We start from the raw sequence: 121508 nt of genomic DNA, 5'->3' as shown, positions 1-121508 counted from the left end.
ATTTAAAAGAAATCCATTAATGAATCCATTAAGAATCCCTAGCAAGAATTAATCCAAGATTGCATTTTTGGAGCAATCGAAATCCTGGATAAGATTCGATTCCCGTTTGAGTCGGTAAAATTTTCCAGGCTTCCTAGTGTAACATTGTGCTTGTTAAACAATATACAAATGCATGGAATTGTAGGCACAGAAGGCCCTTCAATTTAATAACTGTTTGAGATCTCGAAGAACACTTAGTTGAAAAGAGGCAGACAAAGTTCCAGTAGGAACGAAGAACCATAAAGAAGAACAGAAGAATAAGTCGAAGAAGAAGAAGAAGATGAAGAAGAAGAAGGAGAAGAATGATCTCCAGCTAAAAGCTACTGGAGGAATACCAAGATGGACTAGACATCTTGGATGGCAATCCCCGGAAACACCAATGAAGGTGCCCTAGACATATTTTACCGTGACGTTACAACGTTTGACGCCTTTTTGGTCAGATTTCCCACTGTAGCACATAAATGTGATCGTAATCCTCAAATATTTTTTCATATTCGGTTTCCTTGTATCTGTTGAACATTTAGTTTTCATTGAAAAAGTTTGTTCTAAATAGGAATTAGTAGCGTGACATTACAACGTTGTTACGTCACGCTACTAATTCCCATTTCGAACAATCTTTTCCCATGAAAACTAAAAGTTATCATATTTACGGCCAATTTTACAAAAAAAATCCGAATATAAAACAATTATTATAAATTACTATGGGAACACCTTATTTGTAAGAGGAATTGCTTATTGGAACCAATTACCAAACGAATTAAAAAATATTGATTCTGTTAATGTTTTCCGTCGAGACTGTATTGCGTGGTTTAATAGGAGGAATTAGAATTACTAAATTAGTTATTTAAGATTTTTAGATTTATAAGTACTTGATAAACTCTAGTGGTCTCAACTTATGTAGTCATTTAAAAGGGGCAGCCCTTATTCTACAGTTTTTGATTTAATAAATGAAATGAAATGAAAAAATGAAAAAAAAAACAATAATTGAGGTTTATAGTCGAATTTGTAAAATCTAGTAGAAAATCGGATCAAAATAAAGTCAAAACGTTGTAACGTCACCATGAACATCACGGTAGAATATGTCCCTCACATAATAGGGGCTGTCCATAAACCACGTGGTGATGAGGGAGGGGGGGGGTTCGGCCTATGAGCATTTTGTATGGACGAATAAAATTTTTTGTAAGGACAAATGACCACGCGGGGGGGGGGGGGGGGTGGAGAAGTCCCAAAAAAAAGACCACGTGGTTTATGGACAGCCCCATAGGCTTATTTCATTTCATTTCGAAAGGCTCGATTATACGGGGTATTTTTTCCATTGCCGGATAATCGAGTCCGTTTATATGAATATTTCATCTATTATTGATCTATCCCATGATTAGCTAAAGTAGAAGCTTCAGTTTTGATCAGTCCGGAGTTTTGGCCATAGTGCTCAATACCGCTTGTTGCGATCTAAATCGGCGAATTTTTTTTATTAGTAGATCCTAATACAATATGCTGAGTACAGCCATACATTTTGATTAAAAACTGGAAGAAAAAAATATATATCCATAAAAAATCAGTTCCCATATATCTATTTTGGCCACTCCCATAAGAAATACACGTGATTGGCCAAAATAGAAATCAAAGTTGAGAATATGGCCAAAACTGCGGCAATGCTTCTATTTTGGCCAGTACCACTTTTAATACAAAAATCAAGTATTAGCTTGATTTCTGCATTTTTCCTTAAAAATGCAGATTGGAACCTTTCATTTGACACATTGGTAGTTTTCATAGGATTTTTGGTTATAATTATAAAAATGATTTTCCTTAGACTGTCCAAAACCGGTGCCCGCACCCTACTCGTTTTACACTTGGAACATGCATTGGTTGAATGTAAGGTTCAAAAAATAAATGGGCTGCAAAACGGTGAGTCGAAAAGGAGAGCGTCCAACATAGCTCTTGTCCTCACAAGTTCCTACCTCATGCTTCCACGGGTCAATCGAAGACAAAGACCGCCAGCTTAGTCCTTCTGACTTCAGCTAGATTGAGGAGGTACGTCTCGAGCGTCTGTTCACCAAAGAGGTGCGGCTCAAACAGCGTCTGTTCTGGCATCCAGCGGCTGAATTTGAAACGCTCCTTCACCGGAAGCTATACCTCAGGTGGCAGCCCGACCACGATGAATAGAGAGGTCCTTAGGCCAACAACCTACTGTTTCCGAAACCCAAAAACCGTTACCGAAACCGAAAATGAAAGATTACGAACTGATTCAACGACAACGAAACAGCGGACAAGAATTGGAACTTGAAATGTATTTAACCTAGTCCATCAGGGTAAACTAGTACAACTAGCCAATGAGGCATGGCGTATGAAAACAGATTGGCGTCGCATCAAATGCTGCTATACTCTGGCCTACGAGTTGAACACGCTCCTCGCCACCGTAGAGTTGGTTTCCTGCCCATCGCTCACGCCAACGATGTCCTCATGAAGTGGGAACCTATTAATGAGAGGATAATTGTAGCCAGATTCAGGGTTCGAGACCTTACCATGATCCAATGTCACGCGTCAACCGATGCTGCCGAATTGTAAGACGAAGAGAATTTTTACAGTCAACTGAATGCTGCCGTGGACAAGATTACGAAAAGGTGATATCAAAGATCCTCATGGGCGACTTCAACGCGATGGTTGGTTCCGACAATTGGGTTTTTAAATTTTGAAAAATGTATTGATTTTTTGATTTTATACGAAAGAGCACCTTTTTCTGAGTCACTATGATTTTTTTCAGATTTTTAGAACTTTGTTTTGATACCTAAAATCAATTTCAAAGAGATTTTTTGAAATTACCTTTTGACAGGTGGGCAACTGTTTGACAGCTCCGCTTAGTACAAACTGCGACGAGGGGTGATTCGACAAATCGCTCCCATATAAACTTCAAATTGATTTTTGAATAGGTTCCCGGGCTCCAAAATTCATGAAAATTTGGATTTCGGCTAAATTTGACATGCAGATTCAGATTATCGAATTATCTCAACACCGTTAAAGAAGCCAATTCGGACTATGAGCACGTCATGGGACGCCATGGTCTCGGAGAAATGAGCGAGAACGGTGAGCTGTTTGCAGAGTTTTGTGGCAACAATGCACAATGGGTCCAGAGCCGTATTTACGAAGACAAAAATGTTTGTGCCTAAACCATAAGTTTTAGATACATGGTGTCTTTGGGAAAGTTTCTTCTTATTTTTTGACCTTTTTTCTCATTATTGTGAAATTAGGGTGGTCCCTCTAGTTTCGTTGATCCAAACATCTGCTTTTTAATAGTTTTATGTACGTTTACAAAATGTTCTACAAAGTTGTAAAAGAACTTATTTAGAGCAAGTTTGCCGAAGAAACCATTATTCTATCTCTTATGGTTCCTAACTTATATTTTTTTAAAAGATTCATGTTAGGGTGATCCATGAATTTCAGTTTTCCTGAAATAACTTTTAATTCGTTCGTTTCTCGTTTCTGGAACTATCAACGACGCATATTTTTTCCAAAGAGCTCAAAGTTCTAACTCTCATAGTTAAAAAGATATTGGCATTTTTCTTCGAAAAATCACTTTTTTTCAAAAAGTCATATCTCAAAAAGGAGCAAATGGATTTTAAATCTCTTGGTTTCATTGGAAAGATCATACTCTGTTCTATTTGTGGTGAAAAAACTGCAGGTACCTTTTTTGTTTAAAGTTTTTTATTGAATTGTGAAAATTCGATTTTTTTCATGGAAAAGCAGTTGTAACTTTGAAAATCGATGAGATACAAACTTGGCGTCTTCGACAAAATTGTGAGTTTTTGGGTGCTATAAAAGTGCTCAGAACAAAGTATTGCAAAAAAATCAACACATAAAATTATATTGAATGAAAACCGATTTTCATATGGAAAGCGGAACAATTTCAGCAAACTCGACTAGTCTTTGTTAGATAGATCGAACCCATAGTGCAATGACATGGTGATCACTCTTTACCATCGACCAGTGCACAGAGTGACATGGGTTTCCCATGATGGCGTCACGGAAAATCAAATCGACCACATCAGTATCAGCCGAAAATGGAGACGGAGCCTTCTTGATGTGCGGAAAAAAATGTAGCGCCGACATTGCGTCCGACCAATCGACGAGATCCAGCTGCGCATTGCGAGGATCCATCAACAGGAGGAGAAAACCGAGCGCCAGTTCAATACACGCCGACTGGAATCCGCTGCGGCGAAAAGGTTCTTCGTCGAAGAGCTAGAGAACCGTGCTGCGGATATTCCGGAGGGTGGAAGCGTAGAAGTTCAATGGAGCGCCATCAAGAACGCCTTCATCGCCAACGGCGAGAAAAATTTGGATGAGCTACGCACCCAGAGAAAGCAGTGAATCACATATGACAACTGGAGGAAGATAGAGGAGCGAAGCAACGCCAAATCCGCGATAGAGCGAGCGAAAACCCGATGCGCCAAAGCCGTAGCCCGTCAGCTCTAAGCGGTCTTCTCACTTTACCGGGCCGGGACCGTGCCGGGCCCCGGCCGTGCCCCGGTCATCGATTTCTTTCTAACGATATCTATGGCGTGCTTCTCACTTGCCCGGCCGGGGCCCGACCGAGCCCCGGCACGGTGTGATGTGAAACACGCCATAGTAATCGCATGTAAGAAATCTATGACCGGAGCACGGCCGGGGCCCGGCACGGTTCCGGCCCGGTGTAATGGGAATAGCCCTCTATTCGGCTCTCGAGAAGGAAGTGAAACGCTCAAGTAGATGGAACAAAAGAGCGTGGGCCGACTCCATAGCCGACGAGGGCGAGAGACCCACAAATACCGGCGACATTCATCTCCTTTACGATGTCTCGCGACGTCTTGGTGGAACTAAGATGAATGCTACGATGTCCGTGAAAGACACATCTGGACAGCTATTGACCGACTCGGCTGACCAGCAAAAACGATGGTTCGAGAACTTTGGAAACCTTTTCCAAGTGTTGGTCACGCCACCCACGCCTCAGCATGATCCGTCAAGGGTTCGACTGGTTGGACGCATAACCCGTGTCAATGTCGAAGCTCCATCATTGCAGAAAATAGAAACAGCCATCCGTAGCATGAAATCAAAGATTTTTAAGTATTTATTATATTTGATGAAATCGGAGGTCGATGGCATATCAGCCGAGATGCTCAAAGCTGACCCCGTAGTATTTGCACAACTACTGCATCAATTATTCTGCAACATATGGGAAACCGCGACATTTCCGGTCGACTGGATGCAAGGCGTCTTAGTAAAAGTGCCCAAAAAGGGTGACCTGACTGTATGTGATAATTGGCGGGGTATCATGTTGCTGTGCGTCGTTCTCAAAGTACTCTGCAAAGTGATCCTTAACCGGATACAGGAGAAGATTGACGCAGCTCTGCGACAGCAGCAAGCAGGATTTCGTGCCGGAAGGATCCTGTGTGGACCATATTGTCACGCTCCGTATCATCTTGGAGCTAATCAATGAATTCCAATAATCTCTCTACCTGGTGATCATTGATTACGAAAAAACTTTCGACCGTCTCAATCCCAAAAACATGTGGGAAGCTTTCAGACGCTAGGGTGTCCCTGGGAAAATCGTCAGCCTCATTGAAGCACAGTACAGGGCATTTTTCGTTCAGAGTACAGACTACTGCACAACGACGTTTTGTCCGATCCCATCCGGGTCGGTGCTGGAGTGGGGCAAGGATGTATCCCATCATCGCTGCTGTTCCTCATCGTAATCGACGAGATCTTGGTAGGTGCGATTGATCGTAAACCAAATCGTGGGTTGCTGTGGCAGCCAATTACCATGGAGTACCTATATGACTTCGAACTGGCTTCATAACGTTGTTCTTCTAGCTCAACGGTGCTTTGATATGCAGAGTAAGCTCGATGATCTTACCGATCCATACTCGGCGGCGGGTCTCACTATCAACGTCAACAAGACCAAATATTTGGATGTAATTGGAGGTGGGTCGGCCACACTCTACGCAGGAGCGGTAACGAAATCTGCAAACAAGCGTTGGATTGGAACCCAGCAGGACATCGCAGCAGAGTCAGACCCAGAGGCTCATGGTGGCGCAGCCTCAACAATGAAATCAAGCAAATCGACAGAAAATTTGACCTGACCACAGGTCAAGGCGATGGCTGCCCAGGATGGAGATCTTTCAATTCGGCCCTCTGCACCACCATGGGTGCTGAGGACTGAAAGTAATGCTCGTAATTTAAATTGGTCACGATTGCTGTTATGGTAAATAAAATATAAACTAATACAGTTCAACATTGTTTAGACTTCCATTAGTACTTCTACACAGTCACTTCATGTCACTTGTGAGTGCATTAAGCGTAGTAGTTATTGACTACACTAGTTAACAGCATTTTTGGACTCGGTAAGCTGTTGATCATTTTTAGTGTGGAATCATGCCCTGAGTTCTAAAATGCGAAAGAAAAAAAATTACAGTAGAGCGGAATTTGTTTCGACTTTCCATACACGCTGTCGGTGTGAAATCGATTTTTGTTCTATTTTCAGCAAAGTTGCTCTCTTTATACACCTCATTCTTCGTAACCAATGCACCGATTAAGCTGAATTTCTTACCAAAAAAAATACCAATCCTAATAATTTATAGAAAATTTTCGAATCCCACTAATTTGATGCAAAAATTGTGTTCAGATGACCGAAACATATTATATTCAGCTTTATATTTTAAGCAAAAATATTGAAAATTGGTTGAACGCAAAGAAAGATATTTATGGTTTAGTAAATGCCATATTTTTAAAACTATATAAAGCTTGATTTTCAAGAAAAACTCAAAAACTGTTCCACTTAAATTTTTTGAAACACGATCTTTATTAGTGCATAAATTATGCATCAAAAATTTTGGTCGTTGGTAGAAGTTCACGACTTTCGTTTTATTTTATAAACTAGTAGGTAGCTTTGGTGACTTTTAACATTTTTTAAGCAATTCTCGTTAGATCCAATGCGAAAAATTCTAAAAATCTAAAGATTGAAAAAAATAAAGCCGAGTTATAATTTCTGATGAGGCATGCCAAACATCAAACATTTAAACGTGTAACGTCTGTTTGTCGTTAACCATAGCATAAGCTTCGATAACGAAGGAACCACACGGGCCACCTCATCCGGTGGTATTTAGTGTTGATGGCATCATACGGCACAGCCGGGGAGCCGGATGGATCGACAAAGACATTGATTGGGCAACGGTGATTCTCTTTTTTTCTTATTTAGGCTTGGTTGGTTGGTGTTGAATTGCTTATTTATTTAGATGTTCTTATTCGCTTCTGCACACAGACTGCCCGATCGGTCCGGCGTCAATCATTAGTGAAATGGAACCCGGTAGGATGGTCAAAAGCGAGGAAAAGAAAAACAACACTTCAGAAGCCGGTATAAAAGCTGGAAGTAAACATTAAGGCAGCATCAGTACGCATCCTAATTTCGTAATAAGCACGAAAAAGTAGTAGCAAGGTTTTTATTTCAAGTTCAGCGCAGAGAAACAACATCCCATTGCAAACATAATGGCCAAGTTTATGATGGTAAGTTTAGAGCCTAAAGATGTGCAAAAACGGGGTTTGACAAATGTAACAAAACCAACTTAATGGTTATGAGTGCTGAAAGTGCCATTCAATTAAGGATACATAGTAGCAAATGTGAAAGATAAAACAATGGACTACCCGCTTTGCGCGCAGCCACAGTTGATCAGCAGGAGTAAATCAATTTAATTTTGTATGGCGAAATGCATCTAAACTTGAATTACTTGAAATACAAAGCTTTTCCAGAAAAAATATTTGGTAGGCTTAATAGTGGTCACCATTGTGCACAACCACTACCAAATATTTTTTCGAACAATGTGTTCCACTTTGAAGAATTTGCCTTTAGATGGTATTCGCCATACAATATTTTTGCGATTTACTTTTAGCGATTTTCGGCGCATAGAAGCTAGCGCCACATTGGTCGATGCGGAGAGTAGGAGAACAGCCGATGCAGATAATTAATTGTGTGAGAAACGTGGCATATATGAAATGAAGTTATACAAAGAGTATGTAAGGTCAACATTCTTTCAAAGTAGTCTTTCAACGTTGCAATTGCCGCTATTTCAAACCGCATGATCTAAGAATAAAACGGGCTCCGTTGCAGTATAGGATCACGCAACATTTATTATTACATAGAATCTCCGCATATCGCTTCGGACCACGCTCTATAAAATATACTTTTCCGCTGCAGCTTCTCGCCCTGCTGGTTGCCGTTGTCGCTATGGTTAGCGCTCAGCACGGTCACGGACACGGTAGCGGTGGCTTCGGACACAACCAAGGCCATGGTGGATTCGGAGGCCATGGTGGACACGCCGGAGTCGGACCAGGATTCGGTGCTCACGGAGCTCAGGCTTACGGAGGTAATGCTGAACTTTTAAATTTTAGGAACAAACAACAAATGCATTTTTTACGCTTCTCCCAACGCAGGAGGACACGGACAAGGATTTGGCGGACACGGACACGGCTACGGTCACAATCAGGGACATGGTCACGGTCACGGACGTGGACACCATTAAGGAACTGTGATGTACAAACGCTAGGTTTAAGAAAGGTTGAATAAATGTGATTGAAATACCAAAGTAATTATACGAAAGTCGCTTATAGTCCGAAGCACCATTCAAAGTCATGCAGAACTGTTGAGACATCTATACAGGAATTCTTTGTACAAAAAAAAACAACCCGTGCGCAGCTGATTAGCAATTTTTTTTTATTATTCATTATTGATGATCAGTAGGAACACATGCGAAGACGAATTCTGATTAAATTCTTTTCGTGGGTCGGTCTGTTCCACATGAATTCACCTTTCCTGTAGCGAATCGACCAGATGAGCCCGTTCCGTTGGTTGGCTTATGAAGGCGATAGTCAATTATAAACAAATCATTATCAGCGCCGTTCGGGAATGGCACCCGGCTATTTAATCTTCCGTATTTGCCAATCAAACTTTTGCGCTCGTCGCATACAAATGAAGTTCGGGGTTGTTTATTTGAAAAACGTTTGAACGTGATTGAATTCTACTTGAGTATTATGTATTCACCAATAGAAAGGTTCGCTGATTACAAGCCGTAAATAGCAAGGTATACTGTTCATTCCTTACGAAATGATTGGCATGTAGTAGACTTGCACGGGTCACAGTATCATAATTTTAATTATTATCGGACTTCCATGTACATACCCGAGTAGAAGAAAAAACCAAAACAATATCATCATTTGATAATACTCAGTGAAGTACTCAAGATCATAATTAGCTATTGGTTTGTTTAACATAAGAGATAAAAGATCAAAAATTAGTATGGGGAAAAACATAATAATATCTCATTGAGATATTATAAGATCAAGGCTGCGAAACGGTGAGTGGATAAGGAGAGCGTCCAATATAGCTCTAGTCCTCACAAGTTCCTACCTCATGCTTCCACGGGTCAAGCGATGACAAAGATCGCCAGCTAAGAGTTGTGTGCTTAGCTGGTAGTGCAGCCTGGGCACTGTTGTCCTTCTGACTTCAGCTAGATTGAGGAGGTACGATCCGATCGTCTGTTCACCAAGGAGGTGCGGCTCAAACAGCGTCTGTTCTGGCATCCAGCGGCTGAGTAAGAAACGCTGTACCACGCCCAGCTAGACCCAAGGTGGTAGCCCCATCAGCGTGGTCGTCCCAGTGTTGGTTGGGACGTTAAACAGAACTAGCACAATGGCCCTCCGGTGAGACAGGAGTGTTGGCGTAGGCCCAATAAGCCACCCGTAAAAATCCCCATTGCGAATAACATGGGAGAAAATACGACTCGATACAATCGGCAAAGACCCACGCGACGAAATAAGGACTACGATTGGAAACTTGGAACATGGAATTGCAAGTCACTAGGTTTCGCAGGATGTGACAGGATAATCTACGACGAACTACATCCCCGCAACTTCGACATCGTGGCGTTGCAGGAACTTTGTTGGACTGGACAGAAAGTGTGGAAAAGCGGGCATTGAGCGCTTCTACCAAAGCTGTGGCACCACCAATGAACTGGGAACAGGATTTATAGTGTTGGGCAAGATGCGACAACGTGTGATCGGGTGGCAGCCAATCAACGCAAGGATGTGCATGTTGAGCAGAGATGCTAGATATACAGATATTTCTGTATTATACAGATTCTTGACCTGCTATACAGACAAGATACAGAGTACAGAAAAATACAGATTTTTGAAATGTGATACAGATTTCTCCAGAAAGCATAACATTTGAAGTTATTTTTAATAAATTTAATGAAAACTTTATACATTGCTGCTTAAATTTTAAAGAATATATGAAAATTTGTGCATTGTAGCACATGTTTTCGAAAAATGAATATCAGTAAAAAGTTCAAACCGTCAAAAAGTAGTACATTTTTGTTAGTGTTTGTTGAAATCTAGGACTCTCGGTGTATGCTATACCCTCAAATATGGCGATACAGAAAAAAATCTGTATTGATACAGATTTTTGATAAAAATAATCTGGCATCTCTGATGTTGAGAGTTAAGGGCCGTTTCTTCAACTACAGCATCATCAACGTCCACTGCCCACACGAAGGGAGACCCGATTACGAGAAAGAAGCGTTCTACGCGCAGTTAAAGCAAACATACGATGGTTGCTCGCCGCGTGACGTGAGAATCGTAGTCGGCGACATGAACGCGCAGGTAGGAAGGGAGGAAATGTACAGACCGGTAATCGGGCGAAACAGCCTGCACGCCGTATTGAATGATAACGGCCAGCGATGCGTAAACTTTGCAGCCTCCCGTGGTATGGTAGTCCGAAGCACCTTCTTCCCCCGCAAAGATATACATACACAAAGCCACCTGGAGAACACCCGACAACCAAACAGAAAACCAAATCGACCACGTTCTAATCGACGGTAAATTCTTCGCGGACCAACGTCCGCACATACCGCAGTGCGAATATAGATTCGGATCACTACTTAGTCGCTGTATGCATGCGCTCAAAACTTTCGACAGTTATCACCACGCGTCGAAGTCGAACGCCGCGGCTCAACATCGAGCAACTTCGTAACGTAGAAGTGGCTCAAGACTACGCGCAGCAGTTAGCAGTGGCCCTACCAACGGAAGAGCAGCTTGGCGCAGCTACACTTGAAGATGGCTGGAGGGACATTCGATTCGCCATAGGTAGTACCTCGGCTACAGCGCTAGGCTTCGCGACTCCGAATCACAGAAACGACTGGTACGATGGCGAATGTGAACAGTTGAAAAATGAGAAGAATGCAGCATGGGCGAGAATGCTGCAACACCGTACGAGAGCGAATGAGGCACGTTACAAACAGGCGCGGAACAGGCAGAACTCAGTCTTCCGGATGAAGAAGCGCCAGCAGGAAGAACGAGATCGCGAAGCGATGGAAGAGCTGTACCGCGCTAAGGACACACGAAAGTTCTACGAGAAGCTGAACCGCTCGCGCAGAGGCTTTGTGCCACAAGCCGACATGTGCCGAGATAATCACGGGAATATTCTCACGAGCGAGCGTGAGGTGGTCGAGAGGTGGCGGCAGCATTACGATGAGCACCTCAATGGCGACGTTGCAAGTACCGAAGGTGGCGTGGTAACAGATCTAGGAGTATGTGCACAGGACGAAAGACTTCCGGCCCCTGACCTTCAAGAGATTGAGGAGAAGGTTGGCCGGTTGAAAAACAACAAAGCCGCTGGAGCAGATCAACCACCAAGCGAGCTTCTGAAATACGGTGGAGAAGCACTGGTGAGAGCACTACACTGGGTCATTACCAAGATTTGGGAGGAGGAAGTATTACCGGAGGAATGGATGGAAGGTATCGTGTGTCCCATCTACAAAAAGGGCGACAAGTTGAATTGCGGGAACTACCGCGCGATCACACTACTGAGCGCTGCCTACAAGATACTCTCAAATTTTATGCCGCCGTCTATCACCGATTGCAAGAGAGTTCGTGGGGCAATATCAGGCTGGATTTATGGGTGAACGCGCTACAACGGACCAGATGTTCGCCATCCGCCAGGTGTTGCAGAAATGCCGCGAATACAACGTGCCCACACATCACTTGTTCATCGATTTCAAATCGGCGTATGATACAATCGATCGAGAACAGCTATGGCAAATTATGCACGAATACGGATTCCCGGATAAACTGATACGGTTGATCAAGGCGACGATGGATCGAGTGATGTGCGTAGTTCGAGTATCAGGGACACTCTCGAGTCCCTTCGAATCTCGCAGAGGGTTACGGCAAGGTGATGGTCTTTCGTGCTTGCTGTTCAACATGCAACATTACACCCTAATAAGAAAAGCGGGGATAAACACGAGTGGGACGATTTTCACGAAGTCCGTTCAGCTGCTTGGTTTCGCCGATGATATTGATATTATTGCTCGTAAATTTGAGACGATGGCGGAAACGTACATCCGACTAAAGAGTGAAGACAGGCGAATCGGATTAGTCATTAATGTGTCGAAGACAAAGTAGATGATGGCAAAGGGCTCCAGGAAGGAATCACCGCGCCCGCCACCCCGAATTCATATCGACGGTGATGAAATCAAGGCGGTTGAAGAATTCGTGTACTTGGGCTCACTGGTGACCGCCGACAACGACACCAGCAGAGAAATTCAGAGGCGCATTGTGGCAGGAAATCGTTCTTACTTTGGACTCCGCAGAACTCTACGATCGAATAAAGTTCGCCGTAACACGAAGTTAACCATCTACAAAACGCTGATTAGACCGGTTGTCCTCTATGGGCACGAAACATGGACCCTACGTGCAGAGGACCAACGCGCCCTTGGAGTTTTCGAACGGAAGGTGTTGCGTACCATCTACGGCGGAGTGCAGATGGAAGACGGGACTTGGAGAAGGCGAATGAACCACGAGCTGCATCAGCTGCTGAGAGAAAGAACCATTGTCCATACCGCGAAAATCGGGAGGCTACGGTGGGCGGGTCACGTCATCAGGATGTCGGATAGCAACCCGACTAAAATAGTTCTCGAGAGTCATCCGACCGGTACAAGAAGACGTGGAGCGCAGCGAGCTAGGTGGGTCGACCAAGTGGAGGACGATCTGCGGACCCTACGTACCGAGTGGAATGGAGGCGGCTACTATGTACAGCAGAGGCCACCCCGGCCTTAGCCTGACCGGCAAGGTAAGTACTGTTCATTCCTTACGAAATGATTGGCATGTAGTAGACTTCCACGGGTCACAGTATCATAATTTTAATTATTATCGGATTTCCATGTACATACCCGAGTAGAAGAAAAAATCAAAACAATATCATCATTTGATATTACTCAGTGTACTCAAGATCATAATTAGCTATTGGTTTGTTTAACATAAGAGATAAAAGATCAAAAATTAGTATGGGGAAAACATAATAATATCTCATTTAGATATTATAAGATCAAACTAATATCTGGGGAGATCTGGGCTGTAGAACATCAAACCAAAATCAAAAAATGATCTGACAGATGGATTAGATTAAAAAAAAAAAATTTGGCCGCGACCAGAATCGAACTTATGAAACTACGACTCATATCTGAAAATAGGAAGTAACAAGAGCATCAAGTTCTACGTTTTCTAATGTGTTTGCGGCTCATTGTAATTGTGTTGGTTTGATCCCGCCATGTTGTAGATGAGTGTGTGAAAGAACTAATTTTGATCTTGAACAGTAGATTTCAGATCTTACAATTTTCGGATGCTATAGATGAATGTATGAGAGAACTGATTTTGATCTTGAGCAGTTATTTTCAGATCTTTCGATTTCTGGATGTTGCAGATGGAAATGTGAAGAGCTCATTTTGATCTTAAGCAGCATTTTTCAGATGTTCCAATGATAAATATTCTATTGCAGAATATAAATACAGTTTCCACCCAAAATTTTCAAACTGAAACGATAGTATGGAAAATATATAATAAACGACTTCGATTGAACCTAAGGGGGCGCTCAACAAGCTTTAAGTAGAAAAGCTTGGTAAAATATACGTTTTTTAACGATCAAACGATCAAATCTGACTATACATGTCAATGATTGCTCCTCCGTGATTGTTCTGAGCTGGTACCAATTGCACTGAGATCCAAATGAATAAAGGCTGGGACACTCCACTTATTCTCAAAGTGCAATTTAAGCAGCCCATACATTTTTTATCAATAACGGCGCCGGTCACGTCATTATAGTCAGTTGGGAAGGGAAAAGAATGTTAGAGGGTGCTGGTTGTTGCTACTAAAGATCGCATCCCCACAACGGACTGGGGTATTTGTTAGACGGAAAGGATGGGAGATTTGGGAGTCACCATTGGGTCGATGAAGCGATCCATGGATTGGGGAAGTTCAAGCAGATATATTGTGTGGTGATTACTATGAAGGACGAGCGGCACAGTTCGCTTTGGTTGCATAACTTGTAGGCGTTACATGCACTGTGCTGTGGAAGTTGGAAGGAAGGGAAACAAATTTTTGCAATTCGTTTCTGGTTCTAGCGATGGCTATGAACATATGAATATACATGAGTTGTATATGTAGAGAAGAGGTAGAGAAATAAAGTGGATAGAAAGATACAGAGTATGATGAAAGGGACGGGCCAGGGATTGAACCCACGACCTTCTGCATACAAATCAGAAGCGGTTGCCACTAAACCACCAAGCACGGCTGCTGGGAACAGTATGCAGTATGAACTCTTTCACCGTATTATATTGATGATATAACAACAATTTAGTTTTTAAGGCATTTTTGTATTTTTTTGCCTATGTTTTAATGTGTATATGTATTCAAAAGATGCAGGGTTTTTATGCCTTTTTGAGTGAGCCGTATGATGTGGGCAACTCAAAAAAGGCTTTTCCCAGCCAGGCTTCATTAAGGCTCTATGCCCGATGAAGGTCAAAGAAATAAATGAATAAATGAAAAAATAAATAAAAATATGGGAAGAGGAAGAGTTACTGTTTGCTAGTTGATTGCATAGTCTCATTTGCCCTCTATACAAGAAAGGGCAAGAGACGAACCAGCCAAGGGCTGAAAGTCTCTATAATAAAGATAAATCAATCAATCATTAAAAGGGCATCGACTGCAGCGCGTGTATTACAGAGGAATAACAGTTCTCAATTCAGCGTACAATATTTTGTCCGGAGTTCTGTTTCACAGGCTGAGGCCGATTGAGGAGTCCTTCGTCGGCGAATACCAGGCGGATTTTCGCGAGGGCCGATTCAGCGAAGAGAAATGAGTTATGGCAGATAATGATCGAACATGGTATTCCAGCGAAGCTGATTAGACTGATTCGTGCCATGCAGGACGGTCCGAAATGAAGTGTACGGGTTGCGGATGAAATTTCGTCATCGTTCGTAACCTTAGACGGGCTGAAGCAGGGCGATGCTCTTTCGAACTTACTGTTCAACATAGCGCTGGAAGGAGCTATAAGAAGAGCTGGTGTGCAAAGCAGCGGAACCATTGTCACGAGGTCGCATATGCTCCTGGGCTTCGTGGATGATGTCGGTAAACTTAAGTCCCGTAGGCTACAAACGAAGACAAAACTCGCGTTGTACAAGACTCTGATTCTTCCGGTCGCTTTATACGGCCATGAATCGTGGACTTTGAGAGAAGCTGATCGGATAGCCTTTGGAGTCTTCGAACGTAAAGTGCTGCGAACAATACTCGGCGGTAAACTGGAGGACGGCATCTGGCGGCGTCGCATGAACCACGAATTGTGCCAAGTATATAAAGAGATATGGATATAGTAAAGCCAATAAAACACGACAGGCCTGCGGTGGGCTGGGTACACAGGTCGTATGCCGAAGGAACGACAAGCTAAAACCATATTCAGTAGAAAACTAGGAAGGGGCTGTCGGCTTCGTGGTAGGCCGCGCACACGGTGGCTTGTTGCAGTTGAGGAAGGCCTAAGGACCTCAAACGTTCAGAGTAACTGGAAGCGATTGGCCCAGGATCGAGACCATGTTTCATTCGGCGTAGACTCACCGAGTTGTAGCCCATCAAGTATCAAGTAAGTAAGTAAGCCGTAGAAGATAGCCATTTTAGTTTAACTTTTTAAAAGGAAAACGTTACCGTGTGAAAACAAACCAATCATTCTCGGGAACGAAACAGAGAAAGATGATCAAACATCAGATATTAGCTTAGGCAATTTCAATAATTATCATAAATTAAAATAACATCTTGAACATGTTTTTTTTTATTATTTGACTAATAAAGCCATACACAAATTCGCTGATGATGACTTAAACATTCAACTTGATAGTGGGACACTGCAAGGGGTACTGGATAGACTTGATCCCTTTGTCTTATCTTGTCTATAACTTTGAAGAAAACACAAAACTAGATGCGTTTTTGCACGAAATGTCAGTTAAATAAACATCTATTTCAAAGTCCATACATAAAACCAGGATTTTTCAGAGTGGCCACTCAACTTGGTAAAACAAATTCCCGGTTATATCCTGGGTTTTCCCGGTTCTTCAACAACAAAATCAAAACACTGTCATTACTATTTTCAATTTTTGAATTTGTTAAGTGATACAGAAAAACATTTAAGCGGGAGTTCTAGTTATAGCATTTATAATAGAAAACATATTGTCGGGCCGCCACCATACCGGAAGCCGCATAATCAAGTCGCGACGCGACCGAACTCGCGACGTTTTTGAAACATGTCCAAAGTATTGCGCATCCTTCCCGTTGTTGTCGCAACACAGCGCACTAGATGCGAAAAACTTGTGGACCAAGAAAATGGCAATTTTTGATTGAACGTCAGTCTTGATTCCAACCGGATAGACAATAATTTGATAAAGGCTAAATTTTATAATGAAACTGACATTTTCTTTAATCCTGAAATAGTGATATATTGTTCAAGAAAATATTTCTGAAATTTTATACATATTAAATTCGCTTTATTAGAAGTTTAAAATAAAGTGATGATTTGATTTACATTTTACTGAGAAATGAAATTTGACTTTTTCCATCAATGCTCTACATTTACTTCAAGCTAATTTTTAAAAACTATAATTGTGGAAGTTCCGTGTATAATACTGGAAAAACTTGTAATTAGAAGGCACGAAATGTTGCTAATTGGCAAATTGAGAGATGAAATTTGTGAAAAAAAATCGCGTTCTGGTGGGATTCGAACCCACGACTCCGTATTCGCTAGACCGGCGCTTTAACCAACTAAGCCACAGAACAGGTAATGGTTCTGCGGAATAGAAAGCCAAACTGACTCCGAAGCCGCACCGTGAACACTCCTATTTCACAAACTCATCTCTCTTTTCGGCTTAGATGCCAATCCACAACACATTCCTATTTGTGCCCACTAACTACACTAACTATTCCGCAGAACCATTACCTGTTCTGTGGCTTAGTTGGTTAAAGCGCCGGTCTAGCGAATACGGAGTCGTGGGTTCGAATCCCACCAGAACGCAATTTTTTTCACAAATTTCATCTCTCCATTTGCCAATTAGCAACATTTCGTGCCTTCTAATTACAAGTTTTTCCAGTATGTTTCAGACATACCAGCTAATCTGGTAAAATGCCAGTAAAATGGGCAATATTTATCATTGTTCCGTGTATAACTCTGAGAAAATATCCTTGTGAAGCTGGAAAAAAATCTTACTGATAGCCAGGTTATATCGAAGTTTTTGGTGGAGGAAGACTCTGGCTGAAATGTTGTTAGAATCTTTTAGAAAATCCTACTAAAATTATGGTAGAAATTTGTAATGGAAATGCCAAATGAAATAGTTGGAGAAAAATCATATCGCATTTTTGAATAGACTTCTCTAGAGCCCACTGAAGCAATCCCTCGAAAATCACTAGAGAGGATTTTTGGAAAAAATCTTGAACAAATTAGTAATGATAATCTGCGTAAATTGTTTGTAAACACTTTGAAATAACTATTGGATCCTTGATAATGTTTTCTGTTAGAATAGATAGAATACGAATAAAATGCCTAGAAGGATTTCTAAAGATTTTCAAGATCCGCGGGAAGAAATTGTTAGAATTCTCAAATAAATTACTCCGGAAATTCTTGTAATAAATGCATGTAACTTTAAAGAACATCTTTAGAAATTATTGGTAAAATTGCTCTATTGTCTTGAATTTATTGAATTGTAGTTGGAAAAGTTAGTTGGAAGTTGTGGAAATCAATCGATGTATGTCTTGAGAAATCTCTGAAAAATTTGCGAAGAAAGCCTTGATAATTACCAAGAGAGATTCTAGGCTACCAGCAATAATCAATATTATACTATTTCTGGGAAAAATGTTCAGGTTTACAGAAAAAAAAACCTTAAAAATTCTTGTAAACGATCGAATCTGGAAGATTTCTAGTATCATACATACAGATTTGGAAATGTAAAGAGTTCAAAAATATATTATTTTTAGTGACAAGATTTGTTCTGCAATATCTGAGGTAGAACAATACACTGACTGCCTACCCAAGATATTTACTTGTCCTTACTACTCCTCGCACATCAAGGAATCGACATATTTATGAAGTTTTTTAGATTAAAAATCATTATCGTACTAAAAGTGAAAGTCAATCTTTTGATGGTTGTTCCGTCTTCGACCTTGGCGCACTGGTCAACACAACCGAAATGACCGTTCTCAATCTGGTCTTATCCCGATTCGCGACTCTGGGGGAATCCACGACCCAGAGGGTTAGCACGGTGATCTCACTGGCACTTAGTCCCGCGCGACCGAATGAAGAATTTCTTCCACCACAATCGACAACACCGAGGAATAATGATGGAAACAAATTCGTTCATTGTGACGACGGACGTGTGGTTTATTCGCGCACGGTTTCGAGACTGATCTCATCTACCTACATCTATCTGGATCGGCTATCGCATTTCTCTATCTCCGGGCAACCGGAGAGATAGGTTGAGATGCGCTATCTATCTCTACTGGGTGGATGCTGCGAGAATGGGTTACTATCTCGCGATCATCAGTTATGCTGATGATCGTTGCAGAGTGGGGTAACAAACGGTAGTTATAACAAAAATACATACAATATTTTACATACCGGCCGCCTTGGAATACGCGGTATTTCAAAAGAACTACACGGAACTATCTGCTATACTACTAACTACTGAACTAACGGATATAATAACACATGACAATAATATCAAAACAGAAAACATAATCATCGTTATTGAAGCTACGTCCGGTGTTTTCCTGGAACTCCAGGTTGCTAGCGAGACGTCTTTCTCATCGCCAGCGGGGGTATTCTTCGGCTGCATCGACTGTTCACCGTTGTGGATCGAATCCGACTACGCTGCTGGACTACAGAACACGGTTGAACCGGATGGTCGGCTTCTGGATCGGTCATCGGGATCGCCAGGTCCGGACGGATGGCATTGGATCGGTGACATCGGACGGCTTCAACTACGCACGCCGGCGCAGCGGAACGGACAGAAACTACTGGAAAAGATGAGAGGCGATTTTTTACAAATCAAAAACAAGCTAAAAACGACTTCCCTGTCGCGGAGGCTTGCGCGCCTCCGCGAGCGCTCCTGCGCCGATGACTTTGCGTCCGCCTGGTTGAACGTTATTGAATTTGGGTTGCTTGAAGCACCATCTCCAGAATTGCCTCAGACTGACGGTTGCGTTGGTAGAAGTTCGGGTGAAAGTCGAGCAAGCATAGACACCGCACGTGCCTGATTCCGTGACACGAGTGTCGCTGATCACGGAACCGTTCCGGACATCTCCGGATTGGGAACTTCGATACTTCTACGCTGGCAGCCTGGCCATCTGAGCAATCGTGGGTGTTGGAGAGGTGGCGAGGGTCTTAAACATGGCATCCTTCGTGGGTGGCTTCGCTGATCGGCCTCCGGGCCGTGGAGGGGTGGCTGCGTACACAAAACATTCCTTAAGCTTTTTTGAAATTCTATAAAATACAAACACTTAACTGGGATGCGGGAGCCGGTTGGCTCCCGCAGGCGCTCCTGCGCCTTCGTCGAAGGAGATCTAGTTCTCCTCAGCTATTGGTGGTTGGTCGTTATCGCTAATTGGCAGGATGCATATCTTGGAGATAGCACGAACGACATTTCCGTCCTTGGTCCGGACAGTAACGACTCTGATGTTTCCATCCACGCCTGGATGGATCTGCATCACCCTTCCAAGAAGCCATTTTAGAGGAGGAAGGTTATCCTCCTTGATCAGCACCATTGTGCCAACGAACAAGTTGTTCCTCTGGCGGGTCCACTTTGTCCTGTTGTGCAGGTCGGACAAATACTGCGTGGACCATCTGGACCACACGCGCTGAACGAAATCTTCAGCCTTCTGCCACCTGGAGAGTCGGTTCTCCGGAACGTCTTGCAGCCACGGTTCCGCCACGGCCGTCAGAGGGCGTTGAATGAGAAAGTGGCCTGGAGTCAGAACATCGAGGTCACTCGGATCGCTGCTGATCTGTGTAAGCGGTCTAGAGTTGAGACACGCCTCTATTTGTGTCAGAACCGTGTTGAGTTCCTCAGGAGTAACTGTTCGCAGTCCTATCACCTTCTTCAGGTGCTGCTTCATGGACTTCACTGCCGCCTCCCACAAACCGCCAAAGTTTGGGGACTTGGCAGGAATGAATTTGGAATCTATTCCAGCATCCGCAGCACCCGCAGTAATTGCTTGCTGGGATTGCTGGCCTCTGAACAGAGCGGCAAGTTCATCCAACTGCCGCCTTGCTCCAACGAAGTTAGAGCCGTTGTCGCACGTAATAAGGGCTGGTTTTCCACGTCTGGCCACGAACCGTTTTAGTGCGGCCAGGAAACCTTGGGTTGTAAGGTCAGCAACCATCTCGATGTGGACCGCTTTAGTGACCAAGCAAACAAAGATGGCTGCGTAGTGCTTAACGGTGATTCGCCTTCTATTGGGGTAGTTGATCAGAAAGGGTCCGCAGTAGTCAACGCCTACCCGAAGAAATGGTGGCGCTGGGGTAACCCGTTCCGCTGGGAGATCAGCCATCAACTGATTCTGGACCGTCGGCTTATTCCGGAAGCAGGTAATGCATCTGTGCACGATCGTCCTAGCGAGACTGCGTGCGCTGAGTGGCCAGAAGCGTTCCCGGACACTGGCTACCAACAGTTGTGGTCCAGCGTGAAGGTGTTCGAAGTGGAAACGACGCATAATCATGAACGTTAGCGGGTGGTTCTTGTCCAACAGCACAGGATGCTTCCGGTCCGTCGAAATTGGAGCATTTTCCAGCCGGCCGCCAACCCGAAGTACGCCTTCGACCAGCCGTGGATGGAGTGTGTTGACTCGAGAAGTTGGCTTGACTTCTCCCTTTCTTTCAAGATCGGCGATTTCTTGAGCGAAGCACTCCTTCTGTGACAGCTTCACAAGATGCAGTAGAGCGTCCTCTCGTTCTGCAAGTGATACCGGACCGTACTTCTTGGGAATCGATCCACGTGCGTGAAGAGCGTTGTGTTTGAAGCGCAGCAACATGGCAACCAATTTTTCTAACCGGTGCAGTGTGGAACGTAGACCGAAGACTTCACTAGGTGGCGAAATTGCTGCTACTGAAGCTACTGTGGAACCTTCTTCTAAGCACGAACGATCGAGCTCCTCCAGTACTACTTCTTGTGTTTCCGGCCAGCAGTTCTTCTCTTGTCGTAACCAGCCCGGACCTTCCCACCATAGCGAGTTCTGCTGTAGATCTGCAGGTGAAACACCGCGCGATAGGCCATCCGCGGGATTGTCAATGCCTGCAATATGTCGCCAGGTTCCGTTCTTCGTCAGATGCTGCACTTCGGAGATTCTGTTCGCCACGAACATTTGGTATCGCGACGGATTTGATGAGAGCCAGTATCTCACGATCATAGAATCGGTGTGGAAATACGATTGAGCGGGTACCGGAATGCTCGCCGAAGTTTTCTCATACAGGTGCGCGAGAAGTACAGCCGAAGACAACTCTAGTCGTGGAATTGTGAGCTGCTTCCTCTTCTTACCCAGTTCAGCAAGCGGTGCGACTCGTGACTTGGCTACCAGCAAGTTGGATGTGATTGTCCCATCAAAGTGTGTACATCGGACGTATATACATGCTCCATAGGCCTTCATTGATGCATCACAAAAGCCGTGGAGCTCCAACGAGAGACAATCTTTCCGGAAGGCAATCCATCTCGGAATCTGCAGATTTTCGAGCCTCGAAAGGCTGGTGCGGAATTCGATCCATTGAGTTCGGAGCTCATCTTGCAGAGGTTCATCCCAGGAAACCTTCTGTCTCCAGAGGGTCTGGACGAATATTTTGGCAGAGACGATCACAACTCCGATTAGCCCGATCGGATCGAAGATTCTTGCTAGGTCGGAAACGACCGAACGTTTGCAGATCACCGAAGATGTCCATTCCGGAACCTTGAAGCGGAATACATCTATCCTGGGCTCCCAGACTAGACCAAGGGTTTTTATGGTAGCGCTTGAGTCGTCGAGCTCGAACGAACTGCGGTCGTCCTTGAGCTCCGCGGGTATTTCCTCCAAAACAGCTGGACAGTTGCTACTCCACTTTCGCAGGTTGAATCCTCCGCCTTTCAGCAGCTGCTGCATGTCGCTGCACAGCTTGACTCCATCTTCTACACTGTCCACTCCAGTCATCATGTCGTCAACGTAAAAGTCTTTGCTGAGGATTTTTGCTGCTTCAGGGTACTTGTGTCCATCCAGTTCTGCGAGTCGCTTAAGACATTTCGTGGCCAAATACGGCGCTGACGCCGTCCCGTACGTTATGGTGTTCAACTGGAAGACTCGGATTTCCTCGTTCCGACTATCTCGCCAGAAGATCTTGTGCAGTTTGCGATCCGTCCACTGTTGCAGTACCATACGGTACATCTTTTCGGCGTCCGCTACGATGGCAATCCGATGAAATCGGAAGCGAAGGACGATCGAAATGATATCATCCTGAACCGTCGGCCCCACCATCAACGCATTATTGAGGGAGACTCCGGTCGACGTAGCACACGATGCATCAAACACTACCCGTAGCTTCGAAGTTGTGCTGTCGGGTTTGATGACGCAGTGATGCGGAATGAAGTACTGCGGCAGTGCAGCATCTTCTTCGTCCGCGACAACCTCCTCCATGTGGCCCATGCGAAGGTATTCGTGAATGAACTCGCTGTACATTTGCTTGAGTTGTGGATTCTGGTCTAGCCGGCGTTCCAGCGACAAGAAACGGCGCATCGCCGTGGATTTCGAATCCCCAAGTTGACGAATCAAGTAGTCCTTCTTGGGAAGTGTTACAATGAACCGCCCACTTCCATCCCGCACCGTTGTACGGTCGAAGAGCTTCTCGCAGGCGTATTCTTCCAATGACAGCACACTGTTCGTTTTGCACGACTCCAGCTCCCAGAATCGCGTGAGTAGATCATCCAGCCTTTCGGTGCACAGATTGGCAACGTGCGGTCTCAGCACATCTGTCTCGATAGGAAGGTTTCCGCATACAATCCAGCCGAGGTTCGTGTTTTGTACGACTGGTCCATCTTCTCCGAGCTTGAATTTCTCCTTGAGGAGCAGGTCGAAGAACAATCCTGCCCCGATAATCACATCCACGCTACCGGGTTCCGTGAAAAGTGGATCGGCGAGTGCGATGCCCTCCGGAAGTTGCAGACTGTTGGAATCAATCTTCCGGGTGGGAAGGTTAAGCGTAACTTGTGGAAGCACGTAGAATACGTCTTCCCCAGTGAACGACGAAATACGAGAGCGAACCCGAGCGAAAATGGATTGCTTGCACTTCTTAGCGGCTTGACCGATACCACTAATCGAAAGTGCTTCGCGAGAGCGCTTGAATTTCAAACGCTGCGATGCTCGTTCAGAAATAAAGCACAGCTGAGAGCCGCTGTCAAGCAATGCTCTAGCTTGCATGGTGTTTCCAAAGGGGTCTTCAAGGATCACGATCGCAGTTGCTAGCAGAACCGATCGTGACACCTTGGCTTCTTGAGCGGTGAGTACAACGTTAGGAGTGTCTAGAGTAGGTGGCGTTTGCATGCTTGGATTGGCTATAGGAATGGGGTTTTTGGAAGATTGGTTTGAGGATTGCTGAGGATTGGTATGTGTTGGCTTTTTGTGCTGTGAGAATGAACTTGTCTGACTCGATTGTGGGTTCTGTGGTGACTGTTGCGAGCGCTTGTTCGATTGCGGTGCCTGCTGCTCATTAGTGCTGTTGATGTGCAGCAATGAATGATGTCGTTGACCGCAAACACGACAGGCGCCTCGGGAACAGACCTTTGAAGTGTGACCGCGACCGAGACAATTGAAGCACAAATCGTTGACCTTCACTGCATTCCTCCGCTCGTCGACTCTCATCTCCCTGAACCGCTTGCACTGGTACGTCCAATGTTGACCGTCACTGCAGAATGGACACGACTGCTGCTGAACCGAATAACTGCTGCTAAACTTTGAGAATTTCTTCGGCTCCTTTGGTGCTTGTGTTTCACCGGAAATCGAACGCAAAACTGTCCTGTGGTTCGTTAGGAACTTCAGCATGTCGTCATATTTGGGAACGTCTGTTGAGCGATGTTCCGTTTCCCACAGTCGTTGTGTTGTGGGATCGAGCTTGCTGGCCAGCATGTGAGCCAGAAGCGTACTCCAATGTTGAGTATCTTCGCCGAGCTTCGTCAGCATCTGTAGATGTTTCTCAAACTCGCCGATGACGTGATTCAGCGCTTCGAAGGACTCCTTCTTCATCGGGTTGACTGCGAATAGAGCATCTATGTGGGACTTCACCAGAAGCTTCTTGTTTTCGTAGCGTGACTCTAATGAGCGCCACGCTATGGAGTAGTTGTCCGCCGTGAGGTCAATCGACGCAATCTGCTGCAGCGCTTCTCCCGCCAACGAAGTTCGAAGGTATGTGAACCGATCGATATCGGTCAAGTGAGGATTGTCGACAATTAGGGTTTTGAACGTGTCCCTAAAAGTGACCCATTCCATGAGCGATCCCCGAAACGTCGGAATCTTCAATTCGGGTAGCTTCACACGCATAGGGGAGGCCGCCGCCGGTGCGTTGTTCGGTGGTGCTGGGACCAGTTGACTGCTTGAACCGGGCCCGTGCATGAAACCTTCTAATGATGCCTTCAGTCGGAAGTATTGTTGGATGAATGTCTTCAGGATCTTGGAATTTTGTTCGCTGCGTTGTTTCACCTTGGCCGCCATGGTCTGTTCGCGAACCGCTGCTGGAACATCTTTACCCTCCTCATCATCGGTGTCGCATTCTTCGAGGAGTATTTCGATGTCAGCGCGCACATCGCAGAAAGAATCGTAGACCTCGTCCAACTTCTTCAGCCTTGCTGGAACTGAACTTCGATCGCGTCCCTCCTGATACTCGTTCACGAACTCCTGAATGGCTTCTACCATGTCCCGCAGTTGTCGCTCCTTCTTCGTCAGCTTTCTCAGGTCGGAATTCACCATCTCAATCACTTTTGCACTTACACTGCACACAGGAATCCGACCGCGCCGCGATATCGAACGTTTCGCGCTTGACAGAACCCACCGAGTGACAGAATATCAGAAATAAATCACTGACCAACAAGCTCAAAGTGCGCTCAACTCAGCGAACCAAATCAACCCCCCAGACCAAATGAAACGCAATCATGCAATAGATCGTTTTATTGATGGCTATTTCCAGCACATGCACTTCGTCAGTGTAAGATCATGCGTTCTTAACACCACCTTCGACCACCTCCTTATAACTATGTACTTAGCTCAGAATGTACGGGAACCGCTGCACAGCCCTGTATGGATCGTCGTCGTCGTCGTCGTCGTCGTCGTCGTCGTCGTCGTCGTCGTCGTCGTCGTCGATGTGTGGTCGCCGAGCAGCCCAACCGCGTGTCCACAGCCACCGTAGAACCAAGCACAGATGCAGCCAGCAACCAGCAACAATGCCGCCTTGCACAGGCGACCGCACAATGGTAAACGCAAAACCACGCCGCGAGAACAATTAGCACCGTATCACCGCACTTGTTTCTTTGTCGCTTCGATCGAATCCGGCTCGAAGGACCATTAATTATGTTCCGTCTTCGACCTTGGCGCACTGGTCAACACAACCGAAATGACCGTTCTCAATCTGGTCTTATCCCGATTCGCGACTCTGGGGGAATCCACGACCCAGAGGGTTAGCACGGTGATCTCACTGGCACTTAGTCCCGCGCGACCGAATGAAGAATTTCTTCCACCACAATCGACAACACCGAGGAATAATGATGGAAACAAATTCGTTCATTGTGACGACGGACGTGTGGTTTATTCGCGCACGGTTTCGAGACTGATCTCATCTACCTACATCTATCTGGATCGGCTATCGCATTTCTCTATCTCCGGGCAACCGGAGAGATAGGTTGAGATGCGCTATCTATCTCTACTGGGTGGATGCTGCGAGAATGGGTTACTATCTCGCGATCATCAGTTATGCTGATGATCGTTGCAGAGTGGGGTAACAAACGGTAGTTATAACAAAAATACATACAATATTTTACAATGGTCATTCCATCAGTCACGCAGTTGGCCACCACGCTTATGCTGAGTACAAAATGCGATTTTTTTCAACGAGTTGTGCGATTATTCAAGGGTTAGGATTCGATCTTCTTATCTAGTATCTAGGATAAAGTATTGATAGATCCTGTTCTAGAAAAATCACAATAATTCTTATATAGATGCAATAATAATGATTATCCTGGACTTTCATTACCAAGGATTGTTCATGTTATAAACAAATTCCCGGTATTTTCCCGGTTGTTTGCGATTCCCGGTTAATTCCCGGTTTTCCCGGTATTTCCGGTTGGGTGGCCACCCTATTGTTACTAAAGTTTTCAAAACTATGGTTTTTTGAAAGCATATCTTATGATGTATTTTACAAAAATTGATGACACTTGATCCCCCTTTGAGCACATGGTTCCTTATAAGAGAAAAGCTATCAATTAACATTCTTTCAGAATGTTTGATCACTACAGTGTGTTTCAAAATGTAGGATTTCCTTTTTTTGAAAATATCGAATTTTGAAAATGGGAAGACATGATGATATTATTGTAAGAGTTTTGACACATTATTCGAGTTAAGAATTTAGCAGAGCCGGCAATTTTCTATTTTTACCAATATTCCATTTTATGCTGTTAAACAAAATTCTTTCACGTAGTTTTATAGAGACCTGGTAATGATTTTGCAGAAATTCTCTTGAAAATATTTAAATTGCAATTATTGTTATTTGCAAAAACTGTTTTGAAGTGATCAATTTGACCCCGGTTTACGGTATTTGAAACATAGGAACAACTGCATTTACTAAGGGAATTCCCTCAAGCCAAATTTACTTATCGTGCTAGTTCTGTTGAACAATAAGCTACCCGACAGTTTTAGCTACTGTCTTTACATAAATAACACATTTACATACAATATGCTAATGCCGTCCTAATACTATCGAATAATGAATTGTCGGAAAGAACTAAAACATATGTAAACTGGCCATCAACTCAGGATTTGAACATGTGCTATGGCTGAGGATTCTTCATATTACAGTCATCTTCCAACTTTTTTCTAAAACGAAGCTCAATTCGTATATGCCAGTGCAATGCAGTGCAATATGAATCATTGGAAATGTACCACATTTCTGCACACACCGCAAGTAAGCGCCTACCAAAACGTGTTCATTTCATAACGCCAATGACACATCCAAGTTCAAAGTGCGGACAAGCGAATCCAAAAAAGCGACCCCTCAGTCTAATGGAAACCATTTCTGAGATAACTAGTCAGACAATACAGTGTGTCAAGTGGAGAAATTAGAGCAATAATGGTTATTCGATTAACTATTGTAACCGCGTTATTGTGCGTGACTCTCAATCCTGAGCCATGTGGTGGCGCTATTATAAACTTGTTCATAGACGCTCAGAAACATGTGATCGCCCGTGAAGAAGCACTCCTCAAACAGGCGCAAGAAGCAGTCAAGGACAGGATCGACCAGGCATTCGATACGGCCCACGATGCTCTGATGAATGTGGCCGAACAGGTGCATTATTACGCAACCTATCCGTTCCGGGCTGGCAATGAAATGATAATGAGTGCCCTTGGAAACGCCACATCGTCATTGGCCGGATACTTGCCGTCATTTAGAACTCAACCGGACGAACCCGCGCCCCCGGAAACAGTGGACGAAGCAACTTTTATCAATAGGGTCCAGCGGATGCGGGAACAAATCTCCCGCCTGTCCGGGTTGAAGGTCGTGGTGCACACCGTATCGGAAGATGCTGCAAATGGACCGCTACTGGAGTAAGACCCCGGAATTTGTATTCTTGAAGGTTCTAAGTTCTAAGTTGAATAATACAACAGAATATTTTTGCAGGATCGGTTTCGGTAACACAGAGAGAAGTGTGAACGGTACTGGAAATGGAAATAAGTCATCGGAAGTATCGTCGGATAAACCGCTTTTAGAGTAAGATATCGAATCAGAATCTCGTGTGGAATTGATCAGTGATAACGTTTTTTACAATCCAATTTTTTTTTATGTGAAGACTCTGTATTTAAGTATTTTGTTCTATTTATCTAGACTGCTATTTTAAAATATCGCTATCGACGTCCCAAGTAACAATGCCAGCTGAATAACAGCTTATTCAGCCAAACTTTCCAAGATTAGGCCTTAGGAGCGGCTTATTCATCTGTTGTACAGCAATAATGTTTGTTTGGGGTCCTACAAAAAGTAATGTATGAATGTCTTTGAAAAATAAGAAATGAAAAATTTCAGTATTCAAAAAAGTTTGCCAAGTATACATATCTTAAAACTGATTTTTTTTTCGAACATGTGGAGATATGATGTTCAAATAGTCTTGCAACTTTCACCTAAATAATAACTGTTATTCTGTTTCAAGCATTGAAGTTATTGATACGTTTGAAATAAAATGAAATGTTTAAAATGATCAGCTCCACTCAAAATTAAAGTATTCCAGAATAATCAAATGATCAATGAGTAAACTTCTTGCAGGATTGGATTCGGCGACGAAGAGGAGAACGAAAGTGGCAGTTCCATAGGTAACGAAGAAACGGAAACCACTTCGTATGAACCATTACCAGAGTAACTTTTTATATATTTTCGTTTTTTAACCCTCATGCAACAAATTATCTATTTTACAGGATAGAACTGGATAACACAGAGGATAATGAAATTGAAGGAGGAAGTGGCAATGAATCATTATTTGTGTAGATTTTATTTTCGTTTTTAATATATGTATTTTAACTTGATGCTAATTCTACACTCTTTCTGTAGAAATATAAATTTTAGTAAATATAAACTGTTATTTATGTCACGCTTAACGGATTCTCGATTAATGTGTTGTTTTTTTTTTAATAGATATGAAAAACTAAATAAACAAAGCAGCTTAAATTAAAGTCTGTAGCCGCAATAATTGTGACGCTGAAATACGGCTGTAACTCTGCAATGGATGGATACGTTACAATTTCTCAAATTTGGCCTGGGAACATCTTAAATTGTGTTCATTGCCCCTGCTAAATTTCATGTGTAGTACAAATATGCAATTGGTGGAGTATTTTTTGTTAGAGCAATAAAATAGTAAAACGTGTACAAATAAATTTTGTACAACACCTAACTTTGCTTGTCGGCACAGTATCTTTTATGCTATGATTAGTATAATATCTCAGAATTAAATGAAAGTTCATTGAAAAACAAACAAAACGTGCATTAATAGCAGATTATTGAAAGGCGTTAAGGGGTTATATGTTGAGGTCGAGCAACAAATCGATTTTTTTATTCTTTTATCTTAAAGTATGGGTTCTTGAGAATGCTGTGTCAAATTTTCATAAAAATCCAATCAGTAAAAGCAAAGATATAGCGTTTTGCGCCTTGCTCCCTTATACGGGCGTGTAGTGCAAACTTGAAACTTTAATCGTGATTATCTCGGAAGTATGTTTTCCAAAAAAGTCGATGCGGTGACTACGATTCCGGAAACAGTTCTCAACCGATTTCAACCCATTTTTTTGAGTGTTCGCCATTCATGTGTTGTGTCCTTGAACGATGGGAATATTAAAAAATGTTTTTAGTTTCCAAACGGGGACGATTTTTTGCAAGAAAAATCACTTCTTTATGCAAAAAATGTATTGAAAAAATCATAACACTGATTTTTTTTTTTTTTTTGTTTGTAAAATGATGATCGTTTAAGGACACGACACATGAATAGTGAACACTCAAAATGTGGTTGAAATCGGTTGAGACCTGTTTCCGTAATCGTAGTCACCGCATTGATGTTTGATGTTTTTGGAAAGCATACTTCCGAGATAATCACGTTTAAAGTTTCAAATTTGCACTACGCGCCCATAAGGGAGCGAGGCGCAAAACGCTATATCTTTGCTTGTACTGCTTGGATCTTTATGAAAATTTGACACAGCATACTCAAGAACCCATGCTTTAAGATAAAAGAATAAAAAAAAACGATTTTTTGCTCGACCTCAACATATATAACCCCTTAAAGAGAAGATACGACAGGATCGTAGTCAGTCCAAGGCTGTCCTACAGGCATTTAAAAAAAATCTTTTTTTTTCAGAACCTAATGAATTACACCGAAAGCCGAATTGCGGTTATAGGGGGAGGTAGGGCAGTATGGACACCCTAAGGTTTTTGCCAACTTTATCTGATAAGATGTCATAAAAGTTTAATTTTTTGATACATGTATCCTTTTTAAGTCTATTTAGACCAAGCCCACGCATGGGCTCCATACTACACACGAAACAGCACGTCGTTAACGATTTTTAATTCCGTTACCCACCCATTTTCGCACCGGTCGTTCGTTTCCATGTGAGTAAAATAATTATCGGTCGCCTTTGCGCACCGATGGTCTCTATTCCATCCGTATCATCGGTTTTTGTACTGTAAATCATCTGTGGTGTCATTGCAAATCTTATTCTGGCAAATAATCCGAGCAGTATTTTTTTAAAGGAGAGGGGTTTGGATAAAAGTCAGAACTGTTCTTTGCTACGTTTAAAGATAACATTTTCTCAAGAATGTGTTATTGGATTTGATCCCGGAATTCAAGTTTTTTTTACTCAATAATATGATTATGACTTACTGTACGGCTTGTAGGTTGATTTTTGTTTATTTATGTTTATGTTTATCTCTTCGATATCCATGTTGCCTTTCTAGCAAGAAATTTATCAGCCCGCAAATAATATATCTAAATTTGAGCATTTCTTTTGCATTTTCCTTATAATTTTCTGGACATGTGTGTTAAATACATTTATACATTTATAATGTAGTTGTCTCCTTTACAACTTCGCATAGGTAAACATTCTTGGTCATAGTAAATACTGTCTTCTATCAGTATAGATTTATATCGGTATGATGTAATTTTTTTCACAAAACATATCTGCAGTTTTTCTGTGATTTCTGAATTGAGTTACATAGGATTCATTCAATTACGCAAACGTATTGTGGGAGGGGGAGTTGGTTTAGCGCTGTGTTACGCTTCACATAAAATTTTGTTATTTCCCATACAAAAGTTGTTACGTTGGGGATCTAAAACTGCAAAATCTTGCGTTACGTAATATTAAATATTCAAATTTTGAATTAATCCATATCCATAAGTATCACTAAACAATCGTAACTACTTTTATCTAATCTAATCCAGTACGAGGAAGCACCCTGGAAAGTAATCGTGCACGGCAAAGTAAAACTACTAATTTTTTGAGTTTATTTTACTTAAAAGTAAAAGTATCGTTTAAACTTTCTACCAAAAATTAGGTTGTTTTCTCTTTTTCTCCCACCGAAGTTGTCAAAAACAAAGCAAACTGCATCGATCCACTTGGGGTACTATGGCCCAATAAGCCAATTTTGGGTAAATGCCGTTTTTGTCAAAATAGGGTTGAAAAAACTTACGTTTGGGTTGAATTTACCTACTCCAGCAAAAAGCTGGAGTTAGGCAAACTACCTAGTGTGAGTTTAATCTATTTCTCAAATTTGAGTTATAGGGCCAAACTATGGGGTTGCGTCAAAAGAACTCAAATTTTGGTAGTTTGGCGGCTCCATGTGTAGGATCACGCCCAATTACTGTCCTTGTCAATATGGATGATTGCAGCGTATCAGAGATATGACACATGTATCGAAGTAACCGAACTGAATCACTGAACAATTGTAACTACTTTTAAGACAAAATCAATACATTTTCGATATGTATGATCGGCAAAGAAAGGAAAACATACTTAATCAAAGCTTGTCTGTTTCAATCTATTATTTTTCTGCGTTTATATTGTCAATCTATCACTATTGTATGTCAGATAAATTGTTGTTTTTGATGTAATGATCTATTATATTATTTCGTTGGAAATTTCAAAGCAAGAATAAATATGAATATTTGATACAAACTAAAATAAATTACCTACACAAAACTGGAAAATCATTCTCTACAAACTATATGAACCGAACAGGAACTACTGTCAACAAATCCCTACTCATATTCTTTCGTCTCCTCTTTGCGCTACCCAGAGAGTTGAACGCGAGAGAGCGCACGAGCCTACGGCCGGTGCGGTTCGCGTCTTTGTTCGCGGCTCTACTTAACGTTTAAACGCTTAAGCTTAGTTTCTTGTTGCCAAGTAGAGCACTCAAGTAAAATTCCACCTTTTTCCGCAAGTAATTTTGACAACTGATCCAGTATGGGGAGAATCGTCACTTTTCCTTACGGAATAATAGCGCGGACTATTTTTCCGCAAGGAAAAGTGACAGCTCAATTTGATTCGCACGGGAGGTGTTACGAGTGTTACACTTTTTTCCTTACTTGCCATCTGCGAACAGCTCAAGTAATTTTGAAGCGGAATCATTACTTGATCATTACTTGTCCTATCTTTTTGCACAGTACGTACCAGGTGGAAACTAGCCATTAATGGAGCCCATGCGTGCCACTTTTGCACATGAGTGTAAACGAAAAAAAACATGACTTATCCACTTCAAAAAATGTTTTAAAAAATGCTACTATATCATGACCGACTTGAAACATACGGGGCAGAATGGACATCCCCATGAGGCAGTATGGACACCATGCTATTTTTACGAATTGCGGACATTATTTACACCTATACAGTTAAATATTTCATTCAAAACAACTACTATGGATGAATAATACGCCAAAGTAGTTCATTTTTGTTGTTATTTTAAATTCAGGTTGTTTTGGATTAAGCTTTGTTTTTGCCGGCATGTACAGCTGTGCCTTGAACAACTATTTTCCGCTGTTGTCGTTTTTTGACCAATTTGACCCTATGTCTACTATAGTGAACTTTTAACCAAAAATATACTGAAATCGACGAATGTGGTTGTTTTGTGATTAAGGTTATATTTTCCCCTCGCCGTTTCGCTCACATAGATGAGTGTCTATTTTGCCCCTGTAGGAGACAATATTTTTAAACTAGATTTTTGATATAAAAAAGAAGAAAATATAAACATGTAAAGCATGTAAATACAGCAAAAATAATTGCATGTGTTCTAGAAATACTAGTTTTCAATCGACCTGCAATTAATTACCCACTAAACCTTATTTTAGATGGTGTGAAAATTATAATTTCCATGCACAAAAAACGGAGGAAGCAACTTTTTCGTTTAAAGTCAAGTATAATTTTAGTTTTGAATGTTTCTTTGCTGAATCTACGTATTAGATAAATGTACTACATTCTCCATTCATTAAAAGTGCAAAAGAGCTTGCATATTCGAAAATATTGAGGGTGTCCATTCTGCCCCGCCTACCCCTAACTCTGCATATATTACTGCCGTTTCATAGATATAGTGCAACTCCGAATGTGATTCGGTGGATTTGTAGTTCATTGAAAATTATAAGACCCGTTTTATCTTATTTCCCTAATGACCATTTTTAAGAAAGATGGTTTAAAAACAGAGATTTTTTAAAACTTGAAATTTTCAAAAAATCATAACATTTGAACCAGTTGTTCGATTTTAAATTTCCTTTGGTTTTGTTTGAATAATATTGAATTGTAGTTTTCAAGAAAAGATATCTAGCATGTTTAGATGCAATAAATATGTGATTAAGGAGTTTTAAGATATGCTTTTTGGAATATAAAAGAAAAAATATCGATCTAGGCATAATATCGTCATCATATAATTAAGGCTAGTATGGTATTTTATCTTTTATGTATGAAGCTTTTGACTTAAAACTAAATATAGTAACTATATCTAGTCTCCTGTTAGCCTAGTGGTTAAGGCTATGGATCGCCAATCCCGAGACGGCGGGTTCGATTCTCGTTCCAGTCGGGAAAATTTTCTCGACTCCCTGGGCATAGTGTATCATTGTCCTTGCCTCACTATGCACAAATTCATGCAATGGCAGGCAAAGAGAGCCTTTCAATTAATAACTGTGGAAATGCTCAAAGAACACTAAGTTGAAGAGAGGCAGGCCAAGCTACTGTACATGGTAAAGGTAGAATTGATCCCTTGCCGGTCACCGAATTCCTCAAGGTAAAAAACAATCCTAAAATTATCAAAACTGGAGATGCATCATAACCAATGTCGTTATAATTCTCTATCCCCTGTGATCCCACTCGATGAGCGATGTCTTCCCAGTGCTCTTTGAAAACAGAAGAAATTTTTGTTTCTGTCTTATCGCCTGAATATAGGCTACCTAGTATAGCACAGAGCTAAGGCAATACTGGCACAGTAGCGTTGGGCCGACGTATATACTGTGGCCACTTTAGTAAAATACGTGTTATCTCTTTGATCGTTTATTAGGGAATGAACGGCTTAAGTCAACTGTCAAAGTCCTTCCTAAGTCATGGCCTACTTAAGATTGGGAGTAGCTTAGTAATTAATGTAGGTACTCAACATTGTACACTTCTTCATACTACATTCGGTCATCCTGACTCGTCGATGTCCTCATCGACGTTATAATAAGAGAGTAATCTGGTATCTGTAAGCCATTTTCTCATATTATTCGGTGAACAAACGGAGCTCAATGGAAGATTTGAAACTTGAAACCCGTCAATGTCAATAACAAGGTATCGATCATTTGGCAAAATTTTCTTTATAACATAAGGACCTTTAAACTTCTTAGACAATTTATTATCTACATTGCATTTTATAACGACAAAGTCGCCTTCTTTATAATCTGAAACTGCTTTTCGTTTTCTGTCCACCATTTCCTTATTATAAGACTGTAGTTTTAAAATATTGTCTTTTGCTTGTGCTCTTATTTCTGATAGATCTAAATTTTCTGAAGGAAGCTGATTATTTTTCACAAACACTTCTAAGTTATTGCTTTCATTATTAATATTGTTCTGATGTGTACCAAAAAGCAATATACTTGGAAAATTTTTGATTGCTCTATTATACGTATTGTTATAAACATATTCTAAGTTTGGAAGCAAATTATCCCATTTGAGTTTTGAATCATCAATTAACTTAGCTAGCATCGGAGTAAGTGTTCTATTCATTCTTTCAGCTTGGCCATTAGCTTCAGGAGTATATGAAGCTGTTCTAAAATGCTCAATATGTCTGTCCGCACAAAACTTTTTGAAAATTGTAGACGTGAAGCAACTACCTTTATCAGTTATAATTCTCAATGGTTTACTGTAGTGATTCATATATAAAAACAAATTATCAATAACTTCTTTAGTGTTCGTTGTTTTAGTAGGATATAGTTTAACATATTTGGTAAATCCATCAACAATTACTAGAATAAATTTAAAATTTTTCGATGATTGTAGCTGAATTGGGCCATAATGGTCTATATGGATTGTGTCAAATGGATTTTGACCTTTGTCAATATTTTTTAGATACCCTTCCTTCTTTGAATCTGACGGACTATAAAATATGCAACTCAAGCAGTTGTTTATATATTTCTTTACAATTTTTCTCATACCCGAGAACCAGTAGAATTTCTTTATTTCTATCATTGTTTTTTTCAATTCCTATATGACCTAATTTATCATGACAAATTCGTATAATATTGTCATACATTGTTTTAGGTACAACCAATAAAAGCTTTCTATTATCTTTTCTAAACAGTATTCCATTCTTCAATTCAAAATTTGGAAATGTATTAGACTCTAAATGAATTTTGATATTTCTTATCTTCTCGTCTTGTTCTTGTGCTAAAATTACATTCCTTTCAATGTCCTCTGTATCTAGCAAACATATTTCATGTTGTTTCGTTTGAGTTGGCTTTTGTGTTGCTGTATGCCTTTCAGCCTCACCCATTGTTAATCTGCTCAAAGCATCTACATGTTGCATTTTAACTCCATCTCTGTACTCTAAACTATAATTGTAATTTTCTAAGAACATTGCCCATCGACTTATTTTGGGGTTTATTTCTTTTTTAGCTAACGTTTGTGCCAAAGCATTGCAATCTGTAAAAATTTTGAATTTTATACCTGACAGATATACATGGAATCGCTTTATAGAATGAACTACAGCCAAAGTTTCTAGCTCAAAGCTATGTAATTTGTTTTCATACTCATCTGTTTTCTTGCTAAAGAAACTAACTGGATGATAATGTCCATTTTTTTGTTTTTGTAGCAAAATTGCTCCAAATCCGTAAGAGCTCGCATCGCAATGTAATTGAGTTCCAGCTTTCGGATCACAAATCGCCAAAACTGGAGCTGACAACAATTTATCTCTAACAAGCTCAAAAGCGTTAATTTCAGTTTCATTAAAAACAAACACAACATCTTTTCTCAATAAATTGTACAAAGGTCTAGCAATCGATGCAAAATTTTGGATGAATTTTCTGAAATAGCTTGTCAATCCTAAAAACCGTTGAACGTCCTTTGAATTTTTAGGTAATGGAAATTTTGAAATGGATTCGATGTGTGACTTACTTGACTTTCTGCCAAATTCATTGATCGTATAACCTAAGTAATCTATTTCATTCAAACAAAATTTACACTTTTCAAGATTTAACTCCAATAAATTATTACTCAAAATTTGCAACACTCTACCTAATGTTTCAAAATGTTCTTCCATTGTTACTGAAGCAATTAAAATATCATCAATATAAACAACTATCTTGCCTTCATCAATAAGAGGTTTGAAAATTTTATTAACAAATCTTTGAAATACAGCTGGTGCATTACACAGACCAAAAGGAACCCGTAGGTATTCATATTGTCCAGTTGGTGTTACAAAAGAAGTATATTTGGTACATTCAGAAGCAATTTTAATTTGATGAAAACCAGATTTCAAATCCAAAATTGTAAATACTGACTTATGCTTAAGTTTATCAAATATATCTTCTATTAACGGTAGAGGATAATTGTCGCGATATGTATCTTTATTTAATTTTCGGTAATCTATACATAATCTTATATCATCGCCTTTCTTTGGAATAACAACTATGGGGCTAGCAAAAGGTGAATCACTTTCTCTAATAATTCCTGATTTAAGCAATTTATCAACTTCCTTGTTTACTTTAACTTTATTATTCTGAGAAAGTCGTCTTGGTTTAAAGTGAAATGGTGCACCAGATTTAAGCATAATTTTCATTTCATAATCAATTTCCGGACGGGTTGGTCGATTGAAGTTGAAATAATTCTTTTCCAAAATATTATTCAAAGTTGCCAAATGAGCTTTACCAATGTCACCTACATTTTCAATAGATTTCAAATTGCAAATAGTATCCATAATTTTTACCTTATTTTCAGCTCCACTTGAATCACTTTCCATAGCAGGAGATTGAAATATGCGAATTTGGCTGTTTTCAATAATCGTTTTCAAACCAGGATCAAAAATGACATCTATGCCAATTATTGCATCATATGAGAATATTGCCGAATCAGGAACCACCAAAAATTGAATTCTGAAAAATAGATTTAGAATTTTTACATTAGAAACAAATCTACCCACAATCTTTAGTCCGGATCCTCCTATACCCTTAAAAGATCTATTACAATTATAAGGAAAAATATTCCCATGTTTCACTAAACCAAGGCGTATAAGACAAACTGGACTGCCTGTGTCGAAAAGTGCTTGCAAATCAATTTTTAAATCTGTTAATTGTATAGCTACTAGTCCGTCATGTTCTATGTCTATAGTCTTCTTTTCAAATTTTTGATTGGATTCGACCGTTGAAATTTTTGTCGGTTTCTCCTTGCCAGTTGTTTTCTTGTAATCAGGGATCCTTCCGAATGTTTCTCCTCTAAAGGCCTCTGAACGTTGATTTCTTGACTTCCGGCAGCTTCTTGCGATATGCCCAGGTAAATCACAGTTATAACAAACGGGAGTACGAACACGTCTTCGGCTTGGAAGATGAATTGCTTGAAAGGCTTTCAGTAGATTTGCAACTGTCGAAAATCCACTAATTTTGGCTTGATTTTTCAAACGTTGATCCGGAATCCCATCTATTACGTAGTCAATCAATTCAGTTTCGTGTAGCTTCAACGGCATGGCTAGATTTCTTTTTGACACAAAGTATTCCAAAAATGTTTCTCCAGGACTCCATCGACGAAATTCTAGTTGCTTTCTTGTTTCAAATAAGCTTGTATGAATCATGAACGTCATCTTGATTTGGTTGATAACTTCTAGGTAACTCATCTTGAACAACTCCGGTTTTGTTGATAGCCAAGTCTTCGCATTACATCGTAGGTGTTTGAAAATCAGCAATTTCATTATTTCTCCTTCAATATTGAATGTTCTTCGCGTTTGCTCCACAATGTTGGTAAAATATTGGACTTCATCATTTGGTGATCCCGAAAAAAATGGTAAAATGGCGGACAGTTCATCTAACTTGATCGATCGATTTATTTCTTCTTTCAGTTCTTCTACTCCATTACAGCATTGACTTTCTGCTCGAGAATTTCCTCGTCGACCGGTATTTCCATTCGCAGCTTCCGTTAATCCTGAGTTCAGCGTATCGGACTTGTTATTGACATCTTGAGAAGGAAGACCTCTTCCGATATTCTCCAGTGCTTCAACTTCCGACCGCGAGTGACTCCACAGGAACATGGTTGTATCCCACTTCTGATACTTTAGTAAAATACGTGTTATCTCTTTGATCGTTTATTAGGGAATGAACGGCTTAAGTCAACTGTCAAAGTCCTTCCTAAGTCATGGTCTACTTAAGATTGGGAGTAGCTTAGTAATTAATGTAGGTACTCAACATTGTACACTTCTTCATACTACAGCCACTGCGAACACAGATTCACCACAGGTGATAATTGTATAATCGTAGGAGATTTTTAAGCAAACACAGTAAAAGACATTAAATTAGGAAAACATTATTTTGCATATAAAAAAAACAATGGTCCATGCGAAATTTCCACAGGATCCAAAGACAAACTTTTAATATTCCATAGAACTAAACCAGAAATCCTTAACCTTCACATACCCGACCACTCATTTTAAAAATGCTGAAAATGAAAATTTTCATGCGATTTTTTTGAAGTCGCTCTTGATCGATCATAAATGGATTAAATGCTTTGGCTGTTTCCTACTCTCCGCATTGACCAATGTGGCGCTAGCTTCAATGCGCGAAAAATCGCTAAAAGTAAATCGCAAAAATATTGTATGGCGAATAGCATCTAAAGGCGTATTTCTCGAAGTGGAACACATTATTCGAAAAAATATTTGGTAGCGGTTGTGCACAATGATGACCGGTTTGGTGCCTACCAAATATTTTTTCGATAAAAGCTTGTCATTTCGAGAAATTCGAGTTTAGATGCTTTTCGCCATACAAAATAAAATGGATTTACTCCTGCTGATCAACTGTGGGCGCGCGCCAAGCTGGTAGTCCATTGGTGCAAGTTTATCACACTCAAGTGGTCATGTTATATCCCTAACCATTCCGGAGATATTCCGGATTGTACTGGGATGAAGGGGTGGGGGAGGGGTTCTGTTTCGCCAAATGGCTAAAAGTGATTATTTTGTGAACCTTATTTGAACGCTTTAAAAAACACCTTTTTAAATTTAAGAACGAGAGGTTAGATCACGTTTTTATTGATATTTTTATTTGCGACATTTCGGACTGCGAAAACTAGTGTCACTCCTCCCATATTTTCAGCTTTCTGATGGTGGGTTCAGATTTGAAACCGGTGATTGCGAACACAGCTAAAATCTATATTTATGATATATTTCAAAATTTCGGCGAAATCCAAGATGGCTGCTAAAAAAAATGTCAACTCTTCATCTCTTATAGAAATGTGAAGTTTTTTTTTACATTTTACAACATGAATTTTTGAATTCTAATGTTTCTAGTGCTTTTTATTCTAATGCTTTAACAAATCCAATTATGTTATTTTTTAATTTTTTCTGTGTATTTAAACTCCTGCTAATTCTTCACTTCCAATTATATTCAATTATATAAATAGTTATTGAATTTTCGATGACAAAATCGATTCTATTAATTACTTGAGTGGCCGGGGCCCGTGGCGTAGTGGCTACACGTTTGCTTCATATGCAGATGGTCATGGGTTCGATCCCAGCCCCGGAACTTTCGTCAATTGCTCTTTCCCCCCTGAGAGCAGCTGACACTGACCCTCTTCTGAGCCCATGGCTCAAATGGACCCAGATATTTGGACATCGGCGAACGGCAACTCATAATGGACCCCCAATCGGACTGGAAAAAAGGAACAACCAACAGCCAACACAGCAACATCCTCGAGCTCATCATTCTAATTCTACCACGATAGGGTAGAAAGTGAAAGCAGCGCAACGGCCACCAGTTCAATGTAGTACAATTAGAAATAGAATACAATAGAATACAAACACCATTCCATTTTTATTTATATAGATTTAAATAGATAGAAGATAAATTTTATTCTGAAAATCGAGTTCTTCTTGTGTCTATAACATCACAAGGACTAATTTGACAATTCAGTATTCAGATAATATTCTTCTAAAATGTTTATCGGTAGTACTACTGCAGCAAGATACATACTTTTATGAAATTAAAATCTATATTCCAAGTTTTTACAGTATTTTTTTCTCATTTTAAATTTCTTGGCAATGTTGTTTTCATGTACATGTTCAAGTGCATGTTTCCTAAAGTAACATTTTTCAAATTTTTAAGCACTATTAGAAGAATGTTAATGTGTGATTATATTTGTTTTGAGTATGAAGATTCAAAATCGACAATACGATAACGGGAATATCATTTAATGAAGATCTAAAACCTTAATGTATGAAGTGCATTGAATGTGTCACGATTGAAATTAAGTAAGAAATATCTTCGAGTTCGGTCAACATTTTGCCTACGGGCAAATTGAATTTCATTGTATCCCAGGGCTAATTATTAAAATGTAGCGTAGGACTTCATTATTCCCATTTATATTATAGCAAATTTAGCCAAAGGCTGACTAACTTTCGTTTTTCAAATGAAGCTCCATTCAATCAAGAAATGAATGAAACGACTCAATCTTCCCTAGAATACGATAAGAATTCGAACAAGCATCCAAAATAAGAATCTATATAACTAAAATCCGCCTTTATCAACAGCAGCGCATAAACGGGTTATTCGAATTCGCAACTATTTTCGCATAAATTTCTGGAAATCACACACCCGACCTATACGTTTCGGTACTAATCGATACGTCGAGTGTGAAAAAATCCGACTCGATTCCTTCCTTTGGGGATGTGCTTAAAATTTATCGCCAGTTCTTAGCCACTGGTCAGTCTGCTTTCAATCGTCGTACCGGCGTGATCTTTCCAAAATAACAAAAAAAAAGACGCGTGGATATAGGTGTTGTGGTGACAAATGTGCTAAAAAGATTCATTATTTGCACAAAGTGACTGTTGAACGAAGTTGTTACGGAGTGTGTCAAGTCGTCATCAGGATGGATTCGTGTGTGAAAGTTAGTAACGACATATCTCACGAAATATATGTGATTTGCGCAAATAATCGCTACTAGGTGTCAATCAATCTCTGACACAATTTAGTTGAAATGTCACTGAAAGCGAACTTCATTATGGCTGCACGTGAGAAAGGTCAATTATGTGGTGGAAAGAAACGCCTAACCAAAAAGAAAACTACGCGTATAAAGTAACAAGGAAAAGTGAAGTGCGATATATATCATTTGCCAATTATAATCATTTTACAACAAGCATTCTCTTAGTTTAATACATATGTTTAATATACGTATGTATTTCCCAAGAGTTTTCAAATTGGAATAAAAGGATAGAATATATATATTGAAAAAATACGGAGTGTGCGGTAGTTCTAGTTCGGCAGCAGCAAAGCATCGCGCGCTGGCTTTGCTAGATTTTTGCGATTTTTTCTCTTTTCTCTGCGGGCTCCGACGACGGGACGCCAAGCAGTCAGTAGTGTGCGGTAGTTCTAGTTCGGCAGCAGCAAAGCATCGCGCGCTGGCTTTGCTAGATTTTTGCGATTTTTTCTCTTTTCTCTGCGGGCTCCGACGACGGGACACCAAGCAGTCAGTAGTGTGCGGTAGTTCTAGTTCGGCAGCAGCAAAGCATCGCGCGCTGGCTTTGCTAGATTTTTGCGATTTTTTCTCTTTTCTCTGCGGGCTCCGACGACGGGACGCCAAGCAGTCAGTAGTGTGCGGTAGTTCTAGTTCGGCAGCAGCAAAGCATCGCGCGCTGGCTTTGCTAGATTTTTGCGTTTTTTTTCTCTTTTCTCTGTGAGCTCCGACGACGGGACACCAAGCAGTCAGTAGTGTGCGGTAGTTCGGCAGCAGCAAAGCATCGCGCGCTGGCTTTGCTAGATTTTTGCGATTTTTTCTCTTTTCTCTGCGGGCTCCGACGACGGGACGCCAAGCAGTCAGTAGTGTGCGGTAGTTCTAGTTCGGCAGCAGCAAAGCATCGCGCGCTGGCTTTGCTAGATTTTTGCGATTTTTTCTCTTTTCTCTGCGGGCTCCGACGACGGGACACCAAGCAGTCAGTAGTGTGCGGTAGTTCTAGTTCGGCAGCAGCAAAGCATCGCGCGCTGGCTTTGCTAGATTTTTGCGATTTTTTCTCTTTTCTCTGCGGGCTCCGACGACGGGACGCCAAGCAGTCAGTAGTGTGCGGTAGTTCGGCAGCAGCAAAGCATCGCGCGCTGGCTTTGCTAGATTTTTGCGATTTTTTCTCTTTTCTCTGCGGGCTCCGACGACGGGACGCCAAGTAGTCAGTAGTGTGCGGTAGTTCGGCAGCAGCAAAGCATCGCGCGCTGGCTTTGCTAGATTTTTGCGATTTTTTCTCTTTTCTCTGCGGGCTCCGACGACGGGACGCCAAGCAGTCAGTAGTGTGCGGTAGTTCTAGTTCGGCAGCAGCAAAGCATCGCGCGCTGGCTTTGCTAGATTTTTGCGATTTTTTCTCTTTTCTCTGCGGGCTCCGACGACGGGACACCAAGCAGTCAGTAGTGTGCGGTAGTTCTAGTTCGGCAGCAGCAAAGCATCGCGCGCTGGCTTTGCTAGATTTTTGCGATTTTTTCTCTTTTCTCTGCGGGCTCCGACGACGGGACGCCAAGCAGTCAGTAGTGTGCGGTAGTTCTAGTTCGGCAGCAGCAAAGCATCGCGCGCTGGCTTTGCTAGATTTTTGCGTTTTTTTTCTCTTTTCTCTGTGAGCTCCGACGACGGGACACCAAGCAGTCAGTAGTGTGCGGTAGTTCGGCAGCAGCAAAGCATCGCGCGCTGGCTTTGCTAGATTTTTGCGATTTTTTCTCTTTTCTCTGCGGGCTCCGACGACGGGACGCCAAGCAGTCAGTAGTGTGCGGTAGTTCTAGTTCGGCAGCAGCAAAGCATCGCGCGCTGGCTTTGCTAGATTTTTGCGATTTTTTCTCTTTTCTCTGCGGGCTCCGACGACGGGACACCAAGCAGTCAGTAGTGTGCGGTAGTTCTAGTTCGGCAGCAGCAAAGCATCGCGCGCTGGCTTTGCTAGATTTTTGCGATTTTTTCTCTTTTCTCTGCGGGCTCCGACGACGGGACGCCAAGCAGTCAGTAGTGTGCGGTAGTTCGGCAGCAGCAAAGCATCGCGCGCTGGCTTTGCTAGATTTTTGCGATTTTTTCTCTTTTCTCTGCGGGCTCCGACGACGGGACGCCAAGTAGTCAGTAGTGTGCGGTAGTTCGGCAGCAGCAAAGCATCGCGCGCTGGCTTTGCTAGATTTTTGCGATTTTTTCTCTTTTCTCTGCGGGCTCCGACGACGGGACGCCAAGCAGTCAGTAGTGTGCGGTAGTTCTAGTTCGGCAGCAGCAAAGCATCGCGCGCTGGCTTTGCTAGATTTTTGCGATTTTTTCTCTTTTCTCTGCGGGCTCCGACGACGGGACACCAAGCAGTCAGTAGTGTGCGGTAGTTCTAGTTCGGCAGCAGCAAAGCATCGCGCGCTGGCTTTGCTAGATTTTTGCGATTTTTTCTCTTTTCTCTGCGGGCTCCGACGACGGGACGCCAAGCAGTCAGTAGTGTGCGGTAGTTCGGCAGCAGCAAAGCATCGCGCGCTGGCTTTGCTAGATTTTTGCGATTTTTTCTCTTTTCTCTGCGGGCTCCGACGACGGGACGCCAAGTAGTCAGTAGTGTGCGGTAGTTCGGCAGCAGCAAAGCATCGCGCGCTGGCTTTGCTAGATTTTTGCGATTTTTTCTCTTTTCTCTGCGGGCTCCGACGACGGGACGCCAAGCAGTCAGTAGTGTGCGGTAGTTCTAGTTCGGCAGCAGCAAAGCATCGCGCGCTGGCTTTGCTAGATTTTTGCGATTTTTTCTCTTTTCTCTGCGGGCTCCGACGACGGGACACCAAGCAGTCAGTAGTGTGCGGTAGTTCTAGTTCGGCAGCAGCAAAGCATCGCGCGCTGGCTTTGCTAGATTTTTGCGATTTTTTCTCTTTTCTCTGCGGGCTCCGACGACGGGACGCCAAGCAGTCAGTAGTGTGCGGTAGTTCTAGTTCGGCAGCAGCAAAGCATCGCGCGCTGGCTTTGCTAGATTTTTGCGTTTTTTTTCTCTTTTCTCTGTGAGCTCCGACGACGGGACACCAAGCAGTCAGTAGTGTGCGGTAGTTCGGCAGCAGCAAAGCATCGCGCGCTGGCTTTGCTAGATTTTTGCGATTTTTTCTCTTTTCTCTGCGGGCTCCGACGACGGGACGCCAAGCAGTCAGTAGTGTGCGGTAGTTCTAGTTCGGCAGCAGCAAAGCATCGCGCGCTGGCTTTGCTAGATTTTTGCGATTTTTTCTCTTTTCTCTGCGGGCTCCGACGACGGGACACCAAGCAGTCAGTAGTGTGCGGTAGTTCTAGTTCGGCAGCAGCAAAGCATCGCGCGCTGGCTTTGCTAGATTTTTGCGATTTTTTCTCTTTTCTCTGCGGGCTCCGACGACGGGACGCCAAGCAGTCAGTAGTGTGCGGTAGTTCGGCAGCAGCAAAGCATCGCGCGCTGGCTTTGCTAGATTTTTGCGATTTTTTCTCTTTTCTCTGCGGGCTCCGACGACGGGACGCCAAGTAGTCAGTAGTGTGCGGTAGTTCGGCAGCAGCAAAGCATCGCGCGCTGGCTTTGCTAGATTTTTGCGATTTTTTCTCTTTTCTCTGCGGGCTCCGACGACGGGACGCCAAGCAGTCAGTAGTGTGCGGTAGTTCTAGTTCGGCAGCAGCAAAGCATCGCGCGCTGGCTTTGCTAGATTTTTGCGAGTTTTTCTCTTTTCTCTGTGAGCTCCGACGACGGGACGCCAAGTAGTCAGTAGTGTGCGGTAGTTCGGCAGCAGCAAAGCATCGCGCGCTGGCTTTGCTAGATTTTTGCGATTTTTTCTCTTTTCTCTGCGGGCTCCGACGACGGGACACCAAGCAGTCAGTAGTGTGCGGTAGTTCTAGTTCGGCAGCAGCAAAGCATCGCGCGCTGGCTTTGCTAGATTTTTGCGAGTTTTTCTCTTTTCTCTGTGAGCTCCGACGACGGGACGCCAAGTAGTCAGTAGTGTGCGGTAGTTCGGCAGCAGCAAAGCATCGCGCGCTGGCTTTGCTAGATTTTTGCAATTTTTTCTCTTTTCTCTGCGGGCTCCGACGACGGGACGCCAAGCAGTCAGTAGTGTGCGGTAGTTCGGCAGCAGCAAAGCATCGCGCGCTGGCTTTGAAAAGTGTACAGGCCGCGTTTTCATTCGGTCGTCGTCGTCGTCGTCGTCTATTCGACTGCTCATCTTCGTACGGGGTGATTTAGTGAGTTTTTGGTGGCAAAGTGTACAGGCCGCGTTTTCATTCGGATCGTCCGCGTGCACGTCGTCGTCGTCGTCGTCTATTTGACTGCTTATCTTCGTACGGGGCGATTTATGATACGATAAATGCAACAAACAACATTTTTTGCGATTTTAGTCAACAGACATTGAAATGTTCGTCACGTCAAGTGTCGGCCCAAGTTCCAAAGCCACGTTGGTTCAAATCACTTTATTTTCTCTTTCGTTAATTTTCGCACTTCAAAAACTATCTGAATGGTTCGTCATCTTCGATGTCGGCATGTGTTTTGTTTTAGTCCAAATGAAAATAAGTGGTTTGATATTAATAGGGTTGCATGAATCACTCCACTTACCAAAGTGAACTCATATCATGCGCCCTTTCCCCTCCCCACTAACAAAAAGTCCTCCCCATGACAGACGTGGAGACGCAGAGGTGATCTCGGTCTTTAGTAAGCAACGCACGTCATAATAACATTCCTTTCCTTCCTCGATGACCGTAAGGACGTGGCCGGCGCCGTTATTGACCTAATAAAGTTTGGAATTCTCGAAGATGCACATTGAGGACGGTAAGCTACTCCCAAGCTCCGTCTGTTGGTTCCTTGTGCAACTTCGACTGTTCTGGTCAATCACGGAGTAGCAACTACGAATAGTACGGTCATCTATGCTCATGCTCATGCTCATGCTCAGAATATATATATTGAAAAAATACGTTTCAAATTCTTGGAAAGTGAAACCAATGTTTCGATCATTACAGCGTACTGAGGGGTGGCCCAAACTCAAACTTTTGACACAAACAGCTGTTTTAGTGAACAACAGTATTTTTTTTACTAGTTTTGTAAAATCCAGTTAAAAGCTAACAGCCTAACTAAATTGTGACTAAGGTTGGGACGCCCTAATTAGTTAATATGTAGTGGTACTTGCATCATACACCACAGCCACCTGGGGAAAGAAAGGTTAGGATGTTAAAATTTCTACTATTGGAAACCGAGAATTGAATTTGAATTTTTAGAATCACCTCGGGAGGTGTGAGGTGTGAATGTTAGTGAAAAAGAGATTCACTGGAAGCCCCCTCTAGTCAGTCAGTGTGGCTATCCTTGGACTATTACGCTACATAGGGTTTTCGTCGCTCGAAAACTCCGAGTGCTGGCAGCTACTCCTCGAGCATAGTCCATGTCTCTTGTCCGTAGAGGACCACCGGTCTTATGAGCGTTGTGTACATGGTGCATTTGGAGCATGGGTGAATCATTTTAGACCGCAGCTTCTCCTGGAGCCCGTAGCAGGCCCGACGTCATGCACTTTGTTTTTGAGGCATTTACCACCAGTCTGACCTTTGCTGCTTCGCGTTGCAGGCGGGTGACAGCTCTGCTACCGTTCCATCCAATGTTCTGGCGATAATGTCCATGTCGTCCGCAAAGCACACTAATTGGCTTCTTAAACGGTGTTGAGATAATTGCATATTCTGAATCTGCATTCCAAACTGAGCCGAAATCCAAATTTTCATGATTTTCGGTGCCCGGCAACCTATTTAAAAATCAATTTGAAGTTTGTATGGGGGCGATTTGTCGAATCGCCCCTTGTCGCATTTTGTACTGGGCGCAGCTGTCAAGCAGTTGCCCAGCTGTCAAAAGGTGATTTCAAAAAATCTCTTTGAAATTGATTTTAGGTATCAAAACAAAGTTCTCAAAATCTGAAAAAAATCATAGTGGCTCAGAAAAAGATGCTCTTTCGTATGAAATCAAAAAAACAATACATTTTTTTAAATTTAAAAACCCAATTGAATGGATTTTGTGAAAATCGTTCTCCGGCTGTTGAGCCCAGCTCGTCGCATCACACCTTCCAGAGCGATGTTGAAGAGTAGACATGAGAGTCCGTCACCTTGTCGCAGTCCCCGGCGAGATTCAAATGATATCCAGTTCACCCGAAACCCTTACGCAATTTTGCACACTGTCCATCGTTGCTTTAATCAGTCTAGTCAGTTTCCCAGGAAAGCCGTTTTCGTCCAAGATTTTCCATAGCTCTTTGCGGTCGATACTGTCGTATGCCGCTTTGAAGTCGATGAACAGCAAGGCATTTCTGGAGGATTTGCCGTACGGTGAAGAACTTGTCCTTTGTCGATGATGCCGGCTTGATAACTTCTCACGTACTCATTCGTTTTAGGTGACAAACGACGGAAGATGATCTGGGATAGCACTTTGTAGGCAGCATTCAAAATAGTGATCGCTCTGAAGGTCTCACATTCCAAATGGTCGCCTTTCTTGTGAATGGGGCAAAATACCTCTTCCTTCCACTCCTCCGGTAGCTGTTCGGTTTCCCAGATCCTGACTATCAGCCGGTGCAGACAGGTGGCCAACTTTTCTTGGCCCATCTTGATGAGTTCAGCTGCGATACCATCCTTACCAGCTGCTTTGTTGGTTTTGAGCTGGTGAATGGCATCCTTAACTTCCCTCAGCGTGGGAGTTGGTTCATATCCGTCCTCCGCTGCACTGGCGTCGTCGCTTCTTCCGTTGCCGTGGGCTCCCGTGCCTACGCTCTACACACCATTTAGGAGCTGATCGAAGTGCTGCTTACACCTTTCGATCACCTCACGTCCCACAGTGATGCGAGGGCGGCGAAAAGTCAAAAAATTAACTTTCAGATATGGGTCCTGTATTATTTTTGTACTATTTCTATATATTTCGAGAGCTTATTACCAAAGTTTCAATAAGATTGGACCGAAATTGATTTTTTTACAACATTGCAAAGTATGTGTTGAAAACTGTTGCATTTTTAGTTTCTTTGTAAAATGTATGGGGAAACGAAAAAAAATTCAACTAAGTTTTTAAACATGAGGACGCAGTTGGACACATTTCACGCTATGCTTATTTTGAAGATTGTCATGTCGTCTTTCAGAAAATCAATGGGTCATCTTGCGCAAACTTGCGCAACATATGTTTTAAGTCTCTTGAACACAGATAATGATACAATATTTAGTGCAAAATATACCGTCCGTGCCTGGACTAGGTATGCATATCATTGTAGTCAGGGTAAAGGCATCTTTTAAAATGTGTTCTTTTTTTCATTTGTGGCTAAGATTGGCGATGCTAAAACGATTTCATTGCATTTTTGTGTTATTCACTTGAGCTGTCCAAGCTCACACGTCCTAGAGTTTAACGGAGCCGTACATGCAATTCGAATATAGGCAGCGTGCAGTTATTAACTAGATTAGTATACTAGGGTCAATATGACCCAAATTCGAATATAAAACTGGCAAATCTTAATTGTTTATGCACGGTGACTTATTATTCTGGGGAATCAACATTTTCGATAAAGTATAAACCGTACGAGCTGAACAAAAAACAAACAAAAAATAATACACTAGGGTCATACATAAACGCGGAAAATCAAACCCTTACAACCCAGTGACATTTTAACCAAACAACACCATTTCATATATCATTCGATTGAAAATTTTGTTAAGAACTCGATGTTGAAGTGAAAAATTTATTTGTGGTACAATGATCACCGAGAATCGACTACAAAGCATATCATGTTGACCATAACACTTTCCGCATCTTCAACCATTTAGGTTCTATAGGAAACCTGGTTTAAGTTAAGTTAAAAATATGTTTTGATCCCATAGTGTATTCTGCTGGCTGAAACTTGGACAGATTATCGATAGCGGAAGCTAAGCTATAAATTTTTCGAACGTTTCGTGATGCCCCGGGAAACTTGTAGCAAGAGACATGTATGTAGTAACGTCAAAACTTGGCGTGTAACAGCTCTTTCGTGTGATGTTTTATGAATGTTCTTCGGGTTGTGCCTGAACGGATGGGCTTTGGGAGGAAAGGTCGAAGTACAGAACGTCTAAAGAGAAAAGGTCGAAGGTCTATGGACAAAAGGTCGAATGGACAGAAGGTCGAATGAACAAAAGGTCGAATGGACAAATTGACAAATGGGCAAAAGGTCGAATGAATAAAAAAATAGTAAAATATGCTCTCAGGGGGTTGTATGACAAAAGGTCAAAGATCAAAATGTCGAAGGTCAAAAGGTCGAAAGGTCAAAATAAATGGAATAATTAGGACAAAAGGTCGAATGGATAAAAGGTCGAATGGACAAAAGGTCGAAACAAAATAAATAGTACAAAAGGTTGAAAGGACAGAAAGACGAATGTTGAATTGACAACATAAAGAAGAGAAATAATGCCGATGCAACCATCTTTTTTCCTACTTTATGTTCTCACTGCAACTTGACCTGCATCTCTTCAACTTAGAGTTTTCTTAGCACTTCCACAATTATTAAAAGCAGGGTTTCTTTTGCTTTCCATTGTATTGTATTTGTATACCGCATTTAGTTCACCACTGGACTGCGAACTGCGACTTCTATAGTGCGAAAACGTAAATAAAAGTGCGCGATTGCATCAAATCAGGTTGATGTCTTCGGCGCACTAATTCTTCAATCTATGGTGAACAAGTGCTCTGAAGACACCGAGTTGATTTGATGCAATCGCGCACTTTTATTAGCGTTTTCGCACTCGTGAAAACTAGTGCGATAGTCCAGTGGTGAACTAAATGCGCTATATATTGCATAATAAGCATAATACCACACTACATCCAGGAAGTCAACATTTTTTTCTGATCGGAATCGAACCTCTAATCTGGGCTTATTATGATAGTTGGTGTTTACCTGGTACAAGTGTTTTGAAGAACTTATACATCTTTTGAACGATGGCTATTCTCTCGAGTAACTTGTTTTACAGTTATTGGCGTGATTACTAATACTTAAAACTACTTAAAATAGTATTGTATATTCTTTTGAATAATATTCTTTCTTGTAATGCTAGAAAATAATTAGCGTACTTACGAATAATAAATTTGTTTCTTATATTATTAATGTTGAAAAATTCGTCATTCTGTCAAACTATATTGTCCCAGAGATTATTTTAATTGGTCTGTCATTATTTCCAAAGAAATCTCTTTGAAAGATCTTCTTAACCCTTCAGAACGCGCTCATGTGTGTTTCTTAAACTGCACCGCGCTCACGCTATATACGATGGGCGGGGTTTTTCGGTAGTGCTGTCCTCAAGGGTTGGATAGATGAGCAGTTCCTTCACATTATACTTTATTACTTTATCTGATTTCGTTTTGTTTATTGTTATATCAGCCAGAGATATATCCTTCTTTAATTCATAGCCTGTTCTACGACATTCTTTGTCATAGTAATGGTTGCAATTTAAAATGGCAATATTTCAATCAAATCTTCTTTCTTCAATCCATAGATCTTTCAAGTAATATGGTTGCTGTTTCGAATTGCAATGTAGTACCTTTAGCCTTTTCTACCCTTTGTCCATTTAACCTTTTATCCATTCGACCTTTTGTCCTTCAACCTTTTGTCATCAAAATTTTTGTCAGATATTCAACAAGCTTCTTCATAATTATCATCGTCGTTACCAATCAGTTCACCCATGAATATCAAATGAATGTTATTCTTATTTTTTTCTGGTTTTTTTATCAGGATAAGTCAAAAAGAATAATTAAAAGTTTGAAAATAATTACTGATCAAATGAAATGTATAACTAATCTAAATGTTATTGTTATAATGACATATTGAGCAATTTGAGGAACTAATTTATAGCACATCAACTTATTATTTCAATAATTTTTAATAATCAAGCTTAGTTTTTGCTCAATATAACACAAATATTAACAATTGTTTTATAAAGCCGCGATTTAAAATAATCTTAGACGGTTCCTTATACTTGCACATGTTCATTCGTTTGACTTTTGAGTAGAGTCTTGTTTTCTAGATGGCCATCTAGAAAAGGTGCTGAAATGACTACATATTTTTAAAATTCATGAAGAATGGTGTGTCGCAAGATGGGGTTTGAAAACATCCAAAAAATGTCCTCTTCCCCGAGGGAACCAGGGTTCCGCAATGGTCCTGATTGTGGCCAATCTGGCCCAAAAGTCCGGAAATGACTTCTACTGGACCTACTTTTCAAAATCATGAAAATAATGTGTCGCAAGATGGGTTTCAAAAATATCCGAAAATTATCCTCTTCCCCGAGGGAACCAGGATTCCGGAATGGTCTTGAAAGTGGCCAATCTAACCCAAAATTCCGGAAATGACTTCTAATGGAACGTGTTTGCAAAATCATGAAAATTGGTGTGTCGCAAGATGTGTTATAAATACATCAAAATATTGTCCTCTTCCCCAAGGCAACCAGGATTGCGGAACGGTCCTGAAAGTGGCCAATGTGACTCATGGGATGTCAAAATGTCTTCTTGGTAACTAATTCTAATAAATAACAAAGTTTGATTAATTGTGAAGGTATATAATTCATGTTAAGACTTTTCGCCACCTTTTGTATGGAGCCGCATCACTGTGCGTCCGTTCGTCAAGAGGCCCTAATCCTTGTCCCTGCATATTTCGGCTCGCGGCATGAAGCCTTTGCAGGATGCGTTGAGCTTCTGGTAGAACTATCGTGTTTCTTGGGAACGGCACAGCAGTTCCATTCCTCCGCACTCCGCTTCTTCCAGGCGGATTTTTACATATTTCGATAACTGATTTGTTTTGAAGTAAATCAAATGCGACTATAGACCAAATTTATTTTGAAACTTCAAATGTATTTTTCTCGTGTTTTTCTATTGCAACATGTGACATTTATGCGTTCGAGGGCAGTTAACACAGAGACGAAAATCAGAACAAATCCCGAGCAGAGGAGAATAGCAAATTAATAACTACGAAATCACATAACCTGTTTTTTATATCTTGTTTTGTTATTATTAAATTATCAAGGCATAACTTTTCCATAACAAATTTTGCTACACACTCTCATTTAGTTATAATCAAGATATTGATATACATTCATTCAATTACAATTCAATAACACGTTTTGTTGAAGCACATGTTTTTTTATTGTTGTATTATTGTTCAACTCATCAACAATAGCATAACAGTAACAAGTTTTGAAATCAAAACAACAATTCGACAATTATGACATGTCCCTCTGTTCTATTCCATTTTTGTATTCAGTTAAGTAGATTTATGAACGAATCCTCTGAAGAATTCCTTAAATAATATTCGGTAAAACACTAGAAAGTTCTGGAGTAACCCGATGAATCCAGAGAAGTCGTAAAAGAACTCTTAGCGAAATTTTCTTGGAAATTCCAAAAGTATGTAATTCTTCTTAAATTTTTTTTGAAATTTTTGGAAGAATCTTTTTAAAAATTCTTGGAGAATCCTTCGAAAAACTCCTGGTGAAATCCTCAAAGATATTTTCAGAGATATCTTAAGATGAACTTCGGGACAAATGATTTCAAGAAATTCTAAAGAAATGGTGGAAGAAATTCTAAAGATGGTGGAAGTCCTGAAAATCATCAGAGGAAGTTCAGGAGAAATTTTAGCAATTTTTTTGGAGGAATCTTTGTAAAATCCAGAAGGAACGAACGAAATTCATAAATTGCTATCGACAACTAAACTTTTTCAAGCATAATCACGTGTTGATTTCACACCCGTGCTCCGAAAACAATTAAAGTAGAACGGCTTATAAATTACAGCTGGAAGGCGAAGCTCGTATTATTTGAACATATAGAAAATACTAAAGTTCAATTATCTTGCGTTGTAGTGAACCAACTTCAAATCTCTTAGAATGAATTAAAAACTGAATGTGATATCAAATAACCAATTTTGCTCTAGAAATTTTTATCAATAACATATGTATTTATATCAATTTTTTATTAAATTATTTCCGAATTAACTGTTATTAAGTTGTTATTGAATCTAACAAAACAAGTTATTAAAATGGTTTTCCAGGAACATTTTTTGTTATGATATTTGTTATTTTGCCGCTTATGACAGACAAGTTTATAATATAATATGTTATGTTAATAACTTAAAAATAATCGATTCTATCATTCAGTTATGTTGCCCAAATAACACAGCTTCTTATGCTGTTGTTATTCCCTTCTGCTCGGGTTCACATGTGCATTAATTGCGTTATTAGCTGCCGCACTTACGTCGAGTAAACGCCGTTATGCATGCAACAGTGTAACACCCAAATCACGTTATTTCTTAGCGTGTTACATTTAGCAGCGCATTTTTCCCGTACGAGCGACGCCCTAAAAATAGAAAACACATGTTTGACCAACAATTAAAAAAAAAAAATCATAGTTTAGCTTCTACATTCGGGGATGGCTTTCCACACTGAAAATATGCACAGTGCAGCTCATTTTCATATTAAAACCACGCACACTTGCCCATACACTGAGGAGCATGGCATGCCTGTGAGGACGTTATTCGATTGAACGTTTTTAATAATTGGGAGAAAACATAATGAACTTTAGGGTGCCAGCAACTAGAATGAACATTAGGGGCCGTCCATTAAGTACGAGACGGTCCTAGGGGGGATGGGAGGTTTGTGCATGTGTGACAAGCAATGTATCAAGTATAGGAAAAACCCGTACGAAGGGGGGAGGTCGAAAATTCCCAATTTTGGCGAGACGTACTTAATGGATGCTCCCTTATTGTGTCTCATGGCAAAAATCGAGTCAATCCTTCGGGGGCGCGTAATACCCCGAACTCCCCTACCGCGAATTTGTGTTTTTTTTCGTCGCGTCTCGATTTTATAGCCGCTACTAGAGTATCCGGCGGTGAAACAGCATTTTCTCTTAGGTACGACAAGTAACCGTGCGTCTCCATTGGTTTTATTAAAATCAACTCGAAGTAGTGCTTGACCGTGCGTCTCCACAACCATAGAACTGGCAGGCCGTCAAGAGACCACAACGTAAAAGTGACGAACCCGTTAGTGAAAATCTGTGAAAGTTTTCGAGATAAAGTGACTAGGGTATGTGTGCCATCAGTAATCTCACGCTCCCATATTCATCCTATTCTAAAACAAGCGATTACGGCACCGATTGATTGCGTTCTTTTTGTTTTCATGCGTGCTCACTTCTAACAAAAAAATACTAAAATATCATACAAAACAAACAACGCTTCAATCCTTTGTTTTTCGTAGGATGAAAAAGGGAGCCACATGCTTAATAAGGGATCCAATACCCTAAATAGAGCAAGTATCCTTATCTATTTGTCCCTCCCTCTGCACTTGGGATAGGCAACAGGTGACTGTTGCCACTACAAGCGGCATTCAGAAGTGTGTATAGAGTTGATCTGATCTGGATTTGTTCTGATGCCCCATGACCTCCTTCAGTGGAGGTGACCTGGGCGGGTCAAATGGCAGGAGCTTTCCATTGATCCTGGGAATGAGTTCGGAGCTGTCAGCACCTTACTACTAACAGAAAAGGATGGAAGCAGCCTCGTCGAACTGCTTCGAGCCGTTTATGTTCGGAAACAGCATCGAAGATCTTGATAATAACTTCTGATAAGTCTGATCAAAAACTAGTCCTTTTTCAATGGTGAAAATTCCATCGATTTTCTTGCAACGTGTAAAAAGTTTTTTTTTTTAGATTGAAAATAAGAGAAGGAAAAAAATCTTGGAAAAATACGTTGAAAATTTAGCGTGGTCAGGTGCGAAAAATGTAAATATCTCCAAAACCAGAACACAGATAACAGGCATAAGGAAGTGTCCCCAGAAGATTAAAGTTTGGGTTCATTGATTAATCTGCTTGGAATTCGAAGTCTAGTCATAGTTTTTTTTTTTTTTTTTTTTACAACAAGATGATAAGAACAAATTTATACAAGGACAACAGCCCCAAAAATCGCGTGCTGCTATTTAAAAACGCAAACAAGGGGTCTGTAGAGGTATTACCTATTTTGTTGAGCTGTTGTGTTGAGCAATAAGAAAAATGTTCGGCATTTTTTTCGGAATCCTAATCAGACTGGTCAAGGCACTCAGGACATTACATAGATGACCTGGTTGTTGGACTAACATGCCGAAGGGGTTGATGCTAGTTTACCACCGTTGTGCAGATCTTTAAGGGGGAAAAGTGAGCAAATGTATGAAAAATAAAAATTAATAACTTTAATGATATTTTTCCACGAAAGTACAATAAATAGACTTTAGTTTAGACGGCTATCCCATTCTGTATCCGAAATACAGTGAATACACTTTCACTGCAAAATTTTCAGCTTTGAACAAGAAAACTGCTTTTGAATTTGTTGCTACGTGTATTGTTTCGCAAGCCATAAGAAAATTGCATCGTAATGGCAAAAGTGGATGTTGGAGTGGATGATTATTGAAGAACAGCCTTAAATATTGTAAAATTAAAGCATGCACTAAAATCACTCTAACTTGGTTTCCCGTAAATTCCCGCAAAAAAAGTTCGGTAGCATTCGAAAAACAAGAGTCTAAACTAGCTTCCTGGACCGGTTGTAAATTAACCGTAAAATTTGAGTAAATATTGCAAAAAATATAAACTTAGCATTGCATTTATGCATTAAATATGTAAGATGTACTAAATTTACTGTTGGGAATTGTATGTGTTATACTTGTTTGGTACATTTATTACCACTAATCTCATTTTTCTTAATTTTGGTCAAATTCGGAAATTTTCACTTACATATAAGAAGTTTTTCCATACAAAAAACGATACAATTTTGTTACAAATCCAAACATTCCGTCGGTATGTAATCAAACATAGGCCAAAAAATCATTCATATATGAAAATTGATTAATCTTAAAAAAAAATTGACTTTTGTCGCGAAATTTTGATTTCTGGCCCATAGTGCTGAGATATACGTGATTTTGTCTGTCTTGATGCTAAGTGGACAATGTCTTATCTAAAAATGTATAATACTTTCAAAAACGAGGGCAACATAATTGAAAATAGGGGCCCAAAAATTAGTAAGTAAAGGTTTTTTTGATACAAACGAACATTGTTCAGAGGATCAATATTACGTTACGTCAAACCAACAAAATCAAAAATTAAAATGAAAAGTCTATTTAAACATGCTTAGCAGTTTTAAAATACTTTGCAAGGTAGCAATTTAACGCATGCTAAGAGTGCCAGTACATGTTTTAAAAATATAAATTATCAAACGTTTGCTTATACAAGGGAACTACCAAAGAAAACATTTTGACTGTATAAGCGTTGAACAAACTGCTCTTTAGCAAACATCAGCTGAAGGAACTGTTGTTCAGCTCTGTTCCTTGGGTAATCATTAAAAATCGAAATATTTGCTCAATGTTACCCCGGATTACAGTGCGTACATTTGTTGGTCGATGGTAGAAGTTCACAGTTTTCGATTCATTTTGTATACTAGTTTTATCGACAAAATTAAACGTACCTACCTATTTTTTTTTCTAATTCCTACAGGTATTCCTTGCTGTTGCTCTAGTGACCCACCCACTGTTTGCGATTGGCCAAGAAAATGGAATCAACTTTGCATTTCAAAAACCACTACCAGACGGTATATTCAGCGATCCTAATCCGGGAACCGATCCCAAAACAAACCAACAATATGGCGAATATGTGAAACAATTGACAAGATTTGATGATTGGGTTACGGGGCAAAGGCATGTTCGCGACCCCCAGGAAATCCTTCCGGACGACGAGTTTAATGATCCCAATCCACATACCGATCCAAACAACCCGGCATTCAAAGATTACGTCAAGGTACTGACTAGATTCGACTCATGGGTGACCGGACAAGTTGTGCCTATTCCAGCGGACCCAACAACGGATGCTTTACACCAGGATGTGGGCCCGGATGGCGACGAAGCGCTACAAAGATCGAACATATCGCCAGACCAGGATACAACAGAAAATCAGCAGTCGGGACAAGTTGGATTCCCCGATTACGCTCCACCCGGTCCGGTTAGTCAAGCATTCAAGGACTACGCCAAGGTGCTGACGCGTTTCGATCCATGGGTCACCGGTCAGACAGTTCCAATTCCGGCGGATCCTGCTACTGACGCACTTCATCAGAAGTTCCGTCGTTCGGTAATAAGTCGCGAACAGTACTTTGCCGATAAATTCGAGGATCGTACCCCCATAAACCCTGCCGCAAGTTCCTCATACAATGATTTTGTAAAAAAGCTGAAGCGTTTCGACCCGTCGATTACTGGCCATAGGGTGCCCATTCCTAGAGATCCGCTCACTGATCGTCTACATCAAATCAGAAAACGTTCAACGCTAATCGGTACGTGAATTCAAACAAAATAAAATAATTCAATATCCCCCTAATATTTGGCGCATTCATATTCACAGGCTACCGGAATCAAGCATGAATAACCCAATCGTTCCAGAAGTGATAATCGATGTGGCATTGAAAACTGGATAGTGAAGCAATATGATGGCCAGCTGAGTGATGACTAGTCTCGCGTGTTTAGTGTTAGCAAATGTTTGCTGTTGCTGAGGTGTGAATAAATGTTTCGAAAAGTGTAATATGTTGCGCTTTCATAATAACGACAATAAATGCTAATTCGCGTTTCATGTGGCACGATTCAGATTCATTGAGAGATGCAATTGGTTATTTTTATTACTTGTAACAGGAGATCATGAGATGTTTGTCCAGTTAAAAAGAAAATAGAATTCAAGAAACCACGCTGTTGAACTGTACGTATTACATATATAACGCACATATATTTACATGCATTACTCTATATAAACCACCAGGGTGCGTTGACGTCACGTTTTCGATTCCCTCATCTTGTACCAATGTTTAGGGAACTCAAATGCATTGTCAATGGGGGAACCTAATTGATGTTGGCTGCAAACAATCCTATTGGGTGGGAATAGGGATGTCATATACGTGATATAAACCATTAAAGTTGAATTAAAGTGGGAAGTGACGCCACTGTTGTTAACTACGATTATACCAGCATTAAGTCAGCAATGGTTTAAGAATATTTTAAGCATTTAATCTTAAGTGAATTTTAATCTTCGATCGGGTCATCTAAGGAAGGATCACCATAACTTTGTAAATGCTAATCGAACTGATTTATTATCGCCCTTTACTCTTCAATATATTACTAGACTATGTTAAAAGTCGATAAAAAGTTCATAAAATACAAAACATTTAGTTTTTAAACGTGATCAATTTCGTTTCGAAAAAAAAGTGCGGAACAAGATGGAACACCTTTCAAGAAATGCATATTTCCTGAACAAAAATCGGTATTTTGTACGATTTTTTTTTTCTCTAGGGTAGCCAGCCACTTGGGCAGTGGCCGGTATTTTGGGCACTCTTCGCTATAACTCAGTTAATTCCAAACCAATTGACTTGAAATTTTGTACACGGTTAGATACTATACGTATCTCATCGCGTTCCAAAATCCAAATAGGGTCCTAAAATTAAAGACGAAATCTCGCTTATATTGAATAATACGATCAAGCATGGTATTCTAATCGGAATTGTACTTTACTCGAACTTGAAAAACAAAGGAATAATGAGAAAATTCGAAATAAGTAAAAGTAAAAATAGTTCTACTTTGACATTTGAGGTCAACCTTGTGTGACTGAGCTCGACATTTTTCGCACTGGGATTTCAAAAATGTTCCTATCTGACATACACGGTGAACAAAAATCACTCAAAGTATGTGTTATAAGCTAGGGACGAGACAAAAGGCTAAAAAAATAAAAATTATATATTTTCAACAACGGTTAATAAAAACGTCAAAAATTGAGTAAATATGTACTCTTGAACCATATATTGTGGTTTAAAACAAGAATCCCGATAGGACTTTAGGAGCCTATTGTGTCAATTAATTACCTGCATCGGCTGTTTTCCTACTCTCCGCATCGACCAATGTGGCGCTAGCTTCTATGCGCGAAAAATCGCTAAAAGTTAATCGCAAAAATATTGTATGGCGAATAGCATCTAAAGGCAAATTTATCGAAGTGGAATACATTATTCGAAAAAATATTTGGTAGTGATTGTGCACAATGGTGACTACTATTAAGCCTACCAAATATTTTTTCAGTAAAAGCTTTCTATTTCAAGTAATTCAAGTTTAGATGCTTTTTACTATACAAAATAAAATGGATTTACTCCTGCTGATCAACTGTGGGTATGCGCCAAGCGGGTAGTCCATTGGTTCAAAATTGGCTGAATTTTAGCGGAAAAGTGCCCAAAATAGGATCCCTGCCGAGATGGCTCCACTTCCCTATTTATGTATATTTTCAAATCAAAAGCTATCAGTAAGCATTTAAATAATTTATTTTGAAAACAAAAAAAGTTTACGTTCTGGGTAAGACGACTTGAAAACCTACACGCGAAGGAAACCGTTCTGATAAACGTGAACAAACAAACGCAAATATGTTTAAGAATCGACTAGCTCAGGGCTCCAATCTCAGGTTTGCAACCTACTTGCTTCGAGCGGACACCAACTACACCAAACGACAGGGAAACAAGAGCAGACCAACACAGGACATCCACGGACCTCTTCCAGTTTAAATAATGGGACAGACACAACAGTTTAGCTTAGACATCTATTTATTTAAACTTACAAAAGGGGGGGGGGCTGCTAGGGGTCATAAGTACTCGTTGCGGCCGTTCTGCTGCTGATGGGGCCCATGGTGGTACAGGCTGATGGAGGAGAGGGGAGGTCGGCTGGTGCTGGCAGGTCTAACGCCCTGATGGTACTGGGCGGCTTGGGCGAAGTGTTCAGGAGAAGCTCACCCGATGATGTTGAGGCTTGATCAGTCGTTGAAAACGCGGGGGTGGTTCGGGGAGGTTGAAACTCGACGCTCCCGGGCTCGCTCACGGCGCAGTGGCGCATAGGATGTTGGGCACTTGACCTTCGCCGCCAAAACTGTGGCCAGTGCTACTCGCGGCGTGTGGGCTGGTAAAAGCGTAACGCGCAGGGACCACCAGCCCGGAACTCGCCGATTCCCGTTCACCTGTCCGGCCACGTGATGCGCTTCGGGGTTTTCTTCAGGGTAGTTGACTCGAAATGGTCAACTTGGTCGTGAGCGCCGGAAAGCTTGAAAGGTGGCTGGGTTTACGGTGCTCGGAGGTCTAAACGGTGGTCCAAAATGTGGGTATCGGGAGGCTTGATCGGTAGCTGTAGTCAAAACCGTGGGTGTCTGGTCGGTCAGGCTTCAGCTTTCAACACGACGTTCCCGGGCTCGTTCGCGGTGCAGTGGCGCATAGGATTTTGGGTACTTGACCCTCACCGCAAAGACTGTGGCCAGTGCTACACGCGGCGTGTGGGCTGGCAATTGGCGTCACGCGCAGAGACCACCAGCCCGGAACTCGCCGTATGTCGTCTGTCTGATGTCTGTCCACGAGGTGTATCTCGGCGTGGCCGTGGGTACCAGGAGGTCCCGAATCCGATCCGTCAATGGGCGTCCTCCAACTCGGACCTCGTACTCCGGATCGCCCCTAATGGTCCACGCGTCCTAGCATGGTTTTCGAGGAACCGGCCCGGCACTACCTCTTTTCGGCGAATCCACTTTTGACACCGACGCTCCTCACGTTGTTCGGAACTTTTTCGGACGGAGCTAAAAGCGATCCGCTTTGCTTCAAGGTTCACACACTTCTCCTCTGATTTGTCAATCCCATCATCTACCTCCCCCCCCCCCTCTCTCTTTCTACTTTCCAACTCTCCCTTCTCCACTCCATCCGGCGAACCAGTGATGACAATCATAGAAAGTCAAAGTTGGCATAACGACGAGGGGTTAGTATTTTATAGGATAGATGATTATTTACACTGAGAATATTTTATCTTAGATTTTCTGTTTAATTATTTATATACACTGAAGTTTTTATTTACGCGTTTTTTTAAGCGGTTTTACGCGGTTCGTCCTAAAAACCGCGTTATTTCAAAAACCGCGTTATTCAAAAAACGTAAAATAGTCAGGACCACATCTATCGTGACTTGATTTTTTACGACGTTTTTTGAAATAACGCGTTTTTTTTTAAATAACGCGGTTTTTTTACGCGATTTTTTTTACGCGGTACCATTACCGTCGTTAAAAAAAACTTCAGTGAAGTTGATATTTTAGGTTAATATTTAGGCATATATTTAAAGAAAAAGAAGAATTATCCCTAGCCTTACAACAAAAACCCAACCTTGTCCTGGGCTGAACACTAGTTTCCAAGCATTTGGTAACATATCCCAAGCAGCACCTGCAACATCATGCAGATTGTGGCTTTCTATGCTTTGGTCTAAATGAGTTGCACTAGAAGCACACGAAACTTCCATCTTGTCAGTGGAGTTGCATTTAAACTCCGAAATCCGTAAAGTTGCGGCTTTGTTTCATAGAAATCACAAATTACCACGTGTTTGACATCGATCTGTCCCAAGCAACACGAGTTGTTGCTAATCCAGTAACAGCAACCTTAGTGCAATTTATTCACTGTCCGTATTACGGACGACAGAACACAATTGCTTCTTCTTTGAAACCCGAAAAGCGCAGATTCTGAATTCTTATGCAACATAAACGAGGAGGAATGATAAAAAAGTTGGGAAAAGATTTTGTCCAGACTCGAACCATGGACACCAGGAGTATTATCTACTCACCTTACATACTACACCAAACGCTCTGTGAGAGAATCGATGCTCAACACACCATAAAAGCTACTGAAGTTACTTGTTACTTTATTGCACCTTCTTTGTCACAAGTTAGAGAACTGTCAAAATAAAAAGACGCTCAAGTTTTCTGTAACGCATATGGAACCTAATCTAAACAAACAAACCAGAGTTAGATGTTTCAGGCATGTTACATAACTCATTTAATGTAAGTTGACTGTATTATCACTTGCGAGCAATATGTAAGCTCCGCCTCCACAGATCGATGTCAAACACGTGGTAATTTGTGATTTCTATGAAACAAAGCCGCAACTTTACGGATTTCGGAGTTTAAATGCAACTCCACTGACAAGATGGAAGTTTCGTGTGCTTCTAGTGCAACTCATTTAGACCAAAGCATAGAAAGCCACAATCTGCATGATGTTGCAGGTGCTGCTTGGGGTGGAGGCGGAGCTTACATATTGCTCGCAAGTGATAATACAGTCAACTTACATTAAATGAGTTATGTAACATGCCTGAAACATCTAACTCTGGTTTGTTTGTTTAGATTAGGTTCCATATGCGTTACAGAAAACTTGAGCGTCTTTTTATTTTGACAGTTCTCTAACTTGTGACAAAGAAGGTGCAATAAAGTAACAAGTAACTTCAGTAGCTTTTATGGTGTGTTGAGCATCGATTCTCTCACAGAGCGTTTGGTGTAGTATGTAAGGTGAGTAGATAATACTCCTGGTGTCCATGGTTCGAGTCTGGACAAAATCTTTTCCCAACTTTTTTATCATTCCTCCTCGTTTATGTTGCATAAGAATTCAGAATCTGCGCTTTTCGGGTTTCAAAGAAGAAGCAATTGTGTTCTGTCGTCCGTAATACGGACAGTGAATAAATTGCACTAAGGTTGCTGTTACTGGATTAGCAACAACTCGTGTTGCTTGGGATGTGAACAAGCAAATATACACCGTGAACTGTAATTAGTTCCAGCTGCCAATATGGGCGTTCACAAAATGTGAATTCTTCCTTCGGAAGGGAAGTACGGCATTGGTCCCAAGATGAACCAGCATAGGGCTAAAACTCTCGTTAATACAGAAAAAAAGTCATAACTTTAAGCGATTTCTCTGCTTCATTGAAGCAAGGGACGAGATTCATGAAAAATTGTTCTGAACTCGTCAGAAACAGTAGCAGAGAGTGAGGGGTTACGGAGATACAGGGGATGGCCAAAATGTTTGGGATAGGCAACTTTTTTTCTCCCACAAAAAAAAAATTCAACATGCTGTAACTTTTTATAGAGTGCATCAAAAAATCTCAAATTTTGACTGTTTGTCAACCTATTATGTGTGCATCATTGGTACAAATTTGGGCTCGATTGATTAATTTTTCGCGAAGTTAGAACCGTTCGCGTAAAACACTATTTTTAGACAACTATTTTTTGAACTGTCATATCTCGGAAACCAGTGAACCGAATTGAATGAATTTTTTAACGTTTATCAACAATATATTGATACTTAATACGACGTTATAAAATGTAATATTTTCTCACGGCGAATTAAGTTATATCGGGTTGAAATTTTTACCCATATAGAGGAAAATAAGTAAAATTTACAATTCCATACAAACATTATTAAATGTGTTCTTCCTTCAATCTTAATAGGCTCTAATATATCTGATTAGAGATAATTTGAGAACAGAAGTGGAAAATCATTGGATATCAACACTAACATTTATTGACACTGATGTAAAAAAAATACATTTTTTCGAGAAAAGTCCAAAAAGTGTCAATCCATGATAACTTTTTTCAACGTTTAAAAAGAACCTATGTTTTAAAAGTTTGTGAAGCATTTACATATTGTTAGTGTACGTTCAAAATTTCATTCAATTCGGTTTACTGGTTTCCGAGATATGACAGCTCAAAAATGAGTTGTCTAAAAAAGATGTTTTACCAGAACGGTTCTAACTTTGCGAAATATTAATCAATCGAGCCCAAATTTGTGCAAAAATGCACATATAATAGGTTGATAAACAGTCAAAATTTGAGATTTTTTGGTTCGCTCTATGAAAAGTTATAACATGTTGAACTTTTTTGTGAGAGAAATAAAAGTTGCCTATCCCAAACATTTTGGCCATCCCCTGTATGTAGGTGGGCAGGGTCTGCTTTGCGGTAACAAATTCGAGTGGATGTTAAGGGCACAGAAAAAAATGGGATTTTAAAGTAAACATTCAGAGCTTGAATGATTTTTTTTGCATTTTACAGCAGGCAAAACTATTGAAACTTTTACTTCTTCTTGTCCTAACATCCCCACTGGAACACAGCCTTCTCCCAGCTTCAATAATTGTGGCCTACATAAAACAGTTGACATCAGCGGAAGCAAAACAGCTTTGCGCAGCTAAAATCTAAACTTCTAGCTTTAGCTGTCAACGAATGAAAATGAACCAGCATCTGATTGACAAGTATGTTATAACTCATACTGCCCAAATTGGCTACGTTTCCGCTACATAATCTCTAAAAAATCTCTGGAGAAATCTTTGAAGAAATTACGGAATGCGAATAACCAGCAAGGCTTTCCTGAAGGTATACCGCAAGTAATTTCTGCAAAAACCTTCACAGGAGCTCCAGATAAATCCCTTAGGTAATTTCTGAAAGAATCCTTACTGCAATCTCCGTTGAAATCTCAAGAGACATCACGCAAAAAAAACGAAGACCAAGATGAAGATGGTGCTCGGCTACGCTCGGTGCTGGAGTAAAGCTACAATGTGGCCATCAAGGTAGATAATGATTGTCATCTAAGTAACAATAAAGACATTTATAACAATTTTCACATTGCTTTCATATATTTTGTTACACGGTAGTGGGTCTACCTATTTGGTAAACTGTTACTGGATCCTCAGTTTTAAATATCAGCAGAAATACTTTCAAATGATTAAATAACCCTATGTTATCTAAAAATACAATTATACTACATATTATCTATTCTGGCAAATGAGATAACTACAGTCGCAGCTATCTTGGAATCACATCTCATTGGTTAAAGAGAGCTGCTGCATTCACGCGCACACGCCCTACTATTTCAATGATGATAAGTCATCTCCTTTTATAACAACTAACAGATCTTCCTGAAGCGTTGATTGCTCTTTGTTGTAGCCTTAACCTAGTATCACAATAACACGCAAGGGAGTGGTTCCTTGCGAGAAAGAGCAGAACATCGACCGACGTCCGAATCACCGATTTTGCAAAACGTATCGTTTGGTCACCTCCGGGGTGTGTATCGAAGCCACGGACAGCAGCAGGGGCATATCGTTGGCACTGACGTCCAGGGCCTTGGTTATCGATTCGATGGAACAAAAGTCCGTAGCAAGCAAAAAGCTGGCAATAGATTCCGACTGAAGGTACATCTCCCGCAGTTTGGACTCTATAAAAGCCATGCACTGGAAGGCGGACAATCCGGAGCTCCACATGGCGTGTACCGTTTCCAGCATGGATGAAACGAGCTGCGACATGCCTACTAGATCCCCGTTTGGATTGCTGGGGGCTAGTGACGAATGGTTTGACGTTACTAGGTGAACATCGTGGGTCTCAAGGTTGGCCACAATAGCGAGGTTTTCCGTGGGATATTGCTCCATGAGGGCAAATCGCGAGGCAAGACTCAGATCCTTCTTGAGGTTCCGTTCCCATTTGGAGGGAGGGGCGGTGGTGCCTTGGAGAACCATATCCGGAATATAGTGGTCCGCTACTCGAGAGAACAACGAGGGTATAAACCCAGCTTTGTTGGGTAATTTTCTTAACTTATCAGTCTTGTCGTTGTTGTTCTCATCATTTACGTTACTTGCGCTCATTGGCTTAGATATTGGTATGTCCACTAATTTCAATATGCTGTCCGGATGTTTGGCTTTGATCTCGACGTGCTCTTGTACAGTGGCTAAGGTGAATGAGTTAGATGCGTTATCATGACTAGACGGTTCATTTCCTGAACTGAATATACTTCCTTCATTGAGGTCACTGGAGAATTCGAGTTCTGATGCATTCGTTGGGGTCTGCAAGTATAGTAGGGAGGTATTGCGGCAAATATCGCATTCATCCTCTTCAGTGGGATCCGTAGAAGAGGACAAGTCTGCTTCCGGGTGAAATTTAAGCGATAATCTTACGCCCTTTTCCAAAAAATCATGCTCGCTGAGTTCAAGATTTTGACTCTTGAGATAGTTTTCGACCACTTTAGGATATTGATCAAAATTGAAAATAACGGAATGTTTTCGAAGTCTGCTGTGGGAGCACGGTTTCTTCCCACCTACTGCTCCCAGCTCACTTAATCTATCCGTTGCGGTCGAAGAATGAGTTTGTTTGATGTTTACCAGCTGTTCATCCTCTCCAAGTACGAAAACAACTTCATCCTTTGGGCGATTTTGCTTCAACGAACCATAGTTACCGCGCAGAACGTCGATGTATTTCAACTGTTCCAATGAAATGCCGTCCTTTACTCGTTCCAGTCCCCACAAAAACCGAGGCCCATTTACCGTATCTCCGATGCTATTGTCTGTGATTAATGTCGATAATCGTATCGATTCTGTATCCCTCGTATCACTTACATCTAATTCTATTGCCTCTTGACCGGTTTCATCCGGTTGGGTTAGGGTCATTCGTATGGGTGGTCTATTCTGTTCTTTTTTGATATGATAGATCATTTCCAAGAACTGTTTCTCCCTGGCATTCATCAACAGTTCTGTATCCATACTTTTGTTACCAATCCTGAGTTCCTGTTGCACAAATCTAGAATCTCGATAGACCAACACGTTTGGAATATCGTTCATCACTGTCTTCTTTAGTAAACTAGAGAGTTCCCCCTCTGTACCATCGCCCAAATCCTTCCCCATGGCCGTCAAGTCTTTCACGCGCGTCGATGATCGAACCATTCCGGACGCAGTTCTCGTCATCTTTGGTGATTTGCTATCACCCGACTGTCCCGCACTAATTTGCAAACTCTGATTGCTGCTAACATTATTGATAATCCGCTGAGCGGCAAAGGCCTCCCTAATCTTCCCCTCTTCGAAAACTTCTGCCTGTACTGTCCTCCTAATCTCGCTACACCGTACAAAGTACGACAAAACGTTCAGAATCTTACCGATGGTGTTGCTCAGTTGAGGGCTGCCACAGATGATTGTTTTCGTCAGTTTAACCGGATATCCGACTGCACCATACAGGTCGCCCAGTTGTGCCCACAGAACATTGTACGGGTGGTTGGCGGTTATTTTTGACAACTTGTCCTTCTCGTCTACCGTGCCGGTTAGCGACTCAGATTGGCCGCTGGGCATAGGAGCGATTGTACTCACCCAGCCCAGATGATGTGTTAGGACAGCCGTCAAAAGAGTGCTGATGAATCTGGTAGGGAAAATAAAGATGGTTATGGTTGTTTACAAAGGATGGTACGAAGGTCTGCACGTAATACGGAGCCATGAAATGCAAAAACTAATGAGACATTTAAATGCACAGAATCAGAACTATTGACCAATCCAAATGCCTGTGTGGTAGTGGTTTGTGTTCAGATTTTCCGTGTTAATCTATCTGTAAGAACTTTGTAAACATCTTTTGTTCTTACGTATATTATTGGAACTACAGAATCACGGACGACAACGGGTTTTAATAAAAAGTTTGCGTCGAGTTGCTTACACTAAGACAGACAAGAGACTGATCAAAATCACGAGCATAGATGATCAGAGAAAAATGGCAAAAAAATAAACATGCCTTTGTCCGGAATCGAAACTAAGCCCTGCGGATCGGTAGCAACACAACAAGCGTACAACAGATCCAATTCAACAGCTCAAAAGGGACACGAAAAATCATCTACATTTTTTTTTTCACAGATAATCACATTATGAGTGCCGAAAAAAATTCGTGGGCAAACGATAGAACAAAAAAAATATCAATTAACCTAATTTAAATGACGGCGAGGACTTCTATAACATTCCCTCGAAAAGTTTTCCCCAGAATGGACCATTCCTCAAAATTCTTTTTCTCATAGAATATATGCATTTATCTTTTATATCACTGAACATTTCCGGGGAATGATTGACTGGAGAATGGCATTCTGAGACATGGTATTCTGGGGAATAGCCTTCGGATTAATGTTATAGAATTCAGTGAGCGGTTATTAATCTAATTCAAAATTCATCTATATCGGATTTTAATATATTGAATATCGTAATAAGAATAGCATACCGATTATGATCGATAACACTGTGTTTATCTATATCGTCCTAGCCCTAGATGTGTCTACCGTCTGGGTAACAAAAAGTGTCAAATGGCCATCCAATGTATGTAGTTAAACCTCAATAACTGCATTGCAGCATTTACATTGCTCCGTACTCTCCACCCTTCAAAGTAAATGGCCATACTTACAATTTAGTGTCTTTGGTATCGGCCAGCGACAGCAACGAAGACAGATCATTCATGAAGTTGTTTGCTATGCTAAGGGCCGCTGCCTGGTTGAGTTGAGTCGAACTGCTGTTGGCTAATGTCCCCGAACCCGCACTGCTGCTACTGCTACTACTCAATGTTATCCAAACTGGATTAGCCAATCGTGGAGCCGTAAAGAAATCCAGCAGCCATTGCTGTGTTGTATGCCATGCCGTAAGCATTATCTGTGAAATATGATTTGAATTTTTATTAGTTATGGATAGATAATAGATCACATCAGTTGCTATCAAAACAATCTTATGGTTTTAACTAAAATGTAGCTGTTTGTGCCTACAGGACAATCAGAGCGTCGTGTAAATAAAAAAAAAACAACTTGTTTAAACTCCAATTCATCAACATAATCTTTAAAAACTGTATTGAAAACTTCGAAGTCCTTTTTGCTCGTTTAAGGTTTCTAGACTTGCAGTTGCATAAATTCAACAGTAACTTGCAAATATTAAATATTGTTTTACTAAGCATTGAATTCACAGGTATGGCAAAGATTCTCACTGAATAATACTGAAAAACTAGTATATTCTTGTAGTTTCTAACAAAATCCGTTTGTTAATTATAAATAAAAACTATAGAACCACAGTTCCTAAACCGTAAAACTAGGACACCTACCTGCAGAAAAAACGGCCATCGGTGGCAAGCACTTTCCGCCGCCACCCTCAGTCGACACAACATTGATTCGAATATACTCATGTGCTCCGAGCAATAAGCTTCCATCTCCTGCAATGACCCATCATCCAACTGGATGTACAACGCCAGCCCTAAACGTGCCTTCTTACTCGGAAGTTTACTACAATAGTTCGTCGCTGTCGACAGCACTTCGCCGCTGAGCGCTTTCCGCCTGTTCGGTTCTATGGTTTCACTGTTTCGGCGATTTCGTCCACCCACACAGCCATCACTGGCCGTCACCTGACTACTGGTGCAGGTTGATCCCGACGAACTGAGATCATCCACATGGCCTATGTGGTCGGCCATAGATAGGCGGTTTTCGAACGACGTAGATAAATTCTTCGACACTCGACGATTAAAGCTTCCGTATTGACTACAATCACTAACACTAACTGGCTGCGGGAAGTCCGCGTTGATATCGGTACTAAGCCTTCGAAAATAGTCAAAGTCACTACTGATCGATGCCAGACTACTTCGGTGCGAGGACAACGGATGCCGAGAGCTATTTAACGAGATAGGCCAGGGATCAGTTCCGCCGTAGCCGGAATCCATCCCACTATTGGTAGATAACCGAGGATCATTCAACCGCTCCAGTTGACCGAACTCTGGAATAGGTAACCTGTGTCGATGGTTATGAGACACATCATGCTGTGTTGAGGTAGACGAAGTGACCGTAAAGGACCGAAGTGATGTTGTGTCCATCGAACTAAGATCACTTCCGGACGGGTATCGGTCATGATTGAACCCATTATTGCTTCCTACCACAAAATCCGATCCCAAATAGGACGATACGGAGATTTTTTTACTGCTAGTTCCGCTGGCATTTTTCGGCTGTGGTGCCGGAAACACATGAGAGCACACCATGGCCGAAGCAGGAATTTTCAACCAGTGAACCTTCAAACTGCTGCCCTGGAAAGCAATCGGTGCCGAGCCGAATATCATCTCCGCCAGGGATTTGATGTCATTCTTTGGATTGGAACTATGCTGTAACAAATACGAGCGGAAATCAGCAAAATTTGCAAACCAATCTGGAATCCATTCGCCATACAAACCTGATACAGCACTTTACAGTGATCGCATTTTTGGGTTTGCGGCACGGTCTTGTGGTTCGTTGACCCGGATGTTGTGGTGGCGCCCGTGGATGACAATGGTCCTTCGGAAATTTTCTCAACGGCACTCGAGTCGAACAGCAGTTTGCGTCCCCGGATGTCACATTCGCGAAAGAGAACCACACGAACCTGGTCGGCAGCGAAGGGAAATTGGCTGTAAATAGATAGAATCACAAAGAATATTTTGAGTTTTGACTTTTGAGCAGATTGTCTGAACATGGGCTCTGTTCTTAGTTCGTGGCGTTGTTTTCCATTTTTTGCTGTTCAAAAATGTTCAGCTTGCCGGGGCCCCTGGCGCAACTGGTCACACGTTTGCTTCATAAGCAGATGGTCATGGGTTCGATCCCAGCCCCGGCACTTTCGTCAGTTGCTCTTCCCCCCTGAGTGCAGCTGACACTGACCCTCTACTGAGCTCATGGCTCGAATGGACCCGGATACTTGGACTTCGGAGAACGGTAACCCATAATGAACCCCCAATCAGACTGGAAAAAGGAACAACCAACAGCCACACATCAACATCCTCTTGATCATCTTTCTACCATGATAGGGTAGAAAGTGAAAGCAGCGCAACACAACGATTTCGATATAGTAGAATTTGAATAGAATATATTTAGGCGCTGTACAAATTGTCAATAAATCTTTCAATTGGAATCGCTCACGCAGTGCCCTAGTGGACAAAAGAGCTGTGAATTAGGTTAAGTGATTGAAGAATTAAAAAACATGTTCAGCTCATTTAATTCAACAAATTTATCAGAAGTTCATCAAAAATTACTTTAACCCTACTAGATATTTATCTGTGACTTCTACCGGAGATTTTATCTATGTACACTCCCGTTCAAAAGTTTGGGGTCACCCCCTCAAAAACATGTCATTTTTTTAGGCCCATATCTCCGCCAATTTGCGTCCAATTTCAAAACCCTAGGTTTCATTCAAAAGATAATAAGTCAAAGAAACTTTGAACATGATTTAAAAAAAACTTTTTCAAAAAATTGTGTATGTAAACTTAGCCCAAAGTTGCCAAATTTTCTAAAAAATGAATATAAACTTACGGCAGTGTCGCTGGAAGTTGGGTCGACCAAATTTTAAGATGAGAGCAGTAATATGACCCATTTTCAATTAGCTTTCGACTGCTTTTTACAGAACTTAGCTAAAAAATCTAGAAAAAAAGTTATTAAGTTAATTAATCCTTGATGTCATCGACCAAAAGTTTGGGGTCACCCCTCAAAATGCTGTATCAGCCAAAAGTTTGGGGTCACTATCGTAAAACATGGAAAAGTGATTTGTTGATATCTTTGTCATCTTTCATTCAATTTTAATTCTTCTTGGCTTATTTGAAACAAAATGAATGATACTTACTGCATAGACATTGAACCACACATATTTGTTGAAATTTACATACTAATACTTAACGTAAAATTGCCTCATTTTTTGAAGCGTGGTAAAATGTGCTAACTTTACATAAAATTTTTATATACAAAAATCGTTAAATACGTTAAGTTGAAGACATCAAACGTAAATTTAGTTAATTATCTTTGAAATGAGCCAAAAATAATTAAAATTGAACTATAGATGACGTAGATATTACCAAATCACTTTTCCATGTTTTACGAAAGTGATCCCAAACTTTTGGCCGATACATCATATTGAGGGGTGACCCCAAACTTTTGGTCGATGACATCAAGGATTAATTTACTTAATAAATTTTTTCCTAGATTTTTTTAACTAAGTTCTGTAAAAAGCAGTTGAAAGCTAATACAGAATGGGTCATATTACCGCTCTCATCTTAAAATTTGGTCGACTAAACTTCCAGCGACACTGCCGTAAGTTTATATTCATTTTTTAGAAAATTTGGCAACTTTGGGTTAAGTTTACATGCAAATTTTTTTTTTAAAGTTTCTTTCCAATCAAGTTCAAAGTTTCTTTGACTTATTATCTTTTGAATGAAACCTACGGTTTTGAAATCGGACGCAAATTGACGGAGATATGGGCCTAAAAAAATGACATGTTTTTGAGAGGGTGACCCCAAACTTTTGAACGGGAGTGTATATTCTAAGCGCAGGCATAGATAACCACGCACATATCGTAGTTGATACAAGGTGATCGACCAGAACAGCTGTGTTTCCACAGAAAATTTCAGAGAACTGGGTTACCTTTCAACTGAGAGCTATACAAATGAATTCATTATATGTACCATGTTGAGAACATTTTGCTAATGTGGTGGCCTCTTAAGCAGTGAATCAAAATTCAACCATCGCGCAACAATAATGACAATGTCGCAACATGTATTTGTTGCGACAATCCACCAAATGCGACATAAGTTTGTCCCAACTTGAAAATAATAGGATAAACATCATGCATCACGAGTTTGGAGTTTTTTAAGCCTTGCATTGCGATTTTCGAATGGTAACTTCGAGTCGGTAAACACTGCAACTCTGTCATCAAACAGTTTCGACTTTGGGTTAGTAATAATTGATTATTCACGAGTTGAAAAGTACGCAACAAATTCCGCTTCCGTTTTGCCTGCAACAAAAAATTTCGAGATCATTTCATTATCTGTTACCAGTAGGGATAAAGAGTAATCGACGCCTCGAACCAACAAAGAAGGCACGACGATTACTCTTTATCCCTACTGGTAACAGATAATGACGTGATCTCGAAACTTTTTGTTGCATACAAAACGGAAGCTGATTTTGTTGCATACTTTTCAACTCGTGAATAATCAATTAATATTAACCCAAAGTCGAAACTGTTTAATGATAGATCTACAGCAGAGTTTGCAGTGTTTACCGACTCGAAGTTACCGTTTGAAAATCGCAATGCAAGGCTTAAAAATCTCTAAACTCGTGGTGTACGATGTTTATCCTATTATTTTCAAGTTGGGACAAACTTATGTCGCATTGGGTGGATTGTCGCAACAAATACAGGTTGCGACATTGTCATTATTGTTGCGCGATAGTTGAATTTTGATTCACTGGGCTTGACCAAGATCATGACACTAACCTGAACCAAGACAAAGTACATGAATGCGGGTAGAGACAGAGGCAGACCTTTTAGTGTTAGTGAGGATGAAGTGATTGATGATGTTTTTGAAGTTGTTGAAGAAACTATTCATTCATCATCAGAAGCAAATATAGGTAACTAAAAATATTCAACAAGAAACCAGGTAGACCACTACACAAACTCCTGAAAACAATGCTTACGTTGTATATGGAAAACCCCTTATCATCGATGATCATGAGCAACTCGCATAATGCGCTTTCGCGTCACATTTTTTGCCATTTTGCCACCCTAAATGAGGTCACAATCAGTTCATCAATATATGTACGTTCAAATCATGCAATGGATTATCGCCCTAGCTTTTATTTTCGGGTTTAAAGCTCGTTATAAATACAAAATTACACCCGATAAATCAATTAGCACGGGTTGCGTAGATAAAGTCGCGTGAGCAAAATTCTGAAATAATTTTCTCATCGATCGAGAGACCGTAAGCTGATAACAAGCAAGGCACAAGGAAATGTGTGGTTCAATAATCCCTGCCTGCAACTTATCGTGGGTGTGAAATCCCAGCGAAGAAAATCACATAAAGAAACTGATTTCCATTGTTCTCTGGATTGACGATGGCATGTCTGGACGGCGACGTTGCAGATTGAAAAAAATGCGCCTAATACCCATGTGTGTAATGTGCAGGTACGTACAACTCCATTCATTTTATCTTATCGGACAGTGACGTCCTGCTTTGAAACACATCCAAAATATAATCCTACCCGAACAATTCATCAGCATTCATCGGGGTGGAAATTGGGGCCCCGTGTTATTTCAGCTCAATCACCACGATTGCGATAAAGACCCATCCTCCGCGTGGTATGAGAATTTCTGCGCCGAACCTGACCTCTCACGTAGGCCTGTTTTTAGCTCACGCGCGCATAAAAAAGAAACGTCTCTGTGCGCACCGCACCGGTGATGATGACAAATGGCGCGCGACGTATCAGCCAGTCACATGCTTTCTGTTCCGCGTCGTCTTGGTCGTCGCCGTCTCAGCCACCCCGATGCCGTTGTTTTTGTTACTAGCGCGCGATATGAATGAGTCCACAGTGACTGCCGTGGCCAGGGAGGTTCGGTAAGAGGTATTTATGTTTACATTTTTTATTTATCACGCGGCAGAGCTGTATATAAAACACAACCAGTGCCGAAATTTTCCAATATCTGCTCAAGCTGTTATCGCGCGACACTTGGACATCATGCTCTGCGCTGTGCGAAGACTGGCAGACGACAAGAAAGTCAGCCTCTCTGGAGGGAGGTTATACAACTCGAGGGGGCTGGTGTGGTATTTGCGTTCTATTGCTAATATTTGGATTTGATGTTGATGAAATAAGAAAAAAATCCTATACAATCAACATTTGGGTCAGAACGTTAAAGCTTTTAACGTAAACAATTTATTTAAGTATTGTAATAGACAGAGGCCCGTAACGTGGATAGATCACTTTGAAATGATACCGTTGCTAAATAGCGAGATGATCTTTGATTTTGATAACTTATTATTTGTGTTTTAGATTCAGAAAATCGAGGTTAGATACTTTCCGGAGTGAACCATTTTCAATTCACGCATTCATTAGTGACACTGCAATAAATCAGAAGTTTTAGGTAAATTGGTGAGCACGTTCCTTATTACTTCAACAACACTTCCTTCAAATACCATGACCGGCCCCAATTCTGCGGGCTGGTGAGTCGATAAGGAGAGCATCCAACATAACTCTGGTCCTCACAAGTCCGTATCTTATGTTTCCACGGGTCAACCGATGCCAAAGACCACCAACTAAGAGTTGTGTGCTTAGCTGGTAGTGCAGCCTGGGCACTGTTGTTCTTCTGACATCAGCTAGATTAAGGAGGTACGTCCTGAGCGCCTGTTCACCAAGGAGGTGCGGCTCAAACAGCGTCTGTTCCGGCATCCAGCTGCTGAGTATGAAATGCTCCTCCACCGGAAGCTATACCTAAGGTGGCAGCCCCACCACGGTGTATAGGGGACCTTAGGCCAACAACCTACTGTCTCCGAAACCCAAAATAACCGTTACTGAAACCGATAATGAAAGATTACGAACTGATTCAACGGCAACGACTTTTAGCGCGAAACAACGGACAAGAATTGTAACTTGGAATGTATTAACCCTTGCCCAGCAGGGTAAACGGGCACAACTAGCCAATTAGGCATACCGTATGAAGCTTGAGATCCTAGGACTGAGCGAAGTCCGTTGGCCGAACTTTGCAGAACACAGATTGGCGTCGGGTCAAATTCTGCTATACTCTGTCCTACGAGGTGGAACACGCTCCTCGCCACCGTGGAGTTGGTTTCCTGCTCAACGCTCACGCCCACGCAGCGCTCATGAAGTGGGAACCTATAAATGAGAGGATAATTGTAGCCAGATTCAGAACACGGGTTCGAAACCTTACCATGATCCAATGTTAAGCGCCAACCGATGCTGCCGATTTGCAAGACAAAGAGAACTTTTACAGCCAACTGAATGCTGTAGTGGACAAGATTCCGAAAGGTGAAATCAAGATCCTCATGGGCGACTTCAACGCGAAGGTTGGTTCCTACATCTCGGACTATGAGCACATCATGGGACGCCATGGTCTCGGAGAAATGAGCGAAAACGGAGAGTTTACCAGTGCACAAAGTGACATGGGTTTCGCGTGATAGCGTCACAGAAAATCAAAGCGACCACATCTGCATTAGCCGAAAATGGAGACAGAACCTTCTTGATGTGCAGAACAAACGAACCCTAAATTAATGTAGCTTAATTAACGTAACTAGAAGAAAGCAATCTAAGCATAACAGAGATCCAGATATGAAAATTTAGACTGAAGACGATAGTAAAACAAATTTTATCAAGTAAATAACGCTTTAACCGAGAGTGTTCATAGCATTAGATTCCATTGATCAAATCGATTCATGAGAAAGTCCTTTAAGAAATTTATAAATAGATTTTATAGGAGACATTTTCGATAAATTTCAAATAAAATTTATAGCGCTATCTTTGGGGCTGTTATTGCAAAAACTCTAAATAGAATTTCTTGCGGAATCATTGATGAAATCTATAGAGTTGCTAACCAATTATCAGGTTTCTTTTTTGTGGAACTTAAGCATAAGCATTTAAAACACGACTTCGAGATGAGTTTCTAGTGAACGCGCAAAATAATTGTTAAGAACTCTTTGTGAAACTTAAAGAGGCAAAAAATCCATAGTGGTATTTTAAGCGGAAATTCTACTTAAAGCTGCTGAAAAAATTTCATCCGAAATCCATAATGAGTTCATGGTGGAATTTCTGTTTTATTTTGAATAAAATTATAAGTAAAATTTTGCAATAATCTTTGCGGACGAATTTTTAGCCAATTTGAACAAAAGGTGGTTACAAAACTTCGAATATTTCAGGATTTTCCTAGAATTTCTCTCCAAATTGCAATTCTCATAAGGAACCTACGGATTTGTTAAGAGTTCGCCTTAAATTACACATTCAAGCCAGGAAGAAAAACTCGTCATGAAAAGTCCCAAACAAATGACCACGTGGTTTATGGACAGCCCCTTACGGTGTAAGATCTACCATTTCAAGTTTTGATCTTGCTATTTTTCAGCCTGGTTTATTTAAATGCAGGAACATTCCAGGATCAAGATTGGGTGTACCTTTTTACACTATTTATTTATTTATTTTTTTATTCTATTTATTTTTCACTGCTAATATACCGTTTGTTTCAGAGGGATGGAGGTAAATTTAACCTATATATGTCTAAATAACAATTTACAAAAAATATAACAGTGGAGAACGTATCACAATTTAATACTTTTTTCTATTTCAGATTTACAAGCAGGCAATCAGCGATCAAAACGGCGAAGTATCTCTTTCTTTAGAAAGGTCAAGATTACCGTACGATACAGTGACAAGTAGACCACGTTTTCCGCGTCGATTTATTCGGGCCGAGCTCCATAATTTCGATTTTTTTTTTTCGAACATTTACGATAATGTGTTTTTGTTCATCACACCTTCAACTTATATTACGCGTTGCGAACATTCGTGGATAATTAATATGTACAACGGTTTTATTATCCGCGAAAAAAAAGTAATACAAGAACATAGATGAAACTCAAAAGCAACGATTCTAGTTGTTTAGTTGTCCAGTTTTCTCGCAAAGCTACGGCGCGGGTTTCGGTTTTTCAGCATTGGCAGTAACACTAAACGGAATTGCATACAGTTCATTTTCTGACTGAGAAACGATAAGCTTAAAACGTGCGTTATTACGAGTTGATCCGACATAAGCGTGGTTTAAAAATTATTCATACCCGGTATATAATTAAATTTAATACACAAACATACAATTAAATAATTGTATTCTTCCGACAGCCGGCTGGCGGAAGACTAAATCATATCAAGGGTTGCATAGCTCACATCACTTACCAATGTGAATCCAGATCTATGTAACTTTCTATCCCTTCCCTTCCCACTAACAAACTTCCTTCCTGTAACAACCGTGGGGATGCGGAGGTACACACGGTCTCTAGTAGCAACGGATGTCACACCAACATTCCTTCCCTTCCCCGATGACCGTAAGGACGTGGCCGGCGCCGGTACTGACAATTTAAAGTTTTGAACCTTCAAAATTACACATTGAGGATGGAAAGCTACACCCAGGCCCCATCCATTTGGTTCCCTGTGCAATGTTGACTGTTCTGGTCAGTAACGAAGTAGCAACTACGAATTGTACGGTCATCTCATGCTCATTAAAGAAAATCGGACCAGATCTTTGCAAAAACAAAAAAACGACTAGAATTTTTGCTTGTACCTTCAAAGAAATGTTTCAACAATTCTAGGAATCGATTTGAATAATTTATAAGTTTGGTAAGAGGAATCAAACTCTAAAACACTAAGAATGTGTCTTTATTCTGATAGAAACACTTGCAAATATTCAAAGAATATTTAATGTTTAAATGTTTAAAATGTTTATGTTTAAATGTTTAAAAGCAATACCAATAATTTTCGACAGAAAATTAAAAGAATTTTCAGCAGAAACTTTTTGACTGTCTATTCCATAGAGCTCAAGATTTCATCCAGAATTCAGGTGAAGATGATCATTCCGAACCATAAACATCTTAAAAACTTTCAGAAGAAGTTTGATATTTTATTAAAAGGCTGATATTTGCTTCTTTCTAATTTGATGCACAATATTTCACACACATAAAGGGTGAGTCGTTAATTATAGAGCTTGCCGCCGTTTATTCACCTTTCTCTTTCAAACATGCAGGCGCAATAGGATTTGTTGTCATCAGGAAAGGTTTCCCGATGAAAACAAATCCTATCCCGCCTGCATGCTTGAAAGAGAGAGGTGAATAAACGCCAGCAAGCTCTATTGTGCCATCCTACCTTCAACTGATTCGCAAATTGTCTACAGTTAAGGTGTCATGATGCATCATCAAGCTTTCAAACGAATCATTGACTTTTTGACTTTTTCAATGATTGTTTGCCTCGCGTTATTGAAGTGATAAAAACTGTCAATTCTGCAGCAATCCAGCAGAAAAAGTATCATCGTAATCACTGCGAGTGAGCATATAGGATGATACTTTTTCATACGAATATTCGCTTTGGTGGCAGAGAATTATCACCTTGAATTTTCGAGCCACATATCCAACATGGCTGCCGATGCTGATGATGCCCTAAAAAGCCTTAACGGAATGAAACCAAATTTTTACAGTAGTTTAGTATATGTATGTATTTAAACTTTTTTGTATAGGTTCAAATTTAGGATGCGTTTTAGTGAAATTCACGTCATTTTCAATTAACGCCCTCAATGTCTACATGTTCAGGCTAAACTTGAAACAAATAATTGAAGCTCTCTGGTTTGTTTATGTGCATCGTGCCTGGTTTTCACCCATCTCCAAGCTTATGTTTCACTGACAACCGTTCCTGAAGCCTATTGACGAACATTAAGATGATCCGATAATGTATAATCATTAATTGTTCCAAGGCGCGATACCATCATTTTTGATTTAAGCATGTGATTGTGCAACACTTTTTTTAGAACTGTTAACTAAATTTATTCTATATCGACCGGAATCTCACTGATAACTTCTCAATTCATTTTATGTAAACAATAGACTATAAGGAGCAACTGTGCAAAATTTGGTTGATTTTGGTGAAGTAGGAAAAAAGTTACGTTAGTTTGAAAAGGGCGCAATAATTATCGACTCACCCTTTATCTTGAGAGTAGAAGTACTTGTGATAAAAATAAAATCATGATGTTTCTAGCACTACTTTTTTTTCGCTCCCCATTTGAAGTTAGAATTTGTGGGGGCCCCTACAATGTGGGGGCCCGGGGCCATGGCCCCCCTGGCTCCCCCTTAAATCCGGCCCTGTATGTATTAGACTTCTAGTTGCACCCAATTACATTACACTTGAAAAGCTAAATTGAAAGAATTTTTGAAGGTATAGCTTCTTTTTCTACTCCTTGGTTTCACTAGAACTGTAACGAGATTGAGCATGTTTCATTCGTACGGTTGTACAACTTCTAACAAGAACAACACCTGTTTTCTAAGAATGGTGTTCAATGAGCACTTCCACAGTTATTATCTGGGAACTTTCTATGCCAAAGACAAGACCATCTACCAATGTCTGTGTGGGAAGATACTCTTTATGTCCGAAAAAGTAAAGGAAATGTCTATTGAGAAACGGTTCTGCATCGACAGAAAAAAAAACATAAGAAAGAAAAAGAACCAAATGAATTTTTATTAACTTTTTATTATTTTTCATGTATTATGTTTCCAGTTCAAAACCGAATTAGCGACATTTTTTCTTGTACTTGCGCTGCTTTTGCCTTGCGTTAAACACAATGTCGGAAGTGGGGCGCTGTATTGTACACCTGGTTTTCTTCAGCGCCCTACTTCCAACATAGTGCATAACGCAAGGCAAAAGCAGCGGAAGTAAAAGAAAAAATGTCGCTAATAGGACGCAATCAGTGAAGTACTAGATTGAAATGAGTGAGCTGGATTTTTGTATGGTGAGATGATCAATTTTCCATTTCTACAATGAAATGGTGCAAACAGCGTGGGTTATATGATTTATTGGCTAATTTGATGCTGTTTGAGCAAAAATTTGGATAACTGTGCTGTTGTATTATTTTTTCTTGCAATTTTAGCAACACATTTATCCAAACTTTTGCTCAAACAGCATCAAATTAGTAAAGAAATCATAAAACCCACGCTGTTTACACCATTTCATTGTAGGAATGAAAAATTGATCATCTCACCATACAAAAATCCAGCTCACTACTTTCAATCTAGTACTTCACTGATTGCGTCCTATTAGGTTTTGAACTGGAAACACAATATGCAGTTGTCTTAACAAGCGTGACGAATAATTTCTACAATGTTAACCCACACACAACCCGTCTCTCGTATTTCATTCATTAGTTCCATTCACTACTCGACCAATTTCATTGCATGCACTATTAAAGCAGTAAAATTAGAATGACACAAATCTAATGAATGAACTGGCACGTTGTAACTGTCTTAATGTAAGGTTAGCCAACTTTAAATTCACGTCATTGTAGTCTATCTCTATATACAGTATGTACCTAAAGGGTTTTGCGAGGAAAATAGGTCCCGTGAGTAAAATTAACCCAATGTACGTAAGTAAACAGCACCATACATCACATTCGATTCGATTCAGGAAAACATTGTTTCAATGAATTGTCTTGAAGTCGCATCCTGACGATCGAGCTGAAGCACATGCCACCGATGATGCTAACCATAGTCACATTCGGGTTAAGTCAGGCCCGAGCAAACGTACGCGGGAAAGCATGTGATGTGGTGTGCTGTTCGGCGCATTTATGGGGTAAATCACAATTTCTTTTCCAAATAAACAAACAAGAGGCGTGCTCAACAGTATGATGAACTGTCATTCGTTTGACTACGCGTCCGTCTCGAAGAGGATTCGCACCTTGGGATCGTCACCACCACAGCACATCGCACCGGGTCGAGGCCGAATAGGTACATTCGGGGGCTGCTCCCGTTTTCTACATCTCATACTCGACGTCCGGCGCACGGTGCACTATGGACGGTTTCACGGTAGTAGATGGTCAACAATAGTCAAATCTATGTTTACGTTAATTCTGCACTGCAGTAAATTTTAAATTATGTTGATGCTATTTGTTTATATGGTCCACGCGTTTAAGTTAAGTTATATGGATGAAACAAGGTCTTGGGAAATTCAATCCATTTAAGGATTCAGGACCTATATGTATCCCACCTAATTTCATATGAATAATAGGTTATAAGTCTTATCTCTTCAGTCTGAAAATTACATAATATTTTGTCTGTGATGAAATATTATGTTGAACTGTACCGAGATGTCGTTTCAGTTTTCCAAGTTTCAGATACTATTGTAACGTACATGTTAGGTTGCATACATGTTGAATAGAATAAGCTGAACTTTTAATCTTGATTTATTTTAACTAAGTTTCAGATTCAATACATTTCAATCTTACATTTGATTTCACACTGCCGTAGGCATTTGTTTTGCTCCCATTCGCTGTATGTGGTACATCAGATCCCGGAGAAGAGTTACCATAATGATCTCTTGCTTGTTCAGGTGAGTGGCTGTTAGACTATTCGAAAAATATAAGTACCCTAATAGAAAAATATGATGCAACGTGCTTAACAACCCTTTCGGGCTATCATCTTGATCAAACAGGGAATGATACAATCATTCACCCTATCAGCAGTGTATAATACATTTTTATTAGGGTAATTATCTTCATTTTAATGCAAAAAGAATCAAAATCGACAGCAAGTGCTCGGAAATATCGTTCAATGAAGTTCAAAAACCGCGGTATAGAAGTGCGTGGAATGTGTCATGAGATCCGGTATGGTAGTTCAGGTGTTCATATGATTTTTGCGCTTAATCGTGAGTAGGTTCAAAAACCGACCATCTTGGGATTCTAACGAGCAAGTCCTTAAGCCGAAGAGATATCAGAAGTTTAATCATGCATTAGGTTTAATGAAATTGCGACGTTCAACTGGCTGATATTCTAGAGTTTACTGTGTATCAGTTCCACTAGGTTCAAATGCCAAAAATGGGCAAAAAAAGTAAATAATTGTTTTGATATTTGACCACCTGAATCCTCATAGTGCGGTGGCGGCATTACGCAAACCTCTCGCGTACCGACGATGTGAAAAGTCTTGTGACTTGATCGCTGACGAACGAAGAAATCCCCAGCACAGCAGCAGAAGCAGAAGCCGAGAACGGAACGGCGGGAAATCTTACAAAATTTTCACCCAGCCGTGCTAAATATTTATTTGTTCGCATTTGCAGTGCAGTCAAGTCAGCGGAGTGACGCGGCACGGGCACGGCGGTGGAAAACCAATGCGTGGTCATGTGAGATGAAAATTTATATCCTGGGGTTTCTGGGCAATCGGAGCACAGAGTCTTGTCTGCTTTAATTGCCGAAGATTGAACAAGTCGTTTGTTGTGACGGCAGGCCAGTTCGTAAAGATAATGGACATTCGGATGACATTCCGGCGTTGTGCGTCAATGCGGCGTGGGTCTATGTAAATATGGGGTCACTGAATTCGAGTGTGACTTGCAGATTGCTTCTTATTATTTCTCAACCGAGAGTCAGACAGTTCATTGATCTTTTTGGTTGTCCACACGTTCCATTTGAAAATGAGCGTTTCCCTTAAAATGCGTGTTATTGTGATCGTATTTTCATAGGGAGAGAACGTTCATAAATGACGACACAAAAGGGAAAATGTATATTCAACACCTTCCTTTCCTTTCCGCACTTTTTATATATAAAATTACTTACATTTTAGTGTACACTTTGTAACGGGTTATATTTATTTCTCATATACATTCAATATACAGTAGGGTGGCCCACACTTATATTAAAAATAAAAAATTCGAAAAATGCCCCAGGTCTTACCTCCTAAATCAGTTGTTTTGGACTCCCAGAAGCTACTTTCAAACTTTTAGCAAAATCGGTTGAGCCTAAGGGGGCGGTCAAAACGCTTGAAGTTTTTTATTTGGGTAAACTTGGCCAAATTTATGCAGAAATTTTAAGTTTTCGAATTTTGCCGCTAGGTGGCGTTAAATAAATAAACCTTTTTGTATTATTGTAGGTGACTATATGCCAAAAAACTTTGTCGAAGACCGCGAAGTGATCCGACGGCTGTAAAAAAAGTTATACCCTAGGCAAAGTGAGGCAAAGTATTGATATTTCATTATTGATATTATTCCTTTACATGTATTGGAAAAACAACAATAAAGTTTATCCTCACTTTACCTAGGGTATAACTTTTATCAGACGTCTTGCGGTCTTCGATAAAGTTGTTTGGCATATAGTCACCTACAATAATACCAAAGGGTTTGATTATTGAACGCTTACAGCGCCACCTAGCGGCAAAATTCGAAAACTTGAAATTTGTGCATACATTTGGCCATGTTTTCACATACAAACTTCAAGCGTTTTGAGCGCCTCCTTAGGCTCAACCGATTTTGCTCAAATTTTGAACGTAGCTTCTGGGAGTCCAAAACAACTGACTTAGGAGGTAAGACTTGGCATTTTTCGAAATTTGTGTTTTTCATATAAGTGTGGGCTACCTTAATATACAGTGATAGTTTTTCAACAAAATTCCTCAATAGTTTTCAATGTTTCCATAGTTTCATGTTTTTAAAACAAGTACTTTGATCTCAGTTATCAATTGCAATGTAAACTCCGGATAATTTTAAATGTTTTGGGTGAACAATTTTTCATATGTGCGAGAATCAAATTTTCATTTTGGTGTATGTTTGATAATGCCTTGAAAAGCACATCATCTCCCAAAAAAAAATTACAACCTTAGGAGTATAAACATGACGAAAGAAGCCGTATAGAACATTTGAGTAATTTTTTTTTTGAATCAAAACATGGAATTTTTACAAAATTTTACATATTCAAATGAGTTTCTGGAGAACTATTATATTTTATTGATGCGCAAGGGGGTCATGGGGCCAAGTCTCCAATGCAAGTTCAAGAACTCACATCGTGCATAATACACCGAGGTATTTGAGAGTAGGCATTGCAACCTCTTTAGTCCGAAGGCTTTTAAGTTTTGCGTGGCCTTAAGGATGAGGAAAGGTGGGAGATTAATTTTGTGTATTAAGGCCGTTACAAATATTTATTTCTGAATTAGGTTCGACTGTAGAATGAACTGTTTTCGGGTGGCTTTCGGGTGTCCATTTTTGTGTCATAGTAGCTAGTCAGGTTTTTAGTTTTCGTATGTTTCGTACGACTATCCACCAACGCAACCGCGAAACCAAACCAAATGCGGTGTCCAGGAAAAGAACTTTATTAAAACTGACAATTCAGCGCAAAGCTTTTAGCAGCATACGAGGGACGGTGCAAGTTTATATCCCCTGAGGAAGGCCGAGTCCAATGGCCGAAACGTCGGAATTAAACAAGTAGCACTTGTCTTGATTTTACGCTAGACTGAAAAGCCACCCGAAAACAATATTTATTTCACTTTTTGTCCCACCATCCTTTGGCTGGTCGAGGGGGGGGATAAAAATAATAAAGCATTTAATCTGAAAAATATTAAAAACTCTTCGGATTTGTTAAACAATTTTTGCCAAGACCCGATATTTTGATAAATATTTTTTTATCTGCCCCCTCAAAATGCAGAATCCAGCCAAAAATTTTTGGAGGGGGGGGGAAACAAAAAGTCAAAATTAAATTTGTATCAGCCTAATGTGGACTGTGAAAGAATATGTTGTTAATGAAATGGGCAAAACCAACGATATTTACCTTTGCGTATTTTCACACAAAATGGACATGTTTAACCTTCACGTACCCGACCCCTAACAGGTATCAGTAGGTCGGCTCTAGAGGCACGTTCTCCTCCATTCGGAAAATTTGTGCCATCGCCATGAACACGAGCCTATTCATCATTTACCTGACGGAGAAGGGAAGGAAAAAGGATAGGACATGGGAAAGGACAGGTAAGGGAATAGGATCGTCATACTCCCAAAAGCGTACCACAATGGGTTCACATAGCGTCCTGAAAAGGACACTGTAATGACGCATAAGCGTACCACAATGGGTTCAAACAACGCCCTGAGAAGGGCACTGTGACAACGCATAAAGCGTAAAGAGAGCCTATAGCTCTTTACCACAGCGGATCAAGAACAACAGAACGTCGTGAAGATTAAGGTTTCTGAAGTCCAGTTTTTGCGCAATTGCGTTTCCGAGTACTCGGGAAACACTTATTAAGGCGAAACTGGAGACATTTCCTCATTTTTTCAGTTTTTGATTTTTTTAAAAATAACAAAGCAATATTTTCAAAAACGGGTTTCGTACACATGTAGAGTATGGATCAATGTATCTGAATGAACTGCGGTTCACAGGAGTTTCCTCTAGTAAACCGAGTGCCCATAGACGATAAGTGCAAGAAAGTGCTTCTTGTTTGAGATGAATGTGTAGTGGGGCAACGCCAAAGAGCACTTTGAGCGCTGCCATGGGAATTGAAGAGAACGCTCCAGTCATCGCCATTGAGCACATCCTTTGGAGATGGCCTCATTTTGATTGGACCGTTCTCACTTCACCCTTTTGCCACCACACCAGACATTCATAAGCCAATATTGGACGAACAACAGTTGTGTAAATCCATTTGATATACTTGGGTTTAAGACCCCAAGTTGTACCAAAGGTTCGCCGGCATTGCCCGAAGGCCATACAAGCTTTCTTGATTCTGAACTCAACATGAGGTGTCCAGGATAGCTTGGAATCAAGAATGACTCCAACGTACTTTACCTGTTCAGTCACATTGATTTCAGAATCAAAGAAACGTAAAGGTCGAATACCATTACGGTTTCGCTTTTTCGTGAAAAGAACAATAGATGTTTTACTCGGATTTACTGAAAGACCATATTGGCGACACCAACCCTCAACTACCTGAAGAGCGTTTTGCATCAGGTCGAAAAGGGCGCTGATGCACATACCGACTAACAATGTTAGGTAGTCGTCGGCAAAACCATAAGTAGGAAAATCGCTATTATTGAGTTGCCTCAATAGCGTATCTGCTACGAGATTCTACAAAAGTGGTGATAAGACTCCCCCTTGGGGGCATCCACAAACACTCAATTTCCTAATCGCCGCTTGACGCAATGTCGAGAAGAGATGTCGGTTTTTGAGCATTTGGTGAATCCAATTGGAAATCATTGGAGATATACCATGTCCCCGTGCGGCTTCTAATATGGCATCGAAAGGCACGTTGTCAAAGGCACCCTCGATATCTAAGAAAACACACAAGCAAGACCCGACCCCTAACATCTCATTTTCAAAATGCTGGCATTTCGTCAATTTTCAATCAACTTTTTTAAAATCGCCCTCAATCGATCATAATTTGGTGCAAGTTTATTACACCCAAGTGGCCATGCAATATGCGGAACCATTCCAGAGATATTTCGGATTTTACTGGGGTCAGGGAGGGTGCCGAAATGGCTAAAAATGATTATTTCGTGTGTTGTTGTGCTTGAACCATCGATTTTCAGAGGAATTTTCATTGCGAACAATAAAACACAACTGCGATAATCAGATTTGAATAAGTTGACCCATCCGGATCACCGTGACAGGTTCCGCGGGGGCTAAAACATGTCGTGCGACATTTCAAACTTCATGATATCGAATGACTGAGTCAGAAACGACACCCTGAAGTCTGTATCAACTAATATGGCCATACCGGAACATCTAGCATAGGTTCCACGGGGGTGACATCGGGGACATTTCTGGTTTGCAACTAAAACATACCGTGCGACTTATCAAACTTCATGATTTTAAGAGAATGGGTCTGAAAAAACTGACTGAAGTATGAAGCAACTGATATGGCAGCTCCGGAACACCTAAAACAGGTTCCGCGAGGGCCTCTCAAACACAATAACACACGAAATAGTCACTTTTGATCATTTGGCAAAACAGACAACTCCCCCACCCCCTAACCCTAGTACAATCCAGAATATCTCCGGAATGGTTCCGGATATTACATGACCACTTGATTGTAATAAACTTGGACCAATTTATGATCGATTAAGGGCGACTTCAAAAAAATCGGATGAAAATTGACGAAATGCCAACATTTTCAAAATGAGTTGTCGGGGGGTGGGTATGTAAAGGTTAACGATATGGTGTTTGATTTTCAGTGAAACGTTTATGATAGTTCTCTTCAATATTGGAAGCTTGATTAATAATTATTTCAAAAAATAGAAGGGAAAGTTGTGCATCAACTTTCTTTCTGCAAATAGAAATCAAACATATCAAAAACACCAAAACAGGACCGTGACACTTCTTCGTTTGATCACGAAAAGTATCGGTTCTTGTTGGCACCACGAGTGTGCTTCTTTCTCTTTAGAGTAAAGATACATTTAAGCCCCAAGACCTGACAGCAATCAAGCTGATCACAAGGTTGTACCTTTGCCCAGGACTATCCAAAGTAGTTTGTGGAGTACTACATGAAAAACTCTGTGAATTTAGCTATCAAATTTCATTATCTGTGTAAATATATTTTTGAAGGTACAATATATGATCATATGCTACGCATAGTGAGTTCTTTTTATTTGGGTTGTTTTTGAATTCTTGTAAACAAATTTAGAAAACAACAACTACATCTACATAAAATTACAAGGGCATTGCATAGTTTTAGGCGTTCATCGTTGTGTGGCGTTCATCTGTTCCAACTTACAAAATTGATTCCAATTCGTAAAAACACGCGTTGTTAAGAGATTCAATTCCAGCTTTAGAATCTACTATGACCTATTCCTCGAAAAAATAGTCAAAACGTTGTTGTAGAGCAGATTCTTTGAAGGTGTTGACAAATTACGACAATTTTATTTTTGGCCCAAAAAGTTTTACACAAGCTTGGTTGTTATGAAAATACCTCTGAAATTGACATTAATACGAATAGTTTTGATCCACGTTTACATTTTTCTTGAGTGATTGAAGGAATCATCGTTGTAATGTCTGCTGCTCTAACACAGTTACCCGCATTTTTAAAGTTACTCCGAAAAGTTCTTGTCTTTAGCAAAGTTATTGAGAAGGTTTAGGGTACATGCATCAGTTTTAGCCAATCAGGTGTTTTGGTCATAGTACGATATTCAGCCTGTTTCGTACTCAATGAGAATAAATTTATTGTTTACTACTAGATTCTAATGTAATATGATGATTAAAGCTGAGAAAACCATAGATTTTGATTAATTGCTCCTAATTTGGCCACTGCCATAAGAATTACACTTGACTGGCCAAAATTGAAACCAAAGTTGATAATATGGCCAAAACTGACTCCATTTTGGCCACTGCCAGTTTTAATATAAAAATCAAGTTTGAGCTTGATTTCTTCATTTTTCCTACAAAATATAGATTAAAACCTTTCATTTGACACATTGGTAGTTTTCATAGGATTATTGATTAATTTTACAAAAATGATTTCCCTTAGAGTGGCCAAAGCCGGTGCACGTAACCTATTGCTTTCAAATGGTGAAATTTTTGGTACGCAAATTCACCTCTTTGTGGAACTAGTATGCGTTTGAAGCAAAAGCTTTTTGCACGTTTTATCTCAGGATCCAGACGACATAGAGGTAGTTGTTGAAATCAAGCCGCCATCTACATGAAGTCTAGAATTTCAAAATACTCTTGTTTATTCACTAGAATATAATAAAAAAGGAATAAAACCACGGTTGGTTGTCGAGCGATTTTTCATGAAATCGTACCTAATTTATCGCGTAATATCTCAAAAATTCCTGCTGTAACATGGACAAAAACTAAAATGAAAAAGTCATTTTAAAATGACTTTTATTTGGCAGGCATCTTGGATTTGACCGCCGTTTTGAATTTTATCATGAAATCGCCGATTTAAAATCTAATCTCGCCATTAGAAAGCAGAAACTTTCACTCAGTTTTCCGAAACATTGGAAATAGATGAGCATTGACCGCAACAATAACATGCGGATGAAAATGTGGGCTACCGCCGAACATGCAGTGCGCTGCTTTAGTTTATCATGAGATTTGTGCGCTTAAAATCGTGAGTAGTTGCGAAAGTCAGCTTGTGGCGGCCATCTTGGGATTCCAACGTGCTTGTCCTTTAAATCGATGGTTGCGAACACAGCAAAAATCGCGATTTAATAACATTTAAAAGGGCGGCCAAATTCAAGACGGCTACCCTTTTTCTTCTTCTCTATGGCTCGACGTTCGCATTTGAAACTTGGCCTGCCTCTCTTCAACGTGTTCTTAGAGCACTTCCACAGTTATTATATGAAGGGCTTTCAATTCAATTGACGGCTACCCGTTAAGGAAATAAATTCACAGAAAATTTTAAAAGAAAGTTCGTACACAATATCATTACCACCGCTTAAATATAGTGGTAAAAATTACGAAAGCCTCGAAGTTCACACAGGTGATTTAAATAAGTTAAATCAACGAACAAACGTGACCAATTCCCAGAGTTCGCGATTTACGCGAAATCAGCGACAGATGTAAAATACCTGCGTAAATCTCCAATTAGGAATCGGCGGATAATTACCCCAAGTCACCTCCCTTTCACTTACATCTTCATGCTATACTACCTACTGACGAAGACGATAAATAAACCATCGATTTAGCACCTCCCCGAAATATCGTAGCGTATCGCGTCATGTGCAAAAAAAAGACAAATCATTGCACAGAGAATAGTAACGTGACTAGCTCCACGCACAAAACCGCGAGCATTCGTCTCGTCGAATTAGCACGCACACATTTTCCACCATCTGTCAACAGTAAGTGGACGACCTTTACTGTCGATCGATCATGTTTACGAATGCCACCTCGCGAAAAGCCACCGAGAGCGAAAAACGCGGTTCCGCTTTCAGAAAAAAAAAAAAATGTCGTTGACGATGACGATTATTCGTGTCACGAGCTTCAGGTCTCGTTATTTTTTTTTCTTGTGAAACACATTACCAGTTGAAGGGGTTGTCTAACAAATATTTTCCGAATGCGAAGAATGATTATTTCAAGGACTTCTGTACTGTTATTGTTAGTAGTTAGTCCAAATGTTAAAAAAAAATATGTTTAATACCTCATTTCTGACACGAGTGCCACATAGACTGATTTAAATCCTATTCTTAAAAAACTATCATTAAGGTTGAAGGATTCGTCATTGACATAACAGTCATCATCGGAAATTCGAAAGCAGTTTTCTCGTTCAAATCTGAAATTTTCGCTCACTGTGTTGCGGGTGGAGATCGGAGTACAGTGAATACATTTTCAATGCAAACATTGAAGTTTTGAGCGCGAAAACTGCTTTTGAATTTTCAATGATGACGATTTTGTCAATGATGAATGCTTCAACCTTAAACAGCCTATAACAGAAATCTAATCACATTTTCCAGAATTTTTGAAGTTTGTCAGACATTTTCATGGACATGATCCACGAAATCTGATAGATTCTTCCATCATTTGAACCAGAATACTGTACAGGAAATCTACCATAAATTAACCAAAAACTTTTTCCCGCAATTTTCCGTAGTCTACGAGGGGGGATGGGGGGTCTGATTTGGCCCAAATTTGGACTACATGGTTTATGAACAGCCCCTAATTTTAATATGTTGCAAGTGACAAACCTATACCTTTGGAATATTCATAAACATGAAATATAATTGCAGTCGCCTACAAAGTGCACTTGCCTACAAAGTGCTATCCCAGATCATCTTCTGTCATCTGTCACCTAAAACAAATGAGTTCGTGGGAAGTTATCAAGCCGGCTTCATCGACGGCCGGTCTACAACGGACCAGATCTTTACCGTACGGCAAATCCTCCAGAAATGCCGTGAATACCAGGTTCCAACACATCACCTGTTCATCGATTTCAAAGCAGCATACGACAGTATCGACCGCGCAGAGCTATGGAGAATCATGGACGGAAACGGCTTTCCTGGGAAGCTGACTAGACTGATTAAAGCAACGATGGACGGTGTGCAAAACTGCGTAAGGGTTTCGGGTGAACTATCCAGTTCATTCGAATCTCGCCGGGGACTGCGACAAGGTGACGGACTTTCATGCCTACTCTTCAACATTGCTCTGGAAGGTGTGATGCGACGAGCCGAGCTGAACAGCCGGGGAACGATTTTCACAAAATCCGGTTAATTTGTGTTTTTTGCGGACGACATGGACATTATCGCTAGAACATTTGGAACGGTGGCAGAGCTGTACACCCGCCTGAAACGCGAAGCAGCAAAAGTCGGACGGGTGGTGAATGGCTCAAAAACAAAGTACATGCTGGTAGGCGGAACCGAACACGACCGGATCCATCAGGGTAGTAATGTTAATGTTACGATAGACGGGGATACTTTCGAGGTGGTGGAGGAATTCGTCTACCTCGGATCCTTACTGACGGCTGACAACAACGTGAGCCGTGAAATTCGGAGGCGCATCATCAGCGGAAGTCGGGCCTACTACGGGCTCCAGAAGAAACTGCGGTCGAAAAAGATTCACCCACGCACCAAATGCACCATGTACAAAACGCTAATAAGACCGGTTATCCTCTACGGGCACGATACATGGACCATTCTCGAGGAGGACCTGCAAGCACTCGGAGTTTTCGAGTGACGCGTGCTAAGGACGATCTTCGGCGGTGTGCAGGAGAACGGTGTGTGGCGGAGAAGAATGAACCACGAGCTCGCTGCACTTTACGGCGAACCCAGCATCCAGAAGGTGGCCAAAGCCGGAAGGATACGGTGGGCAGGGCATGTTGCAAGAATGCCGGATAACAACCCTGCAAAGCTGGTGTTTGCAACTGATCCGGTTGGCACAAGAAGGCGTGGAGCGCAGAGAGCACGATAGGCGGACCAGGTGGAGCGTGACTTGGCGAGCATCGGGCGCGATCGAGGATGGAGAGCGGCAGCCACGAACCGTGTATTATGGATAAATATTGTTGATTCAGTTTTATCTTGAATTTGATGTAATACTAAATAAATGAATGAAATGAATGAATTGCAGTCGAATCACTCTCGGACTACAGTGAAACTTAACAACAGTGATTTCGGTTATTTCCGTCTTGTCTTTGATCTTAAATTTTCCTGAATTGCTGATTTTTGGATCGTATAATATATGAAAAACGGGGTTATGAGAAGCCACTGTTTCAAAGGAAGATTTCCGGAAAGAGTTTTAGGGGAGGGTTTCAGAAAATATGACAAGCCATATTTTAGGTATATTAAAAACCCGGACGAAAGAGGAGGGGTGGTAAAAAAAATCTCAAATTTTTCGTGACATACTGAATGGAGGCCTCCAGAAATCATGAGAGGATTCAATGGAAGGATTCCTAGGAGCAATTCTAGTAATAACTGCTAGAAACTGTAGGAATCTTAGAAGAATCCCGAAAGCAACTGTAGTACAGTGAAGAGAATTGTCAGACAAAAGAGACACAAAACAAGCAACAAAGAAGGCGCAGCGATTACTCTTTATCCCAACTGGTAACTGATAATGACATGATCTCGAAATTTTTTGTTGCAGACAAAACGGAAGCTGATTTTGTTGTGTACTTTTCAACTCGTGAATAATCAATTACAGTGGCGTTTCGGTTTTATCACTAGTCGTTTTAATCACTACTCGCCCAAATTCACGGTTTTCTGTTCGATTATATCACGATTTTCATTTCGTTTTTATCACACTTGTTTTAAAACATTCCGAAATCAATATAAAATCAATACAGCATTGTCCAGTCTACCAAAACAGTTTAAAAATATAAGCTACGACTTATATATTTTGCAGCGAAACGATTTTGGATAAAAAATTTACATTTATTTCTCGTTTCGCTGAATTCACGGTTTCGTTTATATCACGGTAAAATTTTTTTTGACCGTGATAAAACCGAAAAATCACTGTACTACCAACCCAAAATCGAAACTTTTTGATGGCACATCTTTAGCAACGTTGCAGTGTTTATCGACTCGAAGTTACCGCTCGAAAATCACAATGCAAAGCTTAAAAATCTCTAAACTCGTGCTGCATGATATTTATCCTATTCTGTTCAAGTTGGGACAAACCTATGTCGCATTGGGTAGAATGTCGCAACAAATTCAGGTTGCGACATTGTCGTTATTGTTGCGCGATGGTTGAATTTTGATTCACTGCTGTAGTAACAATTGCTAGATTCTTGGAGAAATATTGATGTTGTCATTAGAATATCCCTGTAACTAATGAAATAATTATCGATGTTTGCGGCTTAGCCAGCCGAGTGGAAGTTTTACTTAACTCCAAAAGCCAAACTTTACAAATACTGGCCTGAGTGAGAAAGGTACAAATTGGAGTGGAATTTGCGAAAAAGTTCTCGTCCTGTCGGTGAGACTCGAACTCACGACTCCTACTCACTAGACAGGCGCGTTACCAATACACTACTGACTCGAAGATATAGTGATTAACTTGAATTCAAGTTCAGCTCGGAATTCTGGGGTTATCTTTTCCACAGACCGCATTTCTTTCGGATGAATTAGATGTCCATTCACACTACGCATCTATTGTATAAATAAAGCCTAGGCGAAAGCACATCATTTTTAATGTGTTGAAAGTTACATACATCTCGTCGACGAGTTACTACTAACTGTGGAAGTGCTCATAGAACTGAGATATCAGTGAAAGCAGATATCAATCTATAATAAAAAAAAGTTGCAAACAGTTGAAGTTTTGGACCCTATAGCCACAGCTGTAAAGGCGTGATTATTCAGTGTAACTAAGCTAAAGGTGATGGGTTGAGGAACTTTTCGTAAAAGAAATTTCCTTCTTTGGGCATAGAATACCTTAGTGCAGGGGTTTTCAGACCTTTTGGTTCGCGGTGCACTTTTTGGAAATGAATCTCTACGCGGTGCACTTGGTCATTTTTGGTTAACGTGCAATATCGTTTTTTTTTTTAAGTTGTCGTATTTTTCAAAGCGACTCTCAGGTGCATGCACTCATTTTTGAAAGAGTTTTTACACACAGATGTGATTATGACATCTTGAATTTTCTTTTTATGGCATGTCGGAGCTTAGTTTGAGTGACACAGTTCTTCGGACATAAAATGTTGTCTTACTGGGGATTTTTTTTATTTTCGTGTGAGGTCCTTAACAGTAGGCCGTCCCGTATTTTGCAAAAATTGAATATGTTAAAATTTTGTTGTTGGAAAATGATCGTTTTAGCAAAATTTGAAGTCCGTATCTCAAGGCTAAGTGGTTCCTCATGGGGCCTAAAGTTGTTTAAAATTTTAGGACCCTAAGGGGCCAAAAATGTGCTAAGAATTGCGATATCTCCACTCGTTTTTAAGTTATTGTGCAAAATAGGGAAAGTTTTCTTCGGAATCTTACAAAATATCAATAATACTGATTTTTCGATAGTTTTTTGACAATAACTTATAAACGAGTAGAGATATCGAAGTTCTAAGTCCCTTAGGGTCCTAAAATTATCGATTTCATGTTTGTTTTTGTCCCATTGAATTTTTCAAAACTTTAGGCCCCTTGAGATACGGATGTCAAATTTTAACACGACCATTTTCCAATAACGACTTTTAAATTGTCCAGCCTACTGAACAGGCTCATTGTGAAATTCTTGCTCCATTAAAAAGTTTAAGGTAGGCTCTTAAACACTGTTGAAAATGCTTTGACATCCATGTGCACAACAGAACATGTGCTCGATGAACAGATTGAGATTTGAATTATGAAAAGAAACCCACGTACTTCTGTGAGACTCTTACTCACGACTCCCAATTCGCTAGACGGGCGCTTCTATCGAATCCATCCACTCCGAGCAGATATATTGAATTTATTCGCGTTTTATATTTATTTTTTCCAACTGTGCATCGGGGGTAGACAGTACCATTATAGTTAGATTACTTCCAAGATTTTAAGCGAAATTCTTGAAGATACATTCCTTATAGGATGTTTGATGCTGTGGACATTCATAGCATTGACAGTAGAATTTTGGAACTGCTGCGGTGCACTTGTCAAGGCTTCGCGGTGCACCAAGTGCACCGCGGTGCACGATTTGAAAACCGCTGCCTTAGTGCATGCAATGCGATTTGCACATGCAAAATTGGCATTGACAGAGGAAGCTCTCAATTAATAACTGTGGAAGTGTTCATAGAACACAAACGCATTATCCCAGTTGGGACGTTACGCCAAAAAGAAGAAGAAGTTGAAGTTTTCTGCGGCACCACTTACAATAATCCTGAACCGTTTGAGCGGTGTACTTATTTTGGGCACTTGCCGCTATAACTAAGTCAATTTCATACCTAATAACTTAATGTTTGGCACACGGTGAGAACGTACAACATCTAACCCTATGCGAAAATTCAAATCAATTGGTATGAAATTGACGTTGTTATAGTGGCACGTGTCCAAAGTTGGTACATCTGCCCAAATGGTACAAGACACTATTTTCTCTTTAATGATATTGTACATTTATGCCAATATCGACAGTATGTAACAGTTTTTGCTCTATACCTCGGTACGCTGAGATACAATTATCACTGATGCTTGAAATTAAAAAGAAACGCTGTGATTTTATTTCTGTTGGCAGGAAAAAAAATGCGAATTAAAGTCCCGTGTTTAGCACATAAATCTCTCGGTCGATTTTATCCCCCGCCATTGACGTAGGTAAACAAAGTCACGAGTTGACCATTATAATGGTCCAATCTGTGATCCGATCTGCATTTATCCGGATTAAAATATGAAGTGCGATATAATTGGTCTTGAAGGTGGATTTCATCGTATCATGAAATTTGGGCACATACGATCCCTTAAAGCTCCATTTAAAACCATCAATGAAGCTATTAAGGACAAGCAAGCTGTGTTCTACGCTACAACTTTCGAACATACGTTATAAAAAGCGGGTTCAGAATAAATAAAAATAGTAACTATTACAAGTTTTCTAGTAGGTAGCTCCAAATGATTTTACTGTAGTGTAAAAGCTTCCAAGAAATTTAGTTGGAAATTTGAAAATTATTATGGAAACTTAGCAATACCGATAAGAAACTGATATTAACTTACGGAATTTTTATGCTAATACTTAGATTACGACGAAAGATGAAGAATCCTGGAGGAATCTGGTGTTCAGAGATTCGTTCAAATGGCTAGAAAAGTCATTCAAAGTTCTTCACAAATTCTCCTTCCAGCATCCCTCTTTAGATTCCTCCCACAGTTTCGGCCGAGATGACAAGATCCTTTCCCGGAACTCTTTCCATAGATCCCACTGCAGTTTCGATTAAAAATTGTGAAAATGATACACACCTGAAATGTCATTGAGAGTACTTAGATTCGAACTAAAGTTGATGAATTCTAGTGGAAACCTGTGACCCTAAGAGTTTTCCAGAGATCAGTCAATAATTCACGCAATATTTTCAGTAGGATATTTGCATAAACTCTTCCAAGAATTCCTCCTAAACAATTCTTGATTTATTTCTGGGATTCGTTCTCTCCAACAATTCTCAGGATTCTTTCTGACATTACGTTCCAACTGGGATAGAGCTTGCTAATGAACACTTCCACCGTTACTAATTGAGAACTTTCTTAACCAATCGGCCGTTCTGCATTCGTATATCATGTGACAGGTGCAATGACACGCTATACCCAAGAAGCTCAAGAACGTTTCCGTTACTAAAAGACCCAGCGCCGTTTGGAAATTCAACGCATCACGATTGTACCGGGTATCGAACCCAGAAGTGCATGGTCTTACTGAACAACTGCGCGTTTACGGACTGAGCTATATGCGTCCATCATCCTGTGTAAATGCAACTTTTAAACGTATCACCAAACATATGACATGCAAAAACCCGCCCTCGCCGAAAACTAATGAAATTCGTATATCTACCAAAGACACTCGATGGATGCTCGCTCACAGCATCAAGCACGCTCTCTGTTTTCGTTTTTTAATCCGCTCGTTTAAGCAACGGGCCGAGCTAAAAATAATAGCGTAAAACGAAAAAAAAACGCCATCACAACAGCAACATCATCATCAACCGACCACCAAAAGCAAAAGTAATCAAACGGTTGTGGTGATGCTGGTGGGGAGATACGGTGATCCACACAACGGTGAGTGTGGGTGGGAGGGGGCCTGGTGGACTCGAGGCCGGCCGCGACGACGGGAAGGACGAAGAAAACAAGCACGTGATTTTTGCGCGCTCTACGAAGAAAACAGTCAGTCACCACAGACAGGCTTGAACATACCAACCTACCTACCATACCGCTTTGTGTACAATCCCGAACATATTCGCACATTTCACGCGATAGGGTCCCCAGGAAATATTACCCCTGATGTGGTTATCAAACACAAGCTGATGATGGGACTCATTGTGGCTTTCTTAGTGCGAGTATTCAACATTTTCTTAGATTCCCTGGAAAGAGTGTATCTTTGTGCCTTCAGCACCATGTACGAAAATGATGAATCGGTAAAGGAAGCGCTAAGTTAATAACTGTGACAGTGCTCATAGTTCAGATAAAGGCTCTGTCCCAATTGAGTTTTTAAATTTTGAAAAATGTATCGATTGGTTCATTTTATACGAAAGAGCATCTTTTTCTGAGCCACTATGTATGAGTTTTTTTTTTCAGATTTTTAAAACTTTATTTTGGTACCGTATTCCGGGGTCTAATTGATCACTTTAACACAACTTTTGTGGATAACATCAGTGCCTGTTCAAATATTGCCAAAAGAATTTCTGTAAAACCAGTACTCAGTGGATCTCCATGGAACCATGTGACAGTATTTTGTTCAACAAATTTAAACTTTAAGTTAAATAACTTCAAATATCAAAATATTGGAAATGACACTTTGGGGCGAAATTTATCAGTATATTTATTTATTTATTTGGTTACATCAACAGGCATAGTTTTGCCCCAATGATGATTGATAGTAGTATAACATATAACAATTACATTAATAGAAAACATTGCAGTAGAACAAACATTTAACAACAAGATATTCAATAAAGTCATATTTCCTAACAATCAATTTATCAATTTACACGATGCGATGGGCCGGGCGCCACGATTCATTGAGACGGTTAAGGTGAAATGGGAGAGCGTCCAGGTGCATTTTTGACTCGCATTTTTGAGAGCACCGATCTCGTCATCCACAAAACGCCTGAAAACGAAAATGCTACTCAATGTTTATCACGAGTGAGCGAGGCTACTCATTGCTTTTTCAGCTCTGTTTGTCGTTTAGATGACGAGACCCGTGCTTTCGGTATTTGCAAGGCAGCCATTGTGACGGCCATCTTTGGATTCGCTCATATATGTCCTTAACAAACTCTCTGCAACGCACTCCATTGGGCCAGTTTACAGCATTTGATGCAGTACCGTGTTTGACGTTGACGACGACTTTGTAGGAGATGTAGTCCAAGCTTGATTTTTCTTTTCACGCTGGCACCAAACATTTGAACGAAACTACATCGGGAGCTATGTTGGAGACGAATAGTGACGTATTGGAGTGTCCTTGATTTTGGATGGAATGATCATGTCTTGTAGATGTAAACAGTGAGGAGTTTAACACGTGTTGACAATCCCCACTTTGTTCCGACTGAAATGAGGATGCGTTCAAGCTGTCGAATTTATGACTTAGTTCATTCAGCATTACTTTCGTTCTTTCCATTTCCGTTTTAAGCTCAACGATGTCACTGGTGGTTGTACTATCAATGATACTCGCCTTTTGAGAAGATCTGCGTTCTTCTTTGGCTCTGCGACATTTGTTGCATATCCAAAGAATGTTTGGATTCATACATGCGATTCCTTCTGCTACTGACAATCCTATGCACACTACATGGAATAAGAGTGCATTTTCACAGACGTTGCAGGTGACCACAGGATCATTGCACGAGATCGTGTCTTTACACTGATTGCAAATAGAGAGAACCATAATGCGGTATCGTAATCCCTATTCGGTTGAAACTCGGTTTCTTCTACTAGACGGCATATGGCTTGGCGCTCAAATCTGAGAAGCAGGAACAATGGCAATGTAGACAACAATAATACGTCACACGGTAGCTTTCAATCGGTACGGTAGAACGCAATGTAAACTTCGATGAAAACGTTTGTTATCTGGTTCGATAGCTATTTATTTTATTATCCACGTCGACGAGTGAGGTTAAACATCAACGAAAAGTTAAACCGATAATTACTTGCTACTGATTTCAACTCAAATCACGGATTATGCTCACAGCACAGAGAAGAGGCATCTAGCTATAGCAAGTAAACACACACACTATATACAATTAAGCATCGGTTGGAAATAAAAATTTCCTTCACCGCTTAATTTTGCTCTTCTAAAACCGAATAACGCGTTCAAAAGCTTACGACTAGTGGATTTATTACTTGAAATGGAAAATTAAATTTTGAAATTTCCCCTTAAACGCCTAAAGGTAGGCAATTTCATTTAAAATAAGTGATTTCTATCACAAAAAATGACTGTTTCTTCATAAAATGAACTTTTTATAATTTTCTGATTAGCTACATTACATCCCTACCAAAGCTCCACAAAAATGTTAAAACAGAGAATTGACGGGAAGTCCTATTAGCAATTGATTGTTTAGTAGCAATGATTTCAGCTAAATGAGAAATACAATGCAAATTCCTTGAAAAAATAAGGTAAAACTAACTTTTTTCCAAAAAAAAAAAAATGAAGTCTACAGTCATCTCTAAACATCTACGAATCAGAAGACGTAAAAAGTTTAAGATCATTACGACGCTTAAGAGTTCCTAGTATGGAATTACAATGTAGTACCCGAGTGATCAATTTCACCCCGCTGATCAATTTGACCCCGGTTTACGGTACCTAAAATCAATTTCAAAGAGATATTTCGGCTCAGTTTGGCATGCAGATTCAGAATATGGGATCTCCACATCGCTAAAGAAGCCAATTGAGATGTAGCGTTTGATATATATTGGTGGTAGGACTTTGAAATGCTTCAGTTTCTTGACCAGCGGTATGTCCTCAGGCTGTCCATATTTAACCGTTCGATTGAGTCGCTGAGTGCCGTCGGTATCATGAGATTTTTTTGTCACGAGTGCATTAGTCATTTTTTAATGGCATGAACTTGATGATGATGATGAATACTGTAAGTAAAATAAAATCGAGTTGAATACTATTCTGTTCCAAATTCCATCCATTTGCATCCCTTGACCAATACATATTTCGACCTCAACTATGAGGCCATCTTCATTGTCTCGTACTTGACTCACCTCTAAACGTATCTGTAATTGGATTCAATCACACACTTGGAAATCAACGGAACAGTATTATATTCAATTTTCTGTTACTAACGTAAACTTGTTCCCGAAACATCTGTGGAAATGCAGATGAATATATTCGATCAAATAATATTTGTCAAGATAATATTCTCTTTCTTCGCTGTTAAACAGTGTTTACCTACAGGACATGGTCGGAGTCGTTATTGGCTTTTTAAAGCTATGAGGCCACCCGAGTAGAGGAAAAAAAAAATAATAATAGTATATCTCGGTACGGAGATCAAAAAGTGCACAAATCAATCACACTTTCACCATTTTAGATAAATGGTCTCTGCAATCATGGATACCTCGAATGGCTCGTTGTTTCGCTGTTGCATGGGGTGGCGGGAGGCATCACCACCCCCACCAGCAACAGCAGCAACCAAGGCAGCAGCTGCAGTGCTGCTAATAAAACAAAGCAATGAGCCATTCGTCGGATCTCTAATGGGCAATAATGGGACACATTCGGTGCAGTACTAGATTTGTAGTAATGAGCTGAATTTTAGTATGGTGAGAAGGTAAATTCTCCGTTTCTGCAATGAAATGGTGCAAAATGCGTGGGTATTATGATTCCTTGCCTAGTTTGATAATGTTTGAGTAAAACTTTGAATAACTATGTTTTTTATGTTGCAAGAAATGGAGAAAACAACAACACTGTTGCCCAACATTTTGCTCATCCAGCATTAAATTAGGCAATTAATCATAATACCCTCCCCTTTTTCACCATTTTATTTCAGAAACGGAGAATTTACCTTCTCACCATACTAAAATTCAGCTCATTACTACAAATCTAGTACTTCACCGGTTTGTCCTATTAAAGTATCCAATTGTTTTGCGGTCCGTGGATCAATTTTCTACAAGGAACATTGATCGGTTTGAATTAAGGACATAAGGGGCGACCTCTGGCATTTTTTCTTCGTAAGTGCAACAATTTCCCATAGCAAAATAAAATCATTTAAAGACTTCTATCAGAACATGTTTCCCTAGAGTGGATGCGGGCGTGTGTAATCTAAGAAACCTACCAGGAGTTTCTTCATGATTCCTACCTAATTGCTTTATAGGATGGCCAGAAATCTACGGGAGCAATTCCTACTCCGATTAGCTGGATGTAAAATTTCGTGAAAGTTATGACTAAACACTGCCCGTGTGAAAAAAAACTGAATTATAGCATATTTCAATATGGATATCAACAAAAAAGATATTGGTTTGATTGATATCAGAGGTAGGATTTCTGAAAATAATATATAAAAATTTTTCCGAGTCATTTGGCCGAATGCCGTTTGGCCTAATGCCATTTGACCAAATGCCGTTTGGCAGAAAAATGAAAGATGAAATTCACCATGCCACTGTTCGGCCAAACGACATTCGGTTTAACGGCATTTGGTTCATTGATTTGTCTTTATTAAAGAGATTTTCAGCCCTTGGCTGGTTCGTCTCTTTCGGCATTTGGCCAAATTGCGGGACACCTCTAAAATTCAATCCTGGAACAACATATCCAATTTGGCTCTTGTAAGATCTAACCAATGGCAACAAGCTATTCGTTTGATCCTCAAACATCACACTCAGCTATTGGTCAGATGTTCCAGAAAGAATTTTCTTATAGAGTAAGGTGGGGCAAAAGTTCGACCCTTGTTAAAAGTTCATTTTTTCCAAAAAATCGAAAAAAAAATAAATAAATAAATAAATAATAACAGTGTGGTGATTCTACTATCCATGAGCTAAAATTTTGCTGAGCGAAGTTACGACAAATATCTTTTCAATTTTGAGTTACAACACTTTTTATATGTATGTGTCTTATTCGAACTTTTGCCCCACCACTGGGGTGGGGCAGTGGCGATTCCCTAACCTCAAATCTACCTGTGCACCATGTATAAATTCTTGAATTTTTTGAACAAATTTGCTTGTAATAAGTAGAAAATGACGAGAATAGCTGCTTTCACTCATTTCTATTTCGTTTATGATCATTAATTCCATGCAATTGCAAGTTTTATGTTCGGTGCATTAGGTAAAAAGTGAGGTTACGCGACGCTACTGATTTTTAGAGATAATATGTACATTTGCAGAATTTCAGGTTTTTACCCAAAGTTACCACATGACTCAAACTCTTGCCCCACAATTCGAACATCATCAGTGGAAGCTGAATACCCTTATAGCTGTGGCAGAATGGACCCTGAAGGTTACCAAAGCCGAAAGGACACGGTGGACAAGGCATGTTGTAAGAATGACAGATACGCTGCAAAGATAGTGTTTGCAAGACAGGCGGATGGTACTTCTTCTGGAATTCCTTCCTTATTTTTTCTGGGATATTTTCTTTTTTCTAGGAGTTTTTTTTTCTATACTATTAGAAGACTTTCTTGTGTTCCTCCTAGAGCCCCTTATGGCATATTTTTTCGGAATTCTTTCTGTGACTTTTTCAAAAACTTATTTTGGGATTCCTCAAGAAAACCCTTTAATATTCTTTATGAAAATCTTTCCGGGAATCTATTTAAAATTCAACATGAAGTATGTTTGGGAGCAATTTGTTTAATCACCCCTCGTCGGATTTTGTACGGCGTAGAGCTGTCAATCAGTTGCCCAGCTGTACAAAGGTGATATAAAAAAATCTCTTTCAAATTAGTATTAGGTATCATAATCAATGAAGTTCTAAAAATATAAAGGCAATCTTAGTGGTTCAAAAAAGGAACTCTTTCGTATAAAATTTAATAATCAAAGATTGTTTCAATATTTGAAGGCTCTATTCTATTTTAAATCATAGAAGTAAACAATCATTGAGGACTATTTATTTGTGTGAAACTTACACCAGGACATCGGTCCGTATAAGAATTAGAAAATCCCACATATTTCGAAGTGATTTCCATGAAAATGAAAATAACAATCTACGCTAACAAATATGAAACTAGTCCAGATTTCAGATTTGGTAACCCTATATCTAAATACACCCACAAAGTGGATGTTCAGTACATCAGTATTTGCCGTTTGTATTTCCCGGATTTCATTGAAATTTAAGAAGATGCTTCCTAGGAAAAACTAAACTTAGGATAATTTTTGATGCAGAATTGTTTAGTCAATTAATCAGCATTTTATGGTGATTCATAGAACGGCACGACAATTCACAAACCCATTATTCATCTTAGCAATGTAGTTCATTCAACCGGTATACTCGTACTTACCCCGGGCTAGTTTTTTGCGATGATTGACTTGCGTTGCGCTTCTTGTTGGTCGAAAACAGCTTATTAAATAATGCCATTATATTTATAGTTGATCGTTGATCGTTTCACTGCACCGTTTCCGCTTGCTGTTGTAGTTTGCTCGTTTGCTCACACTCTAAGTCATACTTGTTGAATGATGTCTCCGCTTCCAAAGGTGTGTAGGTGTAGGTATCCCAAGTTTATCTTCACGATTCACAACCAATAAAACTTACTAATTGCTTATTGTAACTTCACGTTGGGTATTCTATATGAACATGGTGTGGCCGTACAATCACCTTTTTATTGCTTAACACATTGTTTCTGATATGATTTTATCTGCATATTGAATCACTTTCACTCACTCTGATGATTTGTTTCTCAAACTATATAAACTAAACTGTGAACTTATTGAACAACCTTCTTTGGTAAATCTTTGGTTATTTCCTGTCACTACCAGCACTAATCGCTTTTAACAAATCATCTTCTGAATTCGGCAATCACACATTTTCCGCAAGAAAAATACGTCTCCCCAAAAGCTGTGTGGGATAAGTACAAACAACCTTGCTCGCGCGTTTTTAGTATTTCGACCAGCGCCTCTTCTATCCCGAATACGAATGACTCGGGAATTGCTCGCCCGTTCTAGTGCTACTGTCGTCGCTACCGTTTGTTGCGATTACCTACTCTTTCTTAGCTGTTGGTTGTAGTAGAAGATTGCACACGCTGGCGAATTAAAGTCACTTATGCGCGCAACGCGACCGCGGGCGTGCGTAGGAGGTTTGCCACCTAACAATTAAAAGCGTATCCTTTCTTTTACAAAGTACAGTTAACAATTTCCGAGACATTTAGTCATAAAAACCAGACTCGACTATCCGAAGTCACGTTCCGATGCTTCTCAAACAAAGTTCTGGCGAACGATTGTTGTATAAAGTTGAAGTTTAGACGTTTTGTCGAAAATAACATAAAATTCGCCAGCCTATTTGTTTGGGAAGCTTCAGAACACGACTCCGGATAATAGAGGCCGACTTGTTTGTCTATAAAAATTACAATTACCTCCTCGTAGAATCGGCCGGGCTGCGATCAACCTTAGAGAAGATCGGATACTCAGCCCCGGTAGCAAGTTTGGTCGTAAATTAACAGGGAAGAGCCTCTGCAAGCGTGAGCGTCTGTTCACAACAGGAACTGCTCACAAAAGCGTCTGTCTAATCAACGTGATAGTGCCAGTGAATGACTCCAAGCTGAACTGTGCACCATAGTCCTCTGGAAAGTCAGGGGGTTGGTGTCAGGCCCTGCGAGCAAGCATACGAACAAGATCAAATGGCAACGATCGACGAAATAATGTGCAATGTTGAGGATCTAGAGCCGATGCTTCAACTTCAGCATAATCGTCGTGCAGAATCTCTTCTGTCGACACTTCTCGTATCATGGCGTTAAGGACAAACATCTTGAACTCCCGCTTCAACAGTGCATCAGAACTTCAAACGCACAAATCTCAAGAAGCACGGTTCACACAACAGTGCATTTCATTATTCTGTTCTTACTCACTCGTAATAAGCTTAAAATATGAAGATCAGGTGCGCTCGTTTTGTTTACGAAGAGATTTGTGCCTTCAAAATCGTGAGTAGGTACCAAAGTCGGCCATTGTGGCGGCCATTTTGGGATTCTAACAAGTCTGTCCTTAACAACAGCTCTGACCAGTGAATCAAAATTCAACCATCACGCAACAATAATGACAATGTCGCAACCTGTATTTGTTGCGACAAAACAACCCATGCGACATAAGTTTGTCCCAACTTGAAAATAATGGGATTAACATCGTACACCACAAGTTTATAGATGTTTAAGCCTTGCATTGCGATTTTCGAACGGTAACTTCGAGTCGGTAAACACTGCAACTCTGGTGAAGCTCTATCATCAAACAGTTTCGACTTTGGGTTAGTAATAATTGATTATTCACGAGTTGAAAAGTACGCAACAAATTCAGCTTCCGTTTTGTCTGCAACAAAATATTTCGAGATCATGTCATTATCTGCCACCAGTAGGGATAAAGACTAATCGTCGCACCTTCTTTGTTGCTTGTTTTGTGCCTCTTTTGTCTGACAATTCTCTTCACTGGCTCTGACCACTACTTGATGATGTTCAAACGGTGGTCAAACTACCCCAGAACTCTCCATAATCAGCAATGTACGGTACCGACGGTTGTCTTGGTACAACCTAGGGCGACTGAAACAACCGGATGTCGTCTCAGCATACACGCAGAATTTCGAGGCAACGGTTCCGGACGAGGGCGAGCTCCATGAGGCCCCTCTTGAGAACTTCACAGGTACAGTTAAATCAGCCATCAACGACGCAGTCGATAGCACCATTAAATTTTGGCCTTTGAGAAGGAACTATTGGTTCAACGAGTTGTGTACTTCAGAAGAGAAGAACGCAGCGCAGGCGGCCACGCTGCAGCATGGGACCCGGCAGAACGTGGAACGTTACAAACGCAAACGGAAGCAGCAGATCCACCTTTTTCGGGAGTAGTAACACCACTTTAAAGAACCGGAATGGAAGAAAATGCAACTGCTGTACCACTCCCAGTCAGCCATTCAGTTGACGCATTGTGCAACTATCATTGATTCGGATCAATCATGAAGTAGCAACCACAGATACGTGCAGTTAGTCTAAGCTAAGCTTAAACCTATTTTATGGTTTAACCCTGACGAACATTCTAAAAAGTTTACCGTACTATGAACCCCATGCACCCCCTTCGATCATCCCCGGTGGACGTACCGGTGTGTTCAAACACAAACACGACAATTTTCGGGTTCACGACTCGCTGCCGAACCCGATTCAATGAGCAAGGCAAGAGAATTTAATCTCTCAAAGACATATCCCGGCCCGACACCTTCTGAGTGAGTAACGCAAGCGCACCCGTGACAGTTCTCCACCTACAACCTATTATGCCCGGTAATTTACGATATCTGCTCGCGCCAGTGGCAGAAAAAAAACGCTTGAAAGCATTCTGTGATTGGCAAATAGCGGTGATTACACATGATGGGAAAACAATAACGAGCCGACTAACCAGGCCCGCCGAGCAACCAAACCCCAGTTTTATCAGCTCGGATTCTCAGATCACGTGCTAAACGGACAAAGGTGGGCTTTAGAAGCCTACGCTTACAGCGATATCGGAACATATGAACAACCCATTACGAACGATTTATTACCATCATCGAGTAGCTGCTGTTTGTTTGGACGAGGGAACACGGAAATTTCATTCGTAAATTAAGTGGCACTTGGTTGTTGTATCATTTTTATCAACCTTGTAATTTTAGGAGACCGATAATAGCGAAGGCCAATGAGAATGTTTGGTAATTGCTGTGACATAGTACAATAATACATTAGCTTAAATAAAGTCGCAGTGCGTCAACAGTGTTATTTGTTAATAGGAAGCAATCGGTGAGATGATGAATCCTTCGTTTCTGCAATGAAATGGTGTTAACAACGTTGGTATTATGATTCCTCGTCTAATTTGATACTGTTTAAGCAAAAGTTTGGGTAACTGTGTTGTTGAAGTTTCAAGAAATAAAAAATACAATAACACAGTTACCCAAACTTTTGCTCAAACAGCATCAAATTAGGCAAGAAATCACAATACTCACGCTGTTTGCACCATTTCATTGCAGGAATTGAGAATTGATCATTTCACCACACAAAATGACCAGCTTAGTACCTTCAATCTAGTACTGATTGCGTACCGTAAAACGGGGTATCTTTGATAATGCGGGTAACTTTGATAGTGCGACAGGCATGGTATAGTTTATCTTATAACTATGATTTCTTCAACCAGTTAAGAAAAAGGCAAACGTAGATCAATTCTATACATATGAAAGTTCATCTTAGTCGTATTTTGATTAAAACCTAGTTTATATACAACTTTTTGGACAAAAAATAAAAATTGTCGATATTTTTGTCATTTCTCAACCCCTTCAAACAATCTGCTATACGACTTCGTTTCAACTATTTTTTCAATAAATATGAAGAGACTCTTATTCTCGATAGATTCATCATAGTAGATTCCATATCTGGCCTTGAACCTCTTAACGAAGTGTGTTTTTACGAAATAGAAGCAATTTTGTAAATTGGGACATAAATCTCCATACATCGATAAACGCGTAAAAGCATGCAATGTCCTTGTAATTTCATGTTGATAATTCTATGTTGTTAAAAATTTGTTAATAAACATTCAAAAACTACCCAAAAAACAAAACTAACCATGAATAGCATGTAATCATATGATGATGTACCGTTATTCATATATCTTTACAAAGATAATGATTTTTGATAGCTAAATTCACTGTGTTTTTCACTCAGCACTCCACAAACTCATTTTTTATATTTGATAAAAAAAATCAATGTTTTGCTATGAAAATTCGATCTGGTATATTTCACAAGGCTTCTTTCATCATGCTCATACTCCTGAGATTTCAATATGTGATTTTTTTTTAAAGATTTGATGTATTTTTCAGGGCATTATCAAAGTTACCCCAAAATGAAAATCTGATTCTCGCTCATATGGAAAACTAAAAGTCACCCAAAGTATTTAAGATTATCGAATCTTTCAGTTGCAATTGATAACTGATACCCCAGTACTTGTTTTAAAAATATAAAACTAGAGGAAATACTGTTACATGGAAAAATATTAAGAAAACGCGCTGAAAAACTATCAAAGTTACCCCGTTTTACGGTATGCTACTTTGCACAACACTAAAGTAATAGTCCATTATTCAATAAAGAAGCATAATAACTAACTAAAATGTAACTTTGTGATTCTGATATTGTGCGTTGCATGAAAAACACAATTATGGCGACTACTTTGCAAGACCTTATAGTCTTCTTCATCAGAAAGTCAACAAATCCTGAGGCAACTCCGGCAAGCGAGATGGCACCAGCTAGGAGTATCTCCAGCACATCAGGAACGATGCCAGTAAGTTCCTGATTATGGTATACTGTTCATGCTTGGTAATTGGCAACTGAGATGGTACACGATTAGTTAACTATGCACAAGTGACAAGTCGGATGACACTGGAAACGGCGGATGGGCTAATGTCGCCGCTATCTACCGTCCCATAAATCGTAGCATGGCCTTAAAATATGTTCCTAATCTGTACCCAGCCTATGCAACTAACTGGGTGGAAGTAGGTTTAGATGAACACTCCTGATTAGCGCTGATCCGGTTCTGAACCCAGTCCCCTTAAGGGCCTGGGCCAACCCTCTGGTAGCCTCCCTGCTTACATAGACAACCACTAGGATCCTTGGCGACTACTTCATTTGCAGTGAGGGATAGCGGCTCTAAGGAGGACCCAGCAGACATAACTTCGAAATTCATCAAATGTAACTGCGTGATCGAGAGAGAAGTAACAGAGGAAGCGACGTTGAACCCGTTCGCGCGTGGTGGTTTGGCTAGATCGCCACTACGAGGGGCTGGTGCACCCACCAACGAGCAGACGGCAGGAACTTCAACGAGTGGAGCACAAGGCGGCGCAGCGCCGGCCGAGGAAGCACAGAGCGGGCTACCAAAGATGTCGGTAGTTGATCTTCTGGTCGAAGAGCAGAATGCGGTTGACGCGAGCAAAGAGGAACGGTCTACCCAAACGGACAGCTTCCACTTTGCGGACAATGTGACGATGCAACACGAAACCATGCTGCTCACCGAGTCGTAGCGGAGATGTCAAACCGACCTACGGCTCGAGCTGCATGGTCGAAGCCTGTTGATAAGACGCGACCCAAGAAGCGTCCGACAGACACGTACGTTGAAATGCTGAGGGCCGTGCGAGGTGAAAACCGCCTCTTACCGCTGGACGCAGATGTAAAAAGCAGCCGGCGCACCAGGACGGGAGAGATGATGCTAGTGCTAAAGAAAGAGGCGACCAAGAAAGACACCTCCTACAAAGCACTAGCTCAAGAGGTACTGGGCGAAAAAGTACAGGTATGAGCCCTAACGGCAGAGGCGACTCTCCAGTGTAAAAACCTGGACGAGATTTCTGCCGCAGAAGGGCTCACAGCCGCACTTAAACAGCAGTGCGAGGTAGATGTACTTAAGTGCATCAATCCGCCTGCGAAAGGGCCCAGCTGGCACGCATATCGCCACGTTCACGTGGAGGTCCAAGTATCAGACGATATTGCAGGTTACACAACTAAACATGAACCATTGTGAAGCCGCACAACAGTTGCTGTGGAAGTCAGTCTCGGAGTCAAGTACAGACGTCGCTCTACTAGCGGACTCCTTCCGCATCCCCCACCCCCGATAACGGGAACTGAGTAGCGGATAAGCCAAGCTAGCGACGATCTGTACAACCGGTCGTTTCCCGATCCAGGAAATAATTTCCAGGTCGTACAAGGGCCTCCCAGTAGCGAAGATCAATGGGGTGTACTACTGTAGTTGTTATGCCCAACCCAGGTCGCCGATAGATCAGTTCTCAGCAATGCTAGATGCGCTAACAAGCGCACACAACGATTCGGACATGCAGGCTCCCCCGCATGTCTGGAATGCGCAGACTGCGGAGCATGTGCTCTTTAAATGCTCACGCTTTGTGGAGCAAAGGTCGAGTATGCAGGAGATACGCCGTAGAGATATCACTCTGGACAATATTGTTGAAAGGATGTGTACGGGGGCGGACAAGTAGGACTCCGTTTCAGGGGAGAGAGGACAACTTAAGGCGCTAGCTGGTGGAACGCTTACCAATTGAGAGTACTCGTACGGTACCCCTACCTCCCCCCCCCCTTCACGAAGTCATCCCTAAAGGGCGTACCGCAAAGGTAAGTAATGAGTTTTTAGTGGATCGATCCCCACATAACCCGAGGAACCACATCTTGGGTACCGTGATTTCGGGTGAAATTGATCAGTGGGGTGAAATAGATCAACGTGAGGACCATTTCTATTTGTTAAAAATAACGCTTTAAACTTAAAACAATTTGTAAAAAATATTCTTCATCTGATTCGAGAGTTATTGGATGATGAGTTTACATGTTTTACAGCCAAATAGACACATATTTCTGCATAAAATTCGATATTTTCCGAAATTGCGTGTTGGGCAAACTTTAAAGACACTTTCAAACTTTTGTTACCGTAGCTGTATCGCAAATGTAATGAATATTTGAATAAATGTTTCTAGCTGCCAAGTATTCGTTAAACCCGATTTCGTCATCAAAAGTTCTATAAATATTGAAGTTTATGCATAAAATTGTACTTTCCCGGAAGTTATCACATATTTAGTATGTAAATTGCATACTTTCAGGCGTTTTCTAAAGATTTTTTTAACTTCAAACTTAAATAATTAAAAATTTAGTTAACTTGTAAAAGTTTTGCAAAGCTTTTCGCATTCCGGGGTGGTCAATTCAGGAGGGAAAAATATTTTTGCAATATCTCATCGTAATAGGCTGTTTTACCTCACGCAAATCTGACAGGAAAAGGCCTACTTTCCCACACCAAATTAACAGTGCTGTAATGGTTTATTACAGCACTGATTTGCGTTGCGTAATGAACCATTACAGCACTGTTTTCAGTTTTGGTCAACTTCTTGATGCTTTGTGGACGCAGTTTTGAAAAATTGTGACAACTGCACAGTATAACCTGTTATGTTCAGATTTTCTTTAACATGGCTATGAACATCAGTGTACAGTTTGATGAAAAAGTTTTGTTAAAAACTATCCTCAAGGGTAATTTATGAAATTGCAAAAAACGTTGTACGCAACTCGGTGCAGATCTCGATTTTTCCAGCACTCGTCGTAATAAATGTACGACTCGTGCTGGAAAAATCGTCATTCTGCACCTTGTTGCGTAAACTACTATTTCAGCGTTTACAAAAACATTTCACTGACTGATCAATTTCACCCCGAAATTAAAATTTTTGATTTTTTATTTCAAATGTTATTTTTTGTTATAAAATGATTAGCAGTAGAATTTTTAACCTCGTTGACTGATGAAAACCATGGTTGTATTTGTTTTAAAACATTAAATTTAAACATATCGTTAAGTATTCAAAAATCAGTCGCCACAAACTACGAAAACTGATCAATTTCACCCGAAATCACGGTATCTGATTAGCAGATTTTCTCATTCTATAAAAAAAAAACCTTCCGGGCAAATGGGAAGGTGTGCAGTAGACCTGTTCCCTTTTTTTGACTTACCAGTGTCACATAAAATTATCAATCCACATGCAAAAACAAGTCTTCAGTCCAAAAATGAGCCAAATTGCTAAAGGTTTATAGGTGTATCAAATCGATTTCGTGTTTTTTTCGAGCATTTTCACGAAAATGTTCTCAAACATCCAGAAAATTGCTCCGAAAAGGTACCGAAATTACCGTTAAAATATAATTAGAACAATACTCCACAACTTTGCCAAAGAAACAATGGTGTTTACAGTGCCATGGAGGGGGGGGGGGGGCAGGGCCCCGGGCCCCCACATTTTAGGGGCCCCCACAAAAACTCACTTCAAAATTAAACAAGAAAAAAAGTAGTACGTGAAACTTCTCTTGATTTGATTTTTGAACTTCACATAATTGTCTACTTAATGTGTTGTGTTTTTTTAGAAAGACTGCATCATTTGTTCAGTCATTAAAAAAAAAAAAATTTTAGGGTAGGACGGGGCAAGATGGCCACCCGGGGCAAGATGGCCACCCGGGGCAAGATGAGCACCCCTCCGTTTTACTACTTTTATGATGAATTTTGCCCAAACAACTTTATAATCCGTTAGAATAACGTTCATCCTGTTTGTAAACCTGATAAAAGATACTTCATAAAGAACGATTGAAAAAAATATCGTCAAATTAGTCAATAGCATCGATTTTTAGCATTTTCTTATAAGAAATCAGCAGAAAAAAATAAGGTTTTTATGTCAGGATCAAAATTTTACCATAATTCTGGTTATCAGCCAACGATACTAGCTTACTGCAAAGCATTTTAATTTACATTAGAAAATATTTTCTAAAAACAAACATTAAAATTTATTCAATTTTAGTTATTTACCTATAGTGGGGCAAGATGAGCACCCATTACTCCCCATCAAGGGAATATAGAAAATATTTAGAAATTATTGTAATCCACTCAATAGTGCCGAACATAGGTTTCCGTAACCTCTGCAACTATTTGGTTGCGCAAATTCCTAAAAATAAGCAACTTAATAATCGTTTATTGTTTTTCGGGTCATTTTGTATAATGTATTATGAAACCGCATTTTTTAAATAATCGAAAAAAAAATGATAATTTTAGAACGTGATACCATAGCTATAAACAAGGTTCACTATATCAATCACTGTATGGCCAATTTATTGTTAAAATATTGGGATTTTAATGAAGTGCTCTTCTTGCCCCGTAGGGGTGCTCGTCTTGCCCCGTAGCATGTTCGAACTGACCATAAAACATCTTTTTTGTTTAGTCAAATAAATCATACTCATTGTGAATTTTGAACCCTCCCATGTTTATGGGTGATAGAAAACATGATATAGAAAGGAACTACTGAGAGGTATTTTGAAAATTTGTGTTAACTTTCAATAAACTCAACGTGATCCTTAGGGTGCTCATCTTGCCCCGCCCTACCCTACTCCAAAACTGATTAACATTTATTTTTATTTGTGCAATTCTTCAAGATAACTTACCAGAAGTCCAGAATAGAAGCATTCGACTGAATTCTAGAGATGTCTCTCGAGAATTCAGTCGAATGCTTCTTTTCTGGACTTCTGGTAAGTTATCTTGAAGAATTGCACAAAACTCTAAAAATTGAGGTGTCATAAAGCTCCTGCCAGATTTTTTTCTGTCTAAAGGTATCGAAAACATATTGAAGAAATTTTCAACAGAGTTCTTGAAAAAGTTAAAGATTTTTTTTCGAAATTTAGAAGTACCTTTGGAACTCTTAAGTTTCATTTTACGTACACAGCTTACGACTAACTCTAATAGGAGCAAACTAAAAGGTTTTACGAGATTTTTTAGAGGAAATCTAGCATGAATTTAAGGCAGTTAATTTTGAAGAGTTTCAGTCAAAATTTCTTGAGTTGGGAGATTTGATTACTGCAATAAGAATGAATCCATGGTAAAATTCTGATAAAATCATAAGATTCCTTGAGAAAAAGGAGAAGAAATTTGTGGAGAAATTGACTGAAAAATTTGTCCGAGCTTTCCGCTAAAGTTTTTCAAGATATTTAAAAGAAAATGTTATTGAAAAATAAATCAGAAATTCTATCAGAAACTTATCATGTATTCCCGCCAAAAGTTTTTCAGCATTTTCAATAAGAGTTTCTTCTGGAATTCCTCTTTTATTTTAGAGTCTTGTGGAAAATTCTTTTAGAAGGTAGCCAGAACTCTCCCTATTAGTCACGTTAGAACAAGCTTTTGTTAAGTTTTTATTCTTTGTGGTGATCGAACATCAACTTCTCCAGAGATTGCAGCAGGGTTCCCCTAGAAATAATCCCAAAAACTATAAATTTCCCAAAAACGACAGCACAATCGGTAGGATTGTGCTACAAATTTAATCCTCCTAAGATGTTAGGCTAAGCGCACCACGATGGCGTAGTGCTCGTTCAGCGAGCCTGTCTGAGTTATATTGACCTTAACATTCTACTACAACAATTTTCGTTAAAAGTCATGTAAATTTACATTGTTTTACGTGACTAATTTAATTAGCTGTTGTTCCTATGTATTACGAACATTTCATCCATATATCATTTTATTGTAGGAATCATTTTCATTGACTAATTATCAAAAGTTTGCCACGTTGATACTAAAAATTGTACAGAGTTGCCAGCACGAAATAAAACAAATTTACCCATGATTTTGATAATTAGTCAATGAAAACGAATTCCTACACAAAAACGATGTATGGACGAAATGTTCGTTACACATAGGAGCAATAGCTAATCAAGTTAGTCACGTAAAATGATAGGGCGATTCACTAAACTGATTAAACGTCGCTATCACCAAGGACGTCTTTGATTATTTCATTCGCAAAATCATGAAACATTTCAAATAAGTAGAAAATCATGGCTTACGCAGCGATTTAATCTGTTTGATGAGTACTCCTATTGTAAAATTACATGACTTTTATGTCATGTCATGTGTCAAAAATATAGTGTTTTTTTCGTGACTTTTCAACTAAAATTGTTGAATAACTTCCGAAATACGCAGTTTAAACACCGTAGTGTCTTTGGCAAAGTTGTAGAGTATTGTTCTAACTATAATTTAACGGTATTTTCGGCACCGTTTTGGAGCAATTGTGTGGATTTCAGAGTAAATTTCTGTGAAAAAGGTTAAAAAACACAAAATCGATTTGATACACTTTTAAATCTTTATCGATTTGTCTCATTTTTGGATTGAGGACATATTTTTGCATGTGGATTGATAACACTAGTTTACAGCATTTTTGAACTCGATAAGCTGATGATCATTTTTGGTGTAGAATCATGCCCTGAGTTCGAAAACGTGAAAGAAAAAATTACAGTAGAGCGGAAATTTTTTCGACTTTCCATACAAGATTGATGATTTGAAATCGATTTTTGTTCTATTTTTAAGCAAAGTCGCTCATTTCACACATCTCATTCTCCGTAATCAATGCTCCAATTGAGCTGAATTTTATACTGTAACTGGCTTACATATGATATGTCAAATAAACGTTGAGAAAGAATTTTTAAATTGTTTTTTTCTTATTGAAAAAGTTACATTTCTTCATATATTTTCGGAAATTTTGCTGGAGATCGTCCCTAAAACTTGCCAATATCTTGAATCATCAATCTGACGCTAAACCTGCATTCAGATGACCGAATGGTATTATATTAGCTCTAAATTTATGGAAAAGATTCAAAATTGGTTGAACAAAACGCAAGATATTTGAATTTTAGTAAATTCCATACTTTAAAAAGTTGTAAAACTCGATATTGAGCTAAATCTCAAAAACTGTTCTACTTATTTTTTTTGAAGCGCGGTTTCGAAATCAGCACTGAATTGCGCTTCAAAAATTCACTCACTTTCGGTTTATTTTGTAAAGGGGCTGTCCATAAACCACGTGGTCATTTTTTTGAGACTTCTCAACCCCCCCCCCCCCCCCGCGTGGTCATTAGTCCATACAAAAATTTGTTATCGTCCATACAAAATGGTCATTGGCCGAACCCCCCCCCCCTCATGACCACGTGGTTTATGGACAGCCCCAAACTAGTGTATTAATTTGATGTGTCACGGAGAATCAGTGAAAAAAAGTTTCAAAGTAACCAAAGTAAGTCCTCAAACATCACCATCATTGAATCATCAACGAAAACAAGCCTTTTTGTGAACGACCTGCTTTTATTCACGGTTCTCACAAACAATGGGGCACGTTCGGTGTAGTACTAGATTTGTAGTAATGAGCTGAATTTTAGTATAGTGAGAAGGTCAATTCTCCGTTTCTGCAATGAAATGATGCAAAAAACGTGGGTATTATGATTCCTTGCCTAATTTGATGCTGTTTGAGCAAAACTTTGGATAACTATGTTGTTTATGTTGCAAGAAATGAAGAAAACAACAACACTGTTGCCCAAAGTTTTGCTCAAACAGCATCAAATTAGGCAAGGAATCATAATACCCACGTTTTTTGCATCATTTCATTGCAGAAATGGAGAATTGTCCTTCTCACCATACTAAAATTCAGCTCATTACTACAAATCTTGTACTCCACCGATCTGTCCTATTGCTGATTGAAATTCAAGCTGAAACAATATTAGCTTAAAGCGAAGAAGCCACACATTTGCTTGGGAGTCCATATCGCCAGGGATCGGGCGGAAAAGTAATTGTAATTGTAATTTATTAATTATACGTGCCCCTGTTAATTACACTTTTAGTTAGGTTAAGGAATAAAAAGAAAAGAAGAGAATGCAAAGAGAAAAGAGCAAAATACATAATGAATATAGGGTGACGAAGGGTATTATCGGCAGCTTTGTTCTCTTCATCATGGGGGGTTTTTGTGGGCCAAATTGCCTGAAATCTAGGCATATAACTCAGTTTGGTTGGGAAGGATTTGCGGCCAACTCTGAGATTAATAGGATTCAAAAAACCCCCCTTGACGAAAAGAACAAAACTGCCGGAAATACATAAGTTCCCCTATGTTAATCCTGGTTGACAGCATTTTTGTAACAAAAAATCGTAAAAATGCCTAGATATTGAGCAGGTATACCTTAGAAGGCGAGTTTTTTGCCAACCTCGCTGCATTAGCATATTACTTCTTCTTCTTCTTTTCTGGCCAACTAGCACCGTTCGGCGCTAGTTGTGTTTTACGTCGGCTGGGTCTAGGAGCTAAGCCTTAATTTCGACGCCCAGGGAGACAGCCACCAAACCTGAGAACCGGGAGCGGGACATTTGGCATAAAGTCATTTGGCATAAGGTCGTTTGGCATAAGGTCACTAGGACATAAAGACATAAGGCATAACGGTCATTTGGCATAATGGACATTTGGCATAACCGTAATGCACCCTTCTTTATTATGCCAAGTGTCCATTATGCCAAATGACCGTTATGCCAAATGACTTTATGTCAAGTGACCTTATGCCAAACGGCCTTATGCCAAATGACACAGACCCCTGAGAACCTACATATCGAACCCATCAACACATGTGCCAGGACCTACGGTTTTACTTCCTATCCGAGGCAAGACGTGATCACGGATTTTATGTCTTTAAACCCTTCCGTCCAGAATTACTCAGCGAATGAAAATTGTTCAACTGTTTCGTCGAATTACAAGAAACCATACATACAGCCTTATAAAGGTGATGTTGATAGAACTAATTGAATGCACAAAAATAATAAGTCAATTGGCACAGGAGAGTTTTGCGAAAATGAAGGGAACTTTCCTTGAATGGATGATAAAGGAAGTTTATGGGAGACAGAAGAGACCCATACATTTTTACATACCCGAATTCGTTTCGATTTATAGGGTAAATTTTGTTTTTTTTTTTTTGTAGGTGCGTAATAAGTGCAATTAGAATTCCACAATTTGTTCGAGAAGATTGTTACAAGCGATTATTTGCATGATAGTTGTTGGCAGATTTTGTCCCAGTGTTTGTCGAACTCAAACGCTGCTTTTCATCCGGAAAGATTCGCGGAGCTGATCCTTACTTGACGCACAATTCACTGGATTTGATGCACAATTTGTTATTCAAAGAATTAAGTAAACCATAAAACACTATCCACTACACAAAACACTTAAATTAATCCGAAAAAATCGTATTTTTTCCGAAACAAAACAACGCACCCGCGACGAACCGAACGCGGAAAACAAAACCAAAAATCAAGCATAACTTTTCAATCCGACGTAACTCGAGAATGTAAACAAATGCGGGTTAAGGGGCTGTCCATAAACCACGTGGTCATTTTTTTGGGACTTCTCAACCCCCCCCCCCCCCCCCCCCCCCCCCCGCGTGGTCATTAGTCCATACAAATTTTATTTTTCGTCCACACAAAATGGTCATTGGCCGAACCCCCCCCCCCCCCCCTCATGACCACGTGGTTTATGGACAGCCCCTAACTGCTGCATGCATGATTCATAAAGCAAATGGAAGAATCCATATCACTGTTTGATGATTTATTGCTTAATTTGTTTAACTAAGCATATTATTCGAAACGACGTATCTAACTATTTTGATGTTTACAACTTTACTGATAGATACACCGTTTTGATATATGAGAAAACCAAACGACGTATCTAGTTAAAATCAAAAGTAACAGATACACCAAACTGGCACCATACAAAAGCGACGTATCTGGCATGACGTATCTCTAACCAACCCGGTGTATGTGTATTTTTATCAAAATTCATTGTGAAAATGATATGGGATTAGTAGGTTTTGTTTCTTACCTAGTGCGTGCTATATCCCTGGTGATGTTAAGCACGAAAAAACTTATGAAAAGTATTTTTATAAAAAAACTATTTTAGTGAAATGGTCGTCAACATTGACCATGAATTTACTCAGATCAGTGAAAAAGTTAGATACGTCGATTTGAAAAATTATGCTTGAAATGAACTTGTGCGGAAAGGGTTCATTCGCGAATGACGTTTCGAAAAAAAATACACCCTTCAGAAACATTTTCTTATTGCTTGCAGGCTGTCAAACGCCGAGAAGGTACCGTCTTACCCCGCTTGTTCGACACTGTGGGTGCGAATAATCAATATTGACCAATCCAAATTCTTGTGTGGTAGTGGTTTGTGTTCAGATTTCCCGTGTTAATCTATCTGTAAGAACTTTGTAAACATCTTTTGTTCTCACGTATATGGATAGGCTTGCATTAGGTTTCGTGAGACATTTTTAGGACAACTCAATGGTCAAGGATTAGTGACATTTCTCACACAAACACTAATGTCACTAATGTCGAGAATCGTCGTGTAAACGTTGGTTTGATTTCTACCAGTTTAACACTCTAATTTATTTTTTCCGAGGCGAAAAAAAATTTACTTATGGTATTATGGTAAATTCCATAATTTTAAACAACTCGAATTGATGTGCATTTTTTTTTTGTCTTTATTATAGAGACTTTCAGCCTGGGGGCTGGTTCGTCTCTTTTGATGTGCATTTGTTTTCTCCCAAAACGCACCTATACATCTTCAAAAGGGCCACCCATACACCTGAAAAAAGGGTACTACCTACAGGCTTACGTATGTTCAATAAAAATTACAATTACAATGCACCGCTGTCAAAATATCTCCGTCGAACTTCACAGCTTCAAAAGCTACTGTTTTTATGCGATTTTACCTACCAGAAAAAGTATTGCAACAATTTTTTTTTCAAAACAAGTCTAACTAGACATGACAAAGTGCACTGCCACGTGGAAAACGAGGAATATTCTTGAAAATGTTATAAGTGCATTGTATAGTTAATTGGGTTTTTAAATTTAGAAAAATCAATGATTTTTTTATTTTTATACGAAAGAGCACCTTTTTCTGAGCCACTATGATTTTTTTCAGATTTTAAGAACTTTATTTTGATACCTAAAATTAATTTCAAAAATATTTTTTCAAATCACCTTTTGACAGTTGGGCAACTGCTTAACAGCTCCGCCCATGCCCGATCTTTAACGGAGCCCGTAGCGTAGGTGGATCGCGTTTTCGTGCTGCGTTACGGTGAAAGATCTACCAAGCCGAACCCTAGTCCATACTGCTTCCAAATATGGAACAGCACATTTTAGTAATTAATGTTTCCTTCATATAACATTTCATACCTTGTTGAAAGTGATAGGTCTCGATTTGGTTCTGGTCGAGATGGACCTTGAAACAAGGAAAAATGGGTTAGTATTCCCAATCTTTATTTTTTTTTCTTTTTTTTTTATTCCGTGATCACTGGCTTGTGACAGTAAGGACTAGGGTTCCGAGGCAAGGTCAATATCGCTATGGGTATCAAATGGACGCACCCTAGTTTGAAGAGCCACCCTACAGAGAAAGTTGTTGTCGTCAACATTGTCATCGTTCGCGACTCGAGGAAAACACGCTGTATTCGATTCGAGAGAATAAATCTAGTTTTATAGTTATAAACGCTCGCATTCTTTACTTCTTCCGGTGTCATCCCCCACATTGGTGACCCCGACGTGATTTCCGGTTCGGTGTGCGTTCGGTTCGCGCCTGTGTCGTTGGATTTTTCGTTTTTCCTGCTGCTCCTTCAACCTAACCTCAAACCGACATGAATACGGGCAGCTCGAATCAACAAACAGCAAACGCTGCAAATCAACAAGGCGCAGCCGCTGCAGTTTCAATCAAGCTTCCGGAATTTTGGAAAAGTGACCCGGAAATGTGGTTTGCCCAAGCCGAGGCGCAGTTCATCCTGGGGAATATAACGAAAGACGACACCAAGTTCTACCATATCGTGGCTAAACTTGATCAATCGGTGATTTGCCATGTAGCCGATCTGGTCTCGAATCCGCCGCAGGTGGACAAGTATATGGCCATCAAGGATCGCTTGGTCTCTCGGTTTGCGCTTTCCCCCCAAACTCGCCTGGAACGTCTTCTTGGATCATCGGATCTCGGCGACATGCGTCCAACCCACCTTTTAGCAAAAATGCAAGAACTGGCAGCCGGTCTGAATGTCAACGACGATCTCTTGAAAATGCTGTTTCTCCAACGTATGCCTCAGCATATTCGTCCAGTGCTAACGATCAGCGACGGAACATTACCCAAGCTAGCGGAGATGGCGGACAAGCTGACTGAGATCCCGCGGGTTGCCGCTGTTGCAGCGAATCCGCTAACGAATCCGGCTCCCAATACGGTGTTTGATCAGATGGATAATCTTAAAGAACAATTGGAGGTTCTCAGCACGGAAGTTCGCCGGTTGCAGCAGTTTTCCGGAAGTCGTCGTAGAGCTCGTTCAACGTCTCGTTCAAGGATCCGAAACAACAGTG

The 121508-nt window shown here is 40.4% G+C and overlaps 5 protein-coding genes across 9 annotated transcripts; 3 read left to right on the top strand and 2 right to left on the bottom strand.

Annotated features, from left to right (window-relative positions):
* Positions 1 to 7416: 7416 nt before the first annotated feature.
* LOC109430568 (uncharacterized) lies at positions 7417 to 8649 on the top strand. Its single transcript, XM_029878575.2, has 3 exons — positions 7417 to 7569; positions 8258 to 8426; positions 8494 to 8649. The coding sequence occupies exons 1-3, from the start codon at positions 7552 to 7554 to the stop codon at positions 8580 to 8582; spliced, it is 276 nt and encodes a 91-aa protein (XP_029734435.1). The 5' UTR covers positions 7417 to 7551; the 3' UTR covers positions 8583 to 8649.
* Positions 8650 to 19983: 11334 nt separating this feature from the next.
* On the bottom strand, positions 19984 to 25395 carry LOC134286647 (uncharacterized). The gene has a single exon (XM_062848295.1). It carries the CDS (start codon positions 25393 to 25395, stop codon positions 19984 to 19986), a length of 5412 nt encoding a protein of 1803 aa, XP_062704279.1.
* Positions 25396 to 27491: 2096 nt separating this feature from the next.
* On the top strand, positions 27492 to 29177 carry LOC109423687 (uncharacterized). Its single transcript, XM_029878576.2, has 4 exons — positions 27492 to 28239; positions 28313 to 28402; positions 28949 to 29038; positions 29098 to 29177. Exons 1-4 carry the CDS (start codon positions 27764 to 27766, stop codon positions 29165 to 29167), a joined length of 726 nt encoding a protein of 241 aa, XP_029734436.1. The 5' UTR covers positions 27492 to 27763; the 3' UTR covers positions 29168 to 29177.
* A 12382-nt stretch (positions 29178 to 41559) lies between these two features.
* Positions 41560 to 58399, top strand: LOC109423686 (uncharacterized). The gene is made up of 3 exons (XM_019698676.3): positions 41560 to 41751; positions 57281 to 58106; positions 58175 to 58399. The coding sequence occupies exons 1-3, from the start codon at positions 41734 to 41736 to the stop codon at positions 58192 to 58194; spliced, it is 864 nt and encodes a 287-aa protein (XP_019554221.2). The 5' UTR covers positions 41560 to 41733; the 3' UTR covers positions 58195 to 58399.
* Positions 58400 to 65238: 6839 nt separating this feature from the next.
* Positions 65239 to 118411, bottom strand: LOC109423771 (folliculin-interacting protein 2). 5 transcript variants are annotated; one of them, XM_062852114.1, is made up of 6 exons: positions 118242 to 118411; positions 104114 to 104551; positions 70606 to 70816; positions 69497 to 70537; positions 68816 to 69057; positions 65239 to 67798 (listed from the first exon to the last, which is right to left on the bottom strand). In XM_062852114.1, the coding sequence occupies exons 2-6, from the start codon at positions 104188 to 104190 to the stop codon at positions 65647 to 65649; spliced, it is 3723 nt and encodes a 1240-aa protein (XP_062708098.1). In that variant the 5' UTR covers positions 104191 to 104551; positions 118242 to 118411; the 3' UTR covers positions 65239 to 65646. The 5 variants fall into 5 exon arrangements, with proteins under 5 accessions (XP_062708098.1, XP_062708099.1, XP_062708100.1 ...); XM_062852115.1 differs by having other exon boundaries at positions 104114 to 104548; XM_062852116.1 differs by having other exon boundaries at positions 104114 to 104535.
* Between the last annotated feature and the right edge of the window lie 3097 nt (positions 118412 to 121508).

This window comes from Aedes albopictus, chromosome 2 (genome assembly GCF_035046485.1).
Source record: "Aedes albopictus strain Foshan chromosome 2, AalbF5, whole genome shotgun sequence".
Lineage (NCBI taxonomy): Eukaryota > Metazoa > Arthropoda > Insecta > Diptera > Culicidae > Aedes > Aedes albopictus.
This window is presented reverse-complemented; position numbering and strand designations above follow the sequence as displayed.

Excerpts from the sequence above, each read along its gene's own strand:
- LOC109423771 (XM_062852114.1), bottom strand. The coding sequence starts at position 104,190 with ATGGCATTATTTAATAAGCTGTTTTCGACCAACAAGAAGCGCAACGCA. Across the intron at positions 70,817-104,113 it reads TCGCAAAAAACTAGCCCGGG|CCAATTTCCCTTCGCTGCCG; the intron begins GTAAGTACGAGT and ends ATCTATTTACAG. Across the intron at positions 70,538-70,605 it reads ACTGTAAAGTGCTGTATCAG|CATAGTTCCAATCCAAAGAA; the intron begins GTTTGTATGGCG and ends TATTTGTTACAG.
- LOC109423686 (XM_019698676.3), top strand. Across the intron at positions 58,107-58,174 it reads AAAACGTTCAACGCTAATCG|GCTACCGGAATCAAGCATGA; the intron begins GTACGTGAATTC and ends TCATATTCACAG.
- LOC109430568 (XM_029878575.2), top strand. Across the intron at positions 8,427-8,493 it reads CGGAGCTCAGGCTTACGGAG|GAGGACACGGACAAGGATTT; the intron begins GTAATGCTGAAC and ends CTCCCAACGCAG.
- LOC134286647 (XM_062848295.1), bottom strand. The coding sequence starts at position 25,395 with ATGGTGAATTCCGACCTGAGAAAGCTGACGAAGAAGGAGCGACAACTG.
- LOC109423687 (XM_029878576.2), top strand. The coding sequence starts at position 27,764 with ATGGTTATTCGATTAACTATTGTAACCGCGTTATTGTGCGTGACTCTC. Across the intron at positions 28,240-28,312 it reads GCAAATGGACCGCTACTGGA|GATCGGTTTCGGTAACACAG; the intron begins GTAAGACCCCGG and ends ATATTTTTGCAG. Across the intron at positions 29,039-29,097 it reads TCGTATGAACCATTACCAGA|GATAGAACTGGATAACACAG; the intron begins GTAACTTTTTAT and ends TCTATTTTACAG.